Raw genomic sequence first — 144,179 nt, forward strand, 5'->3', positions numbered from 1 at the left:
TCATGCTAAATTCCAAGTCTTTTATTATTTTTTTTTTACTCTTTTTGTTGTCTTTGTGGTACTAGAAAAAGAACCCAGGACCTTATGCATGGTGATCAAATGTTCTATCTCTGAGCCAGTCAATTCCTCTATGTGTATACCCCAAAAGAAATAAAAACATGTTCACATAAAGAACTTTTGTTCACATACAAAAGTTCATAGCATTATTCACAATAGCCAAGAAGGAGAACAACTCTAACATCTCTCAGCTGATGGACATGTATGAGTAGAATATTATGCGGCAATAAAAATGAATGAAAGACTGTTCATGCTACAACATAAAAGAGCCTTAAAAACATTGTGAAAGCTGGGCATGGTAGTGCACACCTGTAATCCCAGTACTCAGAAGGCTGGGAAGGAGGACTGCAAGAGAATCACAGATTCAAGGCCAGCCTTAGCAACTCAGACGGTTTCCTTTTTTTTTAAGATTTTTTTTTTTTTTTTTTTTTGCAGTACTGGGAATGAAATTCAGGGGCATTCTACCTCCAAGCTATACCTCCAGCCCTATTATTTTATTCTCTATTTTGAAACAGGGTCTCTACCGCTAAGTTACAAAGGGCTTCACTAAGTAGCTGAGGCTGGCCTTGAACCATGATCCTCCTGTCTCAGCCTCTGGAATGCTGGGATTACGAGTGTGCACCACCACGCCCAGTTGAAAAAAAATTTTTAAAAGAGGGTTGAGAAGCCGGGCGTGGTGGTGCACGCTTGTAATCCCAGCATTCAGGAGGCTGAGACCAGAGGATCGCGGTTCGCGGACAGCCTCAGCTACTTAGAAAAGCCCTTCAAACTCAGTGAGACCCGGTTTCAAAAATGAAAAGACTAAAAATAGGGCTGGGGATGTAGCTTGGAGGTACAATGACCCTGGCTTCCATCCCTGGTACCGCAAAAATAAATTAAATAACTAAATAAGGATTGAGGTTGTAGCTCAAAGATAAAATACCCCTGGTTTTAATGCCCATTACAAATAAAAGCATTATGCTAAGTGATGAAATCAGAAATGATTTCGTCCTAATTTTATGACCATCCAGACCACTGATTTTATGATTCTATTTTAGGAGGTGTTCAGAGAAGGCAATTTTATAAAGACAACACAGCCTCCTAGTTCCCTGGGACTGGAGATGGTAACAGATTGACTACATGTGAGCATGGCTGTGCAGTCTTGTTGGATGATGAGAACACTCTGAAACTGGCTTACGAGGAGGACTGCGCTCCTCAGTGCATTTACCCAAAATACTGAACTATGTCCTCGAATGGGGTGAATTTGTCATGTAAAATATATCTCAATAAAGCTGAATATACAAGTAATGGGAGAGGCAAGAGGGAATGGAAACAGACTCAATTTCAGGACCACTGGTGCTCAGATCAGCTCAGTTTGGAGACTACGCAGGTATGAGAGGGACCTGAAGGCGTCCAGGGTGATTTCCACCCGTGTGAGCCAGGCAGGGAAAATGGAAGGAGAGTTTCCAGCAATAAGAAAAGTGGGACGGTGGTGAGGTGTTTGATTTTAAAAAGATCCAGCCATGACGATCCAGTTGTCTTTTCCCTCTTAAGCAGAAGCCCAGAGTTAACCTGTGTGGTCAATGTCAGGAATCCCAGCATGTCCAGCTCTAATCCCAAAGACTCTTCCTTCAGATGGACCAAACCATCTGGAGACAGAAAACCCCAAACTGGAAGAGCATCAGAAGGAGCTGGCTTTAGCCGAGCATGGTGGCCCACGCTTGTAACCCCAGCACTTGGGGGTCTGAGACCGGAGGATTGCAGTTCGTTGATAGCCTCAGCTACTTAGGCCCTCTGCAACTCAGTGAGACCCTGCTTCAAAATAAAGAATAAAAATTGGGCAGAGGGTGTAGCTCAGAGGTCACTGGCTTGGCACTGTGAGAAAAAGAAGAGCCATTAAAAAATAAATAAATAAAAAATAATAAAGAATGTGAAACTGGGCGTGGTGGTACATGCTTGTAGCCCCAGCATTTGGGAGGCTGAGACTGGAGGATGGCGGTTCTCAGCCTCAGCTACTTAGTGAAGCCCTCTGCAACTCAGTGAGACCCTGTTTCAAAATAAAGAATAAAAAATAAGGCTGAGGGTGTAGCTCAGAGGTGGAATGCCCCTGGGTTCCATCCCCAGATCTGCAAAATAAATAAACAAGAATATGTGCTTAACTGAAGAGTTGTGATCTCTGTATGAAACTGTCGGAACAAAAGTTCTGTGGCTAGGAAGAGCAGTGGGCGGGCTCCACCTAAGCAGCCTGAGCCTCAGCGGGCTTGGAGTGGCCAAGGGCCATGAGCAGGCTTGGAGAAGTGTCAGCTACAAGGTGATGGGCAGAGAGACTTGCACAGCTGGGCAAGACCGGCCAAGGCCATGGTAGAGGAGACTCAGAGGAAAAAGGGACCTGCAGTGTGAGATCTCCAGAATTCTTCCAGTGAAAACTTAGAAACAAGCAGTGCTGCTGTTGCCCACACCCTTGATCCTGTCTCACAACTGCATGCTGCCCGAGCCCAGGAACAAGCAGTATGGGGCCTCCGGAACTCCTCTGAATTTGCAAAACCATAACTATAGCAGACACTCTGTCACCTCCCCCTCGATCTCAGCAGCACCAAAAGAGTTGCCATCACATCTCCATTACCCAAGGTCTCTCCGTTCAAAACCTTTACTGGAAAATCAACCCTACTGACTACTCGCATTTGGCCTATTCAACACATGAGTTGGAAATGATTTTGGATACATAGGTGGGTATGTGGATGGGTGGGAGGATGGATGGATGGATGGATGGATGGATGGATGGATCCCTGAGTGAATGCATGGATTCATGGGTGGGTGGGTAGATGGATGAATACCTGGATGCACAGATGCATGGATGGATGGATGAATGGATGGGTGTATAGGTATATAGAGAGGGTGGGAGGATGGACTGATGAATGCATGGGTGGGCGGGTGAGTGAGTAGGTAGATGTATGCATGCATACACGCATGTATACATGGGCAGTTGGGTGGATCTGTGAGTGGATTATTGGATGGATGGGCAGATGCATGCTTAGATAGGTGGGTTAATAAATGGATGGATGGACACACGGATGCATGGATGGGATTGTGGATAGACAGGTAAAAGACATACAACCTTGGGGAGAGAAGTGAGGAATCAGGTGAGAGTAATAACAATAAGTGTCTGTATGGGAGAACGATGGCAGCTCACACTTGTAATCCTAAGTGGAGGCTAAAACAGAAGGATCACAGGTTCACAGCCAGCCTCAGCTACTTACTGAGGACCTCTGCAACTTAGACCCTATTTCAAAATAAGAAAAAATAGGACTAGAGGTATACCTTGGAGATAGAATGCTCCTGGGTTTAATCCCCAGTACTGAAAAAAAAAAAAAAGGTTGAAATGGAGATCAGGATGTGATTCTTCTTGTTGCTTTTTCAACATTAAAAGAAATCACAGAGCCAGCATGGTAGCACACGCTTGTAATCCCAGTATTTGGGAGGCTGAGACAGGAGGATTGCAGGTTCATAGCCAGCCTCAGAAGGCCTTCCACGATTTAGTGAGCCCTGTTTCAAAATAACGAATGAAAAATAGGGCTGGGGGTGTAGCTCAGAAGTAGAATTCCCCTGGACTCAATCCTTAGTTCTGCAAAAAAAAGAAAGAAAGAAAGAAAAAAAGAAAGAGAGAGAGAAAGAAAGAAAGAAAAAAGTAAAGAAATCACAGGATTAAAATGTAAGACCTCAAGCCGGATATGGTGGCACACGCTTGTAATCCCAGCATTTGGGAGGCTGAGACAGGAGGATGGAGGTTCACAGACAGCCTCAGTTACTTAGTGAGGCCCTTTGCAACTCAGTGAGACCTGGTTTCCAAATAAGGAATAAAAACTAGGGCTGGAAGTGTTGCTCCGAGGTAGAATGCCCCTGGGTTCCATCCCCAGGCCCACAAAAAAAAAAAAAAAAAAAGTAAGGCCTCATTTAAAAACAATAGCATAGGCCTGGAACTGTGCCTCACACCTGTAATCTCAGTACTTGGGGGACTGAGACAAGAGGATCACGAGTTCAAGGCCACCCTCAGTAATTTAGCAAGGCAACTTAGTGAGACTTTCAAAATTTAAATATATATATACCTGGGATGGAGCTCAGAGGTAGGCTGCCCCCAGTAAATAAAATAAAATAAAATAAAATAAAATAAAGCAAAGCATAGATAAGTGTCAGGGCATTCAGGAGTTACTGTTTCCATAGCAATATCCACGTGGCCACCCAACCACTAGTAAATACATGAAATTAAGCATTTATATTGCCCTTGACATTCAGCCATATGCTAAGCAATCACTTTATTTACTGTTGTCCCTCACAGCCACCTGTGAAGAAGGCAGCCCTCTCATTCCTGCACCCTGAAAGCTCGGGGGCCTGCAACCAGCCGGCTAATCTAAGTCTCCACAAAACAGCAGATAGCAGGGTAAAATGTCACTTATAGTTGCAAGCACAGCAAAGGACGTGTGTGTGTGCGTGTGCAGTGCTGGGGATTGGACCCAGGAACATCCTACCGCTGAACTACACCCACAGCCATTTTTATGTTTCTGTTTTGAAACAGGGCCTTGCTAGATTGCTGAGAGTCTGCTACTTGCTAAGCCTGTTCTTGAACCCGCAATCCTCCTGTCTCAGCTTCTCAAATACTGGGATTACAAGCGTGCACCATCACACCCAACCAGGACTCATCATTATTAAATGACTCTTGTGTATTGGGCCCTGCTACTGAGTTCTTTCTTTTCAGAGTCCTGCCAATGAGGACTGGATCACAAGCAACTAGAAAACACTAATAAAAACCGAAGTCCTCAGAGTCCTCAAGGGGCAAGACAGTGAGAAGTGTCCTGTACCTCCTTCAGCTACACCCCGTCGTGGCCGCGGCTGCTGCCTCTCGCGACTGTGGGTGGAGCTAAGAGAGAGAAGGAAAAGCTCCCCAGTGGTTCAGAAGAATCGGGAGACGGCAGCACCTAAGCATATCACATCCCTTCAGATAATGTCAACTATTTGACAGCTAAAAAGACCCCACTAGAGGTAAGAGATACTTATTTTGGTAGAGCTTTTACTATAATGAATCTTGGAAGATTTCATCTCTCAGGTGAATGCAGGAGCATGGGCTAAAAAGCACAACCACAGACTCCAGGACCCAAGCTGTGACCTTTGGCTCACGGTCCAAGGCGGAGAGGCCTGAGGCCAGCCTGGGCTGTGGTCTTAGCTGTCACCGTAGGGGTGGGGGTGGGGGGGCACTGGGGATGGATCCCAGGGACAGCCTACCTCTGAGCTACACCCCCCGCTCTATTTTATTTTTTACTTGGAAACAAGGCCTCACTAAGTTGCTGAGGTTGGTCTTGACCCTGTGATCCTCCAGTCTCAGCCTTCCAAGTATTTAGGATTACAGATGTGCACTACCACCCCTGGGTTTTTTATTTAGCTGGTTTGGGCTGTTTTATTGTGTGTTTGTTTGCAGGTTTTTTTGTTTTGTTTTTGTTTTTTTTAGAAAAGGTCTCACTGTGGGTCCCTTGAACTCCTCCCAAGTAGCCAGGACCATGGGCACTGGCCATTATACATGACCTGTGTTGTCACCATAACAAATGTCCTTCGAGGAGGAGTAGAGGGCAACAGAGGAGAAGCAGGGAAGAGCTAAATTGAGAGGTGTTGCCGACACTCCTGGGGATCAGGAGATCAAGCGTGAAAGCAAGAGCCTCAAAAGCATGAGAAAATAAAAATCCCAAGACGAGCCCATACCACATTTTATACATCAAGGAGATGTCTGAACCCATGTCTGCATGGCAGCTGATTACAAAGCCATTCTCCCTGCAGACACACAGAGGTTAATGGGCTTAAAATTAATATAGTGTGTGGAGGGGTGGGGAGTACTGGGAGTGAGCCCAGGGATGCTCTATACACAGCACTTCTTATTTTATTTTGACAGGGTCTTACTAAATTGCCCAAACTGGCCTCAAGCCTGTAATCCTCCTGCCACAGACTCCCAAATAGCAGGGATTACAGGAGTGCGCCACCCTACCCAGAAAAATTAGTATAAAATGTTACTATGTCAGGACAGGCCCACTTCCTCCAGGAAGCTTTCCCCAACTCACTTGCCCATAGCGCCTTCCCGAGTTGCCTGGGACGGCATCTTCCCATCTCCCCAATCACTGTGCAGTGAAGCTAGGCATGAGTGGTCTGTACACCTGTTCCGTTCGCCCTCTCTTCCCTGATAAACTGACTGCTCCTGGAGTCCTAAAGCCACTGTGCAGTGTAAGATCAGAGTGGCTGTGAGTGACAGAGCCCCAGCCTGAGGTGTGAAGCATCCCCTTGTCCATTTAGCAGTTTGACAGCACAGGCCACTGCCCTAGTCTGTGCGCTCCCTGAGGCCAGTGGCCACGTCCTCATCCCTGTCTCTAGCACTCCACAAGACCCCAGATATTACATACACATGCAGAAAATGAGGAGTATCATGATTCAAGTGCTCCGCTTTGTTTTTAACAGTGCTGGGGATGGAGGCCAAGTCTTCCTGCAAGCTAGGTAAACATTCTCCCGCTGAACTATACAACCCAGCTCCTCAAGTGCTTTTTACCTGAGATACCTCAGTTGAAACTTAGTCTACAACACTGCATTCTGTTCTGTTCAACATATTCACAACTGTATATGTATGTACACACACACACACACACACACACACACACACACACACACGGGCCTTTTTACATTTTGGGATTTTTTTTTTTTTTTTTTTTTTTGGTGGTACTGGGGTGGAACCCAGAGGCTTTCTACCTCTGGGCTATACTCCCAGACCATTTTTATATTTTATTTGGAAACAGGGTCTCACTAAGTTACTGAAAGCCTCACTAAGTAGCTGAGGCTGGCTTCAAACCCATGCGATCCTCCTGTCTCAGCCTCCCAAGTGCGGGGATTACAAGCATGCGCCACCACGCCCGGCTATATTTTGGGATTTTGTTTTGTTTTGTTTTGTGGGTTTGGGGATGGAACCCAGGGGCTTTCGACCTCTGAGCTACACCCCCTGACCTAGTTTTTATTCTTTATTTTGAAACCGGGTCTCACTGAGTTGCAGAGGGCCTCACTAAGTAGCTGAGGCTGTCCACGAACCGCGATCCTCTGGTCTCAGTTTCCCAAATGCTGGGATTACAAGCGTGCACCACCATGCCTGGCTTATATTTTGTTTTGAAGCAGGGTCTTGCTATGCTGCTGAGAGAGCACTACGTTGCTAAGGCTGTTCTCAGACATAAGACCCTCCTGTCTCAGCCTCCCAGGTACTGGGATTACAGGTGTGCACCACTGTACCCAGCTCCTGTTCTAAACATCTTACAGATAAATAAAACCTGTAATCACAGTAAAAACTCAGAAGGATTGCTTAAAATTGAAGATTGAAGCAACTAGAATATGTATAAAGCTGGGTAGGGTGGCACATGCCTGTAATTCCAGTGCTTAGGGGGCTGAGACAGGAGGATCATAGGTTTGAGGACAGCCTCAGCAAGTAGTGAGACTCTCATCAACCTAGTAAGACCCTATTTCAAAATAAAAGTAAAATAGGGCTGAGAGTATAGCTCAAAGGTAGAATGCCCCTGAGTTCAATCCCCAGAACCATGAAAAGAAATAAATAAAATCTTAAAAGAGCTCCAATAAACCAAGACCATTTTCAAAAAGTCCATTTATAAGGGTGAAAGCAAAAAAAAATCTAGTTCTAGGACATTAAAATTGGGACTTATGGACTTAGAGTTAAGGAAGTGTAGGCAAGCTTTCAAGGTAAAAATAATGGCTATAAAAGCTAGCAGGCAGAGTTGTCTTCCTTGGGTACCAGAGGCAAGCCCATCGCAGGTTAATTTTAAATGGCACTCAACATCTGCTGCTGCGATAGTCAACTCTCTGCTAGCACAGAACATTACTCTGTAGCAACTGGGTTCTCAAAATAATTGTGCCAAGTGATTAGGATTCCCCACCCCTATTATTCTTTGGGTAAAGTTAACATCGCTATTTCACTTGTGACTGTGAAAAGCCCCCCAAACTCAAGAGTTGAAATAATGAGCCCAGCACCATGGAAGAAGTTAACAAGGCAAGGAAAGCCTTAGAATTCCAAACTACCGACCACACTTCTCCTCTTTACCTGTCTCTGCTCCAGGACTTCTCGACCCAGAGAGAAATACCTGACACCTATTCCTGGCTTCTCTCTCAAATTCTCCAGCATGACATTCAGGTAATCTTTTGTTTTATATTAATGATAAATTTACATATACTCATAAAACCCTTCCCTCACGTATGCTCAGAGAGCTGGTACCCCGAGTCCCTGTGCCCCTAGGTGTAAGAACTCCAGCTCCAGGGCTGGGAGTGAAGCTCAGTGGCAGAGCGCTCGTCTAGCACATGCAAGGCCCTGGACTCAAGCCCCAGAAGGGAGACAGGAAGGAAAGAAAGAAGGAAAGGAAGGAGCCAGGCATGGTGGCACATGCTTGTAATCCCAGTACTTGGGAGGCTGAGTCAGAGGATCGCAGGTTCGTGGCCAGCCTCAGCTACTTAGTGAGGTTCTCCACAACTCAGTGAACCCTATTTCAAAATAAAGAACAAAAAATAGGGCTGGGGTTATAGCTTGGAGGTAGAATGTCCCTGGGTTCTATCCCCAGTATTGCAAAAAAAAAAAAAAAAAAAAAAAAAAAAAAAAAAAAAAAGAAGGAAGGAAGGAAGGCCAGCCCTGGGACTCCAAAGTCAGAACCTGAGTTCACAACCTTCTATGGACCCAGCCTTGGGCAAGTTACCTAGCCTGTACCCACTTTTGTCATCTATAAAATGAGGATGGATAATGCTTACATCATGCGATGCTTTGAACATAGAATGTCTCCTGGAAAAGCTCACACACTGGCAAGGCAAGTGTTCAGAGGTGAAACGACTCTATCGGGGCTCTGACCTCATGGGTAGAGAAGTCCGCTGAGGGTCTAATCGTGTGGATGGATTTACTGGGTGGTAGCACGGGCAGGTGGATGTGGCTGGAGAAAGTCTCTCTTCCACCAAAAAGGTGTACATGGCGTGGGAGGAGAACTAGAAAAGAGCAGGTGGACACTGCGCCTCTAATGGGTCATCCGCTGTGCCCACTGTATTGTAGGAGGTGGGAGCTTGGGGCCTACAATTCCCAGGAAAGAAGGGAAAGAAAGAAAGAAAGAAAGAAAGAAAGAAAGAAAGAAAGAAAGAAAGAAAGAAAGAAAGAAAGAAAGAAAGAAAGAAAGAGAAAGAAAGAAAGAGGAAAGGAAGGAAGGAAGAAAGAAGGAAAGAAATAAAGAAAGAAAGGAAGAAAGAAAGAGGAAAGGAAGGAAGAGGAAAGGAAGGAAGAAAGAAGGAAAGAAAGAAAGAAAGAAAGAAAGAAAGAAAGAAAGAAAGAAAGGAAAGAAAGACTAACGACAATAACTAATGATAAAATAGAATATACTGACCCTGCGCAGTCAACCTGATGACTGAGATGGCTGCTAAGTAACTGGCAGACAAACAGTGCACACCGCATGGACAACTGGACAACAGGATAATTCAATCTCAGCAAGAACGGAGGGGAACGCGTGGGATTTTGTCCCACCACTCAAAATGGTACTCAATTGAGAATTTATAAGTTGTTTATTTCTGGAATTTTCGTGGTGTATGTGTGTGTGTGTGTGTGTGTGAGAGAGAGAGAGAGAGAGACACAGACAGACAGACAGACAGACAGACAGACAGACAGACCAGGGATGAACCCAGGGGCATTCTACCTCCAAGCTACACTCCTAGCCTTATTTTACTTATTATTTTGAAACAGGTTCTCTACACGTTTTTGAGGGTCTCGCTGAATTGCAGAGGCTGGCCTTGAAGGCCCTCCGTGAGCCAGTCCTGACCTAATCCCCACTGCTGCTTTCCACAGATCCTAGCGTCCTCCCCACTGAGCCTGCGCCCTTGCCCACCCTGAGCTCTATTAGGGTTTCCCTTGAGCTGTAGCCCAGAGGCCCCTGTGCTAAAGGCTCCGTCCACAGGGTGGCGCTATTGGGAGGTGGTGGGCCTACTGCAAGGCAGGTAGGTCATTGGTGCGTGTTCCTGGGGGAGTCCTGGGACCCCAGCCTCTCTCTCTCTCTCTCTCTCTCTCTCTCTCTCTCTCTCTCTCTCTCTCTCTCTCTCTCTCTCTCTCTTCTTGGCTGCCCTAGGGTGGAGTGGCCGCTGCCACAGGCTCATAGCCACGCAGGGACCAGCTGACCATGGGCTGAGGCCTCAGAAACCTGGAGCCAGAATATGCCAAGCCTGTAAGCTGTTTCCCTCAGGCATTCGTCAGAAAGTCCACACCACAGGCTCCCACCCGCCCGCCTCTGCGGGGATCGCCATCCTCCTACACCGTACAATATAATGAATAATTACTGGAAGCCAAATTTTATAGGCAAAATTAAAAGTTTAACTTTTATTACATCTTATATATTTTAGGAAACCACATTATTGATAAAATAATGATTTTACCATAATAGAATGCAAATATTTTTATGAAAATGAATTGTTCGCAGTTCTAGCATGTTCCTCTAGTTGTAATTCTAAGAAACTGGTCTCCTTGCATAATGAGTTGACATTGACCTGCCTCCTATGCTGCCCCACTGCTGCCACCTCCTCCAGGAGGCCCTCCTCCATCCCTCCAGCCCCGTGCACACTCTTCTCCCCAGTCCTCTTTCTCCTGACTTCAGACCGGGCCTCTCCAGTCACATTCCGACTGCCTCCCCTCCCAGGGCCTGGGCTGTGTCTTATTTAGGCTTCGGAGTTAGTTAAGTCAATGGACAGGTGAGCTGATCATTTCTTTTAGTCAAACATACAATTGGAAAATCATTCAGATTCCTAAACATGTCCGAATCATATCTGTGGCCTCGCCAAATGCCTGCTGGACCATTTGCATCACCGCAGCCCAAACCCAACACCATAACCACAGGAGAGCACAGCTGCATTTCCATCAGAGGTTTCTAGCAATTTCCAGGTTCTCACTTGCCCTCTTTCTCTCAGTTGCACTCTGGGGTTTTGTTTACTTATTGCTTTATTGGTTTGTTTTTGTGGTGGGGATCCAACCCCCGGCCTTGAGCACGATAGGCAAGTGCTCCACACTGGGCGATATCCCCAGCCTTCTTTTTTTTTTTTTTTTTTTTTTTTTTTGCGGGTCTGGGGATGGAACCCAGGGGCATTCGACCTCTGAGCTATACCCCCTGCCCTATTTTTTATTCTTTATTTTGAAGCAGGGTCTCCCTAAGTTGCAGAGGGCCTCACTAAGTAGCTGAGGCTGTCTGTGAACTGCTATCCTCCTGTCTCAGCCTCCTGAATGCTGGGATTACAAGCGTGAGTGCACCACGCCCAGCTCCCCAGCCCTTTTTATTTTATTTCAAGACAGGGTCTCACTCAGTTGCCCAGGCTGCCTTTAACTTGCCATCCTCCAGCCTCAGCCCCCCTGAGGTACTGGGAATTACAGACACGTGCCACTAAACCAGGCATCTCTTCCTTTTGTTTGTTACTGGGGATTGAACCCAGAGGAATTCTACCTCTGAACAATACTCCCATCCCTATTTTATTTTATTTATTTTTGAGCCAGGGCCTTACTAAGTTGCTGAGGCTGGCTGGGAACCTGCGGTCCTCCTGTCTCAGCCTCCCAGTGCTGGGCCTGCAGGTGCGCGCCCTGCCCGGCGTCCCTTCCTGGGTGTCCTGTCTTTCCCTAGTCTTGTTTGACTCTCCCTTTCTGTTCCATGATGCTTCCCCTAAACCTCTCTTTGTCGTGCTGGGGACGGCTGGACCCGGGCCACCCCTGCAAGTCCTTTAATCACGCACACGGGTTTGTACTTCACATTTCACCATGCAAGAGCTAAACCCGCTCATTTGGAGCAAAAGCCAGAGAAAATAAGCAAAGAGCCGTGCTTCCCGTGGCTACGGGACTCTGCACAGCCGCCCAGCCGCCCCACGTCTCCTCTGTGCCTCAGGCTCTCATCTCTCCTAATACCCAGCAATTTCAGTCATTTCTACCTGCATTTCTGTGAGGCTCCCGAGAATTCTCATTTGCTCTTCCCCAGCTGGAGTGGCAAAGGGTCTGCTGTGCTCAGGAGATGACAGTGTGGCAGTGAAAGGATGCAAAGGTGTCACCCGCTGTCCACCCTCCCACAGCAGCCAGGAGGAAGCAGAGGAGACAGAACCAGAGAAAAAGATAACATTTCTAATTGCTTTCTTCCCAGTCTCCCCTCCCCTGGCCGGCGTGGGGTTTGGGTTGGCTCTGCTGGTCATTTCTGGCATTAGCAGCCTCACAGTAGGAGTTGCAAGAGTAGAACTGCCCTGGAGGTAAGAGAAGAAGCTGACTTTGAACCAGAGAGGGGGAAGCTGGCCACCGAGAGGCACCAGTGAGAGGGTCCCAAAGCAGATATGGTGAAAAGACTCTTAAAAAGGGGCCAGTGTCACAAAGGCTCACAGTAGCATGTGCATGGTAACCCAAGGTGCATACGACACAGAGCCCATCAGCGGATGCAGGGGCAGCCCAAACGTGCTGCATCGCCGTCCTCATCTGTGGAGGCTGGCTCCCGGGCCCTTCAGACACCCAAATCCTGGAATGCTGAAGTCCCTTATATAAAGTGGCACAGTGACTGGACATGCTGGTGCACACCTGGAATACCAGAACTTGGGAGGTTGAGACAGGAGGGTCACAGATTCAAGAACAGCCTCGTCAACTTGGCAAGACCTTCAGCAAGTTAGTGAGACTGTTTCAAAAGAAATAATAAAATAAATAAAATAAAATGGCACCGTGTTTGCATATAACCCAAAGCATCTTCCTATGAGCCTTAACCTAGATTGCTTAGAGCACCGCAAGGGGTGTGAAAGCCGTGCGAGTAGCTATAGTGCTGTGTTGCTTCTGGGATGAAGAACGGCAAGGAAAGCCAAGGCTGTGCGTGCTCAGCACACACACCATTTTTAAATGCTTTCCATGCACAGCTGGTTGAGCCTGGATGAGTAACCCCTGGGTGGAAGGCAAACTGTATCTCCTCATGGTGGAATATTGTTTAGCTATAAAAAGGAATGAAGTAGCGATGTCCTGGCCTGGGGTCTATAAAGCATCTGGCTATAGCCAGCCAGGTTGTGCTCACATGGAGCCAAGATGTCCAGCCTAGGGCTGGGTGCCTGGAAGCACTCTCCAGGCCGCTGTACAGATGCTGAGGAGTGAGGGCCTCCCTGTTCCGTACACGACATGGGAAGACCCGCCAGAGATGCGCAGGGCCTATGGTGGGCCTCCTGGACCTCTCCCTTACGCACCGGGAAGGAGTTCTTCCAGATAGTGTGCTGCACAGGAATTCCCATTGTGTGGACACGTGGGAAGCCGCTGGAGGGCTGGGGGCTGCTCCTGGGTCTCCAGCCTCAACCTCCCCAGGCTGAGAGCGTCTCAGCCAGCCTGGCTTACCACGGGAGCCAACCACCAGCCAGACCAAGTGCCACCCTGGCTCTGTGTTAGGAGACACTATCCTAGCACTGCAGGCCTAAAGGCTTTGTGATGACTGCCCCCTTCTCCCAACAGGCCTCAGGCCAAGCTGAGGACCCTTCTCTGCTGAAGGATGCCAGGGTCAAAGCCATCACAGCCAGTCCCAACAAAAGCAGAGCCCGGCTTCCCACCAGTCCCCACGCCTATTCTGTGCCCCCCCACACAGTGCAGAGAACATTCAGGTCTCTGGCTTAAACCAGGAATCCAGGCAGTGACCATCATGTGCAGTGGCACAGGAGCCGGGAGGTATGTGCCTTGCTGAGCTGCGCCTGCCCAGGGCTGGGACCTTCCATGCTGAGCCGTGAGCCAGCTCTTCCCTGTAACCAGCACATGTCTTTCTCCTAAATGTGCCATGGCCTGTGTCCCTTGGCAGCCTAACCAGCTTGGTGCTGGGTCTGAAGAGCAGGATCAAGAAACTAGAAGTCTCTCCCAGGGCCAGGCATGGTGGTGCACACCTGTAATCCCAGCATGTGGGAGGCTGAGACAGGAGGATCACAACTTAGCAAGACCGCAACTTTGCGAGATCCTGTTCTGAAGTAGAAAATAAAATAGGGCTGGGGGTATAACTCAGGGGTAGAACCAGCCTAGTGTGCTGGAGGCCCTGGGTTCCATCCCCATCGCTGCAAAGAGAAAAAAAACTATCTTTTAGCTTTCTTTGTCCTTCTTGCCCAGCTGGGGAAAGTAAATCTGAATACCCTTTCTGTCCAGAGTGGAATGAAATCTATGAACTAGTACCTCAGTAGTTGAGCTGTGACTGCTTAGGTCTATAACCCTCTGAGCCAGCCTTCTCCTTACCTCAAGTGAAAAGCTTTTAAATGGGGGAGGGAGCTGGGCGTGGTGGCCCACGCTTGTAATCCCCGCGCTTGGGAGGCTGAGACAGGAAGATTGCACAGGTTCAAAGCCAGCCTCAGCTACTTAGTGAGGCCCTCAGCAACTTAGTGAGACCCTGTTTCCAAATAAAGTATAAAATGGGTCTGGGAGGGTAGCCCAGAGGTAGAAAGTCTGGGTTCCACCCCCAGTACCACCAAAAAAAAAAATGGGGGAGGGTGAAAACAAGGCTTGTGAAAGGGGACAGTTCAAATAAAGTATGTCTGTATATGAAGGTATCACCACAATTACACTCACATGTACAAGGAGGGCAGAGCGGGGAGCAGTGGGATGCAAAGGGAACACATGAAGTGCTGTAGTGCTGTGTGCGTGTGTCTGTATCACGCTGGACCTCACTATACACTATAACAACAATGCACCCATTATAGTATTTTTTTAAAGGATTGGTAGGGAGAGCCAGGCACAGGGGTGCTGTTGTGCCAGGCCAATGTTTGTTGGGAATGGAGAAAGAGTCCATCAACTGAACTTGGAAGATCAGTTTATTTAACCGCGGAAAAAAATCAGACTAGCCAGGCTAGGGACGCAATCAGGCACTCATTCCAGAACTGCGACCCAGAGCTGAACTTACAAGGGGTTTTTAAAGGCAAAAGCCACACACAGGTGGCTGAGGGTAGGGGGAGACCCATCGCTATTGTCTGACAAGACTGCAGCTTTGTCTGGAGTGGGGGCTCTGTGTTCCAGGATGCTGACCAAAGAGTAAGCAGAAGGTTAGTCTGTGCTTGTTACATTTACAGAGTGGCTAGATGTTGGTCTAACCACTATGGCAGGGCATAGTGGCTCACACCTGTAATCCCAGTAGTTGGGAGGCTGAGACAGGAGGACCACAGGCTCAAGACCAGCCTCAGAAACCTAGGGAAATCCAACTTCAAAACAAAACAAAAAAGTAACAAAGGGGCTTGGGGTATAGATCAGAGGTAGAATGCCTCTGGCTTTAATCCCCAGTACCACAAAAAGGGCGGGGTGGGGGGGAATGAAGTCTTCTATGGCATTGGTGCACACCCGTAATCCCAGTACTTGGGAGGCTGAGACAGAAGGACTGCAGTTTCGAGGCCAGCCTCAGCATTGTAGCGAGACTGTTTCAAGATAACAAAGTAAGGCTGGGAATCTGAGCGTGGTGGCACACACTTTTAATCCCTGTACTTGGGAGGCTGAAACAGGAGGATCACAGGCTCAAGGTCAGCCTCACTACTTCCCAGAACGGTTTAAGGTAATAATACAGGGCTCTCCTGGCTCTTCAAATGAAGCTGCAGGGCCAACGGCAAGGGCTTTCAGGACCCTCGCTGGCCTGTCCACCTGCTCACTGCTGCTCCTGGCCCATTGTCTTCCCTTCAGGACTCACTGAGCGTGGCTGAGAGTACAGCTAAGTGGGAGAATGTGTGCTCAGCATGTACAAGGTGCTGGGACAATCCCCAGCACAAAACAGAACAAGCTGGGCCAGGTAGCTCAGAGGCAGACTGGCCATGAGTTCAATCCACAGTACCAAAACACACTGGGTAGATGTGCTTCCATTTCTGCTATCATTTACCAAGAGAAGGAAACCAGAATTAGAAACAACAAACTGAATGCAAATCGCCCGACCCTGGATATCTGTGGGAGCATCTCAATATTGGTGGCAAGAATTTAAAGAAAAGTCAGGCATGGTGGTGCACGCTTGTAATTTCAGTACTTGGGAGGCTGAGACAGGCGGATCACAGGTTTGCAGCCAGTCTCAGCTACTTAGTGAGGCCTTCCACAACTCAGTGACACCCTGTTTCAAAATAAAGAATAAGAGCCGGGCATGGTGGCACACGCTTGTAATCACCGCGCTTGGGAGGCGGAGACAGGAGGATCGCACAGGTTCGAAGCCAGCCTCAGCTACTTAGTGAGGCTCTCGGCAACTTAGTGAGACCCTGTTTCCAAATAAACTACAAAATAGGGCTGGGATGTAGCCCAGAGGTAGCCCCTGGGTTCCACCCCCCAGTACCACAAAAAAGAAAGGAAGAAAGAAAGAAAGGAAAGTAAGGCTCAGGGTATAGCTTGGAGGTAAAGTGACCGTGGGTTCAATCCCTAGTTCCACAAAAACAAACAAAAAACAAAACCAAAAAACCCCAGCAATTTACTTTATGGGACTTAGAGGCTTTTACAATGATATTTCTGAGTGTCAGACAAAACTCACTGCTAGCTTTATGAGTATCAGTCATAAGAAAGGATATGAAAAAATAAAGTACATGGTACCACACAGCACATCATGAAGAGATAAAGAGCGAGGACTTTATTATTCAGCCTTTCTGTGTATTTAGTTGATAAATATTTCTATAAGGCCAGCTTTTATGCTACTTCGACAGCATTAATCTTTGAGTGTACAGACAAAAAAAGGTTTTAGTCAGATACTCATGGTGGCTGAAAGCCTTAAGAAAACCATAAAGATCTTTTATATTTATGGTACAAAATAGAAACAAGAAATGCAGGCACTTTCCTCCTGCCCCATAAGATTTGCGTCCTTGACGCCTGCCTCTGTTGGATAAAACCTGAACTAGATGGCTCTTGAGGTTCTGTGGCCGAGGTGCCGCCTAATTGAAAATGCCCCCGTCCCCCGGCATCAGGAAACCTCCCATGGTCCCCGATGCCAGTCGGACATCACCTGGTTCAGGGTTGCTCCTCTGTCTGATGTGCTTGTCTTGGTCAGCTTTCCATTGCGATGACAAGAATACCTGAGAAATCAACTTAAAGGAGAAACGCTCAGCGCATGGCTTCAGAGCCTGGCCCATTGGCTGCAGTCCTTCTGGGCTGTGGTGAGGCACATCCTGGCGGGGAGGGGAGAGGGACCTCGGGTGGGGGCGGGTGGAGAGAGAGCGGAGGCCACCCACGAGGCCCCTCCCAAAGGTTCCACTGTCCCCACAGCCACTAGCTGGGGCGGCGCCTTAAAGCAGGGGCCTCTGCGCACATTTGGATGCTCCAGCGGCACTCGCCCTGAGACTAACAAGTCCCAAGCCCACCCCCATCCCACCCTCTGCGACCTGCCCCCAGGAAGGCTGGGTGAACCAACCTCTGCGCCCTGCTACAGCTCCGGGTGAGCCTCGACCAAGAAAGAAGCCCAGGAGGAACAAACCTGTGAATGAGAGGATGTAAGCAGTGGGTGAGGCCAGGCAAGCAGCCCAGCTGCGGAGATTTGGCCCTGCCCACCGACAGAGCCCTGGGCGGCCCCACCCCCCCACCCGAGCGCCCTCCAATCACCATGAGAGCTGCCTCCCTACAGCCCCTTCATCCCTATGGGCACTCCTCCTCAGGGCTATAGTGGGCAGCAGGTCTCTAAAAAATAAAAATAAGAACATTATTATCTGTGCCAATGTGTTGCAGTGTTGGACCTATGCCCTCTTCGAGGAGCCTCAAGGTCTCTGGTCTAATATCCAAGTCTTTGATCCGTCTTGAATTGACTCTTGCACAGGGTGAGAAGGTGGGATTTAATTCGATTTTTCTGCATGTAGATAACCAGTTTTGCCAACACCATTTGTTGAACAGACTGTCTTTCTTCCATCGTATGTTTTTGGCCCCTTTGTCAAATATCAGTTGGCTGTATGTGTTTCTGAATCTTCTAATCTGCTCCATTGGTCTATGTATCTGTTTTTGTGCCAGTACCATGCTGTTTTTATTACAGTGGCTTTGTAGTATAAAGTCAGGTATTGTGATTCCTCCTGCATGGTTTTTGTTGCTGAGAACTACTTTGACTATTCTGGGTTTTTGTTGTTCTAAATAAATGTAAGGACTGATTTTTCTATGTCTGTGAGGAATGGTCTTGGTAATTTAATTGGTATTGCATTGAATCTGTAGATAACTTTTGGAAGTATAGCCATCTTGATGATGTTTATTCTGCCTATCCATGAACATGGAAGATCTTACCATCTTCTAAGATCTTCTTTTATTTGTTTTCAGTATTTTATAATTTTCTTTGTAGAAGTATTTTACTTCCTTGGTTAAGTTTATTCCTAAGTATTTTATTTTTTTGTGGGAGATCCTGAGTGGAAGTGTTTTCTGGATTTCTTTTTCAGTGGATTTATGGTTGGTGTAAAGGAAAGCTTCTGATTTTTTAAGATTGATTTTGTATACAGATACTTTGCTGAATTTGTTGATCAGTTCTATAAGTCTTTTGATTAAGTTTGTTGGGTCTTCTAGGTATAATATCATGTCATCTGCAAATAGTGAGAGACCCCAAAGGCACAAGAAACTAAAAGGACCGGCTATTTTTATTTTTAAATAAAATTTTTAATATTTAAAAAATATTTTTTAATCTTTTTAAATTAAATTTTTATTTTTATTTTTAAAACAGGGTCTCACTAAGTTTTGGAGGGCCTCACTATGTAGATGAGGCTGGCCAGGAACCTGCAATCCTTCTGTCTCGGCCGCCCAACTACTGGGATTACAAGAGAGCACCACTATGCGTCTGCTGAGGGTTCTGCTAAATTGTCAAGGCTGGCCTTGAACCTACTATGCCTCTGTCTCAACCTCCCGAGTACTGGGATTATAGTGACAGTGGTGGGTTTTTTGTTTTGTTTTGTTTTTCGTGCAGGTCTAGGGATGGAACCCAGGGACATTCTACCTCCTAGTGACATCCCCCAGCCCCATTTTTTTATTCTTTATTTTGAAACAGGGTCTCAGTGAGTTGCAAAGGGCCTCACTAAGTAGCTGAGGCTGGCTTCGACCTGTACAATCCTCCTGTTTCAGCCTCCCGAATGCTGGGATTACAAGCGTGCGCCCCCACGCATGGCTAGGGACTGTTTATTCACACGCAGGGTGGACCTGAGTAAGACTGTGGCCTGAGAGAAACAAACACATGGAGCAAAGCAGGAGAGCAGGGTCCAGACGAAGGGGAATGCTGGAGATGCCGCCTCTCTCAGGGCTGGAGCACAACTGGGAACACATACATTCCACATATCATATAAATTCTGTTTTTGTGTGTGGTACTGGGGACGGAACCCAGGGGCATTCTACCCCTGAGCTACACCCCCAGCCCTATTTTTTTTTCTATTCTTTATTTTGAAACTGGGTCTCACTAAGTTGCACTAAATTGCTGAAGCTGTCCGCAAACCACGATCCTACTGCCTCAGCCTCCCAAATGCTGGGATTACAAACATGCGCCACCATGCCTGGATCCTATAAATTCTTTTTTTTTTTTTTTTTTTTTGGTGGTACTGGGGTTCCTGGAAACCCTTCTACCTCCAGGTTACACTCCCAGACCTATTTTTATACTTTTTTATTTGGAAACAGGGTCTCTTAAGCCAGCGCAGCTGGCTTGGCACCTGCACAATCCTCCTGTCTCTGCCTCCCAAGCACGGGATTACAAGCGTGCGCCACCACGCCCGGCATCTCCTATAAATTCTTAATTCTTTTTTTTTTTTTTTTTTTTTTTTTGCAGGTCTGGGGTTGGAACCCAGGGACATTCAACCTCCAAGCTACATCCCCTGCCCTATTTTTTATTCTTTATTTTGAAACAGGGTCTCACTGAGTTGCAGAGGGCCTTACTAAGTAGCTGAGGCTGTCTGCAAACTGCGATCCTCCGTCTCAGCCTCCCAAATGCTGGGATTATAAGCATGCACCACCAAGCCCAGCTAAATTTTTAACTATTAATTAAGAGAATTTGAAGCCAGGTATGGTTGGGAGTACTTGGGAAGCTGAGACAAGAGGATCGCAGGTTCTAGGACAGCCTCAGCTACTTTATGAGGCCCTCTGCAAAAGGTGGGACCTGTTTTCAAATAAAAAATAAAACGGGGCCGGGTGTGGTGGTACAAACCTGTTATAATCTCAGTGCTCAGGAGGCTAAAACAAAAGGATCACTAGTTCAAGAACAGTGGCAGCAACTTACTGAGACTCTCAACTCAACAAGACTCCGTTTCAAAGTAAAAACTAGCTGGGCGTTGTGGCGCATGCTTGTAATCCCCGCGCTTGGGAGGCAGAGACAGGAGGATCGCGCAGGTTCGAAGCCAGCCGCGGGCGGGCTTAGGAGACCCTGTTTCCAAATAAAAATGTAAAAATAGGTCTGGGAGTGTAGCCCGGAGGTAGAAGGGCTTCCAGGAACCCCAGTACCACCAAAAAAAAAAAAAAGTAAAAACTAAAGCCAGGCGTGGTGGCACACGCTTGTAATCCTAGCGTTTGGAGGCTAAGACAGGAGAATCACAGTTCAAGACCAGCCTCAGCTACTACTTATTGAGGCCCTTTGCCACTCAGTGAGAGCCTGTTTCAAAATAAAGATAAAGCCGGGCGTGGTGGCGCATGCTTGTAATCCCTGCGCTCGGGAAGCTGAGACAGGAGGATCACACGCGTTCGAAGACAGCCTTCGATACTTAGTGAGGCTCTCGGAAACTTTGTGAGACCCTGTTTCCAAATAAAATATAAAATAGGTCTGGGAGTATATCCCGGAGGTAGAAAGCCTCTGGGTTCCACCCCAGTACCACCAAAAAAAAAAAAAAAAGATAAAAAATAGGGCTGGGGTGTAGCTTGGAGGTAGAATGCCCCTGAGTTCAATCCCCAGTAATACAAAAAATAAAACAGGGCTGGGAGTATAGCACAGAGGTAGAATGCCCCTGGATACACACACACACACACACACACACACACACACACACACACATACCAGAGAGAGACAGAATTTTGAAATTGATTAATTCTGGTTATTGTAGAAATAAACTCAAATCTCTACCTGGTTTTCAAGTCCAAATTCAGGGATAATAGCAGGGATAACAGCAGATGTTGCTGAAGACCAAACTGAGGACAGAAGCAGTAGCAATGAATAGCAAATTCCATAGACCCCATCTTGAAGTTGGTTTTCTTATTTTAAAATATACATTCTAAATATGTAAATTGAATATATTAAGTATCAAACATTAAAGGGTATGTTACTTAATGACTGAACATGCTTGGTTACGGAAGAATTGTATTCAGAGTTATGAACTCTTGGTGTCATTATTGATTTTTTTGTGTGTGGTACTGAGGATGGAACCCAGGGGCTTTTCTACCTCTGGGCTATACTCCAGACCTATTTTATACTTTATTTGGAAACAGGGTCTCACTAAGTTGCTGAGAGCCTCACTAAGTAGCTGAGGCTGGCTTCGAACCTGCACGATCCTCCTGTCTCAGCCTCCCAAGTGCGGGGATTACAAGCGTGCGCCACCACGCCCGGCTCGGTGTTATCATTATTTAAATACTTCATCCTTTTCCTTGGAGCCCTGAGATGTTTGCAACCCGTGTTATCACCACAGTAGCCTCATTAAGTGCAGACACTTCCCTCTGCTCACATCAAACCAGATTCACTGCAGCAGAGATAGCAGCGCAGCCACTAACGCAGCTACAGCTTTGGAATAAAGCCCTGAGCTGGCTTCGGAGCACACGGGGAGCGGAGCTCTAGAGTCTCAGAAGGGACACAGGGAATATGAAACACGAACTAAAATGCATGGTTTTAAAAGAAAACAAGAAACATGTACTTTCAAAATTAAAAAATCAGCCATACTGCTGTGCGTTTGCCATACAAGCTGGGCCTCACTTCAAATAGTGGATATTGGAAAGTATCTTTGTGTGTGTGTGTGTGTGTGTGTGTGTGTGTGTGTGTGTGTGTGTTACTGGGGCTGGAACCAAGAGGCTTTTCTACCTCCAGGCTACACTCCCAGACCTATTTTATATTTTATTTGGAAACAGGGTCTCACCAAGTTGCTGAGAGCCTCACTAAGTAGCTGAGGCTGGCTTCGAACCTGCGCGATTCTCCTGCCTCAGCCTCCCAAGCGCGGGGATTACAAGCGTGCGCCACCATGCCTAGCTGGAAAGTATCTTTAATAGAGAAATTCCACCCATTATGTATAACAGATTCCTTTTAAAAGTCACCATTTTGCAACTCCTGAGGAAACGATGTTTACAGCAAGCAAAAGAAGACACCTTTGATGGAGAACTTCATATTGACATTGTCTGGCAGAGGGCAGCTGGGCCTGAGGTGTGATAAAAACAGAAAATCCTACCTGGGCGTGGTGGCGCACCTTTTAAACCAGCATTTGGGAGGCTGAGACAGGAGGATCCAAGTTCGTGGACAGCCTCATCTACTACTTAGGCCCTTTACAAGTCAGTGAGACCTGTTTCAAAATAAAGAATTAAAAAAAAAAAATAGGGCTGTGGGTGTAGCTCAGAGGTAGAATGCCCCTGAGTTCTATCCCCAGTACTGAAAAAAACAAAAACAAAAACAGAAACAGACAACCCAGACATTCTGTGCTTCCTGAGGGAAAGCAATCAAAATTTGCCAATGAAGTTGATTTAAGTAAGTAAAAAATTAAAGCCCAGTGTGTTGGCGCATGCTCCTAATCCCAGCATTTGGGAGGCTGAGACCGGAGGATCGCGCTTTGCGGACAGCCTCAGCTACTTAGTGAGGCCCTTTGCAACTGAGACCCTGTTTCAAAATAAAGAATAAAAAATAGGGCAGGGGGTGTAGCATGGAGGTTGAATGCCCCTGGGTTCCATCCCCAGACCCGCAAGAAAGAGAGAAAGAGAGAAAGAGAGAAAGAAAGAAAGAAAGAAAGAAAGAAAGAAAGAAAGAAAGAAAGAAAGAAAGAAAGAAAGAAAGAAAGGAGAAAGAAAGAAAGAAAGAAGCCAGGTGTAGCAGTGCATGCCTGTAATCCCAGTACTTTTGGGAGGCTGAAACAGGAGGATCACAAGTGTGAGGCCAGCCTCAACAATTTAGTGAGACCTGTTTTTTGTTGTTGCTTTGTTTTTTGTCTTGCTAGTGATTGAACCCAGGGGTATTCTACTTCTGAGCTACACACCCAGACCTATTTAATTTTTTATTTTGAAACAGAGTCTCACTAAGTTGCTGAGGACCTTGCTAAATTGCTGAGGCCTGTAAACCTACTGTATCAGCCTCCCAAATGACCCTGTTTCAAAATACAAAAAATAGCCAAGAATGGTGGCACATGCTTGTAATCCCTGTGCTTGGGAGGCTGAGACAGGAGGATCACACAAGTTCAAAGACAGCCTCAGCTACTTTAGTGAGGCTCTCAGCAACTTAGTGAGACCCTGTTTCCAAATAAAATATAAAAATAGGTCTGGGTGCCACAGCAATTTCATGCAGATCTTGAGAAAGCTCGATCAGGGAATCCACAACGGCGTAGATCCCCCATGAAGTATGTCTGGCATTCCTTTCTTTCTTTTTTTTTTTTTTTTTTTTTTTTTTTTTTTTTAGAAACTAAGACCTTTGACAGTTTATTTCTTGTTCAACATGTGACAAAATGGTTTTATTGCATTTGGCATTTCTGGGCATATAAAAATGCATCTACCCAGACTTAGAAATTTAATTGTAAAATCTTGCAGGTCTTCTATTGGGCTTGAGGTGGAAGAATCTTGATGGGAAATCCACGTAGGTGCTGTGGAGGACCAGGCACCTGCAACTCCTCTACCTGGGCTTCTTCTTGCCCAGGGGACCGGATGCACTGAGAACACAGAACACCAGCTTGGCTACTGCTCTGGGGGTCCAGCTACAGCCCCATGCCTCCTCATCACTGAGCCTGGCTGACGTGATGTCCCAGGACCAGACCATGTTTTGACTTCTCAAGAATTTCACTAACAACGGTCAGTCACTCATAGTTCAGAACCTGAGGTGCTGAGCTTTAAAAGTATGGGTTGAGATTCTTCCACACAGAGGACATGGGCCCTGGCAGGTTTGAACCTCACCTTTGATGAAGGGCAGAAGTTTAACAAAGCTAGAACTGACTCATCTGAATTGGGAATAACAGCACCACAGGATTATCTGGGGTTTGGGTTTGAACCGTTATCACCTCAAAATTCTAGTGTTGAGGTCCCTACCCCTATTACCTCAGAATGTGACTTTTTAGAAGTGGTTGCTGCAGAGGCAGGTGAGGCCATAGTGAAGCCAGTGGGATGAGCCACCACCCATGGATGGCTTCTTGCACAGAAAAGATGCTACAGACAGAAACACAGGTGGCAGTGAGGAAGGGCACGGTGATGCGTCTTCAAACCAAGGGACCATCGTCAACAAGCCACCACAGAGAAGACAGAGCTTGGAGGCTTCACCCATGCCTGAAAACCACCCTGCTAATACCTTAGTCTCAGATCCCCATGAAATACCTCTCAGCTGCTGTGGGGGGTTCTAGGAAACTAACGCAATTGGTGCCCTAAGTTAGTACATATGTAGATGGCGCTTCATGGAATGTTCTGACTTGGGTCTGGCTCACCCAGAATCCCTCTAGGGACTGGGCTCCCTATCCCAGGAGTGGGGGGAGGAATTTTAGTGACTTTTAAATGAGGGTCACTTGGCTTCCGCCCCACAAAGAGTCACCAAGGACCTGGGTGTAAGGAAGACATGTTGAGAGGTGAGCAGCATAGGTTAGAATGTGAGCTTTGCCCCCACTGTGATGATGACATTTCCTACCTGAGGAAGGAGCCCTGGGGCCCTTCACCATAGGCTCCAAGCCCCAAAGAAGGGTCTGGGGTGCTCCCGTGCACACGATGGGGGCTGAGGCTGAGTTCTCATGGCACCACATGGCTTGGTATGTTAGGCCCACCAGCCCCACCTACCACCTGGTAGAAACTACTCATTGGGACAGAAGCCACCTGGGTACCTCAGTATCTGGTGTTTGGACAGGGCAGTCGGGCATCACTGGGGTGTAGGGGATAGTCTTTCCGAGGGCATGGCAAGCACCGGGCGGGGCCTCTGAGACAGACCCAGGGGCATGGGGCGCGGGTGGCGACAAGCCTCCTTGCCTTTTTTGGCGCGGCCACTCATCATCGGAGGAGGAAGGGGCGCCACGGCACCAGAAGTGGGGCGCTACCTGAGAGCAGAGGGCAGGAGGAGGGGCCCCCCTCCAGGGCAGGGGCGTGGGCGGTGCACGGAGGGCGCACTCCCTCAGTAGGAGTTCAGAGCCTGCTTGGAGCGCCGCTTCAGGTGCAGGCGCTGGTGGCGAAGGAGGTCGTAGTTCTGCCGGAAGGTCTTGACGCAGTACGGGCAGCGGAAGGGCCGCGCCTCGTCCTGGAGGTGCGCCCTGCTGCGGTGCCGCGCCAGCTGGTCTTGCCGCTGGAACAGCTTCCCGCAGTCCCGGCACCGGGTGTCCTGTGTGTCCTGCGGGGCCTTGCTCGTTTGCTCCAGCCCCTCCTCCAATCCATCTGTAGGCAGGTGTATCCGCCGGTGGGACAGCAGGTGCGAGTTGAGGCGGAAGCTCTTCCCGCAGGCGCTGCACCGGAAGGGCTTTTGGGCCTCATGGGCCTCCAGGTGCCCGTCCAGGTCCTCACTGTCACTGAACATCTCCCCACACACCGAGCACTCGTGCGGTTTCTGCTCCCTGCGGCTGCGCAGGTGCCGGATGAAGTTGACCCTCCAGCGGAAGATCTTGCCGCAGTTTGGGCACACGTAGGACTTCTTGGAGGTCTGTGTCTCACCCCCGGGCTCCGAGCCGCCCCGGTGGGAAGCGGAGAGGCTGCGCTGCTGCTTGGGGCTCCGTGACTCGTCAGTGCAGCACGGGCCCTGCTGTGAGTCCTCGTCTCCGGAGCTGGATAGAACGATCTCGATGGTTACCTCCTCATCCAGGCCATGCTTCAGGGGTGGCGGGTCCCCTGTAGCTGGGCAGGTACTCTGACTGAGTACCACCTGCTGGCATGCCTGGGGCTCTGGTCCCTGCAGTTCCTCCCATGTCTTGTCTTCCACCTGGAATGGCTGCATGCTGGGAACATCTAAGTAGGAGACCTGGGGTGCTTCTCTTTCCTGGAGGTCCTGCAACTCCGGAACCCACGACTCACTCTCCTCTCCCTGGGAGAGATCTGGCTGGGCTGTTGGGTCATCCAGAGGCAGTGAGACCCCATACTCCTCCCCAATGACAAACTCTCCATGGAAGCCAGTCTGGGCAGGGTCGAGGAGGGACCAGTCCTCTTCAGAGAAGCATAAGATCATGTCCTTAAATGGAGAAACCCGGTTCGAGGGCAGCTGGAAAGTGGTCACCTGCGGCACATCCCTCACACTCTCCTCCTGAAGAAGGGAAGCATCTTGTGGAACTAGGTCCTCGCTGAGTGGGCCTGGTGGTCTGTTCAGGAGCCCCAGGCCCTGCACTGGGGCGACGGGCTGGGTCTCCTGACTCTTTGCCAGGTCCCTCTGGGGCTGGCATTCCTTTCTTTCATAAAATTATTTTAGGATTACTTGGATTAATAGGTATAATTGGAATTTTATGTATAAACATTATAACTAAAACTGATGGGGAGCAGCTTGTGAGAGACTCAGGCGGCAAAGATATCTTCCCAAGGATAAAAATATTGGGCCAAATATTAAGTTCAAACTGACCTTAGTTAGAGCCACTGTATACGATCAAGTTTGAGACAGCCTTGTGAAGTGAGACAGAACATACTATGTCCAGCACCCTTGCCCTAAACTTTATAGGAAATAATAATCTTTACTGTCCTTGGCAATCCTGCTTGCATGACTATACTCTTGCTTTTCTGCCAAAAAATAAAGCATAAAAACTGTAACAAATCCTGAATAAAAGGGAGAAGATTGAATCTGAATCGTGTGGCGTCTTCTCTCATCGGCCTCGGTTTTCCCCCTCATCAACACACGAAGCCCGACTCTGCTAGGGCCGGACCCCGGCATCTGGGAGTGTAACCCAGAGGTAGAAAGCCTCTGGGTTCCACACCCAGTACCACCAAAACAGACAAACAAAAAACAAAGTATAAAATAGGTCTGGGAGTATAGCCTGGAGGTAGAAAAGCCCCTGGGTTCCACCCCCAGTAGCACAAAAATAAATACAAAAGAATAAATTAGCCAGATGTAATGGCTCATATCTATAATTCCAGTGCTTGGGAGGCTGAGACAGGAGAATTGTAGGTGAGGCCAGCCTTAGCAATTTGGTGAGACCCTATTTCAAAATAAAAAATAAAAAGGGCCCAGAGGTCTAACTCTGATTAACATCCCTAGGTTTAATTCCTAACACACACACACACACACACACACACACACACACACACAGGAACGAGAGAAAAAAGAAAAGAAAAAAGCTGACCTTGACCAAGCTCCTGGATATAGAACTTGGACTATGGGAAATACAGGAAGTAGAGGGGCATCTTCAGCACCCCCACAGGAATGCAGTCAGACAAATTCAATATGCGGAAAGTTCACTGAGCCAAAGACCAGGCTCTTCAACAAATGCATGGGAAGAGGCCGAGGGGCGGGAGAGTCGTGTGCTAGAAGCCACACCAGTGACCAGTGCGTGGCCGTGTCTGGATCCTGATTGAACCAACCAGGGGAGAGAGCGCACTGGCTGAAAGCACGGGACACTGGGCCAGGAGCCGGTGTCAGATGACAGCGGGGATTCTTGCTGATTATTTTTTTCAGGCATGATAGTAGTTTCATGGTTGTGTAGGGGATGGGAAGGAGCTCTGAATCTGGCAACGTCAGCCCGAAAGCACCACAAGATGAGAGGTGTGAGGTCTGATCTGTTCTCAAGGCACCAGCAGGGGCAAGGCGAGCCGAGAGGGGACCCATTCGCGGGGAGAGTAAATGAAGCAGGAATGGTTAATGTGTCGTGGGTATAGGATCCAGTTATTCTGTTTTCTCTGGACTGAAATGTCTTAGTCCCTTTTTATTACTTCCAGTGTGATCGCTGCCTTCAAAGGCATTTCCAGAACAACTTAGGCCCGCTTGCGCTCCAAACATGGCTCCTGGCCCCATCAAACCCTGGCCCCACCTTCCCCATCAAAGCAAACGCCCCTCTTATATGCATTGCTCCAGGAAAGAAACTTTTAACCAACTGCCCCTTGTCTCTGGCTGTATGTGTACTCCCTCCTTAGGCTCACCTTTAGACTTTAAACCAAGAGTGTGTCTTCATTTGCAACCGCCTTCATCTATAGTTTGAATTTCTTTTTTTTTTTTTTTTGAAACAGGGTCTCACTAAGTTGCTGAAGCTGGTCTTGAACCTGCAATCCTCCTGTCTCAGCCTCCCAAATTATTGGGATTACAGGCATATGCCACACACCTGGCTTAGTTTGGAACTTAAGTGTCTCCCCAAGGCTCATGAGTTCTAGGCTTGTTCCCCAGCGATGCTCCCAGGTGGAGGTGGAATCTTTAGGAGGTGTGGTCTTGTGGGAGGAAGTTAGGTCCTTAGGGGCGTGGCCTCAAAGGGGTTGTGAGACGCTGGCCTCATGCTCCTCTCTCCCCTCATTCCTCAGCCGCCAGGGAGTGGCTTTGCTATTGCCACAGGCACAAAAGCAAAGGGGCCACTGGTTGATCATGAACAGGAATTCCAAGACCCTGTGCCAAAGTAAGTCTTTTCTCTCTCTTTTTTTGTATTGGTTCATTGTAGGCATACATCTTAATGGAGTACAAGATTGTTTTTAAGTGTTTTCTCTTTATAAGTTGTCTTATCTCCCATATTCTCACCGATCCTGGAGCAGGCCCCTTATGCACACAGCCACCCTCTTCTCCCACTTTTTTTTTTTTTTTTTTTTTTTGCACCAAGGATTGAATCCAGGAGCATTCTACCTCCAAGCTGTACACTCAGTCCTTTTTCTTTTCTTTTCTGTTTTATATTTTTTAAAACAGGGTCTCACTAAATTGCTGAGTTTTGCTCATTGCTGGGGCTGACCTTGGACCTGTGATCCTCCTGCGTGGACTTCCCAAATACTGGGCTTGCAGGAGTGCACTGCCCCCAGGTCTGGCCTACGCTGACTTCTCGCTTCTCCCTCCGTGTGTGCAGTTGATGGCTGGATGGCTCCTTAGATGCTGCTTGCCATACCTGACGATGCGGGGGAACACGGTCCTTCCTGAGCCTGCAGGAGATGCGCAGCCTGCTCTGCTCAGCGGGCTGTCTCCTGCACGGGACCTGAGCCGCGCGAGGCCGTCCTGGGCAGCAGCAGCGACGGCCCGCCGTGTGGTGGCTGCTATGCTCCTGCTCCTGGCTCCTCTGCCCTTAGGAGCCCCGTGGGCCCCAGTCCCAGCCGGGTTCTCTGAGTGCGCCACCATGCCCTTCCTCAGCCCACACCCTCCTGTCTGCCTCGGTTTCGTCTTCTGACCGGCTGCACAGCGACCCTCTGAGGAAGCGGTCGCACACGTGCTAGGGAGAAGGTTGAGAGGAGATGAAGCAAGGGATGTTTGTGAGAGAGAGGGATTTTCCTCTCATCCTTATTGATATTTTACAGTTTTTCCTTATTAATTGTGTATTGCTTTACAAGTACTGTAATAACTTTTTAGAGCTTTTTTACACTTTACGTTGTTTTTTCCAAAAGACCCTCTAAAGTAGTCATCTTGGCAATGAGATGTGTGCACCTGCAGGTGACCAAGAATCCACTGGGGTACAGGGGGAGTGGGAATATCGGAGCCAGGCACAGTGGTACACACCTGGAATCCCTGTACTTGGGAGGCTGAGACAGAAGGATCCAGGTTCAATGCCAGCCACAGCAACCTAGAGAGACCTTCAGCAACCTAGCAAGACACTTTCAAAATAAAAAGGGCTGAGCCGGGCATGGTGGCGCACGCTTGTAATCCCAGCATTCGTGAGGCTGAGAACGGAGGATCACGGTTCACAGACAGCCTCACCTACTTAGTGAAGCCCTCCGCAGCTTAGTGAGACCCTGTTTCAAAAAAATACAGAATAATGCCGGGCGTGGTGGTGCACGCTTGTAATCCCCGCACTTGGAAGGCGGAGACAGGAGGACCGCAAAGGTTCGAAGCCAGTTCCGCTGGCTTAAGAGACCCTGTTTCCAAATTTTAAAAAAAAGTATAAAAATAGGTCTGGGAGTATAGCCTGGGCATAGAAGGGTTTCCAAGGAACCCCAGTACCACCTAAATTAATAATAATAATAATAATAATAATAATAATAATAATAGAATAAAAATAGGACAAAGGGTGTAGCTTGGAGGTAGAATGCCCTGGGTTCCATCCTCAGTACCGCAAAAATAAATAAATAAATAAATAAATAAATAAATAAATAAATAAATAAAGGGTTGAGAGTGTAGCTCAGAGGTAGAATGCCCCTGGTTCAATCCCCAGTAAGAAGGGAAGGAGGGAGAGAGAGAGGAAGGAAGGAATTGATTCTGCTTAGTTTGTAGGTTTGAACTGGATCTCACCCTGTGCCTGCTCACTGGGTCCGAGAGTGTCGGGGCAAGCAGATGTGTTGAGGGGCCCTGGCCCCTCCAGTCTCTGCCCTCACCTTGCCCCTGCAGTGCAGCTACTAACTACAGAGAGAGGTGTCTAGGTAAGTGGAGGATTTCATGTTATCTACCTTTTTCTTTTCCTTTTTTTTCCCTTCTCCTTCTCCTTCTCCTTCTCCTCCTCCTTCTCCTTCTCCTTCTTCTTCTTCTTCTCCTCCTCCTCGTCTTCCTCCTCGTCCTCCTTCCCTCCTCCTCCACCTCTTCCTCCTCCTCCTTCCTCTTCATATTAGGACTGAACCCAGGAAAATTCTATCTCTGAACTACTATGCCCCTAGCCCTGTTTTATTTTTTATTTTGAAACATATTCTTGCAAAGTTGCTGAAGATGGCCTCAAACCTGTGAACCTCCTCTCTCAGCCTCCCTGGTACTGGATTACAGGTGTATGCCACAGGCACCCAGGTTACCTAGTTTAAAAAAAAAACTTTTTTATTTTAAGCCTCAGAAATTGGCAAGAGGCTTAAAATGTTTCCTAAAAAGTAACTTTGAAGCGAGGCATTGTAGTGCATACTTATAACCCCAGTATAAGAGTCTAAGAAAGGTGGATCCCAGGTTCAAGAAACCTAGTGAGATCGTGGCATGGTGGCGCACACTTGTAATCCCAGCATTTGGGAGGCTGAGAGAGGAGGATCCAGGTTCAAAGCCAGCCTCAGCTATTTAGTGAAGCCCTCCACAATTTAGTGAGACCCTGTTTCCAAATTAAAAAAAAAAATAGGGCTGGGGGTGTAGCTTGAAGGTAGAAGGCCCCTGGGTTCCATCCCCAGTACCAAAAAAAAAAAAAAAAAAAAAAAAAAGCAGCAGGGTGTGGTGGTGTGAGCCTGTAATCCCAGTACTTGAGAGGCTAAGAAAGGAGGATTGAGGTTTGTGGCCAGCCTCAGCTACTTAGTGAGGCCCTTTAAAACTCAGTGAGACCCTGTTTCAAAATAAAGAATAAAAAATAGGGCTGGGGGTGTAGCTTGGAGGTAGACGCCCCTGGGTTCCATCCCCAGTACTGCAAAAAAAAAGGGGGGGGGGACTAGGGGTGTGGCTTGGAGGTAGAGTGCTCCTGGGGTCAATCTCTAGTACTGGGGGGAAAAAAAGGAAAAGAAAGTAACTTTGAAGATGCTACCAGCCTTGTGTAAGCACAGGGGGTGACGCTGGGTGTGGCTCAGCCGTCCAGTACACTCTGGGTCTTGGGTTCCATTCCAGCATCCACACTCTGCCCCCAAATAGCAAAGCTAGTAATTCTATCAAGAGGATGAGCTCTTTGTTAGCCATGTTATGAAGTAAAAATAATGAAAGCCTGATCAGATTTGCTAAGTAACTAAACCATCTTGGAAATTATCAAGAAGACTAGTTGGAAAATGGGTTTACCTCTTCTGTTATTAGCAATGAACTTTGAGCTGAGTGTTGTGGCACCTACTTGTAATCCCACTACTTGGGAAGCTGAGACAGGAAAACTGCAGGTTCGAAGACAGTCTTAGCAACTTAGAGAGATTGTTCAAAATAAAAAATAAAATAAGGCTGGGGTGTGAGACAGGAAGATTGCAGGTTTGAGTCCAGCCTTAGCACTTAGCAAGACCCTCGGCAATTTAGTGAGACTCTTCCAAATTTAAATAAATAAATAGATAGCACTGGGAGTGTAGCTCAGAGGTAGAGTTCCCCTGGGTTCAGTGTAAAGAAGGAGGAGGAGAGCCGGGCGTGGTGGCGCACAGCTTGTAATCGCTTGTAATCCCCGCGCCGGGAGGCTGAGACAGGAGAATCCCGCAGCTTCAAAGCCAGCCTCAGCTGGCTTAAGAGACCCACCCTGTTTCCAAATAAAACATAAAATAGGTCTGGGAGTGTAGCCCGGAGGTAGAAGGCCCCTGGGTTCCATCCTCATAGCAAAAAAAAAAAAAAAAAAAAAAGAGGAGGAGGAGGAGGATGGCATTTAGAAAACAAAAACAAATCATTATTTATTTTAATGCTGTTATTTAAAGTTATTTGAAGCTGGGCATGGTGGCGCACACTTGTATCCCAGCATTTGGGAGACTGAGACAGCAGGATTGCATGTTCTCAGACAGCCTCAGCTACTTAGTGAGACCCTCTGCAACTTAGTGAAACCCTGTTTTCAGTTAAAGAATTAAAAATAGAGCCGGGCGTGGTGGCACACGCTTGTAATCCCTGCATTTGGGAGGCTGAAACCGGAGGATCCCGGTTCACGAACAGCCTCAGCTACTTAGGAGGCCCTCTGCAATTCAGTGAGACCGAGTTTCAAAATAAAGAATAAAAATAGGGCAGGGGGTGTAGCTCGGAGGTCAAATGTCCCTGGGTTCCATCCCCAGACCCGCAAAAAAAAAAAAAAAAAAAAAAAAAAAGAATTAAAAATAGGGCAGGGGGTAAAGCTGGGCGTTTTGGTGAACTCTTGTAATCCCAGTGCTTGGGAGGATGAGACGGGAGGATCGACAGGTTCAAAGCCAGCCTCGGCTACTTAGGCTCTCAGCAACTAAGGGAGACCCTGTTTCTGAATAAAGTATAAAATAGGTCTGGGAGTATAGTCTGGAGGTAGAAAAGCCCCTTGGTTCCACCCCCAGTACCACAAAAAAAAAAAAAAAATAGGGCAGGGGATGTAGCTCAGAGGTTGAATGACCCTCCCCAGACCCACAAAACGTAATAATAATAACAATCTTGAAAGATAATTCTACCCATTTATAGATATTTATGAAATTTAAGTATGGTATAAGTATCAACTTTATTTATTTTATATATTTACTTATTTTTTGCAGTACTGAGGATGGACTCCAGGAGCATTCTACCTCTGAGCTATACCCCCTGCCCTATTTTTTATTCTTTATTTTGAAACAGCGCCTCACTAAGTAGCTGAAGCTGTCCGCGAACCTTGATCCTCCTCCAGTCTCAGCCTCCTGAATGCTGGGATTACAGGCATGCGCCACCATGCCCAGCTCTTTCAAGATTATTGAAGAGCTGAGGACTGAATAGAGAAACAGCAGATTTACATATAAAATTTTGACCAACCATTTATATACAACCATATCCTGAGCCGAGCGTGGTGGCGCACGCTTGTAATCCCCGCGCTTGGGAGGCTGACAGGAGGATCGCGCGGGTTCGAAGCCAGCCTCAGCTACTTAGTGAGGCTCTCAGCAACTTAGTGAGACCCTGTTTCAAAAAAATATATAAAACAGGTCTGGGAGTATAGCCCGGAGGTAGAAAGCCTCTGGGTTCCACCCCCAATACCACAAAAAAAAAAAAAAAAGAAAGAAAGAAAGAAAAGAAAAAGAAAAAGAAAGAAAAAGAGCAGTTTCCAGCAGGTCTGGTGGACATACCTGTAATCCCAGCAATTTGGAGGCTGAGGCCAGAGGACCAAAAGCTCAAGACCAGCCTGGGGAACAAGACCCTGTCTCATAAATAAATAAGGCTAGAATGTAACTCAGAGGTAGAGGGCCCTTGGGTTCAATCTCCAGTATCAAAAAAAGAAAAGGCCAGGTGTGATGGCACATACCTATAATCCAATACTTGGGTTTGTTTTGTTTTGTTTTTTGGTGGTATTGGGTGTGGAACCCAGAGGCTTTCTACCTCCGGGCTATACTCCCAGACCTATTTTTTTTTTTAATTTTATTTGGAAACAGAGTCTCACTAAATTGCTGAGACCCTCACTAAGTAGCTGAGGCTGGTTTCGAACCCGTTCGATCCTCCTGTCTCAGCCTCCCAAGAGCGGGGATTACAAATGTGCTTGGAAGTGTTCCAGGACTTGGAAGACTAAGACAGGAGGATTGCGGGTTCAAGGTCATTAGGTGGTAATTTATCAAGATCCTGTTTCGAAATAATAATAAAGCCAGGCATGATGATACATGCTTATAATCCTAGGCTGAAATAGGGGGATCATAGGTTCAAGGACAGCCTCAGCAAGTAGTGAGACTCTCATCAATGTAGTAATACCCTTTTTCAAAGTAAAAATAAAAAATAGGGCTAAAGGTATACCTCAGAGATAGAATGCCCTGGGCTCAACCCCCAATACTACAAAATATGATAATAATAATTATCATTATTTATTATTATTATTAATCAGAAGAGCTCAGGGTGTAGCTGAGATGTTGAATGTCCTTGGGTTCAGCCTCCAGGACAGAAAAGAGAGAGAAAGAATAAAAAAAGAAAAAAAGCAGTTTGCTCAAAGAAATGAATACTTTTTTGATGGGTCAGGTGAGTAATTTATACTATCCTAAAAGTATTATGACTGATTTAATAAAAGGAGAAAACCCACCTTCTAAAATCTCCTATCACATCCTATGAATAAACTTAACACCTTATAATTAATAGCACCATGATAGCAAATCTCTAGTATCTCTCCATCAGCACCCAAGCAGGCTCCCCACCTACCTCCCTTTGCAAATAATTTTCTATTAGCAGTAGACACTTTCCCACACTCTGCCTGTGCCTGGGAGCAGATTCATACCACTGACTTTCTCACCTCTCCTCCCCTCCCTCCCTCCCTCTCTCTCTCTTTCTCTGCCTAGCTGGTTTTCTTTAAATAACACTTGGTGTCACCGTTTATAGCTAAAGAATCCCCACCTTGCAGCCTCAGTCTCTGCAGCAGCCTTGTTAGGTGGGTGTCCTTTCCACTCTCCACAAGGTGAGAGGCTCTGCAACATTAAAACCTGCATGTTATGCTGGGCGTGGTGGCGCACGCTTTAATCCCAACATTTGGGAGGCTGAGACCGAAGGATCGCAGTTCGCGGGCAGCCTCAGCTACTTAGTGAGGCCCTCCGCAAATTAGTGAGACCCTGTTTCAAAATAAAGAGTAAAAAATAGGGCAGGAAGTGTAACTCCAAATTTTTTTTTAATTTATTTTTTATTGGTGCAATGTATTTACACATCATAGTGGTATAAAGAAAATACTTTTGTAGACATACATGCACATCTCGCCCAGTTAGCCCCTACCACGATCCCCACCCCATTCCCTCCCCATCCCTCCTTCCCACGCTTGGCTTACTGGTTGACATCTAGTATTATAACAATTTATACAATATTAACATTGATAATCTCACATAACAGTTTCATTTGTCTGGTACCAAACTTTTGATGACTTAAAGATAACATTTCAATATTTCTTTTTGCTTTCTTTCTTACCAGAGAATATTTTTTCTTTTTTTTTTTTTAGGTGAAACTATCATACATTTATTTATTTATTTTTCAGAAAAAATCTATCCTGATATGGAATATGGACTCTAGATACCCAAAACAGTCTCAAAGGAGAACAAAGCTAGAAGATGTATGTTTTCTGATTTCAAACCATATAAAGCTACAATAATTGAAACAATGTAGTACTGTTCTAAAGGCAGATATATAAACCATTGGAGCTAAATAAAAGCCTAGAGATAAATTCTTCCATACATTGTCAAGTTATTTTTGACAAGGTTTCCATGAACTTTTGGTGGAGGAAATACTAGTCTTTTAACTAAATATTGTTGAAAAATAATAATAAATGAAAAAGAATAAAATTGGACCCTTATCTAACACATATACAAATATTAACTCAAAATAGATAAAAGACCTAAATATAAATCTTAATACTATAAGCTTTTAGAAGAAAATCTGGGTCATAAAACCTCACAACATTGAAATTGGAAGTGATTTCTTGGATATGATTTCAATGGCACAGGCAACAAAAGAGTAAATAAACTCCCTAAAAAATAAAAAAAAAATATTGTATATCCAAAGACAATGTAAACAGAGTTAAAAGTTACTGATCCTCTTCCAAGAGTTCCTCCTATGACCCATTTCTCCCTAACTCTCACATATTAGGGAAAGCATCTGATTTCTTATTTTTTGTGCCTGACTAATCTCACTTAGCATAATGTCCTCCAGTTCCATCCATTTCCCTGAAAATGATGTAATTGAGTTTTTTTTGATGGCTGAGTAAAATTCCATTGTGTACATATCCCACAGTTTTGTAATCCATTCATCTGTTGATGGACATCTTGGCTGGTTCCATAGTTTGGCTATGGTGAATTGTGCAGCTATGAACATAGATACACATGCATTAGTTTGGTAGTTTGGTTTCTTTTCTTTTGGGTAGATACCCAACAGTGGTATTGCTGGATCAAATGGAAGATTTGTTCCCATTCTTCTGAGGATTCTCCATACTGTTTTCCAAAGTGGTTGCACTAATTTGCAATCCCACCAACAATGTCTTAGAGTTCCCACTTCTCCACATCCTCGCCAGCATCTGTTGTTGTTTGTGTTTTGAATGATGGCCATTCTAGTTGGAGTTAGGTGATATCTCAGGGTGGTTTTGATTTGCATCTCTCTGATTGCCAGTGATGTTGAGCATTTTTTCATGCATTTATTGGCCATTTGAATTTCTTCTTTTGTGAAGTGTCTATTTAGTTCATTTGCCCATTTTGTTATTGGATGCTTTGTTTTCTTAGTGTTGAGTTTCTTGAGTTCTCTGTATATTCTAGATATTAGTCCTCTATCAGTGGTGTAGGTGGCAAAAATCTTCTCCCATTCTGTTGGCTCTCGATTGAGGTTCTTGATAGTTTCCTTTGCTGAACAGAAGCTCTTCAGTTTCATGCAATCCCATGTATTGATTCTCCTTTTAATTTGTTGTGCCTTTGGGGTCTTGTTGAGGAAATGTTTGTCTGTGCCTATGTGTTGTAGTGTTGGACCTATGCCCTCTTCAAGGAGCTTCAAGGTCTCTGGTTTAATTTCCAAGTCTTTGATCCATCGTGAGTTGACTTTTGTACAGGGTGAAAAAGTGGGATTAACATCCAATTTTCTGCATATGGTTAACCAGTTTTGCCAACACCATTTGTTGAAGAGGCTATCTTTTTTCCAGTGTATGTTTTTGGCCCCTTTGTCAAAAATCAATTGGCTGAAAGTGTGTGGACTTGTTTCTGGGTCTTCTATTCTGCTCCATTGGTCTATATATCTGTTCTTTTGCCAGTACCATGCTGTTTTTATTACAATGGCTTTGTAGTATAGTTTAAAATCAGGTATTGTGATTCCTCCTGCGTGGTTTTTGTTGCTGAGAACTACCTTGGCTATTCTGGGCTTTTTGTTATTCCAGATAAATTTAAGGACTGATTTTTCTATGTCTGTGAGGAATGATCTTGGTAGTTTAATGGGCATTGCATTAAATCTGTAGATCACTTTTGGGAGGATGGCCATTTTAATGATATTAATTCTGCCAATCCATGAACATGGAAGGTCTTTCCATCTTCTAAGATCTTCTTCGATTTCTTTTTTCAGTGTTTTATAATTTTCTTTGTAGAGATCTTTTACTTCCTTGGTCAGGTTTATTCCTAGGTATTTTATTTTTTTGTGGGAGATCCTGAGTGGAAGTGTTTTCTGAATTTCTTTTTCATTGGATTTATGGTTGGTGTACAGGAAAGCTTCTGACTTTTTAAGATTGATTTTGTATCCAGATACCTTGCTGAATTTGTTGATCAGTTCTATAAGCCTTTTGGTTGAGTTTGTTGGGTTTTCTAAATATAGTATCATGTCATCTGCAAATAGTGAAAGCTTAAGTTCTTCTTTTCCTATTTGTACTCCTTTGATTTCCTTTTCTTGCCTTATTGCTCTGGCTAGAGTCTCTAGTACTATATTGAAGAGAAGTGGTGATAGTGGACATCCTTGTCTCGTTCCAGTTTTTAGGGGAAATTCTTGAAGTTTTTCCCCATTTAATATGATGTTGGCAGTGGGCTTATTGTAGATTGCCTTAATAATGTTGAGATATGTTCCTTCTATTCCAATTCTCTGCAGTGTTTTTATCATAAATGGATGTTGAATTTTATCAAATGCTTTTTCAGCATCTATTGAGATGATCATGTGGTTTTTGTCTTTGATTCTGTTTATATGATGAATTACATGGATTGTTTTTCGTATATTGAACCAGCCTTGCATCCCTGGGATGAACCCTACCTGGTCATGGTGAATGATTTTCTTGATGTGGTTTTGAATGCGTGTTGCTAGTATTTTGTTTAATAGTTTTGCATCCAAGTTCATCAGAGATATAGGCCTGTAGTTTTCCTTCCTTGAACTGTCTTTATTCGGTTTGGGTATTAGTGTGATGTTGGCTTCATAGAATGTATTTGGGAGAGTCCCGGTTTTTTCTATTTCCCGAAATAGTTTGAGTAGTATTGGGATTAGTTCTCCTATAAAGGTTTTATAGAATTCACTTGGGAAACCATCTGGTCCTGGGCTTTTCTTTGATGGTAAGCTCTTTATTGCTATTTCAATCTCTTTGATTGTTATTGGTTGGTTTAAGTGTTCTATATCTTCTTGACTCAGTTTAGGAAGGTTGTATTTATCTAGGAAGTTGTCGATTTCCTCCAGATTTTCCATTTTGTTGGAGTATAGTTTTTCAAAGTAGTTTCTGATAATCCTCTGGATTTCTACGCTGTCAGTAGTAATGTCTCCTTTTTCATCCCTTATCTTCATAATTTGGGTTGATTCTCTCTTTTTTTTAGTTAGGTTGGCTAGTGGTTTATCAATCTTGTTAATTTTTTCAAGAAACCAGCTTTTGGTTTTGTTGATTTTCTGTATTGTTTTTTTATTCTCTATTTCATTAATTTCTGCTCTAATTTTAATAATTTCCCGTCTTCTGCTGGCTTTGGGGTTCAATTGTTCCTGCTTTTCAAGGGCTTTGAGGTGTGTCATAAGGCTATTTATTTGAAGATTTTCTGTTTTTCTTATGTGAGCACTCAGTGCTATAAATTTTCCTCTTAATACTGCCTTCAAAGTGTCCCAGAGGTTTTGATATGTTGTTTCTTTATTTTCATTTGTTTCTAGAAATTTCTTGATTTCACCTCTTACATCTTCTATGACCCATTCTTCATTCAGAAGTGTGGTGTTCAGTCTCCACATGTTTATGTTGTTTCTCTGGGTCTTCTTATAGTTGATTTCTAGTTTCATTCCATTATGGTCTGAAATGACACAGGGAAGTATGTAACATTTTTTAAATTTGCTAGTGCTCATTTTGTGTCCCAGGATGTGATCTATTTTGGAGAAGGTTCCATGAGCAGCTGAGAAAAATGTAAACTCTGCTGTAGTTGGGTGAAATATTCTATATGTGTCCAAGAGGTCCATTTGGTTAATGGTATTCTTTAGTTCTGAGACATCTTTACTGACCCTTTGTCTGGAAGATCGGTCTAGTATTGTGAGTGGTGTGTTGAAGTCTCCCAGTATTATTGTGTTGGGATTTATGTGTGGCTTCATGTCACAAAGAGTTTGATTTATGAAAGTAGCTGCCCCTATGTTTGGGGCATAGATGTTGATTATTGTTATTTCCTCTTGCTGGACTATTCCTTTTACCAGTAAAATGTGACCTTCTTTGTCTCTTCTAATAAGTTTGGGTTTGAAGTCTAACTTGTCTGATATCATAGTTGCTACTCCTGCTTGTCTTCGAGTACCATTAGCATGGATTACCTTGCTCCAGCCCTTTACCTTGAGTTTGTTCCTATCTTTACTTGTGAGGTGTGTTTCTTGTAAGCAGCAGATGGATGGATTCTGGCTTTTAATCCATTTTGCCACTTTATGTCTTTTTATTGGGGAGTTGAGGCCGTTTACATTCAGTGTGATTATAGAGAGATAATTTTTAATTCCCAACATGTTAAGATCTTATTTCTGTTTGAGATACTGTTTATTCTTCTTTGCTTAGTTGTCTGCTGGATGGGAATTCTTGTTTCTTTGGTTCTGGCGTGAATTACCCATTTCCTCTTTGCAGTTAATCTCCTTGAGTATTTTCTCTAGCGCTGGTTTTGAAGACATAAATTCCTTCAGTTGCTGTTTGTCATGGAAGCTTCTTATTTCCCCATCTAATTTGATGGATAGTTTTGCTGGGTAGGAAATTTTTGGCTGGAAGTTGTTTTCTTTCAGAGTTTGGAATATGTTACTCCAAGCCCTTCTGGCTTTCATAACTTGGTTTGGGAAGTCTGGAGTGATTCTAATTGGTTTGCCTCTGTATGTCACATGGCCTTTTGTTTTTGTTGCCTTTAAGATTCTCTCCTTGGCTTCCACATTAGTCATTTTGACAATTATGTGGCGTGGGGATCCTCTTCTCTGATCCTGTCTAAAGGGAGTTCTATAAGTTTCCTGGACCTGTGTATCGACCTCTTGCTCTATGTTTGGAAAATTTTCTGCTATTACTTCCCTGAAGAGATTGTTGATCCCTTTGGTTTCACCTTCTTTTCCCTCCTCTATTCCAATTATTCTTAGGTTAGCTCTCTTGAAATGGGCCCATATTTCTTCAATGTCAGATTCCTGCTGTCGGGTTTTTTTTTCTAAATTAGAAACTATGCGTTCATTTTTAGAATGATCATCTTCAAGAAGCGAGATTCTATTCTCCATGTGGTCTAATCTGTTGTTTATACTTTGAATTGAGGCCTTTACTTCATTAATTGCATCCTTTATCTCTTTTTGACTCTCTCTAAATTCTTTTCGAAAGTCCTCTATTATTTCTAAAGTTATTTTCCTAATTTGATCTTCTAGAGATCTTTGGGTTTCTGTGTTATCAGATTCTGATGTTGTGGTGTTGTTGGCATTCACTGCTCCATTGTTATTTCTCTTTCCCATGATTTTGGAAGTTTGTGCCTTCTCTGGGTTCTTCCCTGAGTCACTACAAGTTCACTTAAGATGCTCTGGATCTCTAGTCTATGGTATCTCAGTCACCACTACTCCTTTACTGTGTTGTATCACAAAGTCTCAGACCCAGGGAGTCAATCAAGGCTGCTTAGACCGTGGGGGGTGCCAAGTTGGGCGTTCTCCAGTGGGGAGTTGTGACTATGGTATGATATCTCTGCCACTGCCACTCCCCCACTGGGCTGCACTGCTAAAATCTCCGACCCAGGGAGACTATCTGCGCAAGTCCCTGGGAGTGCAGTACTGGGATTTCTCCCCTACGGGCCGCAATTTGACTCACGGTTGTTGAGTGCGCTGATGGAGCTGTAGTGAACTCGGTGGATTCGCTGCTGCCGCCACTGGCAATATGGCACCACTGCCACACCCTCGGCTGTGATGCGGCGTATTTCTTCTCTGGTTTTGATCTCTGCTCTGAGTCCTTGCCAGTTGTGCTGCGCCCAGCCCTTGGGAGCTTTAGATGTTCCCTGCACCAACAAAACTGCTGACTGCCGCCCGGCTGTTCAGCACCTGCTCACCTCGGCTCGCTGTCCACCCCTCCTCTCAGGCGACTGGTGGCTGGTTGAGTGGGTTGGTCTAGGGCTGTCCGGTGAACTCGCCGCTGCCGCCAGCAGTAAGACGCTGCTTCTGCATCCTAGGCCGCGAGGCCAGAGTACCTCCTCTCTGGATTTGAGCTCTGTTTTGAGTCTCCCTCCTCTCTGGAGCCTGGTGTTGCTAGGGGAGATGTAGGCCGCGCCGCTCCGGCCGCTCTGCGCCGCGGCTCTGGCTGCTCCGCACCACGGTTCTGGCCGCTCCGGCTGCTCCGGCCGCTCTGCACCGCGGCTCTGGCTGCTCTGCACCGTGGGTCTGGCCACTCCGGCCGCTCCGGCCGTTCCGCGACGCGGCTCTGGCTGCTCCGGCTGTTCTGGCCGCTCTGCTCCGGCTGCTCTGGCAGCTCCGCTCAGCTGTTCTGGGCACTCTGCTCCGGCTGCTCCGGCCGCTCCACTCCGCGGCTCCGGCCACCTCGCGCCGCCGCTCCAGCCAATCCGCGCTGCAGCTCTGACTGCTCCGGCTGTTCTGGCCGCTCCGCTCGGCTGCTCTGGCCGCTCTGCTCAGCTGCTCGGAACCGCGACTCCAGCTGCTCTGTACCGCGGGTCTGGCCACTCTGGCCGCTCCGGCCGTTCCGCACCGCGGCTCTGGCTGCTCCGGCTGCTCAGGCCGCTCCGCTCAGCGGCTCCCCCCAATCCGCGCTGCGGCTCTGGCCGCTCCGGCTGCTCCGGCCACTCCGCGCCGCGCGGGCGCGGCACTTCGGGCTGGTTTTTTTCCGGTGACTTGTTTTTCCAGCCCTTTTTCTCTGTCCCTTGTATTTACCGTTTTTATTTCTTTGCTGTGGTGTTTTCTGGCTCTGAAAGGCGCTGGTTTTGAGGTAGTAGAGTTGGATTGTTAGCGGGACTTGTAAGTGCCGCTTTCCTCCGTCGCCATCTTCCCGGAAGTCCCCTAACTCCAAATTTGAATGCCCCTGGGTTCCATCCCCAGTACTGCAAAAAAACAAAAACAAACAAAAAATACAGTATACTCTGTTTTCCATGTAGAGGAACAGTTCTGAGTCTTAACTGTTTGAGGCCTTGCACTTGCAAGGCTAATAATAAGTTGTCCACAAGCAGAGTATTTCTAATATTATTAAGATTAGCATTTTTGTTGTATTCTAATAAAAGCTTCTTTTGTTTTCCATTTCTTAAAGAAGAAAGAAAAATGCATAGCTTATGAAGGATTGTTGGTCTTCCTTTCCTTTTTTCAGTGCCGGGGATCGGGGCCAGGCCCGCAGGGCAAGCACTCTGCCACTGAGCAGCCTTTACCTTCCTCCCCCTCGCCCGCCCGTGTGTCCCCACAGTGACTCTGCGCTCACGTAGCTTTATTCTGCTCTTTCAACAGCCTACCTCCCGCACAGCCTCCCATTCTCAGTGTTCTTACCCAGTGCTGGGTCTGGAAGGTCCTTGTTCTGGTGGTGTGGCCCCTAGCATGGCGCTATCGGGAGGTGGGGCCTGGCGGGAAGTCCTCAGGTCTCTGAGTGTGTGATCAGGAGGTGGTTCTCTCCGAGGGCCGCCACATAAGCAGCCTCAGCCCCTCCTGTCCACTCTGCTCCGCCACACACCCCTGCCTTCGCGGTCGGCACCACGGTTCAATGAGTCGGAGGGGGGCCCCGCCTGCACCTGTGCAATGCTATTTGGACCTTGAACCTCTAGAACTGTGGGCTAAAATACAGTCAGTCCACCTCCGGCATCTTGTTATGGTACCAAAAAGCTGACTGATGCACTCAGTATTCAGGACAATATTCCTGAACAGATACTCTGAGTAGGTGAGAATTCTGTAGACCGAGAAAGAATGAATCCATGTCAATTTTCACTCAGTCTTCTCTAGATTCAACCATCTTAACTCCTCTATTTCATAAGTGATAGCAAGCTGAATGAGTCAACCAAGTTAGTATAGTCCCAAATGAGGTTTGTGGTTGGCACTCCTAAGGAAGCCATTGTCAGCAGTTATTCCAGTCACTCACTCACCCTGACAGATCACAGACGTGCTCGTCGCCGTTGTCGGAAGCCTTCATCCAGCTGCCTGCCATCGTCACCCTGTCCCCTCTCAAGACGTCTAGACGCCAAACTGTGGGTTCCTCCGGTCACTTTTCATGTTCTCAGTTTAATTAACTTGAAGGTAACATGGCTCTGTGTGTGTGTGTGTGTGTGTGTGTGTGTGTGTGTGTGTGGTCCTGGGGGTGGAACCCAGGGGCTTTCTACCTCCAGGCTATACTCCAGAACTATTTTATATTTTATTTGGAAACAGGGTCTCACTAAGTTGCTGAGAGCCTCACTAAGTAGCTGAGGCTGGCTTTGAAACTACGCGATCCTCCTGTCTCAGCCTCCCAAGCACTGGGCGTGCACCACCACACCCCGCAACATGGGTTTTATTGTAGAAAATACACAACAATCCATTTGAATGATAAAATATTTTAAGATTAGTTTTTAAACAATTAACCATTTGTAATTCCATAAGGCTGAACATGCTAAACAAATTTATATTTTAAACTGATCAGCTGGGTATAGTAGCACATGCCTGTAATCCCAGCTACTCAGCAGGCTAAGGCAGGAAGACTGCAAGTTTGAGGCCAACCTGGGAAACTTAGCAAGACCTTGTCTCAAAATTTTAAAATGAAGTAAAATAAAATGGTTTGGGGATATAACTTGATGGTAGAGCACCCTCTCCAGTACCATAAAAAAAATTGTTAACAGCCGGGCATGGTGGCGCACGCTTGTAATCCCAGCATTCAGGAGGCTGAGACCGGAGGATCACGGTTCACGGAAATCTTCAGCTACTTAGTGAGGCCCTCCGCAACTCAGTGAGATCCAGTTTCAAAATAAAGAATAAAAAATACGGCAGGGAGCCAGGCATGGTGGCGCATGCTTGTAATCCCAGCATTCGGGAGGCTGAGACCAGAGGATTGCGGTTCGCAGACAGCCTCAGCTACTTAGTTAGGCCCTCTGCAACTCAGTGAGACCCGGTTTTAAAATAAGGAATAAAAACTAGGGTAGGGGGTGTAGCTCGGAGGTCAAATGCCCCTGAGTTCCATCCCCAGACCAAAAAAAAAAATTTGTTAACGGTCATTTTCAGAAGGCAAGATATCCTGAAATGGCTATGTCACAAGGCATTAAGAATCAGAAGAATTACAAGACAAAATGTGAAATTAATAAGAATAAGCAATTTTTCAAATTAGAAGTGAAGTATCTAGAACATTTAATTTTCGTCTATCACCATCATTGATATATAGTCCTTGTAGTTAACTGAATTCGATTCTGGATCAATTGCAGCAGACAACATTTCTTCCATTTCCTCCTGGGAAAAAGGTTCGCCTGGAAGAGACAAGAAGGGGGTTCATCATTCACAGCCATCTGGTTCCCTCTTTCTCTCTCTACTATCAGGTGAATTGCCACAAGCCTCCCGCCCCTGTCGCTAGCTACGCTCCCTGGAGCCACAGAGCCAGCTCATCGGCACTCCAGAGGTCCACGGCGCAGGCCATCGGACACCCTGGCAGCTTGTGGGCTTATTTTACCAAACAATCTACAGAACCCGTCACTTTAGCCAAAACAGCAGGAGACGATAAACATCAGGAACAAAGTTGTTTATTTACATTGAGGTGATGAAATTACATTCATCTAATGAATTAAGGTGTAGTTCAGAGACAGAATTCCCTTAGGTTTAACCCCCAGTACGAAAGAAAGAAAGAAAGAAAGAAAGAAAGAAAGAAAGAAAGAAAGAAAGAAAGCAAGCAAGCTAAGGATGTGGCTCAGAGGTTTGATTCCCCTGGGTTCAATTACCAACACCAAAATTGTAAATAAATAAAATGATTAGCTGGGCGTGGTGGCGCACACTTGTAATCCCAACATTCGGGAAGCTGAGACCGGAGGATCGCAGTTTGCGGACAGCCTCAGCTACTTAGCAAGGCCCTTCACGACTCAGTGAGACCCTGTTTCAAAATAAAGAATAAAAAATAGGGCTGGGGGTGTAGCTCGGAGGTAGAATGCTCCTGGGTTCCATCCCCAGTACTGCAAAAAAAATTACAAAATAAAAAAAGTAAAATTATGCCAGGCGTGGTGGTGCACGCTTATAATCCTCGCACTTGGGAGGCGGAGACAGGGGATCGGGCAGGTTCGTAGTCAGCCTCGCTGGCTTAAGAGACCCTGTTTCCAAATAAATAAAAAATATAAAAATAGGTCTGGGAGTGTAGCCCAGAGGTAGAAGGGCTTCCAGGAACCCCAGTACCACACACACAAAAAAAAGTAAAATGATTAAAATTACAAAAGGGCTAACCTGAAGCCCACTCTTTTTGTACATGTGGTACTGGGGATTGAACCCAGGGTCATTTTATCTCTGAGCTACACTTCCAGTCTACTTTTATTCTTTATTTTGAAACAGGGTCTTACTAAGTTGCAGAGGGTCTCACTAAGTAGCTGAGGCTGGTTGTGAACCTGTGATCCTCCAGTCTCAGCCTCTTAAGTACTGTAATTACAAGTTTGTCACCACACCTGGCTGAAGCTCCACTCTTATAGGGAGTCAATCTCTACACTAAGAGTATAAATAGATGATTACATTTTGCTATGCAAAATTCTGAAGGACAAATCACAGAGACCGTAAACATTATATCTCTGAATTTCCTAACCAGTCTGGCCAACTTAGTGACGTCACTTGTTGACCATTTCAGGACTCCTCCTTGATATAGTTCAGTCTATGGTGATGTCAGATGAAACCAAACATTAGGTGGAAATCCGTGGACTTTCAGCAAATCTGTGGACTGTTGAGAGTCTTAAACCAGCTGCTGAGTCACCAAGGCCTCCGGGTTACCCACCGCGGGAGTTTAAGCCGTCTGCCACTATAAACAATGCTTTCTAAGTTGGAATTCAGTTACGAATACAGAAATTACTCAAACTGAGATCTTGATGACAATAAAGATAGCACCACAAGACATAAGCACTGTGCAGTCTTGTGAAATCACACCCGTGTCTTGAAAAGAATGCCGAGATGCTGAACTGACACATTCTTAATCTTTCCTAAACTTGACTGTTTAGGGAAGATACTAAACCCAATGCCAAATGAGCCTTGTACTTAAAAGAATATTAATAACCAACATTTAGCCAGGCGTGGTGCTGCACGTTTGTAATCCCAGCATTCGGGAGGCTGAGACTGGAGGATCGTGGTTCACGGACAGCCTCAGCTACTTAGTGAGGCCCTCTGCAACTCAGTGAGACCCTGTTTCAAAACAAAGAATAAAAATTAAGGCAGGGGGTGTATCTCGGAGGTCAAATGCCTGGGTTCCATCCCCAGACCCGCAAAAAAAAAAAAAAAATTATATTCACTAATTCACTACTGCATGCCAGGTATTGATGTGATTCACATACATTAAAATAAGTGTTAAGCCGGGCGTGGTGGCGCACGCTTGTAATCCCCGTGCTTGGGAGGCGGAGACAGGGGGATCGCACAGGTTTGAAGCCAGCTGCACTGGCTTAAGAGACCCTGTTTCCAAATAAAAATATAAAATAGGTCTGGGAGTGTAGCCCAGAATTAGAAGGGTTCCATTCCCAGTACCACCAAAATAAAATAAAATAAATGTTATTCTCCCAACTGCCTCATGAGAAGTAATAGCTATTATCCCTACTTACAGCACATAAAGACACAAGGCAGCCAGGGGCAGTGGTGCATGCCTTCAATCCCAGTCCTTGCAGGTTCAAGGCCAGCCTCAGTAACTTAGCGAGACCCTATTTCAAAATAAAAAGGTCTAGGAGTTTAGCTCAGAGGGAGAGTGCCCCTGGGTTCAATCCCTACTACTGCAAACAAAACAAAAAATATTAATAGCCAGCATTTATTAAGCACTACTCTATACCAGGCATTGATATAAGTACTTCACATACATGAAACCAAGTTACTTTCCCAGCCACCTCATGAGAGGTATGAACTATTATTTCTGGTTACAGCAAAACTAAGAAATAAGACAGCCTGTCCCAGCAAGTGAGCTCATGATCTTTGAGCTCAACCATTGCACCAGTGCTTAGAACTCCCAGCTCCCACAAGACACAAAGGCAGTCATGCTGCTGCTCTGGGCAAGGAAAGAGAGACCCGTGTTTGATCAGGGAGCGCCTGAGTTCCAGTGTTGGTCGTCTCTGACCATCCTGAAGTTCTTGGACAAGTTGCCCAAGCCTCCCTGTGCCTTCATTTTCCTATCTACAAGATGGAGCTGTTGGTAACGCTCTCCACCCACAGGGCTGTTGGAAGGCTTAAATGTGTGTTACTTCTTTGTGTGTGTGTGTGTGTGTTCTTTGTGTGTGTGTGTGTGGTACTGGGGTTCCTGGAAACCCTTCTACCTCTGGGTGTCACTCCCAGATATATATATATATATATATATATATATATATATATATATATATATATTTTTTTTTTTTTTTTTTTTTTTTTTGTGGTGGTGGTGGTGGTACTGGGGTTCCTGGAAGCCCTTCTACCTCTGGGCTTCACTCCCAGACCTGTTTTTTTTTTTTTTTTTTTGAAACAGGGTCTCCTAAGCCAGTGCACACGGCTGCTTCGAACCTGCGCGATCCTCCTGTCTCCACCTCCCAAGCGCGGGGATTACAAGCGTGCGCTGCCACCAAGCCCGGAAAATGTGTTACTCTTTGAATAGCCCTTAGAGCAGGACTGTGATTCTCCTGTCTCAGCCTACCAAGTACTGAGATGACAGGCACAGGCTACCACACTCTCTGCTTTTATTTATTTATTTATTTTTGTGGTACTGGGGATGGAACCCAGGGGCATTCTACCTTCGAGCTACACTCCTAGCCCTATTTTTTATTCTTTATTTTGAAACAGGATCTCACTGAGCTGCAAAGGGCCTATGTAGCTGGGGCTGTCCTTGAACCGCGATCCTCCTGTCTCAGCCTCCCAAATGCTGGGATTACAAATGTGTGCCACCATGCCCAGCTTAATTTTTCTTTTGAAATAGGGTCTACCCAAGTTGCTGAGGCTGGTCTCAAAGCTGCTTTCCTTGTCTCAGCCACCTAAGCAATGGGATTACAGGTGTACACCACCATGCCTGGCTTGCTTCACATCTTACATATCACTATCATACATGTTCAATCATATAACATGAATGACATTGAATAGTAGCTGTTGAATCAATAACAACATACATTCTTATCCCATAATTACTGTTCTGTGCTTAGTCCACTGAGATTTCCATAGCTGACCTGCACGGACTCTGTGAACATACCTTTTTGGAAACCACTACGCAGCACCCCAAATAAGCCACACAGCAGCACTGGGTCTGTCCAGGGAGCCACAGGGAGCCCATTCTCAGTACCCTGGTTCAGTTGGCAGCACTAGCAGAATCCAGCTGTCATTTCTGACTCGTCCCACCTCTGTTATTTTGGAACAGGATCTTACTAAGTTGCTGAAGGTCTCACTAAGTTGGTGAGGCTGGCCTTGAACCTGCGATCTTCCTGACTCAGTCTCCTAAATACTGGGATTACAGGCATGTGCCATCAAGCCCAGCCGACCTTTTTATTTTTGTTTTGAAACAGGGTTTTGCTAGGTTGCTGAGAGTCTCACTGCATAGTTGAGGCCATTCTTGAACCTGTGACCCTCCAGGGATTACAGGTGTGTGCCACCATGGCTAGATTCACTCATTTTTCATTCAACCACTCACTCATTCATTAACTTGTAGTTAACTTGTTATAATTAATCTATGACACTTAGTATTTGTGAGGGTACTATAAGATATAAGCTTTTGCCCCAGCCCTCGACAAGTTACTTCATCCTTAAAAGAATACTAATTTTCTTCCTAGTTTCCGCATATGAGCAAAAACATACAAACCTTGACTTTCTGAGATCAGCTGATCTTACTTAGCATAATATCCTCAATTTCCATCCATTTTTTTGAAAATGACATAATTAGGTTCTTTATGGATGAGTAAATATCCATTGTGTGATCCGGGCAATGGTGGTGCGCGCTTGAAATCCCAGCATTTTGGAGGCGAAGACAGGAGAATCGCAGTTTGCAGCCAGCCTCAGCTACTACTTAGTGAGACCCTTTGCAACTCAGTGAGACCCTGTTTCAAAATAAAGAATAAAAAATAGGTCTGGGGGTACACTCAGAGGTAGAATCCCTGGGTTCCATCCCCAGTACTGGAAAAAAAAAAAACTAATTGTATACACATTTTCTTTATCCATTCATCTATTGATGGACATCTAGGTTGGTTTGTTCAATAATTTGGCTATTGTGAATTGCACCTAAAATCTCACTATGATGTATAATTACAATGTACTAATACAGCTTAAAATAATAAGCAATTTTTTAAATTTAAAAATAAACTAGTATTAAAAAATTACTAACAACCTTGTCCTTAAAAAAATTCTGAGGGCTGGGTGTGGTAGCGCACGCTTGTATTCCCCGCGCTTGGGAGGCTGAGACAGGAGAATCGCGCAGGTTCGAAGCCAGCCTCAGCTACTTAGTGAGGCTCTCAGCAACTTAGTGAGACCCTGTTTCCAAATAAAATATAAAATGGGTCTGGGAGTATAGCCCGGAGGTAGAAAGCCTCTGGGTTCTACCCCCAGTACCACCAAAAAAAAAAAAAAAAAAAATTCTGAGAGCAGCTGGAATATGGTAGTGCATGCCTGTAATCCTAGCACTTAAGAGGCTGAAATAGGAGGATTGCAGGTTCAAAGCCAGCCTTAGTAACTTAGCGAGGCCCTCAGCAACTCAGAACCTGTTTTATAAATATATATATGGCTAGGGGTGTTACTCAGAGTTAGAATACCCCTTGGTTTAATCCCTGGTAACACACACACACACACACTCACACACACTTTTTTTTGTGTTGGGGGGTCTGAGGTTGGAACCCAAAGGCATTCGACTTACTTTGAAACAGGGTCTCACTAAGTTGCGGAGGGCCTCACTAAGTAACTGAGGCTGGCCACAAACTGCTATCCTCCTGTCTCTGCCTCTCAAATGCTGGGATTACAAGCGTGAGACACCACACCCAGCTACACACACACTTACTAACCAATATTAAGTCTTTCCAGGTTGGGCCAGCCTGCATTAGTCTTCTGATACTTATTTCTCTATTGTCTTGTATTGTAATTTGTTTAATAAGTTGGTTTTGTTTTCCCAAGAAGATTACAACATCCTTTCAAAAGGGAGCAGCTTTAATACTAAACACACAGCAGCTCAGGGTCCAAATTAAACTGAACAATCGGGCCATCTTGACTAAATTCACATTGCCTAATAAACAACGTAAGATTTACTTCCTTTAATCCTTAGGGCTAAGAGGCTAATGCTCACAACACTCCCTCCCAGTTAACCCCTAAGACAACCTTCCAGGGCTGGGGTGAGTGTCCCTGACTGGCTGCTGTGCTTTTCCTCTTCCTCCTCTCATTTCCTGGCTTCCCACTGATGATGGGTCAAGGCACAATGGTCGTGCCACTTCTGCACGTACATGCAGTCTCAGTCTTCCTATTCAAAATCACTGGCCCTTTTGGTCTTGTCTGAAGTGATGCGTGGTCCTGAACCATGCAGGATTCCATCTGGCCCCAGTGAACTGGACCAGGAGGCACTGCTCCCGGGTCTGAGCAGAGCAGAGGAGGGGCCGGCAGGAGGCTCATCAAGCTGCTGACATTCCAGAAACAGATACGTGCACTGATCCAAGCAGAGAGAAATCCTAAAGGAAATATGTATGTTGGGGTGTGCCCAGTCTATGCTCAAAGCAAATATATGTGATCCATTAGTATAACAATGACCTTTTACTGTGAATCACATTCAAATGAGGCTGTCTTATCCATATCTGAATAACTGTTTAAGGAAGAATTTTTTAGTGCCCTGAGTGGTGGCACACACCCGTGATGCCAGTACTTGGGAAGCTGAGCCGGGAGGATCACACATTCAAGGTGAATCTCAGCAACTTAGGGAGACCCTCGGTGGGTTCAATCCCCAGTACCAAAAAAAAAAAAGAATCTTTGTATACCCCAATTAAAGTCTCTGTCTTCTATCTAATAAAACATGTTTGTAGTGATTGGGAATTCGTGTTTTCTAGGTGGCATGTCTTTTATTCTGGAAATGGTGAGGTGGGGGGATATTGGTATTGACCCCAGTGGCATTCTACCCCTGAATGACACCTTCAGCCCTTAAAAAAAAGAACTTTTTTTGTTTTTATTTTGAAAGCAGTTCTTACTAGTTTGCTGAGGCTCGCCTGGAAACTGCGATCCTCTTGTCTGTACTTCCACAAACTGGGGTCACAATCATGTGCTTGGCACCCGGCCAAGTGGCTACAGTTTATAGAAATGATCACTAGACCTCCATAACACAAAATCCAATGAGAACCATGATCTCCCTTACCTGCCTTTGCCCTCTCAACCCCCACAATATAAAATAATACCAAGAACAAAACAATAGGAAAAAGTTACTCTTTTCAACCAGAATGACTGGTGTTACAGCGCCCCCTGACACTGCATCGCAAGCCCTTCAGCACTGCCAAGCAATGAGTGCACTCACCTTCCTCAGTCATGTACTTGACCAGCTCGTCCTTAGTGAGATACCCACGCCTGGCTGGGTCTAGAACCTAGGGGAAGGCACACGGTAGGCACTCTGTTTGGTAAGTAAATTCTCCATGACCAATTCTTCATACACATGAACAATCTGGAGCTTACACACCTCAAAAGCTCGGAGAAGGACGTCTTCCGGGATGGGTCTGTATCTAGAAGGAAGCAGGGAGCGAGTCACTGCCAGCGAGTTTATGTCGGTCTACACGGCGAACGGCCACCTGAAACAAGCTGCGGACAGTGTGGGATGGTGATGCCCAGGGAAAGCTGGAATTACTGCATTCCTGGGTCTGAAAGTCCACAGCATCTTCCCGCCACCCGGGGACACTGTACCTCTGAGCTACACCCCCAGCCCTTTTTATTATTTGTTTGGAAACGGGTCTGTCTAGGTTGCTAAGAATCTTAGTATGTTGCTGAGGTTGTTCTGAAATCTGTGATCCTCCTGTCTCAGACTCCCAAGTACTGGGATTACAAGTATGTGCCGCCATGCCTGGCTACTCCATAGTAGCTTCCATCCACAGAAAATATCTAGTTCAAATTCACTGGCATGTTAGGTGTTAACTAGTAGTTTTTTTTTTTTTTTTTCATCATCATGGAAGTCAATTTATCTAGAAACAAAACTTTCCCAATAAACCAACTTTGGTGAGCTACTGCTACACTTTTGCTAGGAAATTAATAAGGATTAATCCTTAGTTAATACTGATCATTCAAAACAGAAAATGAGAGCCAGGCGTGGTGGCGCACGCTTGTAATCCCAGCGCTTGGGAGGCTGAGACAGGAGGATCACACAGGTTCGAAGCCAGCCTCAGCTACTGAGTGAGGCTCTCAGCAACTTAGACCCTGCTTCCAAATAAAGTATAAAATAGGTTTGAGAATGTAGCTCGGAGGTAGAAAGCCCCTGGGTTCCACCCCCAGTACCACCAAAAAAAAAAAAAAAAGCAGAAAATGACTAAAATCTTGATTTATGACTTGTGACTTCTTTGCTCTTTGGTTTTATGCTTTGCTTAGGTTAATATTAATATGGTCTATATTTATAAGCACCAATCAGCAGGCAATTGAGAAGTATATGGAAAGGTTAGAAGGAAGCTACCCTAAGACACATAGATTGAGCAAAATATAAAAAGTAGAGTGTTCTGAAATTAATGTAATTCTAGTCATTCCTTAGCCTGAAAGTCACATTTGCTTCCTCACCTTCTTTCCAGAAGTACTTTGGTCATCACTGGAAGAAACTTTTCATATCGGATGTATCCAGTGGGCTCTTCTTCTTCTACCTAACACTCAATAAAGAGATACGTATTCATTCAACAGACATATTGAGCAACTGCTCTCTTTTACACTGTGGGGGGAGGGGGGTTACTATGGACTAGACTTCAGGAGCTCTCAACCATGAAACTATATCCCCTTCTCTTCTTACTTTTTATTTTGATCTTGCTAAATTGCTGAAGCTGTCCTCAAAACTGCCATCCTCCTATTTCCATCTCCCAAGTCCTGGGATTACAGTTGTGTGCCACTGTGCTCAGCTTGTTCGCTTGCTTGTTTGTTTGAAGGGAAAATGAATATAGAGGTTGAGACAGGAGGATCGCGGTTCAAGGACAGCCTCAGCCCTTTGCAACTCAGTGAGACCCTGTTTCAAAATAAAGAATAAAAAATAGGGCTAGGGATGTAGCTCGAAGGGAGGTTCTATCCCCATTACAACAACAACAAAAAAATTTTTTTAAGGATAAAATTGGAGCCGGGCATGGTGGTGCACTCTTATAATTTCATCATTCGGGAGGCTGAGACTGGAGGATCATGGTTCGGGGCCAGCCTCAGCTACTTAGTGAGGCCCTTCACAACTCAGTGAGACCCTGTTTCAAAATAAAGAATAAAAAAATAGGGCAGGGATGTAGCTCGGAGGTTGAATGTCCCTGGGTTCCATCTCCAGACCCACAAAACAAACAAACAAACAAACAAACAAATAAAAGAATAAAATTGGGCTAGTGGTATGGCTGAGAGGTAGGATGCTCCTGGGTTCTATCCTCAGTAACACACACACACACACACACACACACACATACACCAACACCCACACCCACGCACACATACAAAAGAAATAGAAACCTTATGGTTAGAAGGAAGAAAACTGCTAAGTCCATCTTCAGCTTGGGCAGACACTGGACAAATCTATGGCCACACACTGTCCTCTAGAGACTGTATTTACTGTTCTTCAGGACCCAGGTGTGTGTATAATGTGGTACTGGAAGCAATCTGCTCCTGTGGCTGCTCTGAAAACAGTGCTCAAGAGATATTTGGTATGTACCAGACACTATTTTATATTATTAAAAAGGTTTTATACTTAAATAACCCTTTATTTAGTCGGACGTGGTGGCACATGCTCGTAATCCCGGTGCTTGGGAGGCAGAGACAGGAGGATCCTGCAGGTTCTACGCCAGCCTCAGCTGGCTTAAGAGACTGCAGACACCAGATCTCTCGGCATCTGCATTCTTATTCATGCAGTCCATAAGCGATTCTCAACGTGAGAAATAAGCCCCGAGAGAAGGTGTGGTCGCTGGCCAAAAGTATTCTCCACTCTTAGATATTCTTTCATAACTATTATTCTTTTAGTAATGATTCTTTTAACTCTCCACATGAATTGCTCCGGTGGCGTAAGATCAGGACTGTGAGAGAAACTGAGTCCGAGGAAAATAAACTCTCAGCTTTGTTCAAATGGTAATAACCAGTTAGATGCAGTGGCAGCATTCCAGTCAGTAATTACAAATGCAGAACCCCCTCCCCCCTATCTTTGACCTTCATTAGCCAAGGGCTAAAAGGAATCTTGGCCTTTGCACCTAGTAACAGCGATGCCTGGAGATATAGTGACACCACCTGGTTAAAAATAGCTATGTCAAAACAAAGGACAGATAAAATAGATGTGTAAAGGTGAAAGAAAGAAAATGTGGTGAAAATAAGAAAGCATTTTTGTATGAAGAAGAGCTTATCCTAAGATTGTCCCGAATGGGAAAGAGAGAATTAGGGTAATCAGAAAAGAAAAGGAAGTTGCAGAGGGTTAGTGATAGGAATATGGATTATTAAAAGAGGAATAGGCTTCTAATAAGCCTATCGTTTGAGGAAAAGTGCTCAGCAGCTAGAGAGGTATATTTGACAACTAAATCTAAAAACTTCATATTATTTCTTGGTATTTACCTGCTAAACTGTGTTATGAGTTTGCTTAAGCTTTCAGACAGCAGATTGTATTGCAGACAAAATCCAGCAGACATTCATCAAAATTCTCTAAATCATCATAAAGGAACGCGGATTTTCCCTATGACAACTATATGAAAGCTGGAATCTCGGACTTCGTCCCCCATTCAGCTCAAAGGAGGTTGCTAGATAAAGAAGAACATTGGACTAAGCCCTAGGAATGAAAGTTCCGAAAGGGTTAAAGAAAACTCTTAAAAACCGGACTCTTCAAGTGATCTTGGGTGTGACTTTTGTTCTTCTAGAATTAGCCCAATAAAAGCCTCTGCAGCTGCAAGGCCAAAGGGGGCTGAATCGGAGCACAAGACCCACCTGGGATAATGGGACTGATTTCAATCACAAAGACCTGTGATATCACAGGCCTTTACTTTTGTCTTGTTCAGGGTTGGTAATCTGCATGTGTATCTCTCTATTGTACCTTGGGTGTTTTGCACTTTTTTACTAGAAATTCACTGGGAGAGGGGAATATATAAAAAATCTTGTGTCCAGAATAAAGTGTTCGATTGCACAAGAAGCATTGATCCATATCAGGTTCTTTTCAAGAGCACCGCTAATAGGATTATTTTCCAAGAAGGGAAAGAACCGCTGCAGATAAGAATCTGCAGTACTTCACCCTATCCTTCTCCATCTTTACTGAGATCGACAGCAAGTGAATTTGCGCCCCATTTGGACTGAGCAAAGAAGCCTGTGGCAAGAGACCCTGTTTCCAAATGAAATATAAAATAGGTCTGGGAATGTAGCCCAGAGGTAGAAGGGTACCATCCCCAGTACCACGAAAACAAACAAACAAACAAACAAACAAACAAAAACCTTTAATTTAGAAGAACTTTATATTTTCAGAAAAATTGCAAACATAATACAAAGAATTCTCATATATAGTCCCCCCAGTTTGCCTATTATTCTTAATTTTTTTCAAGTTTTATTGAGGTAAGATGGACAAATTAAAATTGTATATATTTAAGCTATATAGTGTTATGGGGTTTTTTGGTTTGGTTTGGTTTTAGTTTTGGTACTGGGAATTGAACCAAGGGGCATTCTATCTCTGAGCTACATCCCCAACCCTATTTATTTATTTATTTATTTATTTATTTACTTATTTATTTATTTTTGTTGTCACTAGGAATGCCTCAGGGCATTCTACCTATCAGCTACATCTCCAGCCCTATTTTTCATTTATTTATTTATTTATTTAGTTAGTTAGTTAGTTTATTTATTTTTAGCGGTACTGGGGATGGAACCCAGGAGCATTCTACCTTCAAGATACACCCCCAGCCCTGTTTTTATTTTTTATTTTGAAACAGGGTCTCACTGAGTTTGCAAAGGGCCTCACTTAAGTAGTATCTGAGGCTGTCTGCGAATCGCGATCCTCCAGTCTCAGCCACCCAAATGCAGGGATTACAAGCGTGCACCACCACGCCCAGCTTACTCCACCTTTTATGTGTACCATATTTACCAGTTCACCCTCTGACAGGCACCAAAGTTGCTTCCGTGTGTTGCTACCGTGAGGCTGCAGAGAGCAGGACAGGCAGAGCAGATGACTTCCTCACTCTCACTGCAGTCCTGCAGGAGAAATGGAGGAGTGTATGTCTATCTAGGCCTAAGATGGCACGGTGTAGCTGTGCTGTAAGGTACACACACGCAGAAGCGGCGGAGCTAAGCCGTGCGGTCCTTAACTCTTTGAGAAACCCGCAGGGCTCTCTGGAACAGCATGACACTCGTCGGTGGTTTAGGCCTTTTTCTCCACATCCTCAGCCGCTCTTGGCACCTCTGACTTTCTGACAATAGCCATCCCAGCAGGACTGAGGTCTCCTTGTGGTCTTGACTTATATTTCCCTGATGCTAAGTGCTATGGAGAACCTTTTTATATACCTGTTGGCCATTTGTATATCTTCTCTGGAAAATTGTCTACTTAGGTCCTTTGCCTGTTTTCATTTTTCATTTTTATTTTTGTGGTACTGGAAACTGAATCCAGGGCCTTGTGCCTCCAAGTTACACCACTAGCCCTTTTTAGTTTTTGTTTTGAAACAGAATCTCATTATGTTGCCAGAGTCTAACTACATTTTTAAGGCTGTCTTCAAACCTACAATCCTTCTGTCTCAGCCTCCCAAGTACTGGGATTACAGGTGTGCACTGCCATGCCTCTTTGCCCATTTTTTTTTTTTTTTTTTGGTGGTAGTATTGGGGATGGAACCCTTCTACCTCCGGGCTACACTCCCAGACCTATTTTATATTTTATTTGGAAACAGGGTCTCTTAAGCCAGCATGGCTGGCTTCGAACCCTCGCAATCCTCCTGTCTCCGCCTCCCAAACTCAGGGATTACAAGCGTGCGCCACCACGCCCGGCTGCCCATTTTTAAATTGGGGTATTTGTTTCTTACTGAGCTTCATGAATTCCTTGTGTGTCTCAGATATTAAGCCTTTGTTGGACATATGGTTTGCAAATACCTTCCTCCAGTGCTGGTTGCCTTTTCTTTTGGCAACTTCCTTCTGCACAGAAACTTCTTAGTTTGGGGCACAGCAGGTGGTAGGTACCTTTGCTGTTGTTGCCTGTGTGATGCCAGATCCAAAACACCACTGCCAGGACCATTCATTCTCAAAGAGTTTCTTCATGTTTTCTTCTAGTTTTATGATTTACGCATAAATCTTAAATTCATCTTGAGTTGATTTGTGTGTGTGTGTGTGTGTGTGTGTGTGTGTGTGTGTGTGTGGTACTGGGGCTGGAACCAAGAGGCTTTCTACCACTGGGCTATACTCCCAGACCTATTTTATACTTTATTTGGAAACAGGGTCTCACTAAGTTGCTGAGAGCCTCACTAAGTAGCTGAGGCTGGCTTTGAAACTGCGCGATCCTCCTGTCTCAGCCTCCCAAGCGCTGGGATTACAAGCGTGCGCCACCACACGCGGCAAGTTAATTTTTTAATATGGTGTGATATAAAGATCCAATTTCACTCTTTCCTGAATGTCAGTTTTCCCTACCCATATTAGAGAAAATGTCTGGTCCCCATGATGCATTCTTAGAGAGCTTCATGAAAATTAGTTGACTGTATATGCAACCAACTTGGGTTTACTTCTGGTCGGTCTCTCTCTCTCTCTCTCTCCTATTTATTTATTTATTTATTTATTTATTTATTGCGGTACTGGGAATGGAACCCAGGGGCATTTGACCTCCGAGCTACATCCCCAGCTCTATTTTTTAGTCTTTTTTTATTTTTGAATCATGGTCTCACTGAGTTGCAAAGGGCCTCGCTAAGTAGCTGAGGCTGTCCACGACCCGCGATCCTCCTGTCTCAGCCTCCCGAATGCGCCACCACGCCGGGCTTTATTCCGAGCTATATCCCCAGCCCTATTTTATTCTTTTACTTTTTTAGGGTCTAAGTTTCAGAGGCCTCACAAGTTGCTGAGGTTGGCCACGAACCTGCAGTATTTCTTGTCTCAGCCTCCCAAAGCGCAGGGATTACAAGCGAGTGCCACCATGCCTGGCTTACTTATTTTTTAACGATTTATTTATTTATTTATTTACTTATTTGTTTTGGTGCTGGGGGTTGAAATCAAGGGCATTCTACCTCTGAGGTAGACCTCCAGCCCTATTTTATTTTTAAATTTTGAAACAGTGTCTCATGAAGTTGTGGAAGGTTTTACTAAATTATTAAGACTGTGATCCTCCTGAAGCAAACCTGTGATCCTCCTGTCTTAGCCTCCCCAAGTACTGGAATTACAAGCAGAAGCAACCACACACAGCCTTTGCTTACTTTAGACATTTCATATAAGTTGAATCATGTAATATCTGTCTTCTTGTGACTAATTTATTTTACTTCATATAATATCTTCAAAGTTCCTCCATGTTGCATTATATGGCAGCATTTCCCTCTTAAACTGTTGGTTTCAAAACCTGATGATAAGCAGGGTAGAGAGGTACACACCTGTGATCCCAGTGCTTGGGGCTGGGGCAGGAGGACTGCAGTCTCAAGGCCAACCTCGGCAATTTAGCAAGGCCCTCAGCAACTCAGTGAGACCCTGCTTCAAAATTTAAAAAATAAAAAGGGCTGGGAATATAGTTCAGAGGTAGAATACCCCTGGGTTAAATTCTCAGTGCCACAAAAAGAAAGAAAAAGGAAAGAAGAAAAAAATAAAACTGGTAACTTCCTCCTCCTCTTCCTTCTCTGAGGAAGTTGGTGTTAGGAATCTGAAGGACAGAAGGCTGCAGGGCTCCTGGAGAGCCACAGGGTCAGGCTGAGGAAAATTCCTACAAGGATGTGGATAATGTACATCTTGTTCTACTCACTAAAAGGACATTTTTGAAGTTTCAAACAAAAGATAATCTGAAGCCGGGAGTGGTGGTGCACGCTTATAATCCCTGCGCTTGGGAGGCTGAGACAGGAGGATCGCACGGGTTCAAAGCCAGCCTCAGCTACTCAGTGAGGCTTTCAGCAACTTAGTGAGACCCTGTTTCCAAATAAAATATAAAATGGGTCTGGGAGTATAGCACGGAGGTAGAAAGCCTCTGGGTTCCACCCCCTGTACCACCAAAAAAAATAAAAAGATAATCTGAGAATACTTAATCAATTAAAAATAAAGAAAAACTGCTTTGGGATTTCTGGGCTTGCCGTCTATTTGGTGTGGTGAGACATTTCTTGTCCAGATGGAAAATGTAAGAAATGGTTCAGTGTTTTAAGCAGGGACAGGAGGGGCACCTGTCACATTGACGCTACGACACTTCTCCTCTTCAGTTTCACTTAAATCATGGACCACGCTGCAGAACAGTTTTTGTGGATTTAACTAAACAAGTAAGGTCCGAATACAATCCCAAATACTTAGATGTAAATATATTTAAAATTTTGATTGCCACAATCATTAAAACATTCAAAATTATCTTGTAGCAAATGGAAATATGACTTTTTGAGTCTCATTGTTTCTGTGTCCCTAGTGTCTGGCACAAGGTGGCACAAATGTCAAGTCATTTGTTGAATAAATAGACACTAGCTGCCGGGCGTGGTGGCGCACGCTTGTAATCCCTGCGCTTGGGAGGCGGAGACAGAAGGACTGCACATGTTCAAAGCCAGCCTCACTGGCTTAAGAAACCCTGTCTCCAAATAAAAAAGTATCAAAATAGGTCTGGGAGTGTAGTCTGGAGGTAGAAGGGTTTCCAGGAACCCCAGTACCACTAAAAAAAAAAAAAAAATAGACACTAGTTCACAAAAGTTTTCAATTAATTTCACTTGTGTGAATTTGTGTTATCAAATCTATTACAAAACTCATCAAGTGGCTCTGTAGCGCTGGACATGGTGGTGCGTGTCTGTACTCTGAGTACTTGGGAGGCTGAGACAGGAGGAGTGCAGGTTCAATACTAGCCTTGGATGCCAGGTGTGGTGGTGCACGCTTGTAATCCCAGCATTCGGGAGACTGAGACCAGAGGATCACGGTTCGCGGACAGCCTCAGCTATTTAGTGAGGCCCTCTGCAACTTAGTGAGACCCTGTTTCAAACATAAAGAATAAAAAAATAGGGCAGGGGGTGTAACTCAGAGGTCAAATGCTCCTGGGTTCCATCCCCAAACCCGTACACACACAAAAAAAAAACTAGCTTTGGCAACTTAGCAAGGTTCTCAGTAACCTAGTGAGACCCTGTTTTCAAAAAAGATATGAAAAGCTGGGCGTGATGGCACACGCTTGTAATCCCCGCGCTCTGGAGGCTGAGACAGGAGGATGGCGCAGGTTCGAAGCCAGCCTCAGCTACTTAATGAGGCTCTCAGCAACTTAGTGAGACCCTGTTTCCAAATAAAGTAAAAAATAGGTCTGAGGGTATAGCCCGGAGGTAGAAAAGCCTCTGGGTTCCGCCCCCATACCACACAAATAAAGTACTGGAGGTGTAGCTTGGAGGTAGAATATCCTTGGGTTCCATCCCCAGTACCACAATAAATAAATAAATAAATAAACAAACAAATAAACAAAATATATATTTTATTTGGAAACAGGGTCTCCTAAGCCAGCAAGGCCAGCTTCAAACCTGTGGGGTCCTCCTGTCTCTGCCTCCCAAGTGCTGGGATTAAAAATGAGTGCCACCACGCCCGCCCGGCTATTGTTTATTTTGAAGCAGGGTCTCACTGAGTTGTGAAGGGCCTCACTAAGTAGCTGAGGCTGTTGGTGAACTATGATCCTCCTGTCTTAGCCTCCGGAATGCTGGGATTACAAGCGTGGGCCACCACACCCGGTGTAGGTCAGGCATTATGAAGCACATATGTAATCCCAGTACTTTGGAAGCTGAGACAAGAGGATCATAGGTTCAAGGACAGCCTCAGCAAGTAGGGAGTCCCTCATCAACCTTGCTGTTGCACACCAGCAAGGATGAAGTTTCTCAATCGTCTCAGCAGCACACTGTGAGCTCTGGAGATAATTACTGCACCAGGACTGTCTCAAGGTCTGGATATCAGAAATGAGCCCAGGTGGACATTCCTCCTTGTACTGTGTCTGTCCTTGATGTATGCTGAGAATAGCCTTTTTCTTTAGATTGCAAATTGTTTCTGTGTATACTAAGTTTGGCATTAACAGATACTTTGTTTAAATTTATCAATTAAAGCCGGGTGTGGTGGCACAGGTTTGTAATCCCCGCACTTGGGAGGCTGAGACAGGAGGATCGAACAGGTTCAAAGCCAGCTTCAGCTACTGAGTGAGGCTCTCAGCAACTTAGTGAGACCCAAGTTTCCAAATAAAATATAAAAAAGGGTCTGGGAGCATAGCCCGGAGTTAGAAAGCCCCTGGGTTCCACCCCCAGTACTACCAAAAAAAATTATCAATAAAAGAGGCTTCTGTAAGGAGATTTGTAGAAGTAGTAGAAAAGTAGATCTGTCTCTTCTCCCAGCTTCCCAAAAATAAACGAAAATTTATGTATGTCTCCGAGTCTTTATGTAAGGACATAAATCAGCCTGAAGTGTCGGTGACAAAAGGTGGCTGGCACACCTTGTTTCAAAATAAAAAATAAGAAAAAGTAGAATGTCCTTCAGGCCCCAGTACTATACTACACACACACACACACACACACACACACACACACACACACACACACACTCACTACACACAACACACACACAAATTTAAAAGTTTAATTCTTAGAAAAACATTGACATCATTATACTTTTCTGAAGCTGTGGAGCTAGGCTTTGAAAGACCAAAGAACCCCCTGGAGGCCACGCGCCTAAAGTGGGGACCATGGGGTCTGAACCCAGATCTTCTGCTACAAGCTATAGTGTCTGTTTTATTTTGACACAAAAAACTATAGATCAGGAGTTGTTAAACCTTTCCTGTAAAAACCCAGGTAATAAGTATCTTGCACCTTGCAAATCAGAGTCTCTATCCCAACCATTCAGTTCTGTCCTTTTGATAATGGGGAGGTGGAAAAGAAGTAGGTATATAGGGCCGAGAGCCACAGAAGAAAAACTTCATTTCCTGGGAGGTAATAAATACTAACTTCCAGAACTGAAGAGGCCAGGCCTCCCAAATGTCAAGTGAGATGATAATGAGATCAAAACCTCCCTGAGTGACCAGAGCTTCACAAAACTCCAACTGTTCCACTAATCAACAATCCCAGGAGACCCTGCAGAGTCCAGGAACCGCGTCTGGAACTCCAACTGAGAGGAGACTCAAAGAAGGACCCTGTGCAAATACACTATGCAAATCCCAAAAACCTGCTCCTGAGATCCCACCTGAAGGAGGACTTAGAGAAGCATATAAACTCTAGACCAGCCACTGTCAACGGTAAAGTTACCCACTCTGCCCCCGCCACCTTTGGAAGGTCGAGTTGGCTTTGGCACGTACCTGGCCAAACCAACAGGCCTCCACAACCTCCGCGACCGGGGCCCCTACGGGTGACCTGCACCTCTCTTCTAGCAGAGAAGTGGACTTTTGCAGCTGTCCAGATACCAGAGTGTTCCGCCATTTTTCCCTTTCCCACTCTGCTTACAATAAACTCTCTACTCCCCTTTCTGTGGTCCATGAGTGTAAGGAAAAAGTCTGTTTCAATAAGAAAACCGTCAAAGGTAATACGTAAAAAGCAAGCTTAGCTGTGTTCCAATAAAACTTCACTTAGAAATGCAGGTGGTGGGTAGGATTTGGCCAGGGGTCATGATTTGTTGATCTTAATACTTATTAAAACATACAAACCAACCAACACAAAATCTAGGCTATAAAGATTTGTTAGGAGCTGGCCATGGTGGCGCACGCTTGTAATCCCAGCATTCAGGAGGCTGAGACAGGAGGATCGCGGTTCACAGACAGCCTCAGCTACTTAGCGAGGCCCTTCGCAACTCAGTGAGACCCTGTTTCAAAAATAAAAGACCAGCCAGGCATGGTGGTGCATGATTGTGATCCCAGCATTAGGGAGGCTAAGACAGGAGGATCGCGGTTTGAGGACAGCCTCAGCTACTACTTAGTGAGGCCCTTTGCAACTCAGTGAGACCCTGTTTTAAAATAAATAATAAAAAATAGAGCTGAGGGTGTAGCTTGGAGGTAGAATGCCCCCAGGGTTCCACCCCCAGTACTGCAAACAAAAAAAATAAAATAAAAAATAAATAAAAAGACTAGCCAGGCATGGTGGCACACACTTGTAATCTCAGCATTTGGGAGGCTGAGACAGGAGGATCATGGTTCACAACCAGCCTCAGCTACTTAGTGAGGCCCTTTGCAACTCAGTGAAACCCTGTTTAAAAATAAAGAATAAAAAAAAGGGCTGGGGGTATAGCTTGGATATAGAATGCCCCTTCCATCACTGGTATCGAAAAAAAAAAAATAGGGCTGGGTGTATCTCAGAGGTACAGTGCCCCTGGGTTCCATCCCCAGTGCTGGAAAAAAAATAGATTTGTTAGGCTTGGTGGTACACACCTGTAATGCCAGTACTGGGGAGCCTGAGACAGGAGGATCGCAGAGTTGAAGACAGCCTCATCAGCTTAAAGATTCTCCTTTCCTAACCTCCAGAGTCATTTTTCATTACTGCTCTGCTGACTACTGGACCAATGATTGTGACTTACTTCACCAACAATTCCTCTTCTAGTTCCTACCAGATGGAGATGCCGGTATTGGAAAATGGCTTTGGTATTGATTTAAAAATGTAAAAAAGTAGTCAGGGCCTGGATGCTGTGCAGACACTCAGGCAGGGAGGGGAGGCAGCAGTAACCAAAGTGATTACCATAGTTTAAAGACAAGCTTACATAATAACTTCTAGTAAAAGCCTTTTTTTTTTTTTTTTTTTTTTTTTTTTTTTTTTGCGGGTCTGGGGATGGTGGAACCCCGGGGCATTTGACCTCTGAGCCACACCTCCTGCCCTATTTTTTATTCTTTATTTTGAAACAGGGTTTCACTAAATTGCAGAGGGCCACACTAAGTAGCTGAGGCTATCTGTGAACCACGATCCTCCGATCCTCCGGTCTCAGCCTTCCGAATGCTGGGATTACAAGCATGCGCCACCACACCCGGCTCTAGATAGAGATAAAAAAGCTTTTGGTCAAGCCGGATGGGAGATAGTGAGTCCTCATAATCATATCAAAAGGCTTGCTTTGCAGAGGAGCAGATAGACTACTGGTTAAGCAAGATGGGAAATAATAAATTTTTATAAAAACTGTTTATATTCAAAACTTCAGTGTCTTATTTTCAAGGCACTCCGCTATGTTCCTCTGATTTGGTGCTTTGTTCTGTCCCTTCTTTCTATCTTTGTAATGATAAAAAGAAACACCGTTACACTACCTATTCCTCTCAACACTAGCTCAGTTTTTTGGACACTTTTTTTTTTTTTTTTGGCAGTACTAGGGGTGGAACCCAGGGGTTTTCTACCTCCGGGCTATACTCCCAGACCTATTTTATACTTTATTTGGAAACAGGGTCTGGCTAAGTTGCTGAGAGCCTCACTAAGTAGCTGAGGCTGGCTTCGAACCTGTGCCATCCTCCTGTCTCAGCCTCCCAAGCGCGGGGATTACAAGTGTGCGCCACCACGCCCGGCTGCATCTTTTTTCTTTTTCTTTAAATGTGAATACCAACTCAGGAAAAATAGGCTTTTTCTTGTAATCATAATAAAAATGCCATTTTGTAATCCCAAAATAGAAAAACAATGTTGATTTGTTTGTTGTTTTGTTTTTTGTGCTACTGGAAATGGGTCCCGGGAGGATTCTACCTCTGAGCTATACCTCTAGTCTTATTTTATTATTATTATTATTTTTTCTTGCAGGTCTGGGGATGGAACCCCCAGGGGCATTCGACCTCCGGGCTACACCCCCTGCCCTATTTTTTATTCTTTATTTTGAAACCAGGTCTGAGTTGCAGAGGGCCTCACTAAGTAGCTGAGGTTGTCCGCGAACCACATCCTCCGGTCTCAGCCTCCCAAATGCTGGGATTACGAGACCACGCCCGGCTTTTATTTTGTTTTGTTTTGGGGGGTTTGTTTTTGTGGGTCTGGAGATGGAACCCAGAGGCATTTGACCTCTGAACTACACCTCCTGCCCAATTTTTTATTTTATAGCCCCGCCTTGGACTTGCTCGTTGAGTGCCTTGTGCCTTTTGCCTCTCCTCCTCCCCACCTCCATCTCCCTTAACAGCCACAGAACTCCTATCTCAGAGCAGAGGTGTCCACAGAGGCTGTGGCACCCACACGCTGACAGACTGACCTTGCCTTTCTGGGAAGCTAAATAAGATACTTTTAACATGCCTGGGCCCCTCCCCAGCACTTGCTAACTGGCCTGCTCCCAAGAATAAAAGCTGGCTCTGTCCTTTGTCCTGGAGCCAGCCTAACCCCTCCTGCTCAGTGCTGGGCCTTTTTTTTTTTTTTTTTTTTGGCTCTGAGCCAGAAATCCCAATAGAGAAGAGTCTTGTTCTGGCCATATTTGTACCTCTGTCTGATTCTTCTTTTTGTGTGTGTGGTACTAAGGACTGAACCTAGAGGCATTCTACCTCGGACCTACACCCCCAGCCCTATTTTATTTTTTATTTTGAAACAGGGTCTCACTAAATTGGTAAGTCTGGCCTCCTATCCGTGATTCTCCTGGTTTAGCCTGGCAAGGACTGGGATTACAGGCCTGAGACAGGGGCCTGGCTCTGATATAAATCAGTTGGTTGATATGTAAAGCTGCCCAGATGGTTTTTTTGTTTTTTGTTTTTTTGTTTTTTTTTTCAGGTCTGGGGGTGGAACTCAGGGGCATTTGACTTCCAAGCTACACCCCTGCCCTATTTTTATTCTTTATTTTGAAACAGGGTCTCACTGCGTTGCAAAGGGCCTCTCTAAGTAGCTGAGGCTGTCCGCAAACCGCAATCCTCCTGTCTCAGCCTCCCAAATGCTGGGATTACAAGCATGCGCCACCACGCCTGGCTTGCCCAAATGTTTTCAAAGCTCACACTGAGTTAGGCAGAAGACATTTCTAATTTCAGATAAGAGTGTTTTCCTAGAAGTACAAGGACAGAGGGGCAGAAGATGAGCCTCTCCACTCACCTCGGCTAGCAGGTCATGCAGCTCTCCCTCGCTGGGGCAACAGCCCAGGGACCTGATGATTGTCCCAATCTCTCTGGAAAAAAACAAAAACCAGCAGCAGTTTTAGAATATAACGTCGGGAAAGTGCTTTGTAAATTATCGAATTAAATAAGCACCTGCCCAGTACTTGGGAGGCTGAGACAGGAGGACTACAGGCTGGAGGACTGCAGGTATGAAGCCAGCCTCCTCAACTTAGTGAGACTTTGTTTCAAAATAAAAAAATAAAAAGGGCTGGGGGTGTAGCTTGGAGGTAGAACACCCCCAGGTTCAATCCCCAGAACCAAAATCAAAGCAATTAAATAATTATCTAAATGATTTCAGATCAAAGGTAACATCAAATCAAATCACTTAAGTATTACCTCTTGATTTTTTATTTATTTATTTATTTTTTGGTGGGTCTGGGGATGGAACCCAGGGGCATTCAACCTCTGAGCTACACCCCCTGCCCTATTTTTTTTATTCTTTATTTTGAAACAGGGTCTCACTGAGTTGCAGAGGGCCTCACTAAGTAGCTGAGGCTGTCCTCGAACCGCGATGCTGGGATTACAAGCGTGCACCACCACGCCCAGCTTACCTCTTGATTTAAAAAGACACTTTCTGCCAGATGTGGTGGCACAAACTTGTAATTCCAGCATTTGGGAGGCTGAGACAGGATGATCCTGGTTTGCGGCCAGCCTCAGATGCTTAGGCCCTTTGCAACTCAGTGAGACCCTGTTTCAAAATAAAGAATAAAAAATAGGACTGGGGGTGTAGCTCGGAGGGAAAATGTGTGGGTTCCATCCTTAGTACTGCAAAATAAATAAATAAATTAATTAATTAATTAAATAAAGGCACTTTCTGGGGAAAGTAAAAGGCAAAAAAGTAAATCAAAGAGACAAAAGAACTGTTTCAAGCCTGTAATCCCAGTACTTAGAGGTTGAGAAGGAGGATCGCATGTTCAAAGACAGCCTCAGCAAGTAGAGAGACACATCAGCCTAGAGAAATCCTGTTTCAAAATGAAAATGAAAACGGCTTGAGGTACAGCTCAGAGGTAGAATGCCCCTGGGTTCAAGGTCCAATCCCCAGTACTGAGCGCACACACACACACACACACACGCACACAGAGTTTCCATAGACTGGCCAACGCACACCCTGCCTGGGCCCAACTAAAAAGCTCTGGAGAAGGGGCAGAGACTGGAGGAGGGCCAAGAGAAAGGGAACCTCCCTGCCCGTGGGGTTCACCTGTTACTCAGAGATCTGGGGCCATGGGGCATGGGTTCCACTCTGTTTAATGAGGAGGTTGATGCCTGGCCCAGAGGTTTGTGGTAGGAGTCTGAGGCAGAGCATTTAGAAGCAGGGCCTCTGGCACCCAACTGCCCAGGCAGTGTAAGCCTCCAAGCAGGTGCCACCCCAAGCCTCAGGGCACCTGCAACGGGTTAAATGAATTCTTGTGAGGTGAGCACAGTGGTGGCAGGGTGGGCACACAATAAGTATAACTTATACACCCACCTCCGGACAATGTGATTCAACTTAACCCCTTTTTTTTGTAATTTTTATTTTTTGGTGGTACTAGGAATAGAACCCAAGGGCTATACTCCCAGACCTATTTTATATTTTATTTGGAAACAGGGTCTCACTAAGTTGCTGAGAGCCTCACTAAGTAGCTGAGGCTGGCTTCCAACCTGTGAGATCCTCCTGTCTCAGCCTCCCAAGTGCTGGGATTGCAAGTGTGCACCACCACGCCCAGCAACTTAACCCCGTTTACTTTTTGTTTTGAAATAGAGTCTAAGCCGGGCGTGGTGGCGCACGTTTGTAATCCCCGTGCTTGGGAGGCTGAGACAGGAGGATCTCACAGGTTGGAAGCCAGCCTCAGCTACTTAGTGAGGCTCTCAGCAACTTAGTGAGACCCTGTTTCCAAATAAAATATAAAATGGGTCTGGGAGTATAGCCCGGAAGTAGAAAGCCTCTGGGTTCCACCCCCAGTACCACCAAAAAAAAAAAAAAAAAGAAACAGAGTCTAAGTTGCTGAGGCTGTCCTCGAACCTGCAATCCTCCTGTCTCAGTTGCCCAAGCACACAGGATTATAGGCCTGCACCATCAAGCCCAGCTCCATAACCTGGGAAACGTATAAATTATACTTATATAATTTACATAATATGAAATAAATGAATACTTCATATTATCTGGATCTGAAAACAGAAAGTTTGTAATGGATTGGACATTTCCATTCAAAATTATTAAAATTAGCTGGGCGTGGTGGCACACGCTTGTAATCCCAGCATTTGGGAGGCTGAGACAGAAGGATCACAGTTCGAGGACAGCCTCAGCTACTTAGTGAGGCTCTTTGCAACTCGACCCGGTTTCAAAATAAAGAATAAAAATAGGACTGGGGGTGTAGCCTAAAGGTAGAATGTCCTTGGGTTCTGTCCCCAGTACTAATGCAAAAATTATTATTAAAAATAAGGTTGTAGTATTTGATTGATGGGGTGTGTCCATACAGCGCCTAAGGAGATGCAGCCTTCCTCGGCCTGAGCAGCCTGCAGCCTACGGCAAAACTTTAAGTGATTCAGCAGAAAATGGGCTAAAGATGGCGCCTGGAGGAAGCTAGGAAGGCGTGGTTTCCCCATTCACTATGGGTGGGGAGACTGAGCGGTTTTTCCCTTTCTACCTTTAAAGGAGCTTTCCCCACACATGAATGGCTCATGTACTGGCCTGGGATTGGCTGTAAACTACGTGCTAGTGATCTTTATCCCGAATAGGCTAGGCTATTCCTCATGGAGATTCCCCTCGTGGCTTGGTGCTATATAAAGAACTGCTTGGAGAGAAATAAATGAGATCTCGCCTGACTTGACTCCCGGCTCGTGGGTTTGTGTTCGAGTCGTCGGTACTCATCATCTCTCCAAGCCCCGCCAGCTGTCGGGCTGGATTCCCGACATTTGATTATGAATTTCACAAATATTCACTCAACTAGAATAACTTCTTCATCATTCTGGATAATGTTAGTGGATTTTTATGCACTCTCTATTTACTAAGAAACCATTTTAAGTAAGAAGTTTTGAACTGGATGTGGTGGCATGTGCCATCCTAGACTTTGGAAGGCTGAGACAGGATGATTGTAGGTTTGAGGCCAGTCTCGGCAACATAGAAAGGCCCTATTTCAAAATAAAAAGTAAAAAAGGAGCCGGGCATGGTGGCACATGCTTGTAATCCCAGCATTCAGGAGGCTGAGACAGGAGGATCGTGGTTTGCTGACAGCCTCAGCTACTTAGTGAGGCCACCTGCAACTCAGTGAGACCCTGTTTCAAAATAAAGAATAAAAAATAGGGCAGGGAGTATAGCTCAGAGGTCAAATGCCCCTGGGTTCCATCCCCAGACCCACCAAAAAAAAAAAAAAAAAAAATAGGGCAGGGGTGTAGGTCTGAGGTAGAATGCCCCTGGGTTCCACCCTCAGTACTGAAAAAGAAAGTAAAAAAGGGATGTAGCTATGAAGTAGAATGTCCCTGGGTTCAATCCCCAGCACCAACACTCCCCATGGTCAACATCTTTAGCTCTCAGAGAAATGCAAGTGCAAACGACAGTGAGATCCCATCTGACTCCACTCAGAACAGCGCTCGAAAAGCTGGCAAGGATGTAAGGAAAAGGAACACGTATACACTGCTGGTGGGAGTGAAAATCAGTACACTCACTATGGAGATTAGTGTGCAGGTTCCTCAAAAAACTGATAAGTTGGTCCCTCCCCCGCATGATCTTGCAGCGGAACCCCGGAAGCCAGAGCGGCAATATCGCGAGACTCCAGGTGCCTCGAGACTCCAAACACTGTGATGCTACAGATGTCGCGAGAGAATCGGCGTGCCTCCGATCCGCCACGTGACTCAGCCGGCCGATCAGGACTACGCGCAACTCTCCAGACGTGTGGCTCGTTGGTCACTTTCCCCTGGCCCGCTGACTCTCCGGAGGTACGAGGGTTGGGGCCTAATAATACAGCAGCCTCTGATAACCCAGTTGGTGTTTTTACCTCCCTCCTAAACCCCCTCTATTTTCAACTCTATTTTCAACTATTCAAAAACTAGGAATGAAACCACCATGTGCCCAGCAATGCCACTCCTTAGTATTCATCTAAAAGAATTAAGGATCACATACCACAGCCATGCGTGCATATCCAGGCCTTCACAGCATAACTGCCATGTTATAGAACTAGCCTGGGTGTCCATCCACAGAAGATGGATCAGGAAAAGGTGACATATAAACACAGTTGGAGTTCTACTCAGCCACAAGGAGAATAAAATTATGTCATTTGCAAAAAAAATGGGTAGAACTGGAGAACATCATGTTAAGTGAAATCAGCCCAACTCAGACAGTGAAGGGGACAGCCGGACGTGGTGGCGCACGCTTGTAATCCCAGCATTCGGGAGGCTGAGACAGGAGGATCGCAGTCCGCCGCCAGCCTCAGCTACTTAGTGAGGCCCTTTGCAACTCAGTGAGACCCTGTTTCAAAATAAAGAATAAAAAATAAGGCTAGGGGTGTAGCGTGGAGGTAGAATGCCCCTGGGTTCCATCCCCATTAACCCCCCCCCCAAAAAAAAAAGAGCCTTTTGCGGTCCTTCCCTTTTGGGAGTTTCCTTCTCTGTACTCACAAAGGCCTACTGATGGGAAAAGGTGAAGGTTCTTTTGCTGATAAGCGGGTGTGGGTGGAGGCCAGCAGCTGTGCGGCCTGCCTGGGAGCTCTCTGCTTCTCTCCTCCCTGAGCTGGCCCTCCTCCTGCAGGCGGCTGGGCTCCTGCTGGGAGGAGGGCTGCTTGCTGTCCCTGCCTCTGACCTAGCGCTCCCATCTGCACAGCCGGTTCCTCTCCCTGGGTCTCAGGACCGCACAGGCCTTGTGTGTCCCAGTAATATGAGTGAGGGAGAAAAGGAGCCACAGAAACTTTTCTTTTTTGCAGTACTGGGGATGGAACCCAGGGGCATTCTACCTCTGAGCTACACCCCAGCCCTAGTTTTTACTTTGTTTTGAAACAGGATCTCACTGAGTTGCGAAGGGCCTCACTAAGTAGCTGAGGCTGTCTGCGAACCTGGATCCTCCTGTCTCAGCCTCTCAAATGCTGGGATTACAAGTGTGCGCCACCATGCCCAGTTTCACACACACACAAAAAATTACTAAATATTCAATTTGTTACTGGTCTTGGCCAGTCAGAGATGACATTTGATTAAATTTGTAAAAGTAAGGAAATAAGCTGGGTGTGGTGGCACAAGCCTGTCATCCCAATATTTGAGAGGCCAAGACAGGAGGTCTTGATAAATAACCTTGATAAAGGCACTTGCAGGAGAGCAAGAAAGAAAATAAAACCCAAGACTACTGATGGTAAGAAAGCTAGATCCAGCTGAAGACCACGGCTATTCAAAGAGAACTCATCCTAAGCCAGAGTGAATCCCTGTCCTCATACATCTGGCCATCTAGCAGAGTAGAAATCAGCTCTTACGGAGCCTCACAGGCCCGCCAGTGGCACTGGAGACCCCCTCATCTCACACAGAAGGAAACTCAGGCCCAAAGACGTTAACTTGGACAGACTGGGACGTGATGGCGCACACCTGTAATCCCCAGTACTTGGGAGGCTGAGACAGGAGGATCACAGGTTTGAAGCCAGCCTCAGCAACTTAGCAAGACTCTGTTTCAAAATAAAAATAAAATAGAGGTGGGGGTGTACCTCAGAGGTAGAACTTCCCTGAGTTCAATTCCCCATACCTAAAATAAATAAGTAAACAAGTTGGAAAACCTACATATTAGACTCATTGGGACTAGGGAACGTGTGGAAAAATCTGGGAAACCCGGCAGAGGAGTAACTACAAATGGGGATGAGAACACAGGCTCCCACACTAAGTGAAAGGCAGATTGAGCAGCTTTCGGGCTTAGGAAGGACATCTCTGCATCTTCTGGGAGGCAGGTCCTCACGCTCATCCAGGCCACGATCCGTAGGATGTGAGAAAACTACGTCTCTGGTCGCAGGGCCAGGGTTAGCCAAACAGCTAGACAGCTGTACAGGTTTGGACCACGTGGGCCAGCCTCTGTTTTAAAGTGCTTCAACGTGTGTGTGTGTGTGTGTGTGTGTGTGTGTGTGTGTGTGTGTGTTTGATGCTGGGTATTAATCCAGGGGCATTCTACTTCTGAGGTACACCCCCAGCCCTTTTTTATTATTAATTTTCAAACAATGTCTTACTAAAGTACTGCATGCTGGCCTTAAACTTGGAATCTTGCCGGGTGTGGTGGAATACACTTGTAATCCCAGTACTTGGGAGGCTGAGACAGGAGGATTGCAGGTTCTCGACCATCCTCAGCTACTTAGTGAAGCCCTCTGCAACTTAGTGAGACCCTGTGTCAAAAAAGAGAATAAAAAATAGGAAGCCGGGTGTGGTGGCACACGCTTGTAATCCCACATTCGGGAGGCTGAGACTGGAGGATTGCAGTTGGCAGACAGCCTCAGCTACTTAGTGAGGCCCTCCTCAACTCAGTGAGACCCTGTTTCAAAATAAAGAATAAAAAATAGGGTCGGGGGTGTAGCTCGGAGGTCGAATGCCCCTGGGGGTCATCCCTAGACCTGCAAAAAAAAAAAAAAAAAAAAAAAATAGGGTTGGGGATGTAACTCAGAGGTAAAATGTCTGTGGATTCAATCCACAGACTGAAACAAAACAAACAAACAAAAAACAAATAAACAACTTGGGATCTTTCTGTCTTAGCCTCTGAAGAACTGGGATTATGGCTGGCAAAGTACTTGGGATGTCGTCATTCACTGATCACCACAGCAGCTCTAAAGGTGTGTGAGACTATTCTACAGATGAGGAAATCCAGGCAGGATCACATGCAAGTAAGAAGAGGAAATGGGATTCAAACACATACCCTTAGTCCTGAGACAGGAAGATCGTAAGTTCGAAGACAGAGGACAGAGAACAGTCTCATCAGTAATGAGACTCATCAACCCAGCAAGACCCTGTTTCAAAATAAAAATAAAATAGGGCTGGGAGGCAGAATCCTAGCTCACAGGTAGAATGCTCCTGGGTTTAATTCCCAGTGCCGCACACACAAAAACCTTTCTGTTTTTTTCAAAATGATTACCTCATGTATTTTGTTATAGTAATGGAAAGTTGACTGATACAAACCCTATGGGTTATACAAGAAAATGCTCTTGTTCTTGAGAGATCTACAGTAGAGCATTTCAAGGAAGTTACACTGTCTAATACTCTCCAATACTTCAGCAAAGTAATTATGGTGGAGCACTGGCCCAGCTTTCCAGCCTTAGGCCCTATCCCAGGTCCCCGTCTCTGTCCTTTCTGAGAGGAAGCAGAGGACTCAGAGCCCTGGCTGAGTTTAGGAGTGTTCTAAATGCAGCAGAAGGGACCAGGTGGCCCTGGGCAACTCCAGATGGCTCTCAGAGGGTTTGGGCAGCTGGCCATTGCAGAGGCCTCACCACGCACAGCTCAGCCCTAGGAATCCTAAGGCTCCTGAAGTGAGCCAGAAGAAGGGACAGCAGCCAGAGAACATGGCTAGCCACTAACCCTGAGATGGAGCTGGAGGCTCACCAAGGAGAGAACTCAGACGTAAAATTAGAAAAAGCTGCAGGAGATGCAAATGCTACAAAAATACATAAAGTAAACATTCTTTTTTGTGGTTAAAAAAAAAAAGCCAGGCGTCGTGCCGCATGCTTGTAATCCCCGCGCTTGGGAGGCTGAGACAGGAGGATCGCACAGGTTCGAAGCCAGCCTCAGCTACTGAGTGAGGCTCTCAGAAACTCAGTGAGACCCTGTTTCCAAATAAAGTATAAAATAGATCTGGGAGTGTAACCCAAAGGTAGAAAAGCCCCTGGTTCTACCCCCAGTACCACAAACAAACAAACAAAAAATCCCACTGAGGATTGAACCCAGGGGCATTCTACCTCCAAGCTACACCCCCAGCCTCAATTTTTTATCTTTATTTTGAAATAGGGTCTCACTAAGTTGCAAAGGGCCTCACTAAGTAGCTGAGGCTGGCTGCAAACTTGTGATCTTCCTGTCGCAGCCTCCCAAGTACTGGAATTGTAAGCATGGGCCACCATGCCTGGCTCTAAAATAAACATTCTTTTTTTTTTTTTTGCAGCACCTGGAATGGAACCCAGGCATTCTACCTTCACACTATATCCCCAGCCCCATTTTTATTATTATTATTATTATTATTATTATTATTATTATTATTTATTTTGAAACAGGGTTTCATGAGTTGCAAAGGGCCTCATTAAGTAGTAGCTGAGGCTGTCCATGAACTGTGATCCTGTCTCAGCCTCCCGAACACTGGGATTCCAAGCATGCGCCACCATACGCAGCTTAAAATAAACATTCGTAATGTCACTTTCTAAGACAACTATTTTACTTTATTTTAGGTACTGGGGCTTAAACCTAGAGGCAGTCTACCTCTGAGTTACATCCCATTCTTTTTATTTTATTTTTTCAGTACTAAGGATGGAACCCAGGGGAATTTTACCTCTGAACTACATTCCCAGCCTTTTATTTTGAAATGGGGTCTCATTGAGTGGCAGAGGGCCTCACCAAGTTGCTGAGGCTGGCCGTGAACCTGTGACCTTCTTGTCTTGACTTCCCAGGTACTTGGGTCACAAACTTGCACCACCGTGCTTGGATTTTTATTTTTATTTTTATTGTTTTATTCTTTTGGTAGTAGGGATTGAACCCAGAGGTATTCTACCTCTGTGTTTCAAATCCAGCCCCTTTTACTTTTTTATTTATTAATTTTTGTAGTACTGGGGATTAAACCCAGAGGCATTCTACCTCTGAACTATAAACTACGGTCCTACTTGGTTTATTTTAATTTTCTCCATTTATTATTATCATTTTTTAAATTTTGAAACAGGGCTTCACTGAGCTATGAAGGGCCTCACTAAGTTGCTAAGGCTGCCTGTGAACCTGCAATCCTCCTGTCTCAGCCTTCCAAGTACTGTAATTATAGATTATTTTATTTTGTTTTATTTTGAAACAGGGTCTCACTAAGTTGCTGAGGGCTTGATTGCTTAAATCAATTTCATGGATTTTTTAATTACCAATAACTCAATCTTAATAAGATTGTCCAAGAAAACTAACATCAACTGAGTCACATAAAAGTTTCAGACATTTCTTTTGTAAAAAATAATGGAGATGCCGTATATTGATAAGTACAAATTAACTCCAAAACCTTTATATAGTTAAGATAAGGATTTTTTCTCCACCTGTACTATACATAGAGTAGTAAACATAGAATTAAAGTGATTCTGGAACAAATGAGGCACTGTAAGTGGCCCAATAGTGTCACCATCGTTTAATTATAAACAGCGTTCGGATCACTTAAAATGTTTAGCATCCAATGGTGCAGTACCCAGTTACCGGCACAAGGTGGAGCCAGTGCATTGAGTTGGCTGTGAGTCTCCTGCTTAAGGGCAATCTAAGGTCAAAACCTCCCAGTGAAGACCTGACTCACAGCATTCGATGCCATTCCAAGGGACAAAAGAATACGCAAAGCATTTTGCCCCTAAGGAAACAGCTGATGTTGGACGAAAAGTGAGGGTATATTTAAGCAATTCAAGAATGTCTAGGAACACAGCAGGATTTGAAAATGCTCTTATTCCTTTAACAAATATTTACTGCATTCTGTGTTAGATACTATTTACAGCAGAATAGAGGACAGAACAAAGAAAAAACCGGCTTAAGGCAGATCACTTAAATACATATCAAATTTCCCCTCTTTTGACAGGGTACTGGGAATCGAACCCTGGGGCATTCGACCTCCAAGCTACACCCCCAGCCCTATTTTTCTGTCTTTATTTTGAAACAGGGTCTCACTGAGTTGCAAAGGGCATTACTAATTAGTAGCCGAGGCCGTCCGCGAACCCCAACCCTCTTGTCTCAGCCTCCCAAGTGCTGGAATTACAAGCATTCGCCACCATGCCCGGCTCAAATATACATTTTATATTTTATGTATATTTATATGTAGACTCCATCCCCTATTTGTATATAAATTACATATAGATACATGTAATATAAGTGTAGGTATATAAACTGGGCATGGTGGTGCACGCCTATAATTCCATTAACTAGGAGATAGAGACAGAATGGTCACAGGTTCAAGGCCAGCCTCACCAATTTAGCAAGACCCTTAGCAACCTACTGAAACCTTGTTTCAAAATAAAAATAAGCCGGGCATGGTGGCACACGCTTGTAATCCCAGCATTGAGGAGGCTGAGACCGGAGGATTGCGGTTCTTGGACAGCCTCAGCTACTCAGTGAGGCCCTCCGCAACTCAGTGAGACCTGTTTCAAAATAAAGAATAAAAAATAGGGCAGGGGGTATAGCTTGGAGGTTGAATGCCCCTGGGTTTCATCCCCAGACCCGCAAAAATAAATAAATAAATAAATAAATAATAAAAATAAAATAAGATTAGGGGTATAGCTCAAAGGTAGAATGCCCCTGAGTTTACTCTGAGAAAAAAACAAAGTATGTACACATATATATTTGAAAGGTTTTAGTTCATTTATATATTTATTTATTCATATCACACACACACACACACACACACACACACACACACACGCTTCCCTAAGGCATTGGACATTAAATACAGGTGTATTCTGCATCTGAGCTACAATCCCCAGTACCACAATGAATAAATAAATAAATAAATAAACAAACATACCATTTTTAAAGCCAGTGTGGTGGCACATGCCTGTAATTCTAGTCCTTGGAAAGCTGAGACAGGAGGATCACAAGTTTGAGACCAACATCAGTGACATAGTAAGACCCTTTTCAACATAAAAGATAGAAAGGGCTAGGAGTCTAGCCTAGAGGTAAAATGCCCCTGAGTTCAAACCCCAGTTTAAAAAAATGTTTTTTAATTAAAAAAATAAAAAGCACTATCAGCTGGGCACACCTGACACACACCTATAATCCCAGTATTACAGATTCAACCTCATCACCTTAGCAAGACCTTACCCCCCACCACAAAAAAAGGAAAGATTAAAAAATAAAGGGCTGAAGCCAGGCGTGGTGGCGCACGCTTGTAATCCCTGCGCTTGGGAGGCTGAGACAGGAGGATCGCACAGGTTCGAAGCCAGCCTCAGCTACTTAGTGAGGCTCTCGGCAACTTAGTGAGACCCTGTTTCCAAATAAAATATAAAATAGGGCTGGGAGTATAGCCCGGAGGTAGAAAGCCCCTGGGTTCCACCCCCAGTACCACCAAAAAAAAAAAAAAAAAAAGAATAGAAAATAGGGCTGAGGGTATATATATAGCTCAGAGGTAGAATGCCCCTGGGTTCAATCCCAATACCACACACACACACACACACACACACACACACACGAATAGCTAAGAGTCTTATGAGAACAGACTGGGCTTCACCGTAACCTGGAGGGTGTTGGGGACCCACGCGGGCTACACACACTTCCAGAGCCACTTGCTCCCATGGCCAGTCCCGTGAAGCCAGTGGAGGAGCTGAGGGCCCAGAGGGTGGAGCCTGAGAGCCTGACGCCAGACCTCAGGGCGGCCCTCCAGGTGCCCAGCATCCCACTTCAGGCAGTGCAGAGCCACCTGCTGGCTGGCGCTTGGCAGTCAACGCCAGGCCTCCCTTCTACTTACTTTTTTAAAGTATTTATTTATTTATTTATTTGTTTATTTATTTATTTATTTTGTACTGAAGATTACACAGGCTCACTCTACCTCTGAGCTACAACCACAGTCCTTTTAATTATTTTATTTTTATTTATTTATTTATTTATTTATTTTATTTTTTGGTGGTGGTACTGGGAGTGGAACCCAGAGGCCTTCTACCTCCAGGCTATACTCCCAGACCTATTTTATATTTTATTTGGAAACAGGGTCTCACTAAGTTGCTGAGAGCCTCACTAAGTAGCTGAGACCGGCTTCGAACCTGTGCGACCCGTCTATCTCAGCCTCCCAAGCGCGGGGATTACAAGCGTGTGCCACCATGTCCGGCTAATTATTTTATTTTTATTTTGAAACAGGGTCTTGCTGAGTGCAAAGGCTGACTTCAAACCTGCGATCCTCCAGTCTCAGCCTCTCAAGTACTAGGATTATGGACATGTGTCACCATGCCCGCTGTCAGGAATCTTTTTTTTTTTTTTTTTTTTGCGGTACTGGGGATGGAATTCAGGGACATTCTACCTCCAAGCTACATCCTCAGCCCTATTTTTTGTTCTTTATTTTGAAACAGGGTCTCACTGAGTTGCAGAGGGCCTCACTAAGTAGCTGAGGCTGTCTGAGAACCAGGATCCTCCTGTCAAAGCCTTCTGAATGCTGAGACTACAAGCGTGCGCCACCACGCCCAGCCTGCCAAGAATCTTAACTGACAAGATGGACTGGGAGTTCAGCTGCGAAACAAGCCCCAGGGCTCTTGGTAACATAAACATTAAGGGGAGGCAACTTTCTCTTTTCTCAAGGGAACTGCCTTTCCCTTAAGAACATGGCACACTGGCCATGCAAGATACACACCTGAGGGCAGCACTGGCCACTGTCCTGTGCATGGAATTGAACCCAGGGGCATTTTACCTCTGACCTACATCCCAGCACTATTTTATTTTTTAAGGTTTTTTTTTTTTTTTTTTTGGTGGTATTAGGGGTGGAACCTAGAGGCTTTCTACCTCCAGGCTATACCCCTAGACCTTTTTTTATATTTTTATTTGGAAACAGGGTCTCACTAAGTTGCTGAGAGCCTCACTAAGTAGTTGAGGCTGGCTTCGAACCTGCGCGATCCTCCTGTCTCAGCCTCCCAAGCGCGGGGATTACAAGTCTGGCTAATTTTTCAGTTTAAAACAGGGTCAGCTGGGCATGGTGGCTCATGCTTATAATCCCAGCATACGGGAGGCTGAGACCTGGAGGATTGCGGTTCGCTGACAGCCTCAGCTACTTAGTGAGGCCCTCTGCAACTCAGTGAGACCCGGTTTCAAAATAAAGACTAAAAAATAGGGCAGGGGGTGTAGCTTGGAGGTCAAATGTCCCTGGGTTCCATCCCCAGACCTGCAAAAAAAAAAAAAAGTTTAAAACAGGGTCTCGCTAAGTTGCTGAAGGCCTCACTAAATTGCTGAGCCTGGCCTTGAACTTGTGACCCTCCAGGCTCAGCCTCCTAAGTACTGGGATTATAGGTATGTGCCACCACCCCTGTCCAGACTGCAGACTGAAGTCTCACTTCAGCTGGGCCTGGTGGCACATGCTTATAATCTCAGTATTTGGGAAGCTGAGACAGGAGGGTCACAGGTTTGTGGCCAGCCTCAGCAACTTATTGAGGCCTTCCATAACTTAGTGAGACCCTGTTTAAAAATAAAATATATGCCGGGCATGATGGCGCACGCTTGTAATCTCCACATTTGGGAGGCGGAGACAGGAGGATGGCGCAGGTTTGAAACCATCCTCGCTGGCTTAAAAGACTCTGTTTCCAAATAAAATATAAAAATAGGTCTGGGAGTGTAGCCTGGAGGTAGAAGGGTTTCCAGGAACCCCAGTACCATCAAATAAATAAATAAATAAATAAATAAATAAATAAATAAATAAATAAATAAAATAAAATCCGGGCATGGTGGCACACACTTATAATCTCAGAATTCAGGAGGCTGAGACAAGAGGATCCAGGTTCGCAGGCAGCCTCAGCTACTTGGTGAGGCCCTTTGCAACTCAATGAGACCCAGTTTCAAAATAAAGAATAAAATATAGGGCAGGGGGTTTAGCTTGGAGATAGAATGCCCCTGGGTTCCACTCCCAGTACCGCAAATAAATAAATAAATTAATTAATTAAATAAAACAGGGCCAACGGATGTAGCTTGGAAGTAGGACACCCCTAGGATCAATGTCCAGTATCACACACACACACACACACACACACACACACACAGTAATTTTAAAAACTCATTTCTATCAGATATTAAAGCATTTTATAAATTGATAGCAGTTAATATAATATTGAAACAGAATTATGACTGAAAAGTAAAGCAATAAGTTAGACTACACCTCAAATCAGATCCAATTATACAAAATGTAGCATGCTATAACGCAGGCCTAAGAACTCAAAAAGTAAATGAAATAAACTGTTCACTAAGTTGAAAATAAGAAGTCTGTGGACCTTCAGTTTTGATCATATGCCAAAATAAAACCCGGACAGATTAACTGGGCTAGCAAAGGGAGAAAAGGCGGAGGCTGGGGAAGGCAGGCGCCAGGCCCTAGTCACCACCCGCCCCGGCTGGTGGACAGACAGCCAGGGCACCGCGACCACCAGAAGAAACCAAGTGCCCAGCACCGGCAGCTCTCTGCCCTCCTCGCCACTGGTGGAGGAGGTGGGGGATGGGGACACTCTCAGAATCCCAAGGAGCCTTACCCTGGACGCAGGAGTGACGCTTGGAAAGCTGCTGGCTCCTGCGGTTGCTCCCCTAACTGCCAGGCTTTGCTGTTTCAAATGCAAAGCCAGCGCGGTCCTCGTAACCAGCGCTGCTTAACGAAGTGGACCACTTAAATTCTAAGAACACACTTTTCCTCTGACCTCAGTAAGGTTATTTCAGTTTGGAATGGGAAAAGGATGCAGCCTATAAGCATGTTTACTTTTCCTGACTAGACCATTTTTACCAAAAAAGGGCAGATGGCACACTGCATAGTCCCGGCTTCTCCAGAACACCCGTCCGCAGTCCCACGGGGAGGAAGGGGGACAGTTTACATTCTTCTCCTCCCCGAGATCGGAGGCACCAGCCCGCACCACACAAACAAAGAAAAACCCGCAAATGAGGTCATGGAGCCGGACATGTAATCCCGGTCCTTGGGAGGCCGGCACAGGAGGATGCAGGTTCTCAGCCAGCTTCAACTACTTAGCAAGACACTGTTTCCAAATAAAAAATCAAAGGGGCAGGGGCACATCTGGGAGTCAGAATGGCCCTGGGTTCCACTTCTGGCGCCGTGGGGTCGGGGAGCAAGCTCACACAGATGAAGCCTTGTGCTTCCAACTCTAGGAAGATTGTCTGACAGCAAGCTGGAAGTGAGCGCTGTCTTTTCTCTTCCTTCCCCTTCCTTCTTCTCAGCCGCTTCCCTGAATCCTCCCGCATTTCCTCGCCCTTCCCACCTGCCATTCATGGAGCTGGGCCTCAAATGCAGGCAGGACAGCCTGCTCTGCGCCTCGTCCCAACCCTGTTGTGAGACAGGAGGACTGCAGGCTTGAGGCCAGCCATAAGCAACTTAGATCCTCAGAGAGTTAGCAAGACCCTATTTCAGAACAAAATAAAAACAGAAAGACGGGGGCTGACGGTGTAGCTCCGAGGTAGAATGACCCTGGTTTCCCTCCCCAACATCATGCAAAAGAACCTAGGAGTTACCACCACCGTCCCACGCCCACTCATTTTCCTGCAAGCAAATTCAGAGGAAGGGTCCGGGCCCCACAGGGCCATTCCCAGGAGCAGAGCACGGCGTGAGCAGAGCCCTGGGGCCACGAGGTGGGGGTGCAGCACTGCTAGTACCCTGCGCCCCTCCCCATAAGGCCCAGGCAGCTCCGCGCTCACAGGACAGGCAGGTGCAGAGAGAGGAACTCCTCTGGTTCCCCAGCTCCCCCAGCAGCGTGGACAAGAGTGCCTGAGCTGCTCCGAGCCAGGCAAGCTGACCCTGGGTGCCATCCCCAGAGCCAGGGGTGGTGATGATGGAGTGCTCCCGCCGAGAGATGAGACAGCCCGCACTTAGCAGAGCTCTGCCTTCAGATGGGAGGCGCGGAGCGACACATTCATGACAGCTTGTCAGGAGGGACGTCCCATAGTGCCCCTTCGGTTTATCTCTAGGTTACACAGTCTCCTGGGAGCAGAGGCCACATCCCTGCTTTCTGACCCGGAGCAGTCTTCCCATCTTGGTGGCGGGGATGGAACCCAGGGGCTTTCTATTTCTGAGCGACACCCCCAGCCCTATTTTATTTTTCCCTTAGAAACAGGGGCTCACTAAGTTGCTGAGGGTCTTGTCAGTTGCTGAGGCTGGCCTTGAACTGTGGTCCTCCTATCTCAGCCTCCCAAGTACTGGGATTACAGGAGGGCACCACCTTGCGCCCACCTAAATTTTTTGAGTGTATGGTACTGGGGGTGGAACCCAGGAGCTTTTCTGCTTCCGGGCTATACTCCCACACATATTTTTATACTTTATTTGGAAACAGGATCTCACTAAGTTGCTGAGAGCCTAAGTAGCTGAGGATGGCTTTGAACCTGGGCGATCCTCCTGTCACAGACTCCCAAATCCTGGGATACAAGCAGGCGCTACCAACCTGGCTAAATAAATACTTTTTTTTTTTTTTTTTGGTGGTACTGGCGGGTGGAACCCAGAGGCTTTCTACCTCTGGGCTATACTCCCAAACCTTTTTATGTTTTATTTGGAAACAGGGTCTCACTAAGTTGCTGAGAGCCTCACTAAGTAGCTGAGGCTGGCTTTGAACCTGTGTGATCCTCCTGTCTCAGCCTCCCCACGCCCGGCTTTAAATACTTTAAATAGCATAATAAATCCAAGGTACAGTGTAACAAGAAAAGATCCCTCTTCTGTTTTATAAATTACATCAGTAATTTAGAATTGTAACAAAAAAATTTTCCAAACCTCACATCCACTGTATTATTTGATTCATGGTCAAACACTTCAAATGCCTCTTTGATTTTTTTGTGATATTCTGCTACAACTATCTCTGCAAAAGACAAAATAAATAAAATTAATTTTGAATTTGAAACAAAAATCTCAATGGGCAGTCTAGAAATCTGATTGAAGAAGACCATGAAGAATTCCTTCCTGATCTCCTGTATCATTCAACACGTTTAGCTCCCTCTGAGATGTCAAAGAACAGAACAATACTACTTTAAAAGGCTGTCTTCAAACCGTGATCCTCCCATCTCAGCCTCCCAAATGCTGGAATTGAGAGCATGCGCTACCACGCCCAGCTACCACACCTGGTTTTTATTCTTTACTTTGAAACAGGGTCTCACTGAGTTGCAAAGGGTCTAAGTAGTAGCTAAGGTTTTCTGTGAACCACAATCCTCCTGTCTCAGCCTCCCAAATGCTAGGATTACAAGCATGCACCACCACACCCCACTCATTTATTTCTTTCTTTATTTAGTAGTAGGGAGTAAACCCAGGAATATTCTACCTCTGAGCCATACCCCTAGCCCTATTTTATTTCTCATTCTGAAATAAGGTCTCACTAAATTGCAGAGGGTCTCACTAAATTGATGAGGCTGTTCTTAAACCTGAGATCCTCCTGTCGCAGTCTGCCAAATACTGGGATTTTGGGTATTCACCATCACATGCGGCTGACACTTTAGTTTAAAAACAAATCCTTCAATAGTCCTAGAGGCTATTCAAAATAACATTTAAGCCAGGCTTGGTGGCGCATGCTTGTAATCCCAGCATTTGGGAGGCTGAGACCAGAGGATTGCGGTTTGTGGGTAGCCTCAGCTACTTGGTGAGGCCCTCTGCAACTAGGTGAGACCTGGTTTCAAAATAAAGAATAAAAAATAGGGGCAGGGGGTGTAGCTCAGAGGTTGAATGCCCCTGGGTTCCATCCCCAGACCCACACACAAAAAAATTTAAACTGGGCATACTGGCACAGACCTGTAACCTCAGTATTTGGGAGGCTGAGACAGGAGGATCATAGGTTCAAGGCCAGCCTCAGAAACTAGAGTGGTACATGCCTGTAGTAATTGGGAGACTGAGACAGGAGGATCACAGGTTGCAAGCCAGCCTTAGTAAATTAGGGAGATCCTATTTCAAAATAAAAAATAAGCCAAGCATGTGGCCCATGCTTGTAATCCCAGTACTTGGAAGACTGACACAGGAGGATCCAGGTTCTCAGCCAGCCTCAGCTACTTAGTGAGACCCTATTTCAAAATAAAAAAATAAAAATATAGGACCGGGGGTGTAGCTAGGAGATACAATGCCCCTGGTTTAAATCGCTGGTGCTACAAAAATTAAAAATAATAAAAAATAATAATTAAACATTTGCCAGGCCAGGCGTGGTGGCACACACTTGTAATCCCTGTGCTTGGGAGGTGGAGACAGGAGGATCACACAGGTTCGAAGCCAGTCTCGCTGGCTTAAGAGACCCTGTTTCTAAATAAATATATAAAATAGGTTTGGGAGTGTAGCCCAGAGGTAGAAGGGTTCCATCCCCAGTACCACCAAAAAAAAAAAAAAAAAAAAAAAAAAAATTCCAGGTGTAGTGGCACATGCTTGACTGGGGAAATTGGAGGATCACAGTTCGCAGCCTCAGCTACTTAATGAGGCCCTTTGCAACTCAGTGAGACTCTGTTGCAAAATAAAGAAAAATAAATAGGACGGGGGGTATAGCTCGGAGGTAGAATGATGCCCCAGTCCCACAAAAATATTAAAAATTCAAGATGGGGATGAGTTCAGGGGTAGAATGCCCTTGGGTTCAATCACAGTAACACACACACACACACACACACACACACACACACACACACACACTCCACAGAAGAGAGAACATATTTGTGATGCATATATCTGATAATAAATTAATACTCAGACTATATTATTTTTAAATTTTACTACTCAACAAGAAAACAACTGAATTTTAAAATGAGCAAAGGACTTAAATAGACATTTCTCCAAAGAAATCATACAGAGGACTAATGGGTACATGAAAATATACTCAACTTGAGAAGAAACTCAACTCACTTGTCCTTAGAAAAATGCAAATCAAAGCCACAATAAAATAGCACTTCACACCCATCAGGATGCCTATTATTTTAAAAGTGGAAAATAACAAGTTGCTATGGCTTAAGTGTTTGCTCCCTCCACAGCTCCTGGTGGAATTTAATTGCCACTGTGATAGTATTTATTAAGAGGTGGGGTGTTTGAGAGGCAATTAATCCACGTGGGCTCTGCTCTCATGAATACATCCGTGTTGTTATTCAGAGAGGAGGTCCATTACCACAGTGGGTCTGGATGCCATCTCATTGTCTCTTCCTTCCTCCCTCCTTTCCACCACCAGACGACACAGCAGGAGGCCCTCACCAGATGCCAGTGCCTTGATCTTCTTGTGATTTCTCAGCATCCAGAATATTGAGGAAGTTCCTGTTATTTATGAATTACCCAGTCTCAGGTATTTTGTTAGAGGAACACGAATGAACAAAGATACAAGCATTGGTGTTAACTAAGAAAAACTGGAGCCAGGCACGATGGTGTCTCAGCCTCCAAATGTGATGGTTTAAATTTGGGGAGAAAGGCCGGACTGAGGGTATAGTTCAGAGGTAGAATGACTCTGTGTTCAATCCCCAGTACCACCAAAAAAAAAAAAAAAAGGAAGGTAGATTATAATTATTAGACTCACAGAGAAGTTAAATATGTAAACATTTCTATTATTCTAATGAATAGAGTGCATTTTTTATACAAACAAAAAAATAAAAATTAAATTATCCAAACTATGCCAACTGCTGAATGCAAATTTTCTTCCAGAAGAATCTCAGCAATACATTAGCATGTTCCGAAGACAATCCACTTTCCTGCGGCAACGCGTGTCCCGGCAAGCGGGGAGCCGGGGGGGCTGCAGACAGCGCTCTCTGGCAGCATCTTCACAGCTCAAGAGGAGACTCTTGTTTGTTCCCTTGTCCAATGATCCCAACAAGAAAATGTTTGCTTAACATTTTGTAGTGAGATAGTGCTTTTATTTTGTGGTGCTGGGGACTGAATCTAAGGTCATCCTACCTCCAAAGCTATACTCTGAGCCCTATTTTATTTTTTATTTGGAAACAGGATCTCATTAAGTTGCTAAGCGTGGCTTCAAACCTACCATCCTCCTGCCTCAGCCTCCCAGGTACTGGGATTTCAGGCATATACCACCACACCTGGCATATTTGTTTAAAAATATTAATAATAGCTGGGTGTGGTGGTTAACGCTTTTAAGATCGGGGTTTGAGGACAGCCTCAGCTACTACTTAGTGAGGCCCTTTGCAACTCAGTGAGACTCTGTTTCAAAATAAAGAATAAAAAATAGGGTTGGGTGTGTAGCTCGGAGGTAGAATGCCCCTGGGTTCCATCCCCAGTACCAAAAAAAAAAAAAAGATAATAATAATAATAATAATAACCCCAAATTTTCAACTCTATGGAAAGTTCTTTTTATTTTCTTTCTTTTTGTGTGTGTGTGGTACTGGGAATGGAATCCAGGGGCATTCTACCTCTGAGCTACACAACCCCCAGCCCTATTTTTTAGCTGGGGTTATTTAAGTACTGATCAGAAAACCTGTGTAAGTGACAGTAATTTAGTGGTGGAAATATTTTTGGCCTCCTAAGCTTGGGACTACAGGCATGAGCCACTGTGTCCACCCGGGTTTGCATCCGAACACTGGGGCACACAGCACAAGGACACATTCTGCACAAGGAGTGGCACAAGGGACACACGGTTTGCAATAATGTTGCTACCTCTTCTCTAAAATTTTAGGAAGGAGCTGGGCCTGGTGGCACACACCTGTAATTCTAGTATTTGGGAGACTGACACAGGAGGATTGCAGATTTGAGAACAGTCTCGGCAATTCAGCAAGATTCTACCTCAAAACAAAAAAAACATATAGGGCTGGGAGCATAGCTCAGAGGCAGAATGCCCCTGGGTTCAATCCAGCACTCCTTCTCCTCCCACCCCCCAAAAAAGCCAGTGTGGTGGTGCATGCTTCTAATCCCAAAGCTTGGCAGGCAAAGATAGGAGGACTGCAGATTCAAGCTAGCCTTGGCAATTTAGTGAGGCCTGTTTCAAAGTAAATAATTAAAAAAAGGCCAGGTGTGGCGGTGCGCACTTGTAATCTCAGCATTCGGGAGGCTGAGACAGGAGGATCGCGGTTGGCAGACAGCCTCAGCTACTTAGTGAGGCCCTTTGCAACTCAGTGAGACCCGGGTTCAAAATAAAAGACTAAAAAAATAGGGCAAGAGGTGTAGCTCGGAGATCGAATGCCCCTGGGTTCCATCCCCAGACCCGCAAAAATAAATAAATAAACAAATAAATAAATATTTTTAAAAAGGACTAGGAGTGTATCTCAGAAGTAGAACCAACCAGGGCTCAACCCCACTACAATAAAAAAGAGGATTTTGAAGTGAAAAGCACTGCGCCCCATTTCCAGCCTGATGAAGGACTCTCACAGCAGGCAGGGCCAGGGTTTGCTTTATTGTTCTCTACTATATAAACTAATCGTTCCTTTTTGTGTTTTAAGAATCACTGTAAGCCAGGCACAGTGGCACATGCTTGTAATCCCACTGCTTGGGAGGCTGAAACAAGAGGATCACAGATTCGAGACCAGCCTCAGCTACTTCATGAGGCTCTCGGCAACTTAGTGAGAATGTTTCAAAATAAATAATAAAAAAAAATAGGGCTGGGGATGTAGAATGCCCCTGTGGGTTCAATCCCTGGTAACACACACACAGACACACACACACACACACACACACACACACACACACACACATATCACTGTATTAGTCTGTGATCCCAGTAGGAGGTAGGCAGGCTGCAGGGCAGCCTCCGCAACTCAGGCCCTATTTCAAAATAAAAAATAAAATAGGGAAGGGGAGTAGCTCTGAGGGAGAATGCCCCTGGATTCAATCCCAAGTACACACACAAAAAAGGAATATTGCATTGATTGAACTCTCTCCTAAGTGAAAATGTGTTTACAAAGGCCTTCTAAACATTTTTTTTTAAGCCTGGTCAACTCAGCAATACCCTGTCTGGAAATAAAATTGAAGCCAGGCATAGTGGTGCATGCGTGTAGTCCCGTACTTTAGAGGCTGAGACAGGAGAATCACAGGTTCAAGGCTAGCCTCAGCAACTTAGCGAGACCCTTAACAGCCTAAGGAGATTTTGTTTCTGAAGTAAAAATAGGGCTGTGGTGTAGCTCAGAGGTAGAGTGCCCCTGGGTTGCCCGGCTTGCACAAAGCCCTGGGTTTCACCTCCAGCACTGTTAAATAAATAAGTACATAAAATGAAAATGAAAAAGACCTGTACTCAGACCTCCTTCACCAGTCAAAAATTCTTATTTGAACTTAACTTTGGCTGGGTGTGATGTCTCATGTTTGTAATCCCAGCATTTGGGAGGCTGAGACAGGAGGACCATGATTCCCGAACAGCCTCAACTACTTAGTGAGGCCCTTTGCAACTCAGGGAGACTCTGTTTAAAAATAAAGACTAAAAAATAGGGTTGGAGCTGTAGCTTGGAGGTAGAATGTCCCTGGTTTTCATCCTCAAAAAAAAAAAAAGAAATATGTTTAAACTATAATCTTACCATATATGAAAAATGTTCTATTTGGGGGGAAAAAAAAGAAACTGGTTGGTTGAAAAGGAAAGCAAATCTACTTAATTCATTATTATATCAAATCAGAATGTAGTAAATTTTCTGACCAGGTATGGTGGCACATGCTTGTAATCCCAGTACTTGGAAGGCTGAGACAGGACGATCACAGTTTCATGGCCAGCCTCAGCTATTTAGTGATGCCCTCTGCAACTTAGTGAGACTTTGTTTGAAAATAAAGAATAAAAAAAGCCGGGCATGGTGGCACACACTTGTAATCCCCGCGCTTGGGAGGCTGAGACAGGAGGATGGCACAGGTTCGAAGCCAGCCTCAAGTACTTAGTGAGGCTCTTAGCAACTTAGTGAGACCCTGTTTCCAAATAAAACATTAAAAAGGTCTGAGTGTATAGCCCGGAGGTAGAAAGCCTCTGGGTTCCACCCCCAGTACCGCAAAAAAAAAAAAAAAAAACCACGAAAAATATTTAAGCCAGGCATGGTGGCACACACTTGTAATCCCAGCATTTGGGAGGCTGAGACCGGAGGATCACGGTTCACGGACAGCCTCAGCTACTTAGTGAGGCCCCCTGCAACTCAGTGAGACCCTGTTTCAAAATAAAGAATAAAAAATTGGGCGGGGGGTGTAGCTCGGAGGTCAAATGCCTTTGGGTTCCATCCCCAGACCCACAAAAAAAAGAATAAAAAAAAAATAGGGCTGGGGGTGTAGCTTGGAGGTAGAATACCCCCGGGTTCAATCCCCAGTAAAACACACACACACAAACACACACACACAGAGTTTTCTGTAAGGTATCTGCATTTTTCCTGAGCTTAAGTGAAAATATTAGCAATTATTTATTTAATTTCTGACAAATTACATGTTCAGCAGATGTTCTAGAAAATATAACTTTATATAGAGTTCCCATTTCCCATAAAATGGAATGAACCATGTGCTATGTGGAAATAAACACCTTTGCAAGATGGTCAGAGAGAAACAATATCGGAACTAGTTAACATCTTATAACAACCACAGCAAGGTATGCTTCATTTCAGACTGCCGTGTGTGTGTGTGTGTGTGTGTGTGTGTGTGTGTGCGCGCGCACTTCATCCCCAGCTTGATTTTATTGTTTTATTTGGAAACAGGGTCTCAGTTGCTTACAGCCTCACTAAATTGCTGAGGCTTTTTTTTTTTTCGGGTCTGGAGATGGAACCCAGGGGCATTCTACCTCCAAGCTACACCCACCCCTTGCCCTATTTTTTACTCTTTATTTTCGAAACAGGCTCTCACTAAATTGTGGAGGGCCACACTAAGTAGCTGAGGCTGTCCGCGAACTGTGGTCCTCATGTCTCAGCCTCCCGAATGCTGGGATTACAAGCAGGAGCCACCACGCCCAGCTGCTGAGGCTGGTTTTGAACCTGAGATCCTCCTGTCTCAGACTCTCAAGTACTGGAATTACAGGCCTGCGCCACCACACAGGCTTGCCTTGTATATTTTTAGGTATACTGTGTACTAACTGAAAGTTTATCTGTGTAAGAAAGAAAAACAATATTTTCGACAGAAGTTACAAGATCATACAGAAACTGGCAGGCTTCCACTTTGTAGGCCCGGTTTTCCCGTTGTAACTTTTGTAGGTGTGTATGTTCCACTCCCAGATGTACTAGTTTCATGCTTCTCTTTTTGTAAAATCTGGTCCTTGGAAACGAGCCAGCCGGATTAGATTGTAAAAGCCAACGGGGAACCAATGGACATAGGAGCCTTGAGTTGGGGAATAAAAGTCTGAGTGGACTGCCCGGGCAGTGTGCTGGCTGTGCTGGTTTTACGGTGGCGTTTGCGCCCTCTGCACAGCGGTAAACTGCCTTACTGAGTCACTTTTGATTCCATGAGTTTTTATTTGTAGCTCTCCTAAGATCCGTTTCTAACCATTGGGTCTTGCCCAGATTCCTGCCATGTAGTGACAGCCACAGGCTCCCCACTCGGGGAGGCGCATCCTACTGCTCCTTGTGGGAGCCCAGCGCCCCCAGAGTGATGGGAGCAACTCGGCAGGTCCCTGCGGCAAGAGTCTCTCGGCAACACAGTGAAAGTAAGAGGCCCGAGCAAACACTGTGGTGACCAGGTAACTTTGTGCACAAACGGAGGTAAGAAATACAGAGGTAGCCAAGTATTTCCTTGGCGGTCGCATCATTCTGGAGGCTGTGTGAGAGTAAAGTGAGATGTGTCTGAGACATGAAGTATGTGTGGAGTTCTGGCCTACAGTTTCACCTGGCTTCCCGCAGTCCTCGTGGGCCTTGCCAGAGGCATATGCTGACCTACCAATTGCTAAGACGTGCCTAAAAATCTGCAAGGGAGCTAGGCGTGGTGGTGCACACTGGTAATTCCAGTATTTGGGAAGCTGAGACGGGAGGATCGCAGGTTCGCAGCCAGCCCCAGCTACTTAGTGAGGCCTCCATAACTTAGCAAGACCTTAACAAAAAAATAAATAAATAAAATAGGGCTGGAGGTGTAGCTCAGAGGTAGAATGCCTTTGGGTTTAATTTCCAGTTACACACAAATGCGTACATGCACATACACACACATAGATATATATGTATACACACCGGGTGTGGTGGCGCACGCTTGTAATCCCCGCACTTGAGAGGCAACAGGAGGATCACGCAGGTTCAAAGCCAGCCACGCGTGCTGGCTTAGGAGACCCTGTTTCCAAATTTAAAAAATGTAGCCGGGCGTGGTGGCGCACGCTTGTAATGCGCACGCTTGTAATCCCCGCGCTTGGGAGGCGGAGACAGGAGGATCGCGCAGGTTCGAAGCCAGCCGCGCTGGCGTAAGAGACCCTGTCTCAAAAATATAAAATAGGTCTGGGAGTGTAGCCCAGAGGTAGAAGGGCTTCCAGGAACCCCAGAACCATCAAAAAAAAAAAAAAATGTAAAAGTAGATCTGGGAGTGTAGCCCGGAGGTAGAAGGCTTCCAGGAACCCCAGTACCACCACCAAAAAAAAAAAAAAAAATATATATATATATATATATATATATATATATATATATATATATATATATATGTATACACAAAAATATATATATTTATATATACATGTATACACAAATATAAATATATATTTATATATACATGTATACACAAATATATATATATTTATATATACATGTATATATGAGCACTCATAAATTTTAAAAAATTAATGTAAATACTTTTTGCCCACATGACTTATAAATCTTCAACAAATTTTTGTCAGGCTAGCCAATTAAGACTGTATGGTTTATAAGGATGGTTGTATGGTTTATATGGTTGATTAAATGGGCAGAGGAAATCTCAAGACAGCAAAGTACTCAAAATGCACTATGGATATTGATGTCTGCACTCAGCAAATTGTATGCTGAATTTTGGAAACAAAAAATAAAGCAGAGAGACCTTATAGACTTGAAGTTTGGCCAGAACTGCAGCTGTACTCATTTGCAATCCCCCAACACAACAGAAGAATTCCAGCTTCCCTACATCCTCACCAACGTTTGTTATTTGACTTCTTGATGACTGCCACTCTGACTGGGATTAGATGGAATCCCAGTGTAGTTTAATTTGCATCTCCTTGGTTGATAAGGATGTTGAACATTTTTTCATGTATTTATTGGCCATTTGTATTTCTTTTTTTGTGAAATGTCTATTCAATTGACCATTTCTTTGTTGGGTTATTATTGGGCTACTATTTTTTTTCGTGTTAAGTCTTATAAGGACTTTGTATATTTTTAGATATTAGTCCCCTATCAGAGGAATAGCAGGCAAAGATCTCCTCCTGTTCTGTAGGCTTTCTCTTTAGATTCTTGGTAATTTCCTTTGATTAGAAAAAACTTCTTAGTTTAATGCTACTTCACTTATTAATTCTCATTTTAATTTCTTGAACTTTGGGGGTCTTACGGAGGGAGTTTCTACATATACCAAATGTTGGAGTATTGAACCTATGCCCTCCTCTTCTAATTTCAAAGTCTCTGATCTAATTTCTAGGTCTTTGATCCATTTTGAGTTGATTCTTGTGTGAGCTGAGAGGTCGTCCACAAGAGGATAACCACTTTTCCCAAAGCCACTTGCCGTCTTCTTTGCAACATATGTGTTTGGCGCCTTTGTTGAAAATCAATTGACCGCGCTTCGCTCCCGGGTCAAAATGGCGGGTAGGCCTGCAGTTGCAGCATCAGGCCGGTGGCTGGATGGTATTCGAAAATGGTATTATAATGCTGCAGGATTCAATAAACTGGGGTTAATGCGAGATGATACAATATATGAGGATGAAGATGTGAAAGAAGCCTTAAGAAGGCTTCCTGAGAACCTTTATAATGACAGGATGTTTCGCATTAAGAGAGCACTGGACCTGACCATGAGGCAACAGATCTTGCCTAAAGAACAGTGGACAAAATACGAGGAGGATAAATTTTATCTTGAGCCATATCTCAAAGAAGTTATCCGGGAAAGAAAAGAGAGAGAAGAATGGGCAAAGAAGTAATCCTTTAGTTGGCATCTGTGAACGCAGCTGTCTTTAAAGTGTGTTTATGAAGCTGGCGAAGCCTGAAACATAATAACTTAAGAATTATTTGGCCTTCAGATGTATCACTTTAAATAAATATCTGTTGTAATCATAAAAAAAAAAGAAAATCAATTGACTATAAGGGTGTAAATTTGTTTCTCCATCTCCTGTTCCACTGGTCACGTGTCTGTTTTGTGCCAATATCATGGTATTTTGTTACTGTAGCACTGTAGCTCTGTAGTATAATCTGAAGTCAGTAATGTTTTCCAGGTTTTTTTTTTTTTTTTTGGTTGTTGTTTTTGTGGTACTAGGGATTGAACTCAGGAGCATTCTACCTCTGAGCTATATACTTCCAGCCCAATTATATTATAGTCTTTATTTGGAAACACTAGGTTGCTAAGGTTTGTCTCGAACCCGTGATCTTCCTGTCTCAGCCTACCAAGTACTGCGATTTTAAGTATATGCCACTATGCCTATTGTATTTTTCAGTTTACTGGAGTATAAATTTTCAAAATATTTTCTGATAATCTTATGAGTTTCCCCACTGTCTGTGGTAATCTCCTTTTTCATTTCTTATTTTAATAATTTGGGTCGATTCTCTCTTTCTTTTGGTTAGGTTAGCTAAGGGTTTATCAATTTTGTTTATATATATATATATTACTGGGAATAGAGCCCATTCTACTTTCAAGCTATATTCCCAGTCCTATTTTATTCTTTTATTTTCAAACAGGGCCCAGATTTTGTTTTGTTAATCTTTTGTATTGAATTTTGTTGTTTTTGTTTTCTATTTCATTGATTTATGCTCTGCTTAAAAAGACTTTAAAAAAAATAGGGCTGAGGGTGTAGCTCAGAGATACAATGCCCCTGGGTTCCATCCCCAGTACTACAAATAATAATAATAATAATAATTAATAATAATAAGTCTAGAGGTAGAATGCCCCAGGGTTCAATCCCCAGTATTACAAAAAAAAAGCAGAGTGATTTCTGTCTTATCAGTTTGCTCTTTTACTAAACAGCTTTTATAAATTTGAAGAAAAGATTTCCTTTCTGAAAAAAATCAAGCCTAAAAATAGTGTGCAATCACTATTTATAGATGTCTATAAAAAGATGTCTGTCAACTGCATTTTATAGTTTAGAAGAAAGCTTGTTGCAGTTTCAGCTGTCAGCTACTTCTATCTGATTGTGTGTGTGTGTGTGTGTGTGTGTGTGTGTGTGTGTGTGTGTGTGTGTCTGGGGATGGAACCCAGGGTTTTCTATCTCTGAGCTACTACATTCCCACCCCTATAGTTTTCATTTTGAAACAAGGTCTTGCTAGGTTGCTGAGGGTCTCAGTGTTGCTGAGGCTGGCCTCAAACCACCAACCTTCCTGCACTTCCTGTGTTCCTAACTACTGGAATTACAGGTGTGTGCCACTGTGCCTGGCTATCTATGCTTTCCAAACAAGGTTTAAAATTAGTTAAAGGCCTTCTATAAACCAACCAATTTCTTCTTGTTTTAATCAGTCCAGAAAGTCAATTTAACAGCTTTCTTTACATTCTATACTATAAAAAACATTGTTTATTGTCTGTAGTATTGACAATTGAACAGAAGAACACTCTATTACTAAGATACAGCCCCCTTTTTTATTTTTATTTTGAGACAAGATCTCACTGAGTTGCCCACCAGCCCTGCCTCAAACTTTCAATCCTCTTGTATCAGCCTCCTGAGTAGCTGAGATAACAGAAAAAAAACTTTTTTAAAAGGTTCAAATTATGTAAAAATAATTTGAAAGTTATCAAATGTCAAGAAAAAAAGCACAGTTTCCTTGTGAATATTTGTTTCCTGCTTTTAAATAATGGCAAGATCTTAAGCCGGGCGTGGTGGCGCACGCTTGTAATCCCAGCATTCGGGAGGCTGAGACAGGAGGATCGCGTTCGAGGACAGCCTCAGTTACTTAGTGAGGCCCTCCAAAACTCAGTGAGACCCTGTTTCAAATAAAGAATAAAAAATTGGGCAGGGGGTGTGGCTCAGAGGTCAAATGCCTATGGGTTCCATTCCCAGACCCGCAAAAAAATAAATAAATAAAAGTAAATAAATAAATAAATAAAACTAAATAAATAATGGCAAGATCTTTACATGATTTGCAGAAATTTCAGGTCATTAGCATAATGTTAAATGGCAGGCAAGACCACAATGCTGCCTAAACAGGCCCATGACCAGATTCGCATTTAATCAATAGGCCCTGCCTCCCACAGCCTACTTCTTCATCTGTAAAATAAAAATCATACCTCACAGAGTTGTTATGAGAATTAAATAAAATAGTATGCGTGAAGGATTAGTACAGCTAGCAGAAGAGTTTGGTGTCAGAAGGACATAAGTAGAAATAACCTAGTAATAGCAGCAGTGGAGAAAGTGCTGTGAGCACACTCACACACAGAGCTGTGTCGCAGCACACAGAGGCCGGGGGAGTGCTTCCAAGGCCTACGGTACAATAACAGGAGCCACAAACTAGAGTAAGAACTGCATTAGAACCCAAATCATAAAATAAGTATGCACAAGTCCACACTAACAGAATGAATGCTTGAATGCACAAACAGAAAAGAAGAGGCCAATCTACGCAGGAGAATTTTGATTAATTCATGTAGATTTTCTACCCTCAAGAAGAACAACAACTCCAAGTGTGGAGTACGTGTGTTATAGGGACTCCCTTCCTAGCCGGGCGTGGTGGTGCACACTTGTAATCCCAGCATTCAGGAGGCTGAGACCCGGAGGATCGCGGTTCGCGGCCAGCCTCAGCTACTTAGTGAGGCCCTCTGCAACTCAGTGAGACCCTGTTTCAAAATAAAGAATAAAAAATAGGGCAGGGGGTGTAGCTGGGAGGTAGAATGCCCCTGGGTTACATCCCCAGACCCGAAAAAAAAAAGAATAAAAAAAAGGACTCCCTTCCAAAGACTACGGTACAAAAATGGAAAGTAAGAGTAACTTCACAGTCAGAAACCTGGCAAACACTACCACGGCCACATGATCAGGTTAAGATCAACAGTGTTAAATTATACTTAAAGTAGCCAGGGCTGGTGGCGCACACTCAGTACTTTGGGGGCTGAGACAAAAGGATAGCAAGACGCAGGCCAGCCTAGCAACCGGCGAGGCCCTCAGCAACTTAGATCTTGTTTCAAAATTAAAAAATGAGCCGGGTGTGGTGGCGCACGCTTGTAATCCCCACGCTTGGGAGGCGGAGACAGGAGGATCGCGCAGGTTCGAAGCCAGCCGCGCGCGCTGGCTTAGGAGACCCTGTTTCCAAATAAAAATGTAAAAATAGGTCTGGGAGTGTAGCCCGGAGGTAGAAGGGCTTCCAGGAACCCCAGTACCACCAAAAAAAAAAAAAAAAAGAAAAGAAATAGGACTGGGAGTGTAGTACAGAGGTAGAATGTCCCTGGGTTCAATCCCCAGTACCACAAAAAATAAATGAGAGTTATGCTTTATCACTACTAGTTTTGTCTAATTTAGAGTTACTTAGTATCGCAAGAAAGTGAATTATAGCCAGGCGTGGCGGCGCACGCTTGTAATCCCCGTGCTTGGGAGGCTGAGACAGGAGGATCGCAGGTTTGTGGCCAGCCTCAGCTACTTAGTGAGGCCCTCTGCAACTCGGTGAGATGGTTTCATAATAAAGAGTAAAAACTAGGGCTAGGGGTGTGGCTTGGAGGTAGAATACCCTTGGGTTCAAGCCCCAGTACCGCAAAAATAAATAAATATACAAGCAGGAAGTGGTGACACACTCTTGTGATCCCAGTACGTAGGAGGCTGAGGCAAGAGGAGACCCTTAGTGCGACCCTGTTTCAAAATAAAATGATAAAAATAGGCCTCGGGGTATAGCTCAGAGGTAGAACACTCTTACCTCTGCTTCAATCCCCAAGACTACAATAAATAAATATAAATTAGTAATTAAATGTAATTAAATACTTTAAAATTGATGACATCTCAGTTAGAGACCAATGTCAACAATTTCATATTATATTTGTATTTTGGCAATAAAAAAGCTAAGAAGGCTAAAACTATGTTTGATGCTAAGAGTCAACCCATAGAAAAAAAGTGAAACTTTTTCTTTTTTGGTGGTACTGAGGATTGAACCAGAGGGTGATCTACCTCCAATTTTATTTATTTTTGTTTGACCTTGGATCTTGCTAGGGTACCGTGAGTCTTGCTATATTGCAGAGGCTGGCCTTCAACTTACAGCCTCTTCTCCCAGCCTCCCAAGACAGGCATGTGCTACCATGCTTAGCTTTAAAGTTAACTTTAAGAGAAGAAATTAATGATAGCAAACACAGAGCAATCACAATCAGAATAAATAACAGACAAGTCTCTTAAGGACATAAGGGGGGTTTTGTTGTTGTTTGTTTTTTGTTTGTTTTTTGGTACTGGGGATAGGAGCATTCTACCTCAGGGTTAAAGTCCCAGATATTTTCTTTTCTTCCTTCCTTCCTTCCTTCCTTCCTTTCTTTCTTTTTTTCTTTCTTTGTTTTTGCTTGTGTGTGTGTGTGTGTGTGTGTGTGTGTGTGTGTGTGGTACTAGGGATGGAACCCAGGGGCATTCTACCTCCAAACTACACCCCAGCCCTATTTTTTTATTCTTTTTTTTTTTTTTTTTTTTTTTTGCAGGTCTGGGGATGGAACCCAGGCACATTTGACACCAAGCTACACCCCCTGCCCTTTTTTTAAATTATTATTATTATTCCTTATTTTGAAACAGGGTCTCACTACGTTGTGGAGGGCGTAAATAGCTAAGGTTGGCCGCGAACCCAGATCCTTCTGTCTCAGCCTCCCAAGTAATCCAAGTACTGGGATTACAAGTGTGAGCTCCTTTATATTTTCTTTCTTTTGTTTCTTTCTTTCTTTCTTTCTTTCTTTTTTTCTTTTCTTTTCTTCTCTTTTTTTTTTTTTATGGTACTGGGGTTTCTGGAAACCCTTCTACCTCTGGGCTACATTCCCAGACCTATTTTTATACTTTTTTAAAATTTGGAAACAGGGTCTCTTAAGCCAGCATGGATCCTCCTGTCTCCGCCTCCCAAGCGCGGAGATTACAAGTGTGCACCATCATGCCCGGCTTTCCTTTCTATTTTCCATTTTTATTTATTTATTTATTTATTTATTTATTTATTTATTTACTAAGTAGCTGAGGCTGTCTGGGAACTGCGATCCTCCTGTCTCAGCCTCCCAAATGCTGTGATTACAAGCGTGCAACACCACGCCCGGTTTCTATTTTTTATTTTCAAACAGGGTCTTGCTAAATTGCTGAGGCTGGCCTTGAGCCTGCAATCCTCCAGTCTCAGCCTCCCAAATACTGGGATCACAGGTGTGTGCCACCACAATGCCCAGCTCTATAAGAGAGGTTTTTTTTTTAACAAATGGTGCAGCTGGGTTTTTTTTTCGTAAAGCTGAAATGTCTATATACATATTTAAACATTTAACTAAGTGCCCAAAATCCCACTTATATGAGCTGGAGTGGTGGCACACACTTATAATCTCCGTGCTTGGGAGGCAGAGACAGGATTGCACAGGTTCCAAGCCAGCCTAGCTGGCTTGAGAGACCCTGTTTCCAAATAAAAAAATATAAAAATAGGTCTGGGAGTGTAGCCCAGAGGTAGAGGGGTTCTATCCCCAGTACCACCAAAAAAAAAAAAAAAAAAAAGAAGAAGAAAAAAAAATTCCACTTATATGTGATCAGAGGATCACAGTTCTTGGGCAGCTACTTAGTGAGGGGTATAGCTTGGAGGTAAATGTCTCTGGGCTCAATTTCCAGTACCACAAACAATAAATAAATAAACGAACCAGATGTGATGATGCACGCTTGTAATCCCAGTACTTTGGAGGCTGAGACAAGAGGATTACAGCTTGGAGACAGCCTCAGCTACTTAGTGGGGCCTTCTGCAACTTAGTGAGAATTTGTTTCAAAATAAATAATAAAAAGCCAGGTGTGGTTGCCCATGCAGGCTTGTAATTCCCGTGCTTGGGAGGCAGAGACAGGAGGATCATGCAGGTTTGAAGCCAGCTGCGCTGGCTTAAGAGACCCTGTTTCCAAAAATAAAAAAGTATAAAATAGGTCTGGGAGTGTAGCCCGGAGGTAGAAGGGTTTCCAGGAAACCCAGTACAAACAATAATAAATAAATAAATAAATAAATAAATAAATAAATAAATAAATATGAACTATTTAAAATACATATATTTCTATCGAAGTCAACCACTAAGCCAAGCAAGGGAGAGAGGGATGGGGAGGGAATGGGATGGGAATTGGGTAGGGGTTAAATCAGTGATGTGTACATGTATGTACACACAAGTTTTTTTACCCCAATATGATGTATGAATATAATGCACCAATAAAAATTAAAAAAATAAAATAAAATACATATATTTCCACAAAGAATTTTTTTGTACTTGAGGGTTTTTTTTGTTGTTGTTGTTGTTGTTGTTTTGTAGTTAAGGGGTTTTTTTGGGGGGAGGGGAACTGTCTTATTCTTTAAAGTACTGGGGATAGAATAGAGAACACCCTACCACCCAGCTATACACCAGTAGTTTGGTTTTGTTTTATTGTTTTTTTGTTGTTGTTTTGTGGTACTGGGGATAGAACCCAAGGGCATTCTACCTCCGAGCTACACCCCCAGCCCTATTTTTTATTCTTTATTTTGAAACAGAGTCTCACGAAGTTGCGGAGGGCCTCACTAAATTGCTGAGGATGGCTACAGACCTTTGATCCTCCTGTTTCAGCCTCCCAAGTACTGGGGTTACAAGCATGCACCACTGCACCCAGCAGAGATACTTATTTAAATAAAAAAATAAAAATAGAGCTGCGTGTGTAGTTCGGTGGTAGAATGCCTCTGGGTTCAATTCCAAATAGCACACACATACAAAGGAATTAAGTTTTCAAAATAGCATCATTAAAAAAAAGAAGGAAATCTCAGTTAATGCTAACATCTACAAAATAATCCTGTCTCCTGAGATTAATTGTACCACAGAAAAGTCTCGCAGTGTTCCTGTTATCAACAGAAGGATCTTTGGCAGTTTCAAGTGTTTCTCTGCTAATCACCAGGAGCGACTAAACACTGCAATAAACATTAGCTGTTCCAGGCTGAGAAAGGGCGTGTTGATAGGGCATTCTGGCCCTCCAGAGAGGAAACCAAGCGATAAGAATAATTTCACTTCTAGGACAGTTACCTCTACTGTTCTACGAATTTTTTCATTTTTTCCCCTTGGGGTAACTTTGCCAACTTTCATGTGTGTGTGTGTGTGTGTGTGTGTGTGTGTGTGTGTGTGTGTGTGTGTAATTTTACTGGTGCTTTGTAGTCTCACATCTTAATGTAGCTCAGAGTGCTAGAGTCTTAGACACAGCACTTGGTGTGCTTTGCCATGCCCCCTAGTACCTGGCTTCCCCCTGCCCTCCCCTTCCCCATACATGAATTGAGACTGGCCTTGGTCATTTCACATATGTATACAATGTCAGTGGAAGTGGTCCCTTCATTGCTTCTCCCTCCCCTAGGCCCCCTCCATGGCTCCACTGAGGTTTCTTCTCCATTACTCAAAGTCCCTCTTGTATCCTTAGCTCCTGCATAAAAGAGAAAACATAGGACCCTTCGCTTTCTGTGACTGGCCATTCTCACAGTGTCCCCCAGGTCCTTCCATTTTCCTGTAAGCGACATAATTTTGTTCTTTTTTATTGTTGAGTAGAAATCCACTGTGTGTATATCCCATAATTTGTGATCCATTCATCTGTTGATGACCCCTTGGGTTGGTTTAATAATCTAGCTATTATAAATTGTGTTGCTGTAAACACGGATACGAGCCGGGCGTGGGCACGCGCTTGTAACCCCATCATTTGGGAGGCTGAGACAGGAGGATCACGGTTCACGGACAGCCTCAGCTACTTAGGCCCTTTGCAACTCAGTGAGACCCTGTTTCAAAAATAAAGAATAAAAAATTGGGCAGGGGGTGTAGGTCAGAGGTGGAATGCCCCTGGGTTCCATCCCCAGTACTGAAAATAAGTAAACAAACAAACATGGATATGCCTGTATCAGTATAATATTCTGATTGCAGTTCCCTTGGAAAGACACAGAGGCCCAGGAGTGTGGACCGCGTGGCGGATCTAGTCCGTTTTCTGCGGCGCCTCGGCCGCACTGACTGCCTTCGCCAAGCCACTCCGCGGGCGAGGCTGCTTGTCACCGGCCCTGCGGGCGCCTGCCGCGGGGCGCCTTCTCCCGGCCGCGCTCCTACCTTCGCGGTCTTTCTCCTCCGCCATCTTGATGGCGCCCAGGGTCTCCATGGCAACCCGCCGCGCCCAGGATCTCCATGGCAACCCGCTGGGCGCCTGCGTCCTGCAACCGCGCGGCACCCGGCACCCACCACGCCCGGCTGGCCTAGGGACAGGCTCGCTCCTTCAGAACTTTCCTGTGTGTGTGTGTGTGTGTGTGTGGTACTGGGGATTGAGCACAAGCTACATCCCCAGCCCTACTTTTTATTTTGAAACAGGATCTTGCTAGGTTGATGAGTCTATCTGCACTGCTGAGGCTCTTCTTGAACCTGTGATCCTGTCTCAGCCTCCCAAATGCTAGGATTACAATCATGTGCCAACACAACCGGCCCCGGATATCTATTTTTTAAACATCTTTAATGATATTTAATGATAGCTCAGTGCTTATATGTACTAATTTTATGACTTGTTACATAAAAGCAATTTATAAACTTTCGATTTCAAGACCCTCAAAATACAAGGTATTAGTATTTAATGATTTTATTACTTCTCAATCTCTTGTTCCTCTATGGCCTCAGACTCAGCTTCTCACACTGATTTGCGAAGATTCTGTTAACTTGTTTTTACCTAACTAGAAGCTCTTGAGGACAGGAACTGCTGCATTCATCCATGCATACTAATGCGGCTTGCAACAATTTTTCTGTCTGAAATAATATATAAACAAATATTTTTTTTTTGTGTGTGTGTGTGAGGGAGAGTTGTCTTTCTTTCTTTCTTTCTTTCGGTGGTACTGGGGGTGGAACCCAGAAGCTTTCTACTTCCGGGCTATACTCCCAGACCCATTTTATATTTTATTTGGAAACAGGGTCTCACTAAGTTGCTGAGAGCCTCACTAAGTGGCTGAGGCTGGCTTTGAACCTGCACGATCCTCCTGTCTCCGCCTCCCAAGCGCGGGGAGGGTATTACAAGCGTGCGCCACCAGACCTGGCGAGTTGTTTTGTTTAAAAGAGATGGGTCGCAACAGGGCATGGTGTAGCTCAGAGGTAGAATGCCCCTAGGTTTCAGTCCCCTCATTCCAAGCCACAAAACAAACAAAAATCTTTCTCTAGATCTGGATCAGTAAAAAAATATTTAATGTGTATTAATTAACACCTCCCCTTAGATTTGAAAACAGAAGCTTCAAACATACTTGTGTGTATGTGTGTGTGCATGTACAAACATGTGATTCTGAGGATTGAACCCAGGAGCATTCTACTTCTGAGCTACACCACTACACTACACACCCAGCCCTATTTTATTTTATTGTCTTTTAATTTGAAACAGAGTTTCACTAAATTGCTGAGGCTGGCCACAAACGTGTAAACCTCCTGCCTCAGCCTCCCAAGTGCTGGAACTATAGGCATGGACCACCATGCAGGGCTCAGTGTATTTCTTTTTTCTTTTCTTTTCCTTTCTTTTCTTTTCTTTTCTTTTCTTTTCTCTGTGTGTGTGTGTGTGTGTTACTTGTGGGCACTGTGAGGTCTGACTGTGAGGCCTGGCTGGAGAAGGCCAAGAACAAAGGACTCCAGGAATGGCAGGAAAATATAAAATAATTTTTAAAAAGCTTCGAACTAGCCGGGCGTGGTGGCACACGCTTGTAATTCCTGCACTTGGGAGGCGACGGAGACAGGAGGATCGCGCAATTTCGAAGCCAGCCCCACTGGCTTAAGAGACCCGTTTCCAAATAAAAAATATATAAATAGGTCTGGGAGTATAGCCTGGAGGTAGAAGGGCTTCCAGGAACCACAGTGCCACCCCCACCCCCCAGCCCCCGCCTAAAAAAAGCTTCTGTCTCCCTGACCTCAGCCCCATAAATTTACCTGCTCTGCCCTGGAATCAAGCTCCCCAGCTGGAGAAACACGTGGCTACTTTGCTCTCCCTCCGTCCTAACCCCATACAAATCCCCTAATGTCTAAGGAAGGGGCTTCTGAACCTCAGGGGCTCTGTCCCCCAGTCAGTTGCATCTTTCCAGGTTTTTTTTTTTTTTTTTTTTTGCGGGTCTGGGGATGGAACCCAGGGGCATTGGACCTCCAAGCTACACACCCTGCCCAATTTTTTATTTTTTATTTTGAAACCAGGTCTCACTGAGTTGCGGAGGGCCTCACTAAATAGCTGAGGCTGTCTGCGAACGGCGATCCTCCAGTCTCAGCCTCCCAAATGCTGGGATTACAAGCGTGCGCCACCATGCCTGGCTTTTTCCAGGTTTTATTCCAGAATAATATCTGTTCCTGCTATCATGCTGTGCTCTCTGACCCATATTTCCCAACAGTACTGGGGATGGAACCCAGGGCCATTCTACTTCTGAGCTACACTCCTAGCCGTGTGTGTGTGTGTGTGTGCGTGTGTGTGTGTGTGTGTGTCTGGGGATGGAACCCAGGGCCATTCAACCTCCAAGCTGCACCCCCTGCCCTATTTTTTATTTTTTATTTTGAAACAGGGTCTCACTAAGTTGCAGAGTGCCTCACTAAGTAACTGAGGTTGTCCGTGAACTACGATCCTCTGGTCTGAGCCTCCCAGTGCTGGGATTACAAGCATGCACCACCACACCCAGCTTCCTAGCCCTATTTTTTATTCTTTCTTTTGAAACAGGGTCTCACTAAGTTATGGAGGGTGTCACTAAGTAGATGAGGCTGGTTGCAAACCTGTACTCCTCCTATCTCAGCCTCCCAAGTTCTGGAATTACAAGCATGTGCCACCACAATCAGCTATTTTCTATTTTGAAACAGGGTCTCACTAAGTTGCTGAGGGCCTTGCTAATTTCAGAGTCCAGCCTCCAATCTGTGATCCTTCTGTCTCGACATAAACAACACGAAAAAAGAACCAGAACCCTAGAATTCTGGATTATATTTCTAATTTTGTACCTCTGTCATTCAGGAGTGTAAGACCCCTACGCCTCCTTTGAAATAGATATAACAAGCCGGGCGTGGTGGTGCACACACTTGTAATCCCAGCACTTGGGAGGCCGAGACAGGAGGATCGCACAGGTTCAAAGCCAGCCTCAGCTACTTAGTGAGGCCCTTTGCAACTCAGTGAGAACTGTTTCCAAATAAATAATAAAAAATAGGGCTGAGGGTGTAGCTCAAAAGTAGAATGTCCCTGAGTTCCATCCCCAGTACCGCAAAAATAAATAAATGAAGAAAAAAATAAAGTCTTTTCTTTTTATTCTTTTTTAATTTTTATAAGTTTTAATTAACATATAATCTTTTGTGGTACTGGGGGTGAAACCCTGGGGCTTTTCTACCTCCAGGCTATACTCCGAGACCTATTTTATACTTTATTTGGAAACAGGGTCCCACTAAGTTGTTGAGGGCCTCACTAAGTAGCTGAGGCTGGCTTGGAACCTGTGTGATCCTCCTGTCTCAGCCTCCCAAGCGCGGGGATTACAAGCGTGCGCCACCACACCTGGCTAACATATTATAATTTTAAGTATATATGGAGTACAGGGTGATATTTCAATACATGTATACAATATATAATGAAGTGATGGGGCACACCTGTTGTCCCACTACATGGAATGCTGAAACAGGATCATAGGTTCAAGACCAGCCTCTCAGCAACTTAGCAAGGCAGGCCCTCAGCAACCTGGAGAAACCTTGTTTCTCTTTTCTTTTTTCTTTCTTTCTTTCTTTTTTTTTTTTTTTTTTTTTTTTTTTTTTGTACTGGGAATTGAACCCAGAGGCATTGTACCTCCAAGCTCTACCCCCAGACCAATTTTATTTCTTACTTGGAAACAGGGTTGCTGAGAGTATCACTGAATTGTTGAGGCTGGTCTCAAACCTGTGATCTCCCTGTCTCAGCCTGCCAAGTACTGGGATTGCAAGCATGCACCACAATGCCCAGCTGAGACCCTGTTTCAAAAAATAAATAAAATAGGGCTGGGGGTGTATCTTGGAGGTAGAAGCCCCTGGATTCAATTCCCAGTAACAACAACAACAAAAAAAAAAAAAAAAAAAAAAAAAAAGATCAGGGTAGCTAGAATATCTATCACCTCGAATCCTTACTATTTATTTGTGTTCAGAGCATTCAAAACTCTCTTTATGCTGTGTGTGGTGGCACACGCTTATAATCCCAATATTTAGGAGGCTGAGACAGAGGATTGCAGGTTCGCAGCCAGCCTCAGCTACTTAGTGAGGTCCTCTGCAATTTAGCGAGACCCTGTTTCAAAATAAAAAATAGGGCATGGTGGTGCATGCTTGTAATCCCAGTACTTGGGAGGCTGAGACAGGAGGATGGCAGGTTCACAGCCAGCCTCAGGTGTAGGGGTGCTAGAAAGCAGGCTGGAAGAAGCGCTTTCCCTCCAGTATTAGAAATTAACTAGAGAAGTCTTCTTCCATATTAGGATTAGAAATAAGGTATTAAAATATAGAGTTAAGATATAGAAGTAAGGTAGGATTGGAAATAGAATGGAGATCCATAAGCCCAGCTGCCCAGGTTGTAGGATTCAAGGACGACGTTAGGGGACCCACAAGGTCAAAGCCTCTAATCTCCAGCTTGCCGGCCAAGGTCTTTGTAAATGGGACCCCATCCCCATATCTCTGAGCTAGATCAGTAAACAAGGCCAGGCTAATCTGCTCTCCAGGCAGATTATTCAGTGCAGAGATCAGCCTGGCCCAGCCAAGGTGGGGGGGAAAGGCAGAGCAGGCTCTGACGTGTGTGGATGCATGTTTTAAAATTATTGGTTGTACTTGTTTGTCCTTGTATCTGATTGGTTGTATTCTAAGGTTGGCGGGCTCTGACGTGTGTAACCACTCCCTCCTAAGGTTATAAAATTCAGAGTGTGGAGTGGGGAGGGGTCGAACCTCGGCCATAGTGTCTGGGTCTCGACCCCTGGCTAGCCAGGACAGCTGCAGCACAATAAACCTCACTTGCATTTTACATCTCTTGTGAGTCCTTCGATATTTGGGTTGGTGGGCGATTCTTGGACCCTTCACAGGTACTTAGTGAGACCTTGTTTCAAAATAAAAAATAAAGCCGGGCACACGCTTGTAATCCCAGCATTCGGGAGGCTGAGACCTGGAGGATCACAGTTCGTGGACAGCCACAGCTACTTAGTGAGGCCCTCTACAACTCAGTGAGACTGGTTTCAAAATAAAGAATAAAAATTAGGGCAGGAGGTGTAGCTCGGAGGTCAAATCTAGGTTCCATCCCCAGACCCACCCCCCCAAAAAAAAACAATATTAAAAAAAAGCAAAATAAAAAATAAAAAATAGTGTAGGGGGTGTAGCTTGAAGGTAGAATGCCCCTGGTTTCCATCCCCAGTACCATAAATAAATAAATAATAAATAAATAAATAAATAAATAAATAAATAAAACAAATAGGACTGTGGGTGTAGCTCAGAGGTAGAATGCCCCCTGGGTTCAATTCTCAGTACCAAAAAAAAAAAAAAAAGCAAAAACCACCAAACCTGTTTACTGGCTATTTTGACATACACAAAAGTTGCCACCCACTGTGGATATGTAGTGGCGCCCACCTGTAATCTCAGTATTTGGGAGGCTGAGACAGGAAGATCGCAGGTTCTAAGCCAGCATCAACAATTTAGCCAAGCCCTCAGCAACTTAGTGAGACTCTGTTTTTAAATATTTTTAAAAAGCTCGACGTAAGCCAGGCATGGTGGCGCACGCTTGTAATCCCAGCATTCGGGAGGCTGAGACTGGAGGATCACGGTTCGCGGACAGCCTCAGCTACTTAGTGAGACCCCCTGTAACTCAGTGAGACCAGGTTTCAAAATAAATAATTTAAAAAAAGTAGGGCAGGGGCTGTAGCTCAGAGGTTGAATGCCCCTGGGTTCCATCCCCAGACTCACAAAAAAAAAAAAAAAAAAAAAAAAAAAAAAAGCTCGATGTGATGGAACTCACCTCACCTCTAATCCCAGTACTTGGGATTATAGGCCCCAGAGGACCACAGGTTGGAGGACAGCCTCAGCAAGTAGTGAAGCTCTCATCAACCTCGTAAGACCCTGATTCAAAATAAAAATTAAAAATAGGGCTGGAAGCTGGGCGTGGTGGCGCACGCTTGTAATCCCAGCATTTGGGAGGCTGAGACCGGAGAGTTGCGGTTCGCGGACAGCCTCAGCTACTTAGTGAGGCCCTCTGCAACTCAGTGAGACCTGGTTTCAAAATACAGAATAAAGCCGACGTAGTGGCGCAAGCTTGTAATCCCAGCATTTGGAAGGCGGAAACAGGAGGATCACGCTGGTTTGGAGCCGACCTTGCTGGCTTGAGACCTGTTTCCAAATATAAAATAGGTCTGGGAGTGTAGCCCGGAGGTAGAAGGGCTTCCAGGAACCCCAGTACCAACAACAACAACAAAAAACTACACTCTCAATTCTCTTTCTTTTTTTTCTTTCTTTTATTTTTTTTGTTGTTGTTGTACTGGGGATGAAACCTAGGGACATTCTACCTCCGAGCTACATTCCCAGCCCTATTTTTTATCCTTTATTTTGAAACAGGGTCTCACTAAGTTGCAGAAGGCCTTACTAAGGAGCTGGGACCAGCCATGAACCTTCAGTGTTCCTGTCTCAGCCTCCAATGTTACGGATTGGGAGAATATGGTTTGAGGAAACTATTCCCCAGGAACCCCTACGAGGTTCCTGGACACACTTACCCCCAACCCATAACAAAATCCAAAAATGACCAAAAACAGAAAATTACCACGGGTTCTTGTCCTAAGATAAGAATAAATATGCATAGCTTGGACAGTTGCTGAAGATTTAAAGAAGTTTATTAAAAGATAGAAATACAGAAAATAGAAATACAGCCCCATGCCAAAATGGCATGGGGGTGGGGGGTGACTCGAAATGAATACACCAAAGGGCTTACACGTGGGCTCAGCCTTTTATACCCATGACCTCCATCTTGTTTGCGTGACTCTGATGTAGTGAATGTCCCTGTAAGGTGCCTCCCCCAATAAGGTGTGGTGAGGTGTCTCCTTCCATGAAGGTCGACCCCTCCTACCATCTTAGCTAGCTTATCCAATCATGTAGATCTGTCTTTAGAGAAAGGCCTAGTTCTCCTCAACTAAGATCTGTCTTTAGATAGAGACAGGCCTAGTTCTCCTCTCCTATTGACTGGTTAATTGCTTTGAGCAGGTTAATTTACATTGGAATAGCTGCCTGTTTTAGGCAGAAATCAAGTCCTTTCTTTACCCATGCCTGCCACCATTTTGACACAACTATTTTGAAATATATCAATTAGCCGGGCGTGGTGGCCCATGCTTGTAATCACCTCTCTTGGGAGGCTGAGACAGGAGGATTGTGCAGGTTCGAAGCCAGCCTCAGCTGGCTTAAGAGACCCTGTTTCCAAATAAAATATAAAATAGGTCTGGGAGTGTAGCCCAGAGGTAGAAGGCCCCTGGGTTCCATCCCCAGTACCACAAAAATAAATAAATAAATAAATAAATAAATAAATAAATAAATAAAATAAATAAAGAAAGAAAGAAAAGAAAAGAAATATATCAATTATTTTCTTCTGAAATATATTAATATTCAGAGCTTTCCCAAATCTTCCTAGGTCATTCTCAATACTGGCACATCCAAGACCTGGGATTACAAAGTGTGCACCACCATGCCTGGCTTCAATCCTTTTTTTTTTTTGGAAACAGGATCTCACTAAGTTGCTAAAGGTGTCACCAAGTTGCTGAGGCTTGCCTCGAACCTGTGACTCTCCTGTCTCAGCTCCCAAGTACTGGAATTACAACTGAGAAGGACATTCTTTTGCTAAAAGTCTGAAAAATGAGTAGGAAGCTGAGCGTGTTGGTGCACAACTGTAATCCCAGTACTGGGGAGGCTGAGACAGGAGGATCACAGGTTTAAGGCCAGCATCAGCAAGAAGTGAGACTCTCATCAACCTAGCAAGACCCTGTTTCAAAATAAAAATAAAATAGGGCTGGGGTGTAGCTTGAAGATAGAATGCCTCTGGGTTCAATCCCCAGTATGACATATACACAAATTAATTTTTATATTTTTGTGGTACTGGGGATTGAACCCAGGGGTATTCTACCTCTGAGCTATACCTGTAGTTCTATTTTTTTATTCTTTATTTTGAAACAGGGGCTCACTAAACTACAGAAGGTTTCACTAAGTAGTAGAGGCTGACCATGAACTTGTGATCCTCCTGTCTCAGTCTCCCAAGCACTGGGATTACAAGAATGTGCCACCATGCTCAGCCTAAAGGAAAATATTTTGAGACAGAGTTGATTCCCTTGCTTCAGCCTAAGAAATAACAGGGAGGGGAGTCCCATCTGGCTAAGAGTGAGCAGGACTTTTGCTAGGTGGGTAAATAATATATTAAGGTGGAACTCATCACCTATTCACTATATGGTCTGAAGACCGAAGTCTTAACTTTAGAGCCTTGGGCTGTTGGTTGCTTAACAGTGGGACTTCATAAGGGCCTGAGTAACTGTCACATGGAAGAGCACGTGTCCTATGTGTCTGGCGAGGATCTAATGCTTTAAATCTGGAAACAACCCTAGGAGATAAGAGACTGGTGTTACCTGTGTGTGTGGGGGGGGTCCTAGGGATGGAATGCAGGGGCATTCTACCTCTGAGCTACACCCCCAACCCCATATTTTATTCTTTATTTTGAAACAAGGTCTCACTAAGTTGCAAAGGGCCTCACTAGGTAGCTGAGGCTGTCTGCGAACTGTGATCCTCCTTTCTCAGCCTCCCAAATGCTGGGATTACCGGCATGCGCCACCATGCCCAGCTTATTTTTTCCTGTTTAAAATTAATTTATTTTGCCTGGTATGGTGTAACACACCTGTAATTTCATTACTTGGGAGGCTGAGACAAGAAGATTACAGGTTCAAGGCCAACCTCAGCAATTTAGCTAGGATCTAAGCAACTCATGAGACCGTGTTTCAAAATAAAAATAAGATCTGGGCATGAAGATACATACTTGTAATTCCAGTATGTGGGAGGCTGAGACAAGAGAATCACAGGTTCACAGCCATTCTCAGCTACTTAGTAAGGCCCTCCCCAACTTAGTGAGACCTTGTTTCAAAATAAGGAATAAAAAATAGGGCTGGGGGGGTAGCTCAGAGGTAGAACCCCTCTGGGTTCCAACCCTAGTACCACGAATTAATGAATGAATGAACTAATTAACATTTTTGCTGTTTAGTAAGACAAAAAGGTCCTGTCAATGCAGGATTATTAGTGAGGATTACCTGGGAAAACTTAGGTAAGCACATAGCCTGCTGCCTGACACACAGCAGGAGCTCAGTAAACACCTAGATTTTTTTTTTTTTTTTTTTTTTGTGGTTCTGGGGATTGAACCTAAGAGCATTCTACCTCTGTGCTACACCCCTAACCCTATATTTTTATTCTTTATTTTGAAGCAGGGCCTCACTAAATAGCTGAGGGTGGCTGGCTATGAACCTGCAATCCTCCTGTCTCTGCCTCCCAAGTAGTGGGATTATAAGCGTGTGCAACCACGCCTGGCCAAACACCTAGTTTTTATTAAGTAAAATGAAAAATTATGTGAGTAAAATAAAAAAAATGTGAGTACGGCAGAGTGTGAAAAACACGAGAGAGGTCCGGTACACGTAGCATGTAAAGTTTTAATGGCACGGCTCTCCCGAGGATCAGGCGAGGCACCGCGGGGCCTGCACAACTGTCCGAAGCTAGAGGACGCGGGCTCTCCTTTTCAAGGTATGCATCTCACAAGATGGGGGTTTTACTCGCGGGAATGCCCAATTCTCGCGGGGGTTTCAGCCCCTCCCTTGCCCTGCAGAAGTCATGTGACACAAAGTCACACAAGTGCAGGACCCAACTTATCATCCCGGCCTTTTGATGGTAGGGATAAGAGATGACGATTGGACCCTCTAGCTTCTTCCTGCTGTCAAGGGGGGTGTCGTCAGGGGCCCCAGGCCGGGAGGAGTCAGGAGTCCAGTCCCCCAGAAGGGGGGGCAGGTGGGTGCATAGCTGCAGTGCGAATTGGAGGTTACCCTGGACAGCTTAGTGATGTGCACTTGAGGAGGCTTGAACAGGCGAGGGCTATTAAAGAAAAAAACAAATCGTGAGATTGAGCAGGCGACCAAAAAGGAGACTGGCTTACTCACTACCTGGAGAGCTACCCTGAGCTGGCAAAGAGGATGGAGGTTGAGGGATCCAGGAGCCGTCAGTCTTCAGCCAGGCTGAGTAGGGCCAGCGGCGGGGCCTGGTCTGGAAAGGTGCTCCCCCTGTGTTGAGGCACCTGGGGCTCACCCTTTTCCAAGGGCACTGTTCCAGTGGCCCTCCTGGCCACACGCCGGGCACAGTCTGATTGGTGGGCGTGGCTTCGCCCCACTTCAGGCAGGCTCCTGGAGGTAGTCGTCGTTGCAGTCCTCCACCCCTAGGTGGCGCTCCAGAGGGCTGAGCCGCCACCACCAGCTGAAGGGCAGCTACCAGGGATCTGCCTTTTGGCAAAGTCGGAGTGTACGCTCCATCTCCACCTGTTTCTCTCTGGAATTAAAACTTTAGATGCCATGTTACGGTTCTATCAGCTACACTCACACACAAAAGCATGTCCCGGGGTGGGTGTCTGGCAAGAATGGCAACGCAGACTCCCCACGGGCAGACAGAGGGTGTCGCCCCAGCTCCGGCCCGGCCCCGGTGTTTCCCACAGCACCTAGGGTGTGCCCAAGTGGGCCGGAAAGGGAGCCAGAAGTCAAGCGCATTTAGGACCGTGCGGAGCGGCCGGGTAGCCGCCCAGCAAAATTGCAGTCTGGTGGGGGCCAAGATGGCGACTGTGATGTCACCAGGCGGCGATTGCGCGCCATCACAAAATGGTGGCTGGTGGGAAAATAAATGGCAGCTGATGGGGGAGAGCATTTGGAGGGATACCAGACCGCTTATAAAAGTTCCTAACTATTCCTGGGCCACCGCAACCCATTTCCCAACTCGTATCAAGGCAGACAGGCTCTCAGGGCATCTGCTAGTATAAAGGTTCGACTCCCCATAATTGGTTCGCGGGCGGAAACAAAGAACAGGAAATGGGCATCCCTGATTTCCCTGCTCAATCATTCAGAAACGGAGGTTAAGAGATAGAAAAGAACGTCTTCATCCCTTCTCAAAACCGGAGGATGACCTGGTCATCCGGAGGGTGGTCCCAGTGGACCGGGGGACAATGGGTCACCAAGTGCTTGGATTTTGGGGTCCCAGTGGACCGGAAGACACACGTCCAGAACCGCTAACCAAGGGAAGGAGGCAGTTTACCGGAGTGAAGCGTTGCCGGCCAGCGCTTGCTGCAACAGAAGCGCTGAGAAGCTGCTGGGGGCGCGGTGGAGCTGGGGCGCGCGGATGCCGGTGGCTGGTATGGATGGCACTGGCGGCGGGCGCAGGCGGGATCAGTGGGTGCGTGCAGGCGGCGTGGCTTGCCAGGCCCACGGTGTGGAGACAAAATGGCTTCCAGGCGTGCGGCAGACGCTGAGGCTGGGCCCTGAGGAGCCCCGCCAGTGAGCCTGGCTTGGGCGGGCGGAATGGAGCAGCAGCAGTGAGTAGAGCTACTCCTGGCGCAGGTGACTGCGGCGGACGCCGAGGCCGGCTGTGCGCCGCCCAGTGAGCCTGGCTCGGCCAGAGGTCCCGGCGGTGACCGGAGTGCCGAGCTGGAACAGCAGTTTTAGGAGGTCCAAGCATCAGGCAGAGGTCCTGGCCCACGCAGGCGGTCAGCGGGCAGAGCAGGTGCCAGCATAACCCAAGGAGCCTGGCTTGGGGCGGGTGGAACTGGCAGCCTGGCGGCTGGCGGAGCCTGCACGCCGGCGGTGGCGGCCACGGCCGCAGTGGCAGTGGAAGATGGCCACTGGCGCTCTGGAAGAGAGCACAGGGGCGGGAAAAGATGGCCACCGGCTCTCAGCAGAGCACAGGGCCGGAAAGATGGCCGCAGGCTCTCAGCAGAGCGCGGGATCAGAAAGATGGCCATCGGCTCTCAGTAGAGCCCGGGGCAGGAAGAAGGCCGCCGGCTCTCCTGGAGAGCGCGGGGCTGGGGAAGAAGGCTTACGGTCCGGGCAGGCACGGGGCGGCAGCGGCGGCAGTGGTGGGAGCAACGCCTGCAAGCGGAGCGCTGGTGTGGGACCTCGCAGTCGCGCTGCTGGCGGGTCGGAGAGTCTGGGGCTCAAAAAGAGAGTAAAAAGAAAGAGAAAAAAGAAAAGAAAAGAAAAAAAAGGGGAGGGACCCAAGAGTTCTCCCGGTTCGGCACCAAATGATAAGTAAAATAAAAAATTATGCGAGTAAAGTAAAAAATATGTGAGTACGGCGGAGTGTGAAAAACACGAGAAAGGTCCGGTACATGTAGCATGTAAAGTTTTAATGGCACGGCTCTCCCGGGCATCAGGCGAGGCACCGCGGGGCCCGCGCGCCTGTCCGAAGCCAGAGGACGCAGGCTCTCCTTTTCAAGGTATGAATCTCGTGAGATGGGGGTTTTACTCGCGGGGGTTTCAGCCCCTCCCTTGCCCTGCAGAAGTCATGTGACACAAAGTCACACGAGTGCAGGACCCAACTTATCAGTTTTCATTTAAAAGCCATCATTATCTTCTCTCCTGAAACATGTGCAGTGGAGAGGGACAGGCACGCGATGATTTTCTGTAGGGTTTTTACTGGACAGCTATTATTTATTTAAAAATAGTACTACTCACATGGTTGCACAGTAAGTCAGTTGGCCAAATTAAAAATAGATTCTAAACATAGCAAGAGCAGAAATTCAATCTAAGATATCAAACCATGGAAAGCAGTGGCAATGGCTGCAACAAAAAAGAAGAGCTTGCACCAACTGGTTATACTTTTGATAAAATTATCCAGCTCTATTTGGTCTTGGTCTATCCCTTCTCTATAGCAGAAAACACAGTACACATACATATATACATGGACAAATAAATCAAGTAGGATAATCTATTCCCATTTACAATCCTACTAATGTTGAGGCTTTGGTACTAACTCAGAGTGAATGTACTGTAGACAGTGCATGATTGGTGCCGTGGTTCACACCTGTGAACGAACTTATTTGGGAGGCTGAGAGGAGGATCACAGGTTTGAGGCCAGCCTTTGCAACTTAGCGAGACTATTTCTTTTTATTTTTTATTTTTTATTTGTTTGGGTCTGGGGATGGAACCCAGAGGCATTTGACCTCTAAGCTACACCCCCTGCCCAATTTTTTATTCTTTATTTTGAATCAGGTTCTCACTGAGTTGCAGAGGGCCTCACTAAGTAGCTGAGGCTGTCCTCGAACTGCGATCCTCAGGTCTCAGCCTCCTGAATGCTGGGATTACAAGCGTGCACTATCACGCCTGGCTTAGTGAGGCTATTTCAAAAATTTAAAAAAATTAAAAATTAAAAAAATTAAAATTTTAATTTAAAAAATTAAAAAAAAAGAACCGGGCAAGGTGGTGAATGCTTGTCATCCAGTACTTTGGAGAATGAGAAGAGGATTGTGGGTTGCATAACAGCCTCAGTTACTTACGTGAGGCCTTCCACAACTTAGTGAGACTCTGTTTCCAAATAAAGAATAAAATTGGGCTCAGAGGTAGAATGCCTCTGAATTCTATCCCCAGTACCGCCCTAGGCTGGGGGTGTAGCTCAGAAATAGAACATCCCTGGTTAAATCCCCAGTACTGAAAAAAAAAAAAAAATAGGCCATGACATATATAGCCTTTTTGTTTGTTTTATGGTACTAGGGATTGAATCCAGGGGCATTCTACCTCCAAGCCACACTCCAGCCCTATTTTTTTTTTTTTTTTTTTTTTGGGTCTGAGGATGGAACCCAGGGGCATTTGACCTCCGAGTTACACCCCCTGTCCAATTTTTTATTCTTTATTTTAATTTATTTTTTATTTTTTTATTTTTTTTGGTGGTACTGGGGGTGGAACCCAGAGGCTTTCTACCTCCAGATTATACTCCCAGACCCATTTTATATTTTATTTGGAAACAGGGTCTAAGTTGCTGAGAGCCTCACTAAGCACCTGAGGCTGACTTCAAACCTGCGCGATCCTCCTGTCTCAGCCTCCCAAGCGCGGGGATTACAAGCGTGCGCCATCACGCCCGGCTGAGAGTGTAGCTCTGAGGTAGAATGGCCCAGATTTCAAGCCCCAGTACAAAAAAAAAAAAGATGGATAAATAGATATGTGGCAGACTTCATACACTAATGAAATTTCAAGGGCCCATGCTCACTGAGACTCACTGTGGCATGTTAGTCTTCCTGCTTTGACACAGACAGGCGTCACCGTTGCACGGATCTCAACACCACTTTCCAACGGCGCCGGGAACATGCCTTCTTGGGACTGTGGCAAATGCCCTGCAGCTTGTGCAGGTTTTCAAAGCGGGCAGCCCTTTTGCCAGCCAGAATGGTCAGCTAGCGTTCCTGGCGGCCTGAACGAGTCCACTTCTAAATGCAGGACAATGGAAGCCGGGCTCATCCCTGCAGTACGTTCATTTCTCCTATTCTTTTGCTTTCTTTTCCTCCACTCTGAAGGGTTTAAATGACCTGGCTTTTAAAGTGTAAAAATAGGTGCCCGGACCAGGCTTTGGAATCGCTCCAAAGGCAGCACCACAGGAGCCCCGCGGGCTCTGGGCGCTCCAACACTCTCATCCTGCAGGTAGCGGGGCTTTGGTCAGCACTTCAAAAGCAAAAGCACTTGTAAAAATGTTTTTGTTTTGCTTACCTTTCATCCATTAATTAATATTTCAATGAAAAGACCTGGAAAGTGTAAGGATGTAATCTTCTCTTTGGAGTGTGTGTGGGGAGGGGGTGGGTGTGGGCGCTGGGGGTTGAACCAGAGCTGTTCTACCTCTAAGAATACTCACAGCACTTTTTTATTTTGAAACAGGGTCTCATTAAGTTACTGAGGGCCTCTCCAAGTTTCTGAGGCTGGCCTCAAACCTGCAATCCTTTCGTCTCGGCCTCCTGATACTGATATCATAGGCATGTGCCACTGTACCTGGCTAGAACATCTTTAAAAGAAGTTTTGGTGTGTGTGTGTGTGTGTGTGTGTGTGTGTGTGTGTGTGTGTGTGTGTGTGTGTGCTAGAGGGAAAACCCAGAGGCATTCTACCTCTGAGCTACAATCACAGCTCTTTTTATTTTTTATTTTTTTATTTTGAAACAGGGTCTTGCCAAGTCGCTGAGATTGACCTCAAACCTACTGTCTCAGAGTACTGAGGATTGAAACCAGGGGCGTTCTTCTGAACTACACTCCTAATCCTTTTTAATTTTTGTTCTGAAAGATGATCTGGCTAGGTTAGTGAGTCTCACCGCTAGGTTAGAGACGTCTCTGTGTGTGTGTGTGTGTGTGTGTGTGTGTGTGTGTGTGTGTGTATGGCATTGGGAATTCACCCCAAGGGCAGTCTACCTCTGAGCTACACCCTCAGCCCTATTTCATTTTGATTTTGAAACAGGGTCTCACTGGGTTGATGAGCTCACTACTTGCTGAGGCTGTCCTCAAACTTGCCCTCCTTCTTTCTCAACCTCCCAAGTACTGGGGTTACAGATGATATATTAACTGATTTAGTCCTCACAGTTAAATACCAATCAAGCCAGGCGTGGTGGCGCACGCTTATAATCCCAGTACTTGGGAGGATGAGACAGGAGGATTGCGCAGGTTCGAAACCAGCCTCAGCAACTTAATGAGGCTCTCAGGCACTTAGTGAGACCCTGTTTCCAAATAAATTATACAATAGGGCTGGGAGTGTAGCCCGGAGGTAGAAAGCCCCTGAGTTCTACCCCCCAGGACCACATACACACAAAAAAATACTAATCAGTAAGGTGGTACTCACCTTTTTTTTTTTTTTTTTGTACTGGGAGTTGAACCTAGGGTATTTATCACCAAGCTATACCCTCTGTCCTATTTTTATTCTTTATTTTGAAATAGGGTCTCACTAGGTTGCGGAGGGCCTCACTCACCATCACACCTGGCTTTACTCATCATTATTAAAACACATTTTTGCTTGGTGTAGTGGCATACGCTTGTAATCCCAGCATTTGGGAGGCTAAAACAGGAGGATCGTGGTTCAAGAACAGCCTCAGCTACTACTTAATGAGACCACTGAGCTACCTCCAGCCCCTATTAGCCCTATTTTATAGAGAGGATTCTATTTTGTTTTGTTTTGGGGTTTTTTTTGGTAGTACTGGGGGTGGAACCCAGAGGCTTTCTACCTCCGGGCTATACTCCCAGACCTATTTTCTATTTTATTTGGAAACAGGGTCTCACTAAGTTGCTGAGAGCCTCACTAAGTAGCTGAGGCTGGCTTTGAACCTGTGTGATCCTCCTATCTCAGCCTCCCAAGCGCGGGGATTACAAGCGTGTGCCACCACACCCGGCCGAGAGGATTCTAAAACTGTCTAGAGAAGCCAGGCATGGTGGTGCAATAATAAATAAATAAATAAATAAATAAATAAATAAATAATAAAACTTTGTAGAGAAGAAAAACAGGTCATGCACAAAGGATCAAAACTTGGAATAAATCTGTTTCTCTATAACAACACAAAACCAGAATTCATGTTTGTTTTTAACAGAAGAAATGGAGTGATGCCTTAAACTTTTAAAAGAAACACAATTTTCAAACTAAAATCACATCCACAGCCTATTGTTTTGACAAATTTCATATAAATATTCTACTACATTTTTATAAGTTTTCAGAATCAAATATTTGCCTTTTTTGTGGCACTGGGGATGGAACCAAGGGGCCTTCTACCTCTGGGGATATACATATATATATACATTACATATATACATATAATTTTTTTTTTGGTGGGTCTGGGGGTGGAACCCAAGGGCATTCGGCCTCCAAGCTATACTCTCTGCCCTATTTTTTATTCTTTATTTTGAAACAGGGCCTCACTAAGTAGCTGAGGCTGTCTGTTAAACGCGATCCTCCAGTCTCAGCCTCCTGAATGCTGGGATTATAAGCGTGCGCCACCACGCCCAGCCCTATTTTATATTTTATTTGGAAACAGGGTCTCACTAAGTTGCTGAGAGCCTCACTAAGTAGTTGAGGCTGGCTTTGAACCTGTGTAGTCCTCCTGCCTCAGCCTCACAAGTACTGAGATTACAAGCGTGTGCCACCATGCCTGGCTTTTCTTTTCTTTTCTCTTCTTCCTCTTCTTCTTCTTCTTCTTCTTCTTCTTCTTCTTCTTCTTCTTCTTCTTCTTCTTCTTCTTCTTCTTCTTCTTTTCTTTTTTTTGTGTGTGTGTTAATGGGGAGTGAACCCAGGGTCATTCTACCACAGAGCTACACCCCAGCCCTATTTTTAACTTTTTTTTTTTTTTTAAATAGTATCACTAAATTGTGGAGTTCCTTACTAAGTAGCTGAGGTTGGACGTGAACCCAAGATCCTCCTGTCTCAGCCTCCAAGAACTGGGATTGATTACAAGTGTGCACCACCACACCTCGCTTTGCCCTTATTTCTTGAATGTAATGGTAATTTCCTTTTATTTTTGGTGGTAGTGGTACTGTGGAGATACTAAAGAATTGTAGAAGACAGGCGTGGTGGTGCATGTTTGTAATCCCAGTGCTTGGAGGCTGAGATGGGAGGATCACAGGTTCGTGGCCAGCTTCAGCTTCTCAGGGAGGGCCTCCACAATTTAGTGAGACCCTGTTTAAAAATGGAGAATAAAAAATAGGGCTAGGAGGCTGGGCGTGGTGGCCTACACTTGTGATCCCAGCCTTCAAGAGGCAGAGACTGGAGGATAGTGGTTTTCAGACAGCCTCAGCTACTTAGCAAGGTCCTTCGAAACTCAGACCCTGTTTCAAAAAAATAAAAAGACTGTACCATGAACTATAGCAACATTTGAAAGATCTGACTTAGGCATATGACCAGACCACAATAAACAACACCAGCTTGGGTGAAACATGCATTCCAAGTGCAAGAGGTGTGGATCGAAGGTAGAATGTTATGGGTTCAAACCCTAATACCGAAAAAAAGGAGGAGGAAGAGGAGGAGGAGGAAATTGAAATATGCCTTCATTTTTTTTTTTTTTTTTTTTTTTTGGTGGTACTGGGGTTCCTGGCGCGGGGCTGGCTTCGAACCTGCGCGATCCTCCTGTCTCCGCCTCCCAAGCGCAGGGATTACAAGCGTGCGCCACCACGCCCGGCGAAATATGCCTTCATTTTTTAATTACATGTGTGAGGCCAGATTTTCTTTAAATATTTCAAATAAAAAATTATAACTAAATGAATGTCAAAGTGGACATTAAGAGTACAACTATCTTCCACTTAACTAGACATTGAAGAGATTTGTAAAAATGTAAACCAAGCTCACTCTTCTTGCTAGTCTTTTTTGTTTTGAAAAATAAAATTTTCATTAAAATATGTTGTTTATATGAACATGTAATGGATGTGTTGAGAAAATATTTTAAAGTTTTTTTCAGTTTTATTATCTGCTATAAATATACAAATTTAACCTTCATAAAATAATAAAAAAATAAATAAAATAAATAAAAAGACTACAGCATTCGGGAGGCTGAGACCGGACGATCGCGGTTCACAGACAGCCTCAGCTACTTAGTGATGCTTTTTGCAACGTGGTGAGACCCTGTTTCAAAATAAAATAATAATAAAAAAAAATAGGGCAGGGGGTGTAGCCCGGAAATCAAATTCCCCTTGGTTCCATCCCCAGACCCGCGGGGGGGGGAATATATATATATATATATATATATATATATATATATATATATATATACACACACACACACACACACACACACACTAAAAAATAGGGCTGGGGGGGTGTAGCTTGGAGGCACAATGCCCCTGAGTTCCATCCCTAGTACTACCAAAAAAAAAAAAAAAAAAAATAGGACCGAGGGTGTAGCTTGGAGGTAGAATGCTCTGGGGTTCAATCTCCACTTCCACAAAAATAAAATAAAGTAAAATAAAGAATAAAAACCCTGAGTTCAATTCTCAGTTCTGAAAAAAAAAAATAGTAGAGCAGGATTTGGGAGGAAGGTGGGAGGTGAAAGTGGGTACTCGAAGGAAACAGCTTAAAAAATCCTATGTTCATATATCAAGTTATCAATGCCAATTTTAATGTAATGCGTGAGAAGGGGGAGAGAATACAGCGGGGGCCAAAAGGGAAGCACAGAGCAAGTGCTGTGCGCTGCGTTTCTATTTCTCTAAACTTCATGATATACAGTTACAATGCACCAATGAAAACAAGAAGGGCTGGGGGTGGAGCTCAGTGTGGAGACCCTGGGGCCAACTTCCAGGGGGGGGGGGAGTGGAGGGAAGGGGGGGAGGGGAAGGGAGGAGGGGAGGAGAAAAGGAAGATTAAGTTGGTTGGCTGGTTACTGAGTCACTTGATATAAACTCAATTAGTGGCTACCTTGTGCCAGGGTCATGTAACAGAAAGTGATACAGTTAAAATCAAGAATCCAGAGGAAAGGGCGTGGTGGCACATGCTTATAATCCCAGCATTTGGGAGGCTGAGACAGGAGGGTCACGGTTGGAGGACAGCCTCAGCTACTTAGTGAGACCCTGTTTCAAAATAAAGAATAAAAAATAGGGCAGGGGTGTAGCTCTGAGGTTGAATGTCCCTGGGTTCCATCCCCCGATCGGCAAAACAAACAAAAAATAAGTAAATCTGTCATCTCAGTATTTGGGAGACCGAGGCAGGAGGATTGCAGGTTCTTGGCCAGCCTCAGCAAGTTAGCAATGCTCTCTGCACCCTAGCAAGACCCTATTTCAAAATAAAAACAGTCTGAGGGAGAGCCAGGCACGGTGGTGCACACTTGTTATCCCAGTACTCTGGAGGCTAAGACAGGAAGATCACAGGTTCGCAGCCAGCCCTCTACAACTTAGTGAGACCCTATTTTAAAATAAAGAATAAAAAATAGGGCAGGGGTGGAGCTTGGAAGTAGAATGCCCCTAGGTTCAATCACCAGTACCAAAAGAAAAAAGAGGTGTAACTCGGAGGTAGAATGCCCCCGGGTTCAATCTCCAGTACCAATAAGCAAATTCATGAATAGACATCAGTACTTGGAACAGGGATGGCATTCCTTAAGAGCTATTTACGTGGTTCTCATTAACAGTAGGGCCTCTGTGGCTGGGGTTGTTGCTTAGTGGTAGAACACTTGCCTAGCATGCATAAGGCCCTGGGTTCAATCTCCAGCACAGGGAGAAATAAAATAGGGACTCCAGAGCCAGAACAAATGGCTTGGCGCCTAGTTCTGCTACTTATCAAGAGAGTATTTCTCTGGCTGGTACAATGGCACACACCTATCATCCCAGTACTTGGGTGGCTGAAACAGGAGGATCACAGGTTCAAGGCCAGCCTCGTCAACTTAGTGAGGTCCTCTGTAATGTAGTGAGACCCGATTTTGAAATAAAAAATAGAGCCGGGCGTGGTGGCGCACGCTTGTAATCCCCGCGCTTGGGAGGCAGAGACAGGAGGATCGCGCAGGTTCGAAGCCAGCCGGGCGCGCTGGCTTAGGAGACCCTGTTTCCAAAATGAAAATGTAAAAAATAGGTCTGGGAGTGTAGCCCGGAGGCAGAAGGGCTTCCAGGAACCCCAGTACCACCAAAAAAAAAAAAAAAAGAAATAAAAAATAAAATAGAACTGCGAGTGTAACTCAGAGTTAGAACATCCCTGAGTTCACCAACACCACAAAAAAGAGAGAGACAATAGTCTGTCTGAACCTGTTCTTCCATTTGTTAAATGGGCTCTTACAATGATAGCACCAATCTTGTATGCTTAATTTAAGAATTAAATAAGTTCTCTGAGCCAGGTGTGGTGGCGCACGCTTGTAATCCCAGTATTCAGGAGGCTGAGACAAGGAGGATCGTGATTCCAGGATGCTTCAGCTACTCCTTAGTGAGGCCCTTTGCAACTCAGTGAGTCCCTGTTTCAAAATAAAGAATAAAAAAATAGGGCTGGGGGTGTAGCTTGCAGACAGAATGCTGCTGGGTTCCATTCCCAGTACTGCCAAAAAAAAAAAAAAAATGTTCTCTGCACAAGACGCCTCCGTTGCACATGCCGGGGCTGGGCCTGGCTGGTGGGCTGCGCTGTGCTCCTTGCTGAGTCCCAGGCCTTTCCTCGTACTCCTCTGCAGCTGGCAGTTGGCAGCCGGCTAGCACATTTCTGAATGAGGCAAGACTTATTTATGGACATGGTGCAGTTCACCACGATCCGTTCCTCTTTAGCTTCCTTCTAAGGTAATCTGTATTTTAAAGTAAATTTAAAATGTTTTCTTTTACAATTTTCAAACATATATAAAAACAGAGGAATGAAATAGGGGATCCCTACTGGCTCATCATTCAGCTTCAGTACTTATCAAATTTTTTTTACAACTCATTTTATTTTATTTTATTTTATTTTGTGTGTGTGTGTGGTACTGGGAGTAGAACCCAGGGGCTTTTCTCCCTCTGGGCTATACTCCCAGACCTATTTTGCACTTTATTTGAAAACAGGGTCTCACTAGGTTGCTGAGAGCCTCACTAAGTGGCTGAGGCTGGCTTTGAACCTGTGCGATCCTCCTGTCTCAGCCTCCCAAGCGCGGGGATTACATGTGTGCGCAACTACACCCGGCTTACAACTGTTTTTAAAAACTAAGGATCCAAGATGGGCATAGTGGCACACACCTGTAATACTTGGGAGGCTGAGACAGGAGGATCACAGGAGAGACCAGCTTCAAAAATTTAGCCAGACTCTCAGGAACTTAGTAAGATACTGTTTCAGATAAAAAACAGAGCTGGGAGTGGTGGCACAATCCTGTAATCCCAGTACTTGGGAGGCTAAAACATGAGGATTGCAGGTTTGAGGACAGCGTTAGCAAGTAGTGAGACTCTCATCAACCTAGCAAGACTCTTTTTAAAAAATAATAATAATAATAAAATAGGACCGCTGGTGTAGCTTGAGGTAAAATGCTTCTGGATTCAATCCCCAGTAACACACACACACACACACACACACACACACACATCAGAGGTAGACTATCCCTGGGTTCCATCCCAGCACAAAAAGATTTTAAAAAATAAAAATCTTGGGCTGGGCGTTTTGGTGCATCTTGGAATCTCAGCATTCTGGAGGCTGAGACTCGAGGATCGCGGTTCACGGTCCGTGGACAGCTTCAGCTACTTAGCGAGGCCCTTCGCAACTCAGTGAGACCCTGTTTCAAAAAATAAACAGACTAAAAAATAGGGCTGGGGGTGTAGCTCAGAGGTAGAATACCCCTGGGTTCCGTCCCCAGTACCACAATAAATAAATAAATAATCTATCAATCTTGGGATCTGGACTTGGTGTGGTGGTCCACACCTGTAATTCAAGCTACTTCTCTCCCCGGTACCGAGGATTGAATCCAGGAACATTCTACCTCCGAGCTATACCTCCACCCCTGTTTTCTTTTTTATTTTGAAACCGTCTCACCAAGTTGCGGAGGGCTCCAAAAGTTGCTGAGACTGGCCGCGAATCTGCAATCCTCCTGTCTCTGCCTCCCAGGTGTGTGGGATTACAAGCGTGCGCCACCCCGTCCCGCTTTATTTTTTTATTTGGAAATAGGGTCTCGCTAAGGTGTCGAGGGCCTCGGTAAATTGCTGAGGCTGAACGTGAATCTGGGACGCTCCTGTCTCGGCCTCCCAAGTACCGGTGTCACCGGCGCGCAGCCCTGCTCGCGGTTGCACTTTTTTCCAAAACGAGCAAATGCAATATAAAGGCTGTCAGCGTCGTGGGGCGCGGGGCGCCCCCCAGCGGCGGGTGCGGCGGGCTCCGGGTCGGGTGGGCGCCGGCCGCGGGCACAACCCAGCTCTCTGGCCCAGCGCCCGGCACAGCCGCCCGGCTGGCTTTAGGCATCCCGGGGCTGGGGTGCACCCGGGGCCCCCCGAGGCTCCCCGCAATCCTCGTCGGCCTGAGGCTGCCCCGCCCGGCGCCCTCGGCGCCCTCGCCGCGGTTGCGCTGCCTGCGCGGCTACGCCCTTAAGCCCGAGCATATTTATAAACCTGCCTCTGAAATCCCAGGCCGCCAGGATCCCATCCTCCAGTATCCAGTTCCGTGTTCCTAAATATGGCCACGCTGAAGCCGGTACCGGCTCCATCAAGAAGTACACAGACCTCAAAAGCCACAACGCAGCGCACGCGGGTAATCCTAGTACTTGGAGTACCGCGGGTTCTAGGACAGCCCCAGCTATTTAGTGAGGCCCCGTTTAAAAAATAAAGAGTAATAAAAAGGGCTGGTGGTGTAGCTCAGAGGTAAAATGCTCCTGGATTACATCCCCAGAACCGCGAAAAACAAACCACAAGATGGAGTTCCCAGCTGCCTGGCGATGCCACCTGACAAGGGTGGGCATTAGCAGTCACTTACAGAACTTTCTACTTGAGAATACTAAACCAGCCAGGTATGGTCGCGCAGCCTGGGACCCAGCCTCTGAGAGGCTGACACGGGGGCCTCAGCAACTTACCAGGTCCGGGTTGTGTGTGTGTGTGTGTGTGTGTGTGTGTGTGTGGTACTGAGGGTGGAAACCAGGGGTTTTCTAACTCCGGGACATACTCCCAGACCTATTTTATATATTTTTAAATTTGGAAACAGGGTCTCACTAAGTTGCTGAGAGCCTCACTAAGTAGCTGAGGCTGGCTTCGAACCTGTGCGATCCTCCTGTCTCACGCTCCCAAGCTTGGGGATTACATGCGTGCACCACCACGCCCGGCTATCAGGTCCTGTTTCAAAATAAAAAGAACCTGGCTGTAGCAGGGACACACCCGGGTTTAATCTTCACTACCAACAACAATAAAAAACAGTAATTTTTTTTCTCTGCCTCCCAAGCGCGGGGATTACAAGCATGCCCATACCCGGCTGAAAAACAGTAATTTTTAAATGAAATTATAAGACATGAAGTGGGTCCTAGATTCTTGTGTGTGTGTGTGTGTGTGTGTGTGTGTGTGTGTGTGTCTGTGTGTGTTACTGGGGATAGAACTCAGGGTCATTTTACCTCTGAGCTACACCACTATGCCCATTTTTTATTCTTTTACTTGAAACAAGATCTCATTAAGCTGCAGAGGGCCTCACAAGTAGCTGAGGCTGGCCCAAAACCTTACATCCTCGTGTCTCAGCCTCCCAGGTACTGGGATTACAAGCGTGCACCACCACACCTGGCCTAGATTCTTACTTTATACAGAAGAAAATAGCTTTTAAGACCTAGGAAGGTTTTAAGGTCCATTGGATTCTTTCATTTCCTTTTTGTTTACCAATGTATGAAATAAATAACCAAGTAGTATTTTTAAATTTGTTCTGGGTATTGAACCCAGTGGCATTCTACCTCCTAATTAGACCTCCAACCCTTTTTTTTTTTTTTTTTTTTGCGGGTCTGGGGATGGAACTCAGGGGCATTCTACCTTCGAGCTACACCCCCTGCTCTATTTTTTAGTCTTTTTATTTTTGTTTTATTTTATTTTATTTTATTTTATTTTGGTGGTACTGGGGATGGAACACTTCTACCTCTGGACTACACTCCCAGACATATAATAATATGTATTATATATATTATATATAATACAAATTATATATATATTATATATACAAATTTCTATATATATATATAATTTGTAAACAGGGTCTCTTAAGCCAGCGAGGCTGGCTTCGAACCTGCGCGATCCTCCTGTCTCGCCTCCCAAGCGTGGGGATTACAAGCGTGCGCCACCACGCCCGGTTGTTGTCAATTAAAGGCCGCGGGGTCCACGCGGGAGCTGGGTGGGAGCTCTTTTGGCTCCTGCGGGTTGCGTCCCATGAGGTGCTTTCTTTGCTAGACGAAAAGTAAGAGAATAGTCTCCTCGTTTACCTTCAGCTCAGGGCAGAATAAATACTCCCGGCCTGACATTGAATACGCCCGTGATCACAGATATCACTACTGAAAGCTTTCCTGACGAGCAAGAACCAAAGAACCTCACAGCTGCACGGAACTTGAGCTCTCAGAAGTGAGGGCTCCGCACAGAGCAGCAGTGGAGAGCGGGGCGGCCGGAGGGCATCCTTTTACTCCCCTACAGCCCTGTGGGACTTTGCCTGCCTCTGGGAACCTGGGTTCAGCCACCTCCCTGAGCAAAGAACAGACTGCAGGAAGAGAAAGGAGAAGAGTTCTAGGGAGCAGTGTGCAGTGGCCTCTCTTGTAATCCCAGTACTTGGGAGGCTGAGACAGGAGGAACGCAGGTTCCCAGCCAGCTCAGCTACTGAGTGAGGCCCCCCACAACTTAGTGAGACCCTGTTTCAAAATAAAAATAAAAGCCGGCGTGGTGGCGCACGCTTGTAATCCCAGCATTCTGGAGGCTGAAACAAGAGGATCTCAGTTCTCGACATCCTCAGCTACTTAGTGAGGCCTTTTGCAACTAAGAGAGACCCTGTTTCAAAATAAAGAATAAAAAATTGGGCTGGAGGTTTAACTTGGAGGTAGAATGCCCTGGGGTTCCATCCTCAGCACCACAAAATAAATTTTATATGTGTTTGTGTGTGTGTGTGTGTGTGTGTGTGTGTGTGTGTGTGTGTATGTGTATATGTATATGTATATATATATATATGTATATGTGTATATGTATATATATAAATAAAATAAGGCTGGGGTGGAGCTCAGAGGTACATCCACTTCACTCTGCTTCTTCCCCTGACCATCCTCCCCCAAGAGCTCTCTATGTGGCATCCTAATAGAATTTGGGGAGGGGAGAGAGGAAGGAAGATGTGGTTTAAACACACAGCAGCGGTCATTTCTGCACACTGTCTGAACTGTGTTGTTAGTGGTGTGCAAACCAAACTGTGATTAATTACTCCCACAGACACACTATCTTGTTTTAGAATTTGTTTTCACAACCACAGAGGGATGTCACTGAGACACATGCAATGATGTTTCAAATAATGCGATGATTGATAAAATTTCAAATTGAGCTGGGCTGGATGGCCCACATGGCTGAGACAGAGAATTACAGGTTCAAGGACAGCCTCGGCAAGTAGGAAGACTCTCAGGGCGTGGTGGTGCACATCAGCACACCTGGCTAGTGAGACCCTATTTCAAAATAAAAATAAAAACCAGGCATGGTGGTGCATGCTTGTAATCCCAGTACTTGAGAGACTGAGCCAGGAGGATCAAAAGCTCCAGACCAGCCTCAGTAATAGTGAGGCTCTCAGCAACCTAGCGAGACCCTGATTCAAAATAAAAAGGGCTGCCGGGCGTGTTGGCGCACACTTGTAATCCCAGTACCTGGGAGGCTGAGACTGGAGGATTGCAGGTTCGAGGACAGCCTCAGAAATATAGTGAGGCTCTCATCAACCTAGTGAGACCCTGTTTCCAAATAAGAAATACAATTGTCTGGGGTATATAGCTCAGAGATAGAATGTCTCTGGAGTTAGCCTGGCATGGTGGCACATGGTTGTATTCCCAGTATTTGGGAGGCTGAGACAGGAGGATACTAGGTTCACAGCCAGCCTCAGCTACTTAGTGAGACCCTCTGCAACTTAGTGAGACCCTATTTCAAAAATAAAGAATAAATCCAGGTGTGGTGGCACACGATTGTAATCCCAGCATTTGGGAGGCTGAGATAGGAGGATCATGGTTCGCAGACAGCCTCAGCTACTTAGTGAGGCCCTCTACAACTCAGTGGGACCCTGTTTCAAAATAAAGAATAAAAAATTGGGCAGGGGGTGTAGCTCAGAGGTCAAATACCTCTGGGTTCCATCCCCAAACCCACAAAATAAATAAATAAATTAAAAATTAAAAAAGTAAAGAATAAAATAGGGCTGGGTATAGCTCAAAGGTAGAATGCTCCTGGGCTCCATCCCTAGTACCACACACACAAAAAATAGGGCTGGGGTATGGGTCAGAGGTAGAATGCCTCAGAGTTCAACTCTCCGTACCACAAAAATTAATTAATTAACTAATTCATTAATTATAAAGAAGCCAGACATTCCCAGTACTGCAAAGAGAAAAAAACAAACAGGCTTGGCACAGCGCAGTAGTAGAATGGACTTGGCTGTAGATCGATACCTCTCCAATTTGGTTTGCAGTGTATCTCAGTGGCAAAGTGCTGGGCTAGCATGTGGAGGGCCCTGTGTACCATCTCCAGCACCAAGAAAAAAAATGCATACTTTGCTTTAAAATACTGTTCGGGACTCTAAAACGTGTAACAGGTAAATGTGGAGCTTCTCTGGGGATGTCAGAGAGGGCCAGCAGCTCAGCCTCCTCTCTTTTTCTCATGGAGACTGGAAGGCACAGTTGGACAAACCAATAACTTAGAGGAATTCCTAGAAATGGCCAGAACCCAGTCTAGACACAGATGACAAGTGAGCTGCCGGCTGGGCCATTTTGTCACCCAGTTTAGTCACTGACGCATGACGCAGGTAGCTGTGTTGCTCTGTGACGCTCAGTTCAACCACACTCATCTCAGTCAGGTGTGGTGGTGGCACGCCTTATAATCCAGGTACTTGAGAGGCTGAGACAGGAAGATCATAGGTTTGAGACCAGCCTCCACAATTTAGCAAGACCCTCAGCAACTTAGTGAGACCCTATTTCAAAGTAAAAAAGAGCTGGGGGATGATGGCCATGGTGGCGCACTCTTGGAATCCCCGCACTTGGGAGGCTGAGACAGAAGGATCCTGCGGGTTCAAAGCCAGCCTCAGCTACTTAGTGAGGCTCTCGGCAACTTAGTGAGACCCTGTTTCCAAATAAAATATAAAATAGGTCGGGGTGTAGCCCGGAGGTAGAAAGCCCTTGGGTCTTATCCCCAGTACAACAAAAAGGGGCTTCTGAGGGTACTGCTCAGAGGTAGAACGCCCTGGGTCCAATTTCCAGTAAAACAAAGAAAAAGAAAAATATATATACAGTAGACTTTAGTAAGTGGAGAGTCATGTTCTGTTCCCAGTAGGAAAGATATAATGCTAAAATATTGTCAACCCCCCTAAGTTAAGCAACACATTTAGTTCAGTTTAACTCAATTCCAACAGAAAGTTCAAAAGAATTTCATTAGAAATTAGCAAAGTGAGCCGGATGTGCTGGTACATTTTGTAACTCCAATACCTGTGAGGCTGACAGGAGGATCGCGGCTCGCAGACAGCCTCAGCTACTTAGTGAGGCCCTTTGCAACTCAGTGAGACCCTGTTTCAAAATAAAGAATAAAAATTAGGGCTGGGGGTGTAGCGCAGAGGTAGAATGCTTCTGGGTTCCATCTCCAGTACCAAAAAAAAAAAAAAAAAAAAAGAGAAAAGAAAGAAATTAGAAAAGTGAGAGCCAGGTATGGTGACACATATTTGTAATCCCAATATTGGGGAAGCTGAGACAGAAGGATCATGGGTTTGAAGAAAGCCTCAGCAAGTAGTGAGACTCTCATCAACCTATTTAAACCCTATTTCAAAATAAAGTAAAATAAGACTGGGGTGTAGCTCAGAGGCAGAATGTCCCTGGGTTCAATTCTTAGCACACACACACACACACACACACACACACACACACACACACAAATTAGCAAAGTAAGCTGGGCATGGTGGCGCATGCCTGTAATCCCAGTACTTGGGAGGCTAAGACAGGAGGATCACAGGTTCTAGGACAACCTTGGTAAATAGTGAAATTCTCTTCAACCTAACAAGACCCTGCTTCAAAATAAAAATAAAATAAGGGTGGGGTATAGTTTGGAGGTAGAATGCCCCTGGGCTCAATTCTCTGTATCACACACACACACACACACACACACACACACACACACACACACAAATTAACAAAGTGAGGCTGGGGATGTGGCTCAGTGGTAGAGCACTTGCCCAGCATGAATGAGGCCCTGGGTTCAACCTCCAGTATTGGAGGGGAAAAAAAAAGGCAGGTGTGGTGGCTCACGCTTGTAATCCCAGTACTTGGGAGGCTGAGACAGGAGAATCCCAGTTCCAGTCCAGCCTCAGCTACTTAGTGAGGCCCTCTGCAACTCAGTGAGACTGTTTCAAAATAAATAATAAAAGATAGGGCTAGGGGTGTAGCTTGGAGGTGGAATGCCCCTGCGTTCCATCCCTAGCACCACAGAAAAAGAAAGAAAGAAAGGGAAAAAGAAAGAAAGAAAGAAGAAAGAAAGAAGGAAAGAAAGAGAAAGAAGAAAAATAGGGCTGAGGATATAGCTTGGAGGTAGAAAGCCTCTGGCTTCCATAAACAAACAAACAAACAAACAAACAAACTGCTTTCATTTAAGATTCACTTGATAACTGGGAAACTGAGACACCAAATAACTAATCTTTCATTTTTATTTTCCTTTTTTTCTTTTTCTTTTTCTTTTCTTTCTTTTTTTTTTTTTTTTTTTTTTTTGGTACTAGAGATTGAACCTAATTCTGCCTCTGAGCTACATCTCCAGCCCTTTTTTTTTTTTTTTTTTTTGCGGGTCTGGGGATGGAATCTAGAGGCATTCAACCTCCGAGCTACACCCCCTGCCCAATTTTTTATTCTTTATTTTGAAACAGGGTCTCACTGAGTTGCAGAGGGCCTACTTAGTAGCTGAGTCTGTCCGCGAACCGCAATTCTCCAGTTTCAGCCTCCCAAATGCTGGGATTACAAGCGTGCGCCACCACGCCCGGCTAATTCTTTATTTTGAAACAGGATCTCACTGAGTTGCAAAGGGCCTCACTAAGTAGCTAAGGATTAGCCATGAACCCCGATCCTCTGGTCTTGACCTCCCAAATACTGCAATTACAAGCATGTGCCACCTCGCCCGGTTTAATTCTTTATTTTTATTTATTTATTTATTTTGGTGGTACTGGGGGTGGAACCCAGAGGCTTTCTACATCTGGGCTTATACTCCCAGACCTTTTTTTTTATATTTTATTTGGAAACAGGGTCTCACTAAGTTGCTGAGAGCCTCACTAAGTAGCTGAGGCTGGCTTCGAACCTGTGCGATCCTCCTGTCTCAGCCTCCCAAGCGCGGGGATTACAAGCGTGCGCCACCACGCCCGGCTCAATTCTTTATTTTGAAACAGGATCTCATTAAGTTGTGGAGGGCTTCACAGGTTGCTGAAGCTAGCCGGAACCTGCAATCCTTCTGTCTCAGCCTCCCAAGTATTGGAATTACAAGTGTGCAGCACCACGCCCATCTTTTTGATCCTCCCATCTCAGCCTCCGTGCACAGGCGGACAGGCTGCGCCACCACACCCTGCTCTACATCTCTATTTCTTTGAAAGTGGTTGCACGTATCCGACTCACTTGTTTCTTCAGGGTTCAACTTGCAACCTATTTCTCTGGTCCTCTGCAGAGCCTTCGCTGTTTCCACACGCCTCCATCTCTGTGATCCAGAGCAGCGTGCAGCTTTCCCAGCAGAAGTTATTCTTGGAGGATTTATATTTAGCCACCTCAATCCTCTCATCTTTTTCAGTTTTCACCATGAAAAACTAAATCTAAGCCGGGCGTGGTGGCGCACACTTGTAATCCCTGCGCTTGGGAGGCGGAAACAGGAGGATCGCGCAGGTTCGAAGCCAGCCTTGCTGGCTTCAAAGACCCTGTTTCCAAATAAAAAATATAAAATAGTTCTGGGAGTGTAGCCAGGGTTCTATCCCCAGTACCACCAAAAAAAAAAAAAAAAACAAAAAACAAACTAAATCTAATTCACTGAAATCCAAATTTAGCCAGGCGTGATGGTGCATACCTGTAATCCCAGTACTTGGGAGACTGAGACAGAAGGATTGCAGGTTCAAGGACAGCCTTAGCTACTTAGTGAGGCCTTCTGCAACTTTGTGAGACCCTGTTTCAAAATAAAGAATAAAAAATAGGGCTGGGAGTATAGCTTGGAGGTAGGATGTCCCTGGGTTCCATCCCCAGTACCGCCAAAAAAATGATACGAAACTGGACATGGTGGTGTAATCCCAGTACTTGAGAGGCTGAGACAGGAGAATTGCAGGTTCAAAACCAGCCTCCCCAATTTTTGAGAACCCGCCAAACTGGGTGTGGTAGCGCATGTATTTATAATCCCAGTACTTGAGAGGCTGAGACAGGAGGATCGCAGGTTTGAGAAGAGCCTCAGAAAGTAGTGAGACTCTCATCAAGCTAGTGAGAGTCTGTTTCAAAATAAAAATAAAATTGGGCTGGAAGTGTAGCTCGGAGGTAGAATGCCTCTGAGTTCAATCCCCAGTAAAATACACACACACGTACACACACACACATACACACACACACTCATCTTGAGCAATTACTACATGCTGTGTATGTCAGGATCTGGGTATAGGGAGACAAAGGCTAAATAATCACTGATGACTAGCAAATAACAAGCATACACAGGGCCGACAAATGCAGTGGCACACTTGGGAGGCTGAGATAGGAGGATTGCAGGCTTGAGGCCAGCCTCTGCAAGTTAGTGAGACCCTGTTTCAAAATAAAATATAAAAAAGGGCTTGGGATGTATCTCGGAGGTATAGTGTCCAATGTCCAATCTCTAGTACTCAGAGCACAGTTATAAGCAGAGCCCACCAGGTAGCCCACAGCACTGGGGAGGAGGCAGCAGCTACAGGAACATTCGTGTCTCCAGAATTATGTGTTGAGATCCTACTCCCAGCCAGGTGTGGTGGCGCACGCTTGTAATCCCAGCATTCAGGAGGCTGAGACCAGAGGATCGCGGTTCGAGGACAGCCTCAGCTACTTAGTGAGCCCTCTGCAACTCAGTGAGACCCTGTTTCAAAATAAAGAATAAAAAAAAAACTAGGGCAGGGGGTGTAGCTCAGAGGTCAAATGCCCCTGGGTTCCATCCCCAGACCCACAAAAAAAAGAGAAAGAAAGAAAGAGAAGGAAGGAAGGAAAGAAAGAGAAAGGAGAGAAAGAAAATAAAAGAAATCCTATTCCCATCTGGATGGTTTTATTTATTTATTTATTTATTTACTTACTTATTTATTTTATTTATGGTACTGGGATTTCTGGAAACCCTTCTACCTCCGGGCTCCACTACCAGACCTACTTTTATTTTTTATTTTATTTATTTATTTATTTATTTATTTTTGGTGGTACTGGGGTTCCTGGAAGCCCTTCTACCTCCGGGCTACACTCCCAGACCTATTTTTATATTTTTATTTGGAAACAGGGTCTCTTACGCCAGCCCCGCTGGCTTCAAACCAGCGCGATCCTCCTGTCTCCGCCTCCCAAGCGCGGGATTCCAAGCGTGCGCCACCACGCCCGGCCCCATCTCGATGGTTTTAGGAGGGGGAACCTCAGAAGGTGATTTAAAAAGATGAGTAATCCCAGCACCTGTAATCCCAGCACCCAGGAGGTTGAGGCAGGAGGATCACAGGAATGTTCAACATCATTAGCAACCAGGAAGATACATACAAAACTACACTGAGATTCCATCTAACCCTGATCAGAATGGCAGTTATCAAGAAGTAAAGTAAATAAATAAATAAATGTTGGTGAGGATGTGGGGAAATTGGAACTCTTCTATGCTGTGGGATCGCAAACTAGTTCAGCCGCTATGGAGATTGGTGTGGAGATTCCTTAGAAAACTGGGAATGGGCCGGGCGTGGTGGCGCACGCTTGGAATCCCCGCGCTTGGGAGGCAGAGACAGGAGGATCGTGCAGGTTCGAAGCCAGCCGCGCTGGCTTAAGAGACCCTGTTTCCAAATATAAAATGTAAAAATAGGTCTGGGAGTGTAGCCCGGAGGTAGAAGGGCTTCCAGGAACCCCAGTACCACCAAAAAAAAAAAAAAAAAAAAACTGGGAATGGGCCCTCCATATGATGTGGCCACACTACTCTTGGGTTATCTTTTCAAAGGCCCAAATCAGAGAACTATAGCAATAGATGCATGCCTGTGTTTATAGCAGCACAATTCCCAATAGCCAAATTAGGGAACAAACCTAGCTGTCCAACAGATGAATGGATTACAAAATTATGGGAAATACAAACTATGGAATTCTACTCAGTGATAAAGAAGAACAAAATTATGTCATTTGCAAAAATAAATGGAAGGACCTGGAGAAAATTATGTTGTGAGATGAGCCAGTCACAGAAAGTGAAGAGGATATGTTTTCTCTAGTATGTGCAAGCTGGGGAGTGACTGGGATCCAAGAGAGACTCCGGGTGGTGGAGGAGAAACCCAGGGGAGCCAGGGAAGGAGAGGGGGAAGAGTGAGGTTCTTGAGTTGAAATACTATGATTGAGCCGGGCGTGGTGGCGCACGCTTGTAATCCCCGCGCTTGGGAGGCTGAGACAGGAGGATCGCACAGGTTTGAAGCCAGCCTCAGCTACTTAGTGAGGCTCTCAGCAACTTAGTGAGACCCTGTTTCCAAATAAAATATAAAAATAGGTCTGGGAGTATAGCTCAGAGGTAGAAAGCCTCTGGGTTCCACCCCCAGTACCACCAAAAAAAAAAAAAAAAAAAAGAAATACTATTATTGAATGTGTGTACATATGTGAAAATATCAACGTCAAGTCAGAACTCTGTACTGGGAGGGGGAAACGGGAATCAGGAGGGGACACCGAGTGCTGTTGCGTGCATGTCACTGTCAACATGCTTTACATTATGACGTGAGCCTGTAAGGCACCAATAAAAGCACAGTATAAAGTAAATAAATAAATATATAAAATAGATATGATTTTGAAATGTGAAAAAAAATTTTTTAAAGGGCTGGGTGTATAGCTCAGTGGTAGAACCCTCCTGGGTTCAATCCTCAGTACCAAAAGAAAAAAAAATGCAGAGCACTCATAATGAGGGTCGGTGTAAGAGAGGCCAACGAGCCCGTCCAAGAGCACACACCTGGGATCCCCAGTACTTGGGAGGCTGAGATAGGAGAATTGCAGGCTCAAGGTTAGCCTCAGCAATTTACAGAGACTCTGTTTTCAGATAAAAAATAAAATACGGATGGGGCTGTAACTTGGAGGTAGAGTGCCTCTAGGTTCAATCCCCAGCACCACACACACACACACACAAGCACACACAACAACAACAACAACAACAACAACAACAACAATAAATAAATAAATAAATAAATAGCGCCGGGCGTGGTGGCGCACGCTTGTAATCCCAGCATTCGGGAAGTTGAGACTGGAGGATCGCGGTTCGTGGACAGCCTCAGCTACTTAGGCCCTTTGCAATTTAGTGAGACCCTGTTTCAAAATAAAGAATAAAAAATAGGGCAGGGGTTATAGCTTGGAGGTCAAATGCCCCTGGGTTCCATCCCCAGACCCGAAAAAAGAAAAAAGAAAAAAAAGTGCCTGGTTTAGAGGAAACACCAAAACTTCAGGAAAATCTCAAAAATGTTTGTAGCCAGGTGTGGGGGCGCACGCTTGTAATACTCGCGCTTGGGAGGCTGAGACAGGAGGATCACTCAGGTTTGAAGCCAGCCTCAGCTGGTTTAAGAGACCCTGTTTTCAAATAAAATATAAAATAGTCCTTGGAGTGTAGGCCGGAGGTAGAAGGCCCCTGGGTTCCATCCCCGGTACCGCAAAAAAAAAAAAAAAAAAGTTTGTATGTATTCATTTCTTTCCTTCTTTCTCTCTCTCTTTCTTTCTTTCTTTCTTTCTTTCTTTTTTTTTTTTGATACTGGAGATTGAACCCAAGGAAATTCTACCTCATAGCTACACCCCCAGCCCTATTTTTTTGGGGGGACACTGGGGGTGGAACCCAGGGGCATTCTACCTCCAAGCTATACCTCCAGTACTATTTTTTATTCTTTATTTGAAGCAAACAAACAAAAACAACAACAACAAACACATTTTATTGGCTGGGTGTGGGGGCGCACGCTTGTAATCCCAGCATTCTAGAGGCTGAGACAGGAGAATCTTGGGTTTGCAGACAGCCTCAGCTACTTAGTGAACCCTTTACAACTCAGTGAGACCCTGTTTCAAAATTTTAAAAAGTCAAAAGCTGTGTGTGGGGTGCATACTTGTAATCCCCGTGCTTGGGAGGCTGAGACAGGAGGATCACACGGGTTCGAAGCCAGCCTCAGCTACTTAGTGAGGCTCTCAGCAACTTAGTGAGACCCTGTTTCCAAATAAAATATAAGTCTGGAGCCTGGCGTGGTGGCGCACGCTTGTAATCCCAGCATTTGGGAGGCTGATACAGGAGGTACAGGGTTTGCGAACAGACTCAGCTACTTAGTGAGGCCCTTTGCAACTCAGTGACACCCTGTTTCAAAATAAAGAATAGAAAATAGGGCTAGGGGTGTAGCTCAGAGGTAGAATGCCCCTGGGTTCCATCCCCAGTACTGCAAATAATAATAATAATAATAATAATAATAATAATAATAATAACAACAACAAATAAGTCTGGGAGTGTAGCCCAGAGGTAGAAGGCCCCTGGGTTTCATACCCAGTGCCACACACACACACACACACACACACACACACACACACACACACACACAAAGAATAGGACAGGGAAGGGGTGTAGCTTGGGTGTAGAATGTGCCTGAGTTCCATCCCCATTCCTGCAAAATTAATAAATAAGTTAATATTAATTAATTAAAATACAATATTAAATAAATAAAATTCTGAACCCTTGGGTGGCAAGGGCCAAGTGTAAAAGCCAGGGAAGCAGAGGGTCACCATTTTATGGTCATTGAAACAGTGGTTGAGCAAATGTTAATAGGGTTTGTTTGAAGCAAAATGTTTGGGAACTCCAGAAACTGCTTTTGTTTTTTTTTTTCCATTTCACCGCCCCTCACTAAGTAGCTGAGGCTGGCCACGAACCACCTGTCTCGCCCTCCCAAATGCTGGGATTACAGTGTGAAGGCCTGTGTGGGATTTTTTTTTTTTTTTTTTTTTTGGTGGTACTGGGGGTGGAACCCAGGGGTTTTCTACCTCTGGGCTATACTCCCAGACCCATTTTATATTTTATTTGGAAACAGGGTCTCACTAATTTGCTGAGAGCCTCACTAAGTAGCTGAGGCTGGCTTCGAACCTGTGAGATCCTCCTGTCTCAGCCTCCCAAGTGCGGGGATTACAAGTGTGCGCCACCACGCCCGCCCGGCCTTTTGTTTTTGTTTTTCATGAAGAGCTCCTTTGGGCCCCCAGAGGCCTCCTGTAACTCCCTACGGAGGTTTACTGTGGCAGCACTCCCAAATGCCATCAGTCTTGCCTTTTTTTTTTTTTTTTGCAGGTCTGGGGCTGGAACCCAGAGGCATTTGACCTCTGAGCTACACCCCCTGCCCAATTTTTTATTCTGAAACCAGGTCTCACTGAGTTGCAGAGGGCCTCACTAAGTAGCTAAGGCTGTCCGCAAACCGCGATCCTCCAGTCTCAGCCTCCCGAATGCTGGGATGACAAGTGTGCACCACCACGCCAGGCTCAGCCTTGCCTTTTATTCCTTCTCCCCTTCCCCTTCCTTTCCTCTGTCCCTCCCTCCTTCCCTTCATTCTTCCTTCCTTCCTTCTTTTCTTTCCCTTCTGTTCTGAGGATTGAACCCAGGGTATTTCTACCTCTGAGCTACATCCACAGCCTTTTTTATTTTATTTATTTATTTTATTTATTTTTTTTGGTAGTACTGGGGGTGGAACCCAGGGGCTTTTCTACCTCCGGGCTATACTCCCAGACCCATTTTATATTTTATTTGGAAACAGGGTCTCATTAAGTTGCTGAAAGCCTCACTAAGTAGCTGAGGCTGGCTTTGAACCTGTGTGATCCTCCTGTCTCAGCCTCCCAAGTGCGAGGATTACAAGCGTGTGCCACCACGCCCGGTTTACAGCCTTTTTTATTTTTTTTAAATTTATTTATTTATTTATTTATTTTGGTGGTACTGGGGTTCTACCTCCGGGCCACACTCCCAGACCTATTTTTACATTTTTATTTTGGAAACAGGGTCTCCTAAACCAGCGCGCGCGGCTGGCTTCAAACCTGCATGATCCTCCTGTCTCTGCCTCCCAAGCGCGGGGATTACAAGCGTGCGCCACTACGCCCGGCTTTTTATTTTAAAAACAGGTCTCACTAAGCTCTGGAGAGCCTTGCTAAATTGCTGAGGCTGGCTTTTTTTTTTTTTTTTTTTTGGTGGTGGTATTGGGGTTGGAATCCAGAGACTTTCTACCTCCAGGCTACACTCCCAGACCTATTTTATACTTTATTTGGAAACAGGGTCTCACTAAGTTTCTGAGAGCCTCATTAAGTAGCTGAGGCTGGCTTCAAACCTGTGCAGTCCTCCTGTCTCAGCCTCCCAAGTGCGGGGATTACAAGCGTGCACCCTCATAACCAGCCTGAGGCTGGCTTTGAACCTGCGATCATCCTGTCTCAGCCTTCCAAGTACTGGGATGACAGTGTGAAGGCCTGTGTGCCACCATTACAGGCATATGTCACCATGCCTGGCCTTTTTTTTTTCTTCTTCTTCTTCAGTACCAGGAATTGAACCTAGGGACATTCTGCCTATTTTACTCTTTATTTGGAAACAGGGTCTCACTACATTGTGGAAGACCTCACTAAGTAGCAGAGGCTGGCTGTGAACTTGTGATCCTCCTGTCTCAGCCTCCTGAAGTACTGGGATTACAAACTTGTGCCACCAGCCTGAAGGTTTTTTTTTTTTTTTTTTTTTTTTTTTTTAAGCAATGCCTTACTAAATTGTTGGGGGCTGCCCTGAACCTGTGATCTTCCAGTCAGAATCCCAAGTGCCAGGATTATACACATGAGTCATTATATCCGGCTCCCAAATCCTTTTCTTTTCTTCTCTTTTCCTTTCTTTCTTTTCTTTTTTCATTTCTTTCTTTCCTCTCACTAAACCCAGCAACGTGAAGCGGCCTCGATCCTCCTGTCTCAACCTCCCAAGTACAGGGATGACAGGCATGTGCCCCTGTGCTCAGCTCCTGGGTTCTTTTTAGTTTTAAGGGATAACTCAAGGGACTGCTTTGGATGCACTAATACTGAATGAACAGGAAGTCATTCACTTAAGAGCATGGTGTTCAGCTAGGCAGGCACGGTAGTGCACACCTCAGAGAGGAGGATTGCAGATTCCAGGTCAGCCTAGCCTCGGCGATTGAGAGGCCCTCCACAACTCTGTGAAGCCCTGTTTCAAAATAAAAAATAAAAGAAAATAAAAAGGGCTGGGGTGTGGCTCAGAGATAAGAATACCCTTGAGTCCCATCTCCAGTATCACAAAGGAAAAAATGAAAATAAAAATAGAAGCCGGAGCAGGGCGTGGTGACGGCCGCTTGTAATCCCAGCATTCGGGAGGCTGAGACTGGAGGATCGCGGTTCGCGGACAGCCTCAGCTACTTTGTGAGACCCTCTGCAATTTAGTGAGACCCGGTTTCAAAATAAAGAATAAAAAATAGGGCAGGGGGTATAGCTCGGAGGTCAAATGCCTGTGTTCCATCCCCAAACCTGAAAGAAAAGAAAAAAAAAAAAAAAGCTGGGCCTGGTGGCGCAGGTTTGTAATCCCAGTACTTGGGAGGCTGAGCAGGGAGGATCGCAGGTTGGAAGTCAGCTTCAGCAGCTTAGTGAGGCTCTCAGCAACTTGGCGTGACCCTGTCTCCAAATAAAAAATAAAATAGGTCTGAGGGTGTAGCCTGGAGGTAAAAGGCCCATGCGTTCCATCCCCAGTACTACAAAAATTAAAATATTAAATATTAAAAAAAAATAGGAACGTGGTCTTGGGGCCCCTGCCCTTCCCCGCAGCCTCCTGCAGGCACGTGGGCTGGGCTGGCTTCCCCGGCATCCCATCCCGGCGGGGGCGGAGAGGCCTCCCTGGGCACTTCCTGCACGGCCCTTGAGTCACTGGTGCTTGGTGGCTGTGCCAGCGGGCGCGCCTCCTGAGCCCCGCAGCCTGCTGCCTCCCAGGGAGGCGCGGGATCTCCTCCTCTTCCTGGGAGCGGAAACTCAAGGCCTGTTTAATGGTGTTGGGTCCATTTTCCAAGGCCGCTCCCCCAGGCCGTGTCCTGAGGGCCCTTCCTCGCCTCCCGGGCATCTCCTGTGTTTTCCAGAGTGGGCGAGCCTGTGCTATTCTGGTCTCCGCTTCCTGGCTGCCAACAGAGCAGGTGTCTTTCCTGGAACAGCAGAGCTGCCGCTCCGGCTGCTCAGCGCGGCTGCCGCCTCCATCTCTGGCCTTCTCCCCGCGTGAGAAGAGGCAATCTGCCCCATGGATCAGTTTCCTCCCTTGTCTTTAAAGGTGAGAGAAAACTCCTCATTTGTGTTTTCTTAATATTTAAAGAGGAGAGCCGAGTGAGGTGAAGCGCACCTGTAATCCCAGCCACTCAGGAGGATCGCAGGTTTAAGGCCACGCTAGGCAAATGAGCAAGACCCTGTCTTAAAATAGAAAACGAACTGCCTGGCGTGGTGGCACACATTTGTAATCACAGTAGTTGGGAGGCTGAGACAGGAGGCTCACAGGTTCAAGGCCAGCTTTAGCAAGTAGTGAGACTCTCAATTTAGCGAGACTCTGTTTCAAAATAAAAATAAAAATAGCCGGGCGTGGCGGCGCTTGCTTGTAATCCCAACATTTGGGAGGCTGAGACAGGAGGATCTGGGTTCACAGCCAGCCTCAGCTACTACTTAGCGAGGCACTCAGTGAGACCCTGTTTCAAAAATAAAGAATAAAAAATAAGGCTAGGGGTGTAGCTCGGAAGTAGAATGCCCCTAGGTTCCATCCCCAGAACCACAAAAAAATAAAATAAAATAAATAAAAATTAAAATAGGCTGAGGGTGTAGCTCAGAGGTAAAATGCCCCTGAGTTCAATCCCTAGTACTACAATAAATTAATGAATAAATAAATAAATAATGAAGTGGAATATATGTGTAATCTTCTTGGAAGTCTTTCCCCTGGAAGTCTAATTTCTTTTTTTTTTTTTTTTCAGGTCCGGAGATTGAACCTAGGGAGATTCTAACTCTGAGCTATGAGCTATACCCTAGCCCTATTTTATTTTGAAATTGTCTGTTATCTCTTTCTTTTCTTTTCTTTTCTTTCTTTCTTTCTCTTTTTCTTTTTAGTACTGGGGATTGAACTCAGGGGCATTTTATCTCTGAGCTACACCCCAGCCCTATTTTTTATTTCTATTCTTTTTTTTTTTTTTTTTTTGCAGGTCTGGGGATGGAACTCAGAGGAATTCGACCTCCGAGCTACACCCCCTGCCCTATTTTTTATTCTTTATTTTGAAACAGGGTCTCACTAAGTTGCAGAAGGCCTCACTAAGTAGCTGAGGCTGTCCGCAAACTGTGATCCTCAGGTCTCAGCCTCCCAAATGCTGGGATTACAAGCATCTGCCACCACGCCCAGCTCTATTCATTATTTTGAAACAGGGTCTCACTAAGTTGCAGAGGACCTCACTAAGTTACTGAGGCTGGCTTCGAACAGCGATCCTCTCATCTCAGCCTCCCAAGTACTGGGATTTCAAGCATGCACCACCACACTGGGCTCTGAACCTGTCTAAGTGATTGTACACCGGCCTGGAACCTGTGATCCTCCCATCTCAGCCTCCCTCCCAAGTACTAGGATTACAGGTGTGCGCCCCCATACAGGGCCAGAAGACTAAGTGTGTCGAAGTGGTTGTCTGTAGTGTATCAAGCACTTGGGAACCATTGCATACCCAGCGTCACACTGGTTGCTGGTGTGTACCTCAAGGATCTAACACACAAGACACAGCTACCTCCATGGAGCACCAGCGCCGTCACAGCTCTATGCACAGGGTCCTGGGGCACCGGAGCAAGCTGCCGCTCCCTCAGGGGCCTTGGGGTTCCTGCCTGGGAAGAAGATGCCCTGAGTCAAGTCTAAGAGAGTTTCCCCAGAGCTCCTGACATGACACAGTTCATTCAGGTTACTACTTAATAATCTCTTTTCACCAGGCACCAAGGTCCCCCCGGTAATCCCAGTACTTGGGAGACTGAGACAGAAGAATCGTAGGTTTGAGAAGAGCCTCAGAAAGTAGTGAGACTCTCATCAAGCTAGTGAGACTCTGTTTCAAAACATAAAAATAAATAGGAGCCAGCCATGGTGGCGCATGCTTGTAATCCCAGTACTTAGAAGGCCGAGACAGGAGGATTGTGGGTTTGCGGCCATCCTCAGCTACTTAGTGAGGCTTTCCACAACTTAATGGACCCTGTTTCAAAATAAAGAATAAAAGTAGGGGGTGTAGCTCAGAGGTAGAATGCCCCTGGGTTCCATCCCCAGTACCGCAAAATAATAAATAAATTAATTATAATTAAAAAAATAAATAAATTAATAATAATATAATGCCAACACTGGGCGTGGTAGCACATGCTTGAAATCCCAGCATTCAGGAGGCTGAGACACGAGGATTGCGGTTTGTGGACAGCCTCAGCTACTTAGTGAGGCCCTTTGGAACTCAGTGAGACCCTGTTTCAAAAATAAAGAATAAAAATAGGGCTGGGGTGTAGCTCAGAGGTAGAATGCCCCTGGGTTCTATCCCCAGTACCGCAAAATAATAATAATAATAATGATGATGATAATAATAATAATGCCATATTAGCTGGGCATGATAGCACTCACTTGTAATCCCAGTATTTGGAAGGCTGAGAAAGGAGGATCATAGGTTCGCGGCCAGCCTTAGCTACTTAGTGAGGCCCTCCACAAGTTAATGAGAGAGACCTTGTTTCAAAATAAAGAATAAAAATAGGGTTGGGGGTGTAGCTTGGAGGTAAAATGCCCCTGGGTTCCATGCCCAGTACCACACACAAAAAAAGGGCTGGGGTATAGCTTGGAGGTAGAACACTCCTGAGCTCAATCTCCAGTACTACACACACACACACACACATTCTGTTTTAAGAGCCGGGTATGGTGGCACATGCTTGTAATCCCAGCATTTGGGAGGTTGAGACAGGAGGATCAAGGTTTGACAACAGCCTCAGCTACTTAGTGAGGCCCTCTGCAATTCAGTGAGACCCTGTTTCAAAATAAAGACTAAAAAAAAAAAAAAAAAAAAATAGGGCCTGGATTCCATCCCCAGTACCGAAAAAAGAAAAAACCAATCTTTTTTAAACCTGGTGTAGTGGCACAGGCTTATAATCCTAGTACTTGGGAGGCTAAGACAGGAGGATCGCAGGTTCAAGGACAGCCTTGACAACTTAGTAAGGCCCTCAACAACTTAGTGAGACCCTGTTTCCAAAATAAAAAATAAAAGTGGTCTAGTGGTATAGCTTGGAGGTAGACTGACTCTGGGTTCAATTCCCAGTACCACACACAAAAAAAAGAAAATTCTATTTTCAATTTTCACATAACATAATTAGGATCATTTAATTATTTTCTTTCTTTCTTTCCTTTTCACTATAGGGATTGAACCCAGGGGTGCTCTACCATTCAGCTACACCCCAGGTGATTTCTTGT

The 144,179-nt window shown here is 45.3% G+C and overlaps 3 protein-coding genes across 3 annotated transcripts; 1 reads left to right on the forward strand and 2 right to left on the reverse strand.

Moving 5' to 3' along the window:
* Nucleotides 1–25,286: 25,286 nt before the first annotated feature.
* Nucleotides 25,287–43,779, reverse strand: ZNF496 (zinc finger protein 496; the record flags this gene model as incomplete). The annotated part of the gene is made up of 3 exons (XM_080698692.1): nucleotides 25,287–26,541; nucleotides 29,083–29,472; nucleotides 43,718–43,779. The coding sequence occupies 3 exons, from the start codon at nucleotides 43,777–43,779 to the stop codon at nucleotides 25,287–25,289; spliced, it is 1,707 nt and encodes a 568-aa protein (XP_080554818.1).
* Nucleotides 43,780–44,945: 1,166 nt separating this feature from the next.
* DRC8 (dynein regulatory complex subunit 8) lies at nucleotides 44,946–91,463 on the reverse strand (the record flags this gene model as incomplete). The annotated part of the gene is made up of 7 exons (XM_080698693.1): nucleotides 44,946–45,061; nucleotides 52,237–52,303; nucleotides 52,396–52,438; nucleotides 53,475–53,554; nucleotides 66,980–67,052; nucleotides 83,606–83,690; nucleotides 91,205–91,463. 7 exons carry the CDS (start codon nucleotides 91,461–91,463, stop codon nucleotides 44,946–44,948), a joined length of 723 nt encoding a protein of 240 aa, XP_080554819.1.
* Nucleotides 91,464–93,449: 1,986 nt separating this feature from the next.
* On the forward strand, nucleotides 93,450–93,785 carry LOC308265620 (cytochrome b-c1 complex subunit 7; the record flags this gene model as incomplete). Its single annotated transcript, XM_080699411.1, has 1 exon — nucleotides 93,450–93,785. The coding sequence occupies one exon, from the start codon at nucleotides 93,450–93,452 to the stop codon at nucleotides 93,783–93,785; it is 336 nt and encodes a 111-aa protein (XP_080555537.1).
* Between the last annotated feature and the right edge of the window lie 50,394 nt (nucleotides 93,786–144,179).

The sequence above is a fragment of the Muscardinus avellanarius genome (genome assembly GCF_963383645.1).
Source record: "Muscardinus avellanarius genome assembly, chromosome: 7".
Taxonomy (NCBI): Eukaryota; Metazoa; Chordata; class Mammalia; order Rodentia; family Gliridae; genus Muscardinus; species Muscardinus avellanarius.